This window comes from Bubalus bubalis, chromosome 9 (assembly GCF_019923935.1).
Source record: "Bubalus bubalis isolate 160015118507 breed Murrah chromosome 9, NDDB_SH_1, whole genome shotgun sequence".
Taxonomy (NCBI): domain Eukaryota; kingdom Metazoa; phylum Chordata; class Mammalia; order Artiodactyla; family Bovidae; genus Bubalus; species Bubalus bubalis.
The window spans coordinates 103,700,419-103,822,314 of NC_059165.1; the positions used below are offsets into that span (position 1 = coordinate 103,700,419).

The window sequence follows — 121,896 nt, forward strand, 5'->3', positions numbered from 1 at the left end:
ATGGCCCCTGGGATTCCCTGATGGCTCAGCAGCAAAGAATCTGCCTTCAATGTAGGAGACGCAGCCAATCTCTGGCTCAGGGAGATCCCCTGTGCCAGGAAGGAAGGAAGCATGAGAAGGAAATGGCAACCCACTCCAGTATTCTGCCTGGGAAACCGCATGGACTGGTGGGCTACAGTCCACGGGATCCCAAGAGTCAGAGATGACTTAGTGGCTAAATCAGTGGTGGTCCAGTGGTTAAGACTTTGTATTTTCAATGCAAGGGGCATGTGTTTAACCCCTGATTGGAGAGCTAAGATCCCTCATGCCACATAGCGCAGCCAAGAAATTTTTTAAAAAAAGAAGAAAACAAAATGTGGCTCATCCACAAAATGGAATATTACTCAGCTATGAAAAGGAAGAACAGACACATGCTCCAACATGGATGAAACTCAAAGACATCAGGCTGAGAGAGAAAAGCCAGAAAAGAAAGGTCACCTAATACATGATCCCAAGTATCAAAAATGTCCAGAACAGGTGAATCCATGGGCTCGGAAAAATCAGTGGTTGTCAGGGGCTGGGGAGGGGAAGTGGGGAGTGACTGCTAATGGAGACAGGTTTTTTGTGGGGAATGATAGAAATGTTCTGGAACTAGAAGCAGTGGCTGCACAGCATGGTGAGCATACTAAATGCCACTGAATTATACATTTTAAATGAGTAATTTTACTTTATGTGGATCTCACCTCGATAAAAACAATTTTGAAAAAAAACAATTGGGAATAGAGACTTCAATTGTGAAATGTTGCTGTTTTGAATGAAATTCTTTTCATGCATGGAAATGTAAAATAAAATTTCATCAAGGTATGCATGGATAACAAAACATGGTACATACACACAGGGGCAGACAGAGTGCACAATGCACACACACCTGCATGACGGAATATTATTCAGCCTTAAGAAGAAGGACATTCTGACACACACCATGACGTGGATGGACCTTGAGGACATCATGGTTCAACCCTACATCATGTTGAGTAGCGTAAGCCAATCACAGAAGGACAAATACTGCTCGATTCCATTTATATGAGGTCCCCAGAGGAGTCACCACCAGAAAGTAGAAGAGTGGGAGCCAGGGGCTGCGGGAGGGGCGTAGGAAATCAGTGCTCAACGGGGACAGAGTTTCAGTTGGGGGAGATGAAAAAATTGTGGCAACAGTTGAACAACAATGTGAAGATATTTAATGCCACTAAACTCTACATTTGAAATTGGCTAAGATGGTGAATTTTAAGTTCTGTGTATTTTACCACAATTTAATACATAAGCAAATAGGTAGGAAAATCAGAGTAATAACACAGAACTGACCTGTAGCCTCTTGGCCCCTTTTGCATCTCCTTTGCTAACAGTATTACATTAGCAACAGACACACAGAAAGGGTGAAAATTCAAACCTTCTTTTCTATTTTCATTAGGTAATTCTATATAGAATTCTAATTCATTATAGAACTGGCTAATGGCTACAGTCCATGGAGTTGTAAAGGGTCGGACACGACTGAGTGACTTAACATGCACGCACAGCAGGTTCCTAGGAGAAAGTTACAGATGACCGACAGCAGGAAAGGGTGTCCAGGACTCAGGGCTTGAACAGACTAATCCCAGCCTCTTGGGTAACAGGAGGAAGGTGATTTGGTGAGAGCAGGCTCTGCGATCATGTAACCTACTCCAAGTGGGAGGAATTTTCTAGATCCACCGTCACAGCTACCACAGACCCTCGGTGAAGGCAGGACCTAGGCGAGAGTAGCTCCCTGAATCTCACTGGCTGACTTCAGCCCTTCAGATGCCTTGAAAAATCTCCCATCTATCCAGGGTCCCTGCAGCCCCCAAGAAAGCACACAAGCCCAGGGGACCCCTCAGTCTGTTTTGCTGGGAGGTGACTCAGCCCATGACTGATGGAAAACGCCTGCTTGTTTGCTCAGCCACGCTTCCGAAGAATTTTAGTTCAGGGAATACACGTGGCAGTGACCTAGGGTTTGGGGTACAGTGTCAGCAAGACAATGTGTGCAAAAACAGGGTTCAAAGGGGCTGGTGTGGATGTGAGAGAAGCAGTCAGAGACAGAGAAAAAGAATTGCTGGAAAACAAAAAGAGACTCACAGACTTAGAGAACCTAAGGTTGGGGGGAAGGATTAGGGAAGGGACAGTTAGGGAGTTTGGAATTGACATGTACACACTGCTGTATTTAAAATGGGTAACCAACAAGGTCCTATAGCACAGGGAACTCTGCTCAATATTATGACAGCTTGGATGGGAAGGGAGGTTAAGGGAGTACGTGTATGGTTGAGTCCCTTCACTGTTCACCTGAAACACCTCAATACAAAATAAAAGTATTAAAAAAATTGCTGGAAATGTGACAAATGCCCTGAAGACACACTGTCCCCCAAATGCCACATGCAGGGACTTCTACCGAGCCAGGACACAGGTGGGGGAACAGAGATGATGCTGTCATGGGTGACATATTCTATGTCCCCGCTTCCACCCTTCCAGCTGCAAATCAGGTTCCTGTCACTTCCTCCATCAAAGGAACCACCTTCCTTGGCCCAGTCAATATTTGAGAGAGAGAGACAGCATCTGGGAAAAGCTTGCAGCTCGAGAAAGTGGGATGAGGAATGGAAAATGGGAGAACTCTCTGCCCCTGTTGTTGTTTGGCCACTGAATCATGTCCAACTCTTTGCGACCCCATGGACTGCAGCACACCAGGCCTCCCTGTCCCTCACTATACCCTGGAGCCTGCTCAAACTCACGCGAGTCAGGGACGCCTTCCAACCATCTTGTCCTCTGTGGTCCCCTTCTCCCTCTGCCTTCAATCCTGGCAGATCTATTTCTTTCCTGAGAGGGCCAGGCAGGGGAGGCAAAGTAAGGCAATAGCTCTCTAGAAAGTAAGGACAGAATTTCCAATCCAAGAGTCTCTCCTGTGACACAGGAGAGAGGGCGATGGCTCTGTGGCCTCAAACAAGTGTCCTAAGAGAACTGGTCCTCGGGAAGGCTGAGCATCCCTGGAATTCTTCCTGGGCTGGAAGTGATCTGCTCTGGGGGAATGTCTCAGTCAAGGGCTCATGCCAGGGCTCATGCATTCCAACTACCCAGGTTTAAGTGCAGAAGCTTTCTATACAAGAAGGCCAAGCCATTTCCAGGAAAGTCTCATCATCAGCTATAAAAATAACCATGGTTAAAAAAAAAAGTAACAACGGTTGAAGTGGTGGCAAGCTCATGATACAGTCCTATGGTGCCACAGATGGGCCATGGCATCTGGTCCCCCTTGAGTAGAAAGCCTCTGGATTAATGGTACCGTCTTGGTTTCGGATAAGACTGCCGTTTTCCTGAATGGTGGCTGACAATGAACTTGGTATGTACAGGGTGTTCAGTACACTTGAGCCCCCCTCTCTCCCAAGACCACAGACTCATACAGAAAGTTAATGGCAGGGCTGGGCTTCCTGTCTTCTTCAACCCTATTGAGTTCTTTTAGAACAAGACTCCTGTAATAAGAAATAATATAGTAGCTTATTTTTAATATGGATGGAGCTACCTCTCAGTCTGTTCCTGGGTAGTAGAACTAGGGTATATACACCCTACTCTCAAAATGCAAAGCAATCACTATCGAAGTAGCCACAGCTTTAATAATAACCATGTGAATCAGTAATAACAAAACCCGCTACTACTGGCTGGGGGGAGGGGGAAATTGGGAGTTGTTGTTGTTCCATGGGTACGTACAGAGTTTCAGTTTTGCAAGATGAAAACGTTCTAGAGAGCTATTGCACAACAAAGTCTGTGTACTTAACACTACTGAACCATACACTTGAAAGGGGTTGAGATGGTAAATTGCATGTTACATGTTTTTTTCTCAAACCACAATTTGTAATAAAAAATAAAACACACAACAACTACTACTGTTCTGACTACCTTGAGCATCTAGAAGGTTCTGGATTCTCACCACAGCCTGTGGATTCTACTGTGGATTCTCACAACAGCCCTGAGAGGTAGATGTTATTATCGCTACTTTACAGATGAGGAAAAATGACTGCAGAGGTCAAACTGGCTTCCCAGGCTCATCCCACTACCGAGAGGGGAGCTGGATTTACAACCAAGTCAGTGTGACTCTAAGGCTGTGTCCTCTCCAGCACACCCATGGCCTCTGCACAGCTTCATGTCTTCAGTGGTTTCCCTCAGAGAAGAGAAACTGTGGGACTCTCATTCCAGGATCTAGAACCGGAAAGGAATCAGAGTTCTGGTCTACCACACTGCTCTCTTTGACCCAGGATCCCTACTTCCTTTAAAGAGTATGTTTACTGTGGAACAATGGCTACATCTTGTCTTGGGTCTTTTTTTGGCTCTTGGATTGGAAATTCTGTCCTTTGTCTTTAGTACAAAGAAACAGTATTCATAGCAGACCACTATCTCAAAAGTCCTTATGTTTCTGGTCTTTGGGAAGGCCTCTCTCTCCCCTTGGTTGAAGTTAGTGTAGAAGAAAAACTGTTGGCAATTCAGTATTGTTCACTTATTAAACTAGTGTTTCTTATACTAGTTTTTTAAAGCTTATAAGATATACTTACATTATTAATATATTTATATCAATATATTATTGATAGTGGTATAATTATATTACTGATTTACATTATTTATATACCATATTACATTATGTGATATTACAGTATACCATATGAAACTCGTGTTACTTTGTAAATTTTTATTTGGCTGTGTCAGGTCTTAGTTGCAGCACACAGGCTCCAGAGGACCGGGCTCAGTAGTCATGGTGCTCAGTTGCCCTGCAGCATATGGGATCTTAATTCCCCGACTGGGGATAGAACTTGCATTCCCTGCATTGCAAGTTGGATTCTTTGAAAAGGAACGCATTTGAGTCAGTTCTAATGAGGTGAATGAACCTAGAGCCTACTACACAGAATAAAGTAAGTGAGAAAGAGAAAAACAAATATATCAGCACATATATACGGAATCTAGAAAGACGGTACTGATGAACCTATCTGTAGAGCAGCAATAGAAACACAGACATACAGGACAGACGTGCGGATACCGTAAGGAAAGGAGAGACTGGGATAAACTGTGAGCAGAACGTTGAAACCTCCACGTTACCGTGTGTAACAGAGATAGCCAGTGGGAATTTGCCATATGACGTAGGGAGCTCAAACCTAGGGAGGTCTAGGTGGTGATATGTGACTACCTAGAGGGGTGGGATAGGGTGGGAGGTGGGGGGGAGGTTCAAGACGGAGGGAACATCTATATACCTATGGCTGAATCATGTTGAGTTGATGTATGGCAGAAACTAACACAATTTTGTAAACCAATTATCCTCCAATTAAAATAAAAATAAGAAAAAAAAATGGATTCTTAACCCCTGGACCACCAGGAAAGTCCCTAGTGTTATTTAAATTAATATTTCTCCCTTAGCTATCAAATCATTATCAAGAGTGGGCAAAATATTTTTAAATTTTTTTTACATTCCCACCAGCAGTGTATGGAATTCCTGGTTGTTTTACATTCTCATCAATGTTTAATGATGTCAGCCTTTTTTATTTGACCACCTATATCGCATGTGGCTTTAGTTTGTATTTCCTAAATCACTATTATTGGTGAGCACTTAAGCTGGTTTGCCGTTTGCACATCTTCCTTTGTGAAAGGTCTTTTTTTAAGTCCTTGACCCTTTTTTATATGAGCTGTTTGTAGGAGTGGTTTATATATTCTGAATACAAATTTTTTTTGGTCAGATATGGGCATGGCAAATGTTTTATTTCAGTCAGTTACCTATTTATTTTTAATAACACCTTTGATGGGATATTTTTTAAAATGTCATGCATGGAAAATATTTTATTCAGAAAATTTTTTGAAATATATTTGACATTTAACACTGGGTCAACTTAAGGTATACAACATGTTGATTTTATACATTTCTATATATTTTTCATTAAACTTTTTGTTTTGTATTGGAGTGTAGTCAATTAACAATGTTGTGATAGTTTCAAGTGGACAGGAAATGACACATTTCTCTATTGCAATATGATTGCCATGGTAGCAAAATTAGCACCTCTATCATATTACATAACGATCATTTATTTTGAGTGGTGGGAATAATCAAGTTCCAGTCTCTTAGCAATTTTGATGATTATAATGCAATATGGTTGTCTACATGTGGACAAAATATTTTCAGCAAAGATGAGGCTGCCAGAATGACATCTACTCCATTTTCTCCTTATACATTACCCGAGATCCTAAAATATGTGCCTTTTTAGAGATCTGAACAATAATCTTAAGGACCCTGTAGCTAGAAAGTCTTCTTTAGTTGCATAGTCCAAACTCCTTGGCCAAATGAGGAAACTGAGGCTGGAGAGCCAAGGTCACAAAGCAGAGACCACACAGCATGGCCATCAGAAAGTAAATCAAAGTGAGATATTTAAAGACCCGCTAAAGACAAACACGACTGCAGCTGCGCAAGCCCACATCACGTAATTTCTCTGGAATACGCTCGTGATAAGATCACATTTCCACCCTCTATGTTTTTCCGACAACAGCTCATGATACAATTTGTACAGCTCTTGGTAACTTTTACTGGGGAAAATTTTGGGGAAAAAAAAAGGACCATGTTTCAAAGGCACCAGATCTGATAAGGAGGCAGAAATATTTACTCCATTATTTCAAGAGGCAGGTTCTTTTGTTGCTCAGATACTTCCTGTTTTAAAAATAGCTTTCCACCACTGTTCCAGGACTAGAATGTCCTTTTAAATGAACTTGGCTTTGAAGATGTGATTTCATGTCATTGGAGCAAGTGTGTAGATAATCAAGCATCCTCTGGCAAAATGCTGCTCAGACCAGGTAGCCCAGACCCTTGGGTTCCGGTCCAATTGAGCTGGGTCTCTGGACCGTGAAGGGGTTGGGAACCAGTTGCCATGGGTGGGAGCCTGCGGGGGGAGGGTGCATCAGCCCCTAAGCACTCCCAAGCACCAGTGTGGTAAATTTGATGATGCTGCAGAATCACAAGCTGCTGCCCATCTGACGGTAAAATGGAAGAAGATTTGACTGGTAAAAGGAAGGCGTTAGTCTTGATTTTCTTAGGTGTGACCATGCTTGCCGGTTACGAGAGAAGGTCCCACAGGTCTTAGCCGAGTGCACTTGACCATGGAAGGGTGGAGTGATGTCATCACTGAACTTTAAAGCATGTTTGTAGAGAGAGGGTGAGAAAGAAAGGGGTGGGTGAAGAGAAAGTGGCAAAATCCAGAGTGAGGCTAGGTGACGGGGTTTATTGTACTCTTCTCGCTATTATGCTTGGAATTTTTCACAACAAAGTTTTTCAAACTGGATACTCTTTGTTTTTCAGGAAAGGGTGTGAGTGTTCTCTGCCAAGGAAGAGGCTGAGCGAGAACCCATGGGAGTGTGAATGGATGGGTGGATTTGAAGCTGGCTATTTACACAGCAGCTTCCCAGGTGGTGAAGTGGTAAAGAATCTGCCTGCCGATGCAGGAGATGCAGGTTCAATCCCTGGGTGGGGAAGATCCCCTGGAGGAGGGCATGGCAACACGCCCTAATATTCTTGCTTGGAAAATTCCATGGACGGAGGAGCCTGGCGGGCTACAGTCCATGGGGTCACAAAGAGTTGGACACAACTAAGCATGCACACCCACATGCACATTTAGACCTCAGGGGGGTATGTGTGTGTGTACCTGGTGAAGAAGGAGACAGGATTTAAAACTGGTTAAGGGGGAGGTCCTTTAACACTCCACTTACACCAAAGGACAGATCATCCAGACAGAAAAATAAGGAAACAGCAGCTTGAAATGACACATTTCAGTTCAGTTCAGTTGCTCAGTTGTGTCCGACTCTTTGCGACCCCATGGACTGCAGCACGCCAGGCTTCCCTGTCCATCATCAACTTACAGTTTACTCAAACTCACATCCATCGAGTCAGTGATGCCATCCAGCCATCTCATCCTTTGTCTTCCCCTTCTCCCACCTTCAATCTTTCCCAGCATCAGGGTCTTTTCAAATGAGTCAGTTCTTCCCATCAGGTGGCCAAAGTACTGGAGTTTCAGCTTCAACATCAGTCCTTCCAAAGAAATCCCAGGGCTGATCTCCTTTGGAATGGACTGGTTGGATCTCCTTGCAGTCCAAGTCACTCTCAAGAGTCTTCTCCAACACCACAGTTCAAAAGCATCAATTCTTTGGCACTCAGCTTTCTTTATAGTTCAACTCTCACAGCCACACATGACTACTGGAAAAACCATAGCTTTGACTAGATGGACCTTTGTTGGCAAAGTGATGTCTCTGCTTTTTAATATGCTGTCTAGGTTGGTCATAGCTTTTCTTCCAGGGAGCAAGTGTCTTTTAATTTCATGGCTGTAGTCACCATCTGTGGTGATTTTGGAGCTCCCAGAAATAAAGGCTCTCACTATTTCCATTGTTTCCCCATCTATTTGCCATGAACTGATGGGACCAGATGCCATGATCTTAGTTTTCTGAATGTTGGGTTTTAAGCCAACTTTTTCTCTCTCCTCTTTCACTTTCATCAAGAGACTCTTTAGTTCTTCTTCACTTTCTGCCATAAGGGTGGTGTCATCTGACATTATTGATACTTCTCCCAGTAATCTTGATTCCAGCTTGAGCTTCATCCAGCCCAGCATTTCTCATGATGTACTCTGCATATAAGTTAAACAAGCAGGGTGACAATATACAGCCTTGACATACTCCTCTCCTGATTTGGAACCAGTCTGTTATTCCATGTCCAGTTCTAACTGTTGCTTCCTGACTTGCATACAGATTTCTCAGGAAATAGATGGGGAAACAGTGGAAACAGTGTCAGACTTTATTTTGGGGGGCTCCAAAATCACTGCAGATGGTGATTGCAGCCATGAAATTAAAAGATGCTTACTCCTTGGAAGGCAAGTTGTGACCAACCTAGATAGCATATTCAAAAGCAGAGACATTACTTTGCCAACAAAGGTCCATCTAGTCAAGGCTATGGTTTTTCCAGTGGTCATGTATGGATGTGAGAGTTGGACTGTGAAGAAAGCTGAGCGCCGAAGAATTGATGCTTTTGAACTGTGGTGTTGGAGAAGACTCTTGAGAGTGACTTGGACTGCAAGGAGATCCAACCAGTCCATTCCAAAGGAGATCAGCCCTGGGATTTCTTTGGAAGGAATGATGCTAAAGCTGAAACTCCAGTACTTTGGCCACCTCATGCGAAGAGTTGACTCATTGTTAAAGACTCTGATGCTGGGAGGGATTGGGGGCAGGAGGAGAAGGGGACGACAGAGGATGAGATGGCTGGATGGCATCGACTCGATGGACATCAGTTTGAGTGAACTCCGGGAGTTGGTGACGGACAGGGAGGCCCTGCGTGCTGCAATTCATGGGGTCACGAAGAGTTGGACTCGACTGAGCGACTGAACTGAGCTGAACTGAAGGTCAGGTGGCCTGGTATTCCCATCTCTTTAAGATTTTTCCACAGTTTGTTGTGATCCACACAGTCAAGGCTTTATATTCAATAAAGCAGAAGTAGATATTTTTCTGGTATTCTCTTGCTTTTTCGGTGATCCAACAGATGTTGGCAATTTGCTGTCTGGTTCCTCTGCCTTTTCTAAATCCAGCTTGAACATCTGGAAGTTCATGGTTCACATACTGTTGAAGCCTGACTTGAATTTTGAGCGTTACTTTGCTAGTGTGTGAAATGAGTGCAATTGTGCAGTAGTTTGAACATTCTTTGGTATTGCCTTTCTTTGGGATTGGAATGAAAACTGACCTTTTCCAGTCCCGTGGCCACTGCTGAGGCAAAAATAAGGAAACACCAGCCTGAAATGACACATTAGACCTGAAAGATTTACAGGAAGTTCCCTACCTATGAACAAGTCATTCTGAGAGCATGTTTGTAAGTTTCATTTGTTCAAAGTTAGCCTAGGTACCCAATTGACACAATCAGCTGTATCATACTGTACTGTAGTAGGTTTAGGATATTTTTCACGCAAATAGTACGTAAAAACAAACACACAAAAATAAACACCTTTAACCTTACAGTAGCAGAGCTGACACGCAGGGGCTGGCATCGAGTGCACAGGCAGGAGTCCCTGGCTGGAGCAGGGACAGGAGGTGAGATGGTGGAGCTGAGGGATCTTCAGCAACAGGAGTCGGAGGGCGAGCTACAGTCTCCCTCATGCCTGTGATTCCACTCACTCACATTGACGGCACAGATTCTGGCTTCCCTGGTGGCTCAGGCAGTAAAGAACCTGCCTGCAATGCGGGAGACACAGGAGAGAGAGTCTGATCCCTGGGTTGGGAAGATCCCTTGGAGAAGGCAATGGCAATCCACTCCAGTATTCTTGCCCGGGGAATTCTATGACAGAAGAGGCTGCGGGGCTCCAGTCCACGGGGTCAGAGAGTCAGAAACGGCTGAGTGACCAACACTTTCACTCTCACTGCTCTACACAGTGCTATAAAGCACACACAGGCACAACCACTTGCAGAGAAGGCATGCACGTGCCAGTGTACACCAGACACGTGAGCTAACTTACGTGACTGGACATGTGAACACACGTTTGCCTTGTTTCGAAAGTTCGCAACTCAAAGTTTCCTAAGTAAGGGACCTTGAGTTTTGAGGACTGGTCAGCTGTGAGCAAGGGCTTCCTCAGTGGCTCAGAGGTAAAGAATCCGCCTGCAGTGCAGGAGCCACGGGAGCCGTGGGTTCGATCCCTGGGTCAGGAAGATTCCCCTGGAGAAAGGAATGTCACCCCACTCCAGTATTCTTGCCTGGAGAGTCCAATGGACAGAGGAGCCTGGCGGGCTACAGTCCATGGGGTCACAGAGTCGGACACGACTGAAGTGACTTAGCACGAACACACATGGCTCTGAGCACCTCAGGGGGGGTGGCCCAGTCAGTTCCCTCCCCAAAGGGATACAGTGGGACAAGCAGCATGGGTTTTCAGATTTATTCTCATGGTTCCGCGGCAGGAAGAGAAAGCCTTATAAGGCTTGCCTCCAGCCATGTTCTAAAAACTGCTTCCTCTTCTAGAGAGGATTAGGGCCACGTCAGAGGTTAGGAAGCCCACGAACCTCACACCAGGTACCAAGTCCCAGACCCAGATCACCGGTGCCGACAGAGAGGCAAGGACCTTCCACGGACACAAAGCAACCTCTCCCCCTCCAGGACCTCAGGGAGATCTACCAAGAATTGCACTGTCCTGTCTGATCTCACTCTCCTAAATCTACTATTAAACACACATTTATGGCTTTCCTTCAATCTTACAGAGTACCGCTCTGATACAAGATGGTGTGACTGAACACCTGGGTCTGAAAAGCTGTCTTTCCAACGCAAACCTCTCAGACTTTCCTGGCAGTTCGGTGGTAAAGAATCCACCTGCCAATGCAGGGGACAGGGGTTCAATCCCTGGTCCGGGGAGATTCCATATGCTGTGAGCAACTAAGCCTGTGCTCCACACCTGCTCAGCCCATGTGCCACGACTACTGAAGCCTGTGCACCCCAGAGCCCCTTCTCCACAAGAGAAGCTGCCACAATGAGAAGCCCCTGCACCTCAATGAAGAGTAGACCGCACTCGCTGCAACGTGAGAAAGCCCTTGCAGAAAGACCCAGCACAGCCAAAAAATTAAAAACACCCATCGCCAGGTGATGAAGGTCAACATCAATGGTAACGAATCTGGTTGATGACATGGACTCAATGCAATGTGACAAGAAGGGCGTTTCACCCCAGAGGTCCTCCCCAAACTCGTCACCCCAGACTAACCATGAGAAAAACATGGACACATCTCAACAGGAGACCACATACAAGACAGCTGACCACTCCTCACAACCGTGGAGGTCGTCAAAATCAAGGCAAGTCTTGAGCAACTATCTCAGGCCAGAGGCACCTAAGGAGACACGACAACCAAATGTCATGGGAAATATTGGGATAGAAGAGGGGCATTTGGGGACAAAACTGACGAGATGTGAATCAGGGGTGTGTGCTCACTCAGTCGTGTCCAACTCTTTGCCACCCCATGGACTGTGGCCCACCAGGCTCCTCTGTCCATGCAATTCTCCAGGCAAGAACACTGGGGTGGGTGGCCATGTCCTCCTCCAGGGGATCTTCCCGACCCAGGGATTGAACCGCATCTCTTGCATCTCCTGGATTGGCAGGCCGGTTCTTTACACTAGTGCCACTTAGGAAGCCCCATGAATCAGGTGTAGACTATAATCGCGTCCCAACATTGGGTTCTTTGTTATAACAAACATACCAGCCTGAGGTAAGATGTTAAAAAGAAAGGAAGTCATGAGGGGCTTATGGGAACTCTTCCTCTTCTCTTTGTGATTTTTCTGCACATCTAAAACCGGTCTAAAAAATTAAGTTTCTTAAAGTGAAAAAATAAACAAAGAGATGCCTCTCTCAGAACGATTCCCTGGTTGGGCTAAAGCATCTCGGGTAGGAAGGGGGTTGTCAACAGCTGCCCAAGCTGAGGACAGAAGGGGACAAGACAAGGACTGGAACCCAGAGACCCAGAACACACTCTGAACAGGAACTTCTCAAGAAAGGACATTTATGGGAATTCCCTGGGGGTCCTGTGGTGAGGACTCCACGCTTTCACTGCTAGATTCAATCCCTTGTTGGGGAACTAAGATCCTGCAAGTTGTGAGGCTTGCGGGAAAAAAACAAGAGAGAGAGAGAGAGAGAAGGGCTTCTAGGTAGCAGAGGGCTGGGCCTGTGTGTGCCCTGCCATTTCCAGTAAAGGCTGCTTCTGACGTGGAACAGTCTGGGCCTAGTTAGTCCTGGAAGGGTGTCTCGCCCCCTTCCTGCCTGGTTTTAAGGTCAGGGCTTCTCTACTCCATTTCTCTGTGCTCCGGCTACTCAGAGTCACAAGTTTGGACCATCTTCACCTGACAGATGTTGGTCTGGGCCGTCTTGTCTCCCTGGGGATGGAAGAGGCCCAGCAGAAAGCAAATGTGTGACAGTCTCAGCTACACCAGAGGTCGTCCCAACAGTGATGTCCATGCTTCTGGAAGGTTCTAGGGGTTTCTGGGGACTGCGTGCTGGTGGAAGTCTCTCCCTGTGTGCCGATCCTGAGTATGGGTTCCTGCTGAGGAGGCCCGGCCCACTGGCCTTGCCCCTCGTGAAGACTGGACAGGGCTCCAGTGAACTGTATGGTGGGAATCTCATTTCAAACGGCAGCATGGTGACCGAGGGCCGCCTGCCCTGCTTACAGGGCAGTGAGGTCACCGCCCACCGTTCCAGAAGCACTCTGCAACCAGAGGTACAGGGTGACCTCTGAACACTTCCCAAGCTGGCTTTTTTCTGTGGCCTCTGCTCAAACACTTAGAATTTTTTTTTCTTTTCCCTTCAGCATGCAGGACCTTAGGTCCTCGACTAGGGATTGAACCCATGCTCCCTGCATAGGCAGCGTGGACTGCAAGGAACTCTCTCAAACACTTAGGATTTAACCAGAGATGTTTGACCTGGTTTTCTACGCCTGCCCGAGGCCAGTCTGCCTTTGTGACATCACACGTGGACCTTCATGCTAGGAAAACAACAGGTAAGTGAAAAAAAAAAAAAAAAAGGATTCTTGCGTTTTGTATTAAAATATTTTATATTAATCATTCAAACTTAATTTTTATACAATGAATGCATACATCACCGGGGTGTCTGTCTGAGAGGGGAGTCAGGGAGGCGTCAGGTGGGTGTGCCCAGGTGTGAGCAGTGGGTGAGGGTAAGGAGACAGGCGCTTCCTCTGCTCGCCCTGTGCTTTGCCTGCCGGTTCCAGGAGGGAGGCGGGCGTGTCACAGCGAACAGGTGGATCCTTGGCCTCTCCTCGGGCCTCGCTCTGCTAGGATGAACCATGTCTCCCCTTCCCGGGTGAGGCATCCAGCACCCGGGGCTCTCTGACCAGCAAGTCTTTGACGTAACAGTGGCTGTGACTTGGGGACCGCCAAGAGCGAGTGTGTGTATACGTAGGGATTTCCACGTCCTCTCCTGCCTCATGCCCGACCCGTGGCCGTCCTGCCTCCGGGCACTTGCGTGCGGGGCCGCGCCTAGGCAGCAGGCATGTCGGCCTTGCTGAGCGCGATGGCCAGCTCCAGGTCTTCCTGCTCCTGCCGCCGCAGCCGTGCCAGCCTCTCCTGCTCCGCCTTCTCGCTCTCCCGCTTGGCCCATGCCAGCTGCTGCTCCTCATTGCCAAACTGCAAAGGAAAAACGGAGGGTGGGTTACACAGTCCCCGAAAAGGTGCCTGCCTGCCAGCTGGCTGGGGCAGAGAGGATGTGGAGGTCTCCCGTGGGGGGATCGGTGGGGTGTGGGGAAACGCCAGGCTGGGATGCGTTGAGGGGAGGTGCCTGGTGTGCGGGGGTGAAAACCAGGAAAAGCCAGAAGCCCCCTCTTGGTTGGGGATGCAGAGGGGACGCATGTGCCCCAGTCCTGACCCCCAGCCTGGAAGGCAGTCACATGCACTGAGACACGGAGGGCTGAGTCTGACCTTAACCGCCACCTCCACCTCGGAGAGAAACCAGATGCCCCATCCCTGCTGGGAGCTGAAGCAGGCGGAGGCCAGGCATCAGATTAGGGACATTGAGAGACTTCTGGGGACCCTCCCCCCGGCCCGGAGGAGGCTTCACGGGGGGTGAGGGGGTGAGACGGAGAAGCTCTGCTGGCCCTCCTGTCGGGGGACGGCACAGGCATCTGGAAGGAGCTGGGGAGCGGAGTCAGCTGAATCCCAAGGAGATGGGACGCCGAACCCGTGAGCCTGGACCTCCATGACAGCCTGTGATGCCTGGGCGAGAGGTGCTGGGGCTGGAGACCTCATGCTCAAATAGATCTCCGAGTCTCCAACGTGTACACGGGCCTTGAGGCCAAACGAGACGGCAGGTCCAGAGATGCGGCAGCTCTGCCTCAGCCACGGTCCCAGGGGCTCTGGGAGATGCTAAGAGCCACTTTGTTCTTGAACGTTCACAGGAGCCCTCGGCAATCACGCTGTCTTTTGGTCCAGGAGTTTTTCATTCTTGGTGGTGGTGGTGGAGGGGGGGCGGGGGTCCTTTTCCAAAAGGTGCAACTTTTTTTAAAAAAAATTTAAAACAAGGGAAGAAACTGTTTTGATCCCAAGATGGTGGTTTAGTCGCTAAGTCATGTCTGACTCTTGCGACCCCATGGACAGTAGCCCGCCAGGCTCAGAAAGTCCATGGGATTCTCCAGGCAAGAATACTGGAGTGGGCTGCCATTTCCTTCTCCTGAGACAGGTGATTTCAAACCATTCGAGCGATGGACTTTCAGCTCTATGCACAGGAAAGCAAAGCCAGACGTCACACGCTCCTCCCCTGGTGGGAGTCCCCGGCCCCTGAGGCCCCCCGGTCACTGTGCCCGTCTCCAGGTGGGGTTCCTCCAGCACCGCTGACCGCCAGCAGAGCTGCAGCTCGCTCGGGCCCCTAGCCTGCCTGCGTCGGCATCTCTCCTCTGTGCGGAGAAGTCAGCTGAACCCCAGGGATCTGGGACAGCGAACCTATGTGCCCCAGAAAGGAGCTAAGATTTTCCCAAGGACACTCCTGGGACAAGCAAGTGGGGCAATCAGAAACTGGCAGTTTGTCCATGTTTCATGACCTGACCGCCAGTCTGGGGGTGACGGGGCCAGGCAGTGGGGGCTGGGCCGGGGAGGGCTGGCTTCGGGGAGACTGGTTTGGAGCCAGAGGAGGGGGAGGAGATGGGACAGCCCAGAAGGCCTCCCTCCACCTGTCTAGGGAGTTAGGCAGGGGCAGGCGAGGGTCAACAAGAAGAGGAGCCGCCCTCCGGGCACAAAGGTCAAGTTCTGATTTCTTAGAGAAATGGCCCAGAAAAACCCAGCTTGGACTTCTGAAAGCCAGTCCCCGCCCCTCGTATTTCCACCACTGGCCACAGATAACTGCCCTCCCCTCCCCCACCTCGTACTCTTTGGGGAATTTTCCAACACCTCTTCAGGAGAAAAACAAGGAAAGAACAACAAATGCTGATGGGAATGACTCCACGGTGCCGCTGACAGCGGTGGGAGGCGACAGGCAGCTGGGTGGACAGGGGACCTCGCCCTCGCCAGCCCAGAGGAGCAGGCAGGTGGGGGGGGCCGACGAGAAACAGGCCCACACCTCAGTGGGGCCTGCTCAGCCCGGGAACCTCCCACTCCAGGAGTCTGTGAGTTCAAAGCAAACATGCTGACGGGAACGTTCTAGATGCCTTTGGGGAGGACTCGTCGGAGGCGAGCTTAGGCTCCAGGGTGGAGACTCACAGCGGGCACGCGGTCGGAGGCAGGCTGAAGGCAGGGGCTTCTCTGTGGCTCCCTCCGTGTCTTGAATCAGCGGAGCACCCCCTCCCTGGCCCTGGCGGCGGGCCCACGCCCAGGCCACGCTCTGGTCCTCTGATCTGGATACGTCAGGTGCATCACGCGACGGCCCGGATCTGGAACACCAGCGTGTGCAGGGGCTGCTCGGCGAATGGCCGGCTCCAGTTTCTACTTCTCTCATGACGGCGAGGGACCGAGGCGACCCGGCAGGTCGTGAGCACTCTGCCCCCTTGAGACACCTCACGGGCCCGACAGACTCTGGGTGGTTTGATTTTGGCAGCCTCTCCATGGAAATCTGAGGTTCAGAGCCCTCTGCACGTGAAGTAACAGCATCCTTCCTCCACGGGGATGGACGTGTGCGCCCCGTCTGTTGTCACCACGCGTGGGGACACTTCTCGCCGATTCCCGTTAGCTCGCTTATCCTGCTGTTGAAAACGCATCCAACTCATCTGACGAGGCAAAGCGCAACTTATCCCATCCGGTATTTGCTCTTAATGCACACTTCCAAAAGAAAGCGCTGTTTGGCCCACCTAGAAATACGACTTCCTAATAAAACACATTTGCCTGAGACAAAAAAGGCTCATTTTAAAAGAAACGCCAGAGAGGTTTCCTGTGAGCTGCTACAAGCACAAGAAACCCATTGATGGAAACTCGGGGTCTGTAAATCAGAGGGTTCCAGAGTGGCAGCGCTGGGGCGCCCAGGGGGTGGGCAGCGGGACCGGGTACACGCGTGACGCTGGCTTCCCTGACGGCCAACGCGGACCACGCTGCTTCTGCATGGGTTGACAACGTGTCCTGACCACACGCTTAGAACATCTGATCTGAGAGTCACGCTGCCAGGCTGCTGAGCAGTCAGAGACCACTCTGCGTCTCCCCCGGGAAGCTGAAACACACACACTCGAGGAACCAACTCTGGCCTTCTTTCAGTTGGCACCTATCTCTCAGGTCCAGTGAACAAAGAAAACATCGGGCAATGGACCAAATCCCTGGACACCACGAACATGAAAGACACTCCGAGCCCCCAGAGGTGGAACAGTTCTGTATGACTGAGGGGACAACACAAATCAGCTAGATGTCCTGCCTTCCCCTACTTCCTGTCCCATCACAAGGGGCTGAACCCCCCAGCCAGCTGATTTTCCCCGGGAAGACTGGGGCGCCCGAAGTGGGAAAGGCGATTTTAAACGTAAGACAGCAGGGCTGCAGACTGAGTGCAAGTCCATCAGTCGTGTCCAACTCTTTGCAACCCCATGGACTGTAGCCCACCAGGCTCCTGTGTCCATGGGATTCTCCAGACAAGAATACTAGAGTGGGTTGCCATGCCCTCCTCCAGGGGATCTTCCCAACCCAGGGATGAAACCCAGGTCTCCTGTATTGCACCTGAGAACTGGCGGAACCCAATTCCTTGCCTGGAACTAAGGGTGACTCAACCCCATGGGTGTTTTAAAATAGGAAGTTAACAACTGTGCTTGAAATGACCAGAAATGATGAACTAAAAGATAACTTGAAATCTTGGGGGGTTAAAAAGAAAAAAAAAGTGTTCCAAAAACCAGCCATTGGGTGGCAGGAGGGGGACTGTAAGAAATAAAACTGTGCATTTCAGAGACAGAACAATCATTTCTTCAAACTGCTGTTCAAACCCACTTACCCTTCCCCCCTAAACACAGTACCCAAGTCACACATGAATAGCTCAATTTTTTTCCATCAGTGTTTCATTTTTTTTTTTTCTAACCAAAAAATAAAAGCGGTGCTATTCAAGAAACTGTAGATAAAGCGGGTTTTGTTTCTGGCTTTTATTTAACAATGTCACCGTTTGCATATATCCAGTGTGCACTAGCTGTCAACAAAACCGGGCCAACTGCAGTTGTAAAATATCTACAGGTTGCCAAGAGCCAGGAACGTGTCAGCATCTTGGGCGATGTCAATAAGCCACAGCCTAGCTGTGCATGAGCTGGATCTGACATGAATCAGGCATGCCCTGGGCACTGGAACGGCGGTGCTCACTTTAAGACAGACATTCTAGGAGCTGAAGCATCTATAAACAATACATCTCACACCTAACGAGGAAACAAGGTTCTTTGTCAAACCAAGTGAAGAAAGCATTTTCAAAAAAATATTAGGTGCGCAACGGACAGGGAAACCGTTTCTGGGAAGACAACATCTGAAGCTCTCTGAGAACAAGATCTTTGGGTCCTCATGAAGGTGCAGAAAGCACACTAACATGAAAGCCTTTAACAGCCTGGAATCTTTTTTTCAAACTGAGACACGGAGCCAGGCTTTCAAAATCCCCGGGTTAGCTTCTGAAAAGGCATTTCACTCTGCTGAACGGCTTTCTGAGTTTTGGTTTTGTTTTTTTTTTCTCCCTGCACAAGGAAGGGGCTTCAGAGCAGCTTTCTCGTTTGCATTTCGGTTTTCTCCAAAGCTGATAAAAAGTGTTTTTAAAACAAATCAAACTGCTTTCCCTTGGTGTGATCTGCCTGAATCCTTGCTGCCCTAAACTGGGACCATGAGAACTCTCGCACAGAGACTTTTTTAGGACAGCAGCACCCAGATTAACTTTAGCGATCTTGTTTTCGTACTTCAGAAGTGTTTGACGTGGTGGCTTCCCCACCCCCCACCCCCCGAAAAAAAAAAAAACTGAACGAACACAAAAGCCTCTGGGCGACAGAACTACTACAGAGAGTCTACCCTGAAACATAAAGAAACGGGCATTCTGGGCCATCCTGCTGGAAGGAAAATGCATCCTCATCACAGAGTATCCAAACCAGTGCTCTTTTTCTTTTATTGAGAAACCGTTTTTTTTCTTACAGCAAGAAACAGTACAGAATAAATAACACGGGTGATGGTGTGAGGTTCCGGGAGACTTGGGCCAGGAGGAGCTTTGCCATTTCAAAGAGACAAATAATAATAATAATAATAATGATAACCCCAAGGAAGCTGCAAGCGGAGCAGGGGGGAGGAGGGGATGGCACGGAAGGCAGAGAACTCAACTTACAGAGGTGAAGTCTGCAAAGCCCAAAGAGGAGGCTTTAGAAGGTTTAGCTGAAGAGGAGGGAGCAAATGGATCTTTTCCACTAAACGGGTCCCCAAACCCCTTTTTATTTTGGAACGGGTCACTGCTGTCGGCCCCAAGTGGCTGGAATGGATCAGGGGGTTCGGTAAAGTCTGCAGAACCAGGCTGGTTTACGGGTGTACTTTTACCTGGAAAATTTAGGAGAAAAAAAAAAAAAAAGAAGAAATACAAGTTACTGACCAGGGACAGAACAAGAGTCCTGACTGAGGAGCCGGGTGCTAGCTCCCTGGGAAACTCTATCCTTCACTTGGAAAGAGCTGGAATATGGCTCGTGGGACGGACTCCGGGAGGAATTGGCATGGGTCTCCGCTTTCCTCTTCCTTTATCCCGGAGGCTTAATGGTTTTGTGGGAGGTCTCAGAAAACCAATTCAGATGACCCTTCTCTCCCCACCCACCACAGCTAAAATTTACATCATCTTTAGAAAGCTCACATGCAGGCGTGTTTCAAAGTGATTCATTTAAGCAGGGCAACACACTCACGATCACACTGAGTTTTTACAAAGTCATGGTCGAGCAGAAAAAGATGACTGTAAGAGCCCAATTAAAAAAAAAAAAAGGGGGTGGAGGATTACTTGCAACTAAACAGAAAGGATGGGGAATTAGTTTCATGACGTGATGTAGAGTTAGCCATGTTAGTGGTGAAGGTCTGTATGTAGCTCACCAGACAAACCCACTCGGCCATCCTGGGTTTAAATTCATCCTGGGTTGAAATTCATTTCCGGCTCCTGCGTCTGTCCCTTTGACTCCAAGGGGCAGGCTTTGGGCTTTTGTGGGCTCTTGCCAAGAGGGTGGCTCTGGGAGACCCAGGTCCCAGCAAGGCAGACCTCCACGAGGACACGGGAGACAGGTGTTTAGAATTGGTGGGAAATGAGGCTGCGAGGCTACGCTTGGGGGGTGTGGCCCAAGGACAAGGGGCTTCTCCCAGCGAGTCCTGCCAACACGTCAGAACCATCCACGAGCAACCAGACCCCTCTCCAGGCCTGCTTGGCAAGGGGGACCCATGGGATGAGTCTTCAGGATCTGCTGGGTTTGGAGGCCAGGTTCCTGCCTGACGCCATTCATTTGCCCAACAGCTGCCTGGGGTAACTAAGGTACCCTGGGGTGAGACGGTCAATTCGGCAGCTCTGTGTCCAAGCCTAGGCTAGGGCATACTTAACATGATTCTGATCTGTTAACTGAGTTGCCCATGTTTTGCTCTTGCAATTTTAAAACTAATGTGCGAGAAGAAGCCAAAAGCCGAGGGCCATGTTCCATACAGAACCCTGGACATCGGCTGCATGTCCAGAAGCAGGCCCTGACCGAGTCACGCCTGACCTGTCTGCAGCGCCTGAGCCCAGGGCACCTGCCTTCCCACCCTGCTGGCCTCTGCCACGCCACCTGCCCACACGTCCATCTCCAGGCCCAGCTCCAAAACCACGCTCTCTGACACTGCTTCCTAAGGCCACATTTCTGAGGGTCCCCAGGGGTCCCTAAGGACTTCTGCCTCTGTCCCCTTGAGTTCTGAGACCCAGACCAGGCACAGGGCCTCACGCCCAGCTGGCCTGCTTCTGTCTGGGAAGTGGGCATGAAGGGTCAGGGGTCAGAGCCCGTGACTGATGCCCTACTGCGGGCGCAAGCTGGGCTCGGCACACGTGGGGCCTGTGACCACTTGACCTCAGGCCCCTCTGGATACACGAGTCTTTTTACTTGTCACTTGACATAGCAGCTGGGTGGCCCTAAGGTACAAAGGCCACCCCGACTCCATCAGTTTCACTCCGAACCTCGAGTCACCGGAGACGTGGTTCTACCCCCAGGAGAGCCCACAGAGAAGAGATGGGGGCGGAGCCCACTAGAAGCAGCGGTGAAAATCCCCACGCCCCCTCCCACCTGAGCTGGGACCTCTGGGTGGGCGGGTGATGCCAGCAGTGTGGCTGGGACACAGAGGCCCCGAGCCACCCCCGCACCCGAGAGCTGCTGCTGGTTTCTGTCTGTGTGTTTAAGGAAACGCTGAGAGTCTTGACTTCCCGAGGCTCGCACAGGGCTCTTGAGACACAGGCCACTCTGTACCCAGCTCTCCGTCACCACCCGAGGCTGGATCAGAGGACTGTGCCCTTGCCCGTGGCCTCATGGGGCCCCCGTGCTGACCTCTGGCCTTCCCAGGTTCTTACTGTCACAAACAGCACAGCCTCGCCCACGTGTGCCTATTTATAGAGACGTTCCCTGGTGGCTCAGATGGTAAAGAAACTGCCTACGAGGCAGGGGACCCGGGTTCGATCCCTGGATTGGGAAGATCCCCTGGAGAAGGAAATGGCAACCCACTCCAGTACTCTTGCCTGGAGAATCCCATGGACAGAGGAGCCTGGCGGGCTACAGTCCATGGGGCTGCAAAGAGTTGGACACGACTGAGCGACTCACACTTTCACACACTTTCTGGAGGTGGGGCTGTGGGTCAGGAGGCGTGCCCGCTGCAGCATGACCTTCCGAGTACCTGCTCCAGGCTCTGACAGGAGACACCCTGACCTAGAAGGGCGGGGACGGGGAAGGCTGCAGACTTGGGGAGGCTCTATGAGGTTCCCGGTGGCCACAAGTCAGGTCACAATCAACCATGAGGTTCAGTGGGCCAGGCGAACGTCTCTCTGCCAAAACCCCTGGGTGGGCCCCACCTGCTGGGGCGGGGACACTTCCCCGGAAGGATGGGCCAAGTCCACTGCGCAAGACAGTAGGAATTAGGGCCCCTCTTCCCCAGGGCAACTGGCTTCTTCAAGTGAAGTCCTGGGGGCTGTGCCCACACCCCACCTTCCATACAGGTCGAGACTTCTGGTCCCTCCTCTTCTATGTGGGACAGAGCCGCAGACTTCGGGCTGCTCCCCCTCCAGCACCAAACGCTCCTCCCTGACCTGTCCTCCTAGCTGCTGGCTTTGCTCTCCTTCCCAGACCTCAGCCCTGTGGACTTCAGACAACAGGGAGACCCGATCTGGGTGCCGGGCTGAAGAGCCACCTCCCCCAAGCCCATCTTCCACAGCAGCCTACTCCCTGGTCCAAGGGATGAGCTGACGGGTGAGCGCGGGCCCCCTGGGCTGGCACCGCAGGCAGAGAGCAGCCCCTCTTCGGAGGTGAGCAGGCAGCACAGGCGGGAGGGATCAGGTAAGCCCTGCCCTGCAGCTCGTCAACTCCAGGCTGTACAGCCGGGAGCCGTGAATGAACAGGAAGCCGGGCAGATCACGGGGGCACCCTGGGCAAGGAGGAGGGTGGGCATGAGCCCCGGGAGCCTGGGTCCCCACAGTGGCACCACCACCCGAGGCAAGTGGTCCTCGCCTCTCCTGGGTCCCTGGGAACCAGCCCTGTGACAGCCACTGGGCAGCTCACTCTCTCAGCTTTCAGTCCCGTGGACCCCCTGCACTCAGCGAGGTGGCCTTTTAACTCAGAGTTGTGCCGACCCTGCTGAGCTCTCCCCAGCTCTCTGGGAGCACCCACCCCAGCCTCGGCCATCCTTCCCCGGCCCAGTGCAGTGCCCTGCGCTCACTGCTGCAGGCCGGAGCGCCCCTCCCCGCGGGGGTGCCGCACATTCAGAGGCCGCCCTCCCCACTTCTGGCGCAGACACAGCTGCAGCCCCTGTCCTGCTCTGTCATTAGGTCACTCGTCGTGTATTTTCTCTCTTGCCCAAGAGAACACGAGCTCCAGAAGGCAGAGCGCTTGGCTGCCCACAGCTGTGTCCCCCCTCCCCAGACGGCTCTGCTGAACAGAGCTTTCTAACGTGCAAGCTCCACTGTGACGAACTAAGAAAGCCCACACAAAACCCTTCCCCACCTTGTCCCGATACCCCTCCAGGGGCCCGAGCCATACCTCGCTCCCCAGGGCCCCAGCCCAGGGCTTCTCTCCAGACAGTCCCTCTGCCTTAAGTGCCTGGGCCCACCATCTCCCCAGGCCTGTGTTCAGCCCTCCTGGCCCAGCCCTCGGAGACAGTGAGCCGTGGACCCCTGGAAGATGGGGAGGAACATGGCAACCACCCTCCTCAGCCTCAGCTTCCTTATCCATGAGATGGGGTTGTGATGGGATGAACTGGTCCCCCACCCCCAATTCATTATGCTCAGGTCCTCTCCCCCGGTACCTCAGGATGTGGCTGTCTTGGGACAAGGGATCTTTGCAGAGGTAATTAAGTTAGAATGAGGTCCTCTGAATGGGCCCTAATCCAGGAGAACTGGTGACCTCGGGAGAAAAGAGGAGAGCAGGACGCGCACATGCACAGAGGGGAGACCGCGGGAAGGCACGGGGGTGGACGCCGTCTACAAGCCAACCAGAGCAGCCTCAGGAGAAGCCAACCCGGACTCCACCTCAATCTCAGACTTCCAGCCTCCACAGCTGTGAGACGCTCCGTCTCGGCTGTCTCTGCTGCCCAGTCTGCAGTATGTGGTACGGCGGCCCTAGGATACTCGGGCGGGGTAAAGGAGTGTCCGCTCTCCACTGCCGCCAGAGCTGGGGTCAGCCTGTGAGGGGGCTGTCTGCTTTTGTAAATCACGTTTTATCAGTCTGCCAATGCCAGGCTGGCGTGGCTCCAATACCCAGAGGGCAGGACAGTTCGGCAGTCCCCCATGAGCTCCACAAGGAGACTGAGAACCCCGCCTGCAGAGCTGCTCAGATGCCCCCCGTGCAGGGTGGTGGGTGGGTATGTGCAGCCCCTGGGCAGGGGTGGCCTCCCCTGAGCTTCCGGGTTCCCTGCACTGGCCCCCACCTGTCGGGCTTCCTCAAACCCTCCATGCGGCCTCCCCCTGGCGCAGTGCAGCAGCGCCGCAGCCCAGGCATGCCGCCCGAGAGAAGAGCCCCCTGCAGCGTACACCCAGACGCAGACCCTGCCTTGCTTTCCAAACCCCAAGGGGTGGCGTCACCAAAGGCTGATTGTGAATAGACAGGATCCTGAGCGAACCCTGTGCCGGGAGCCCCTGGGACACCGGCAGCCTTCTCTAGGCCCCAAGGAACGAGGCCTCACCTGCCAACCAACCCGATGCATGTGCCTCTGCTGGGGCGCCCAGGGGTATGGCATCCTGAGGCATGGGCACACTGACCTCAGTGGGCACGGTCCCTGCAGCCTGGCCACCGTGGTTTCCCTCCCACAGGTACCTCCACCAGGCAGACCTCCCCGTGCCGTCCAGCACGGCAAACATCTGAGCACGCATAACGGGGTCGGCTGACCCCAGCCAGGCCCTGAGAGTGACCCCAACAGTGCAGATGTTCAAATACACCATCAACCACTTCTGTGCCTTGTTTTTTTTTTCAATTAAGAAGAGCTTCCTCTCTTGGTCTGGGGGATTTTTTTTTTTCAATCACTTTGGGGGCAGAGGTTGGGGGGTGGGGGGCAGTTAAGAATCCAGCCGGCAAGAACGTCAAGCTAAGGTTTCTAACAGGCACGGAGATGATCGATCGGGGAGATCTTGAAAGGAGGGACTCACACCCAAGAACGAACAGCCCGGGGCCTGGTTTTTGCTTGGCTGCCGAAACCGTTGTTATTTAGAAATCATGACTGTGTTAATATGAAACCAGGGCACATCAACTGCTCCTGTTTTGGAGTGGTGGTGGTGGGGGAAACGGTTTTTTCTCGGTTATCTTTTTTGTGCTCGGGCATAGAGGCTGAGTTATCGGACCTCACACGTGCAAAACTGGTGGCCTCCCGGCTTTGGCCTGACACGACGCTCACGAGCAGAGACGCCGTTTACAAAAGACGCCGTTGCCCTGGCTGCCCTTGGTCCACAACACTTCCCACTCTGCGCCCCCGTTTATTTTTAGCGGCTGTACTTTTCATACATTCTGGGGCTGGTTCCTGCTTTTATGTAACCACTTCTGCTAAGTCCTTAATTGTTTTTTTCTGAAGTGGTGCTCATATTAAACGTGACAGGGTAACCCAATCTGCCTCCATGCCCCTGGGCAGACCTGCCGCCCGTTTTACGCCTTTCTGTGGCTCCAGGCACTGAGAGTAAAGGAAAGAGGCTTGTCTGGGGCGTGTTTCAGAGAAGAGAGCACAAATCTTTTTTTTTTTTTGTCTTAAATTTTGGTATAAAACTAATAACCAGGATGACACCTGGCCTGTCATTCCTCGACATCTGCCCAGGGCAGGGAGGCCTGAGTGGACGGGAGGATGTGACTGCAGACAATCAGATAAAGACCCTTCCCCAGCCCGGGGCTGGAAGCTGCCGAGCCCCCTGGTGACTCCCTGGCACTCAGAGGAGGCTTCATTACCAGGGTGGGGAACCAAGGTTGAAGACAGGACAGAACAAGGCTGATTTGAAACCGCAGCAGTTTCAGCAACTACCCTAGCGGTGCACCGAAACCGCACTCAGGACGGCCTTGAGCAAAAACAACATGAACCTATGGCTTACCACGGCGTGTGCTGTAAAAACCCTGCTGGCCGGCCCCACCCTGGGAGCAGTGTCGTTAATTCTCCTGCTTCTGAACTTTCTGAGACCAAGAGGGCCCCCAGCACCCAGGATCGGGGACTGGCAGGCCGGGGGCGTTGGAGGGCGTGAAGCCCTGCGCCAACCTCTCCCTCCTGGCTTCTCCGGGAAGGTCTCCGCCCGGAGAGTCGGCAGGGAGGGGAGAAAACGGTGGAATACAATCTCCCCCACGACTCACAAACGTAAATACTGAAGGCAGGCAGGCTCTTCTGCTTGCAAATTTTTACCTCGAAAGAGAGTTTAACAGGTTTGGATGACTTGCGGGAGGGTCTCAATAAATCAGATGAGCAGAACATAATCAAAAACAGACGTGAGCCAGAGTGTGTGTTTCATCCCGACCAGATAGTGGCTGGGCTCTGTTTATAAGGTTCAGGGCTGCAGTTGGAAAGTGCAGCTCTGTAGATGAGAGATAAATACAAAAACAACCAAACACAAAAATAAAAAACAAAGGTCTGTGGTCAAGACAGCTGCCCCACCTGAGCTATTACTCTCCACAACACAGGACGTTCCCAAGCTGCCATTTGTGGCAACACGGGACACACACAACTGTCACTCGTCCCACACGGGACACACACAACTGTCACTCGTCCCACACAACACGGGACACCCACAACTGTCACTCGTCCCACACAGCACGGGACACCCACAACTGTCACTCATCCCACACAACACGGGACACACACAACTGTCACTCGTCCCACACAACACGGGACACCCACAACTGTCACTCATCCCACACAACACGGGACACACACAACTGTCACTCGTCCCACACAACACGGGACACCCACAACTGTCACTCGTCCCACACAACACGGGACACCCACAACTGTCACTCGTCCCACACAACACGGGACACCCACAACTGTCACTCGTCCCACACAACACGGGACACCCACAACTGTCACTCATCCCACACAACACGGGACACCCACAACTGTCACTCGTCCCACACAACACGGGACACACACAACTGTCACTCGTCCCACACAACACGGGACACACACAACTGTCACTCGTCCCACACAACACGGGACACCCACAACTGTCACTCGTCCCACACAGCACGGGACACCCACAACTGTCACTCGTCCCACACAACACGGGATACCCACAACTGTCACTCATCCCACACAACACTGGACACACACACAACTGTCACTCATCCCACACAGCACAGGACACACACAACTGTCACTCGTCCCACACAACAAGGGACACACACACAACTGTCACTCCTCCCACACGGGACACACACCACTGTCACTCGCCCCACACAACACAGGACACACCCACAACTGTCACTCATCCCACACAACACAGGACACCCACAACTGCCTCTCATCCTACACAACACGACACCCACACAACCGCCAGACTTCTGAAAGTCGTACTACGGGAGAGCTATGGCTGCGGAGGTGCCCTCCTTGTCACCTTGGCTGCTCCCTTCCTGCCCCCTGAACCCAGCAAAGAAGCTGAACTGGGGGAAGAGAGAAAGAGGCTGTCCAGAGCTTCACCTTTCACACCCATCATCACTCGGAAACTTTTTATTTGCTGAAAAAGGTTGCTTTTCACCAAGGCACAAGAGAAACACCCGGCCCCCTCTGGTGGGATGAGGTGACCTAACTTCTTGGGCCACGACCCACAGGGCCACGCAAGCGGCGTGCCAGCCAGGAGCCCTGCAGACTCCAGCCCACTCACTCTGGCTCAAGCACACGCGAGGAGAAGGCAAACCCCACAGATCAAAGCCGTGCCAAGCAGCACAGCCCCGGCAAGATAAAATCTGAGGTCCCCACCATCACAACGTTGAGATTTTCCACTAAAAATATTTACTGAATTTTAAGACAAATTTGCTGAATGCATTGAAGGGAGCAGGATGAGGTTTGGTTCTGAACTGTTGAGAAAAGCTGAACAAATATTTACTATCATCCACCAGGCACCCCCACGCCTGATGAGCTTGTCTCACCCTCTGCAAGGTGCCAGGGGTGGTCAGAGGTAGCGAGCCCAGGGGGTGTGGGGTCACTGCCCGGTCAGAGGGAGAAGGTGAGAAGGGGAAAGTGTCACCATACTTCTGGGGTCCTCAAAGGACAGATTCCTTTAGGACTGAAAAACACTTTTTAAGAGGTTTCCACAGAGGACTCCAAAGACATTCGTAAGAAACCTGGCGGGGGCTGCTTTGGTTCTGTGGCAAACACGGGGAGGGGGGTACGTGACTTATCAATGAGTTTACAAACCATAAATCAGCCTTCACAACAAATATAATACAGCCTGGCAGGTCTCACAATTTGTTTTTTTTTAAATTATATTTGTTTTTTGATTTGCGCCTGCAACACTCTGCTGAGTCAGCTGTGTGCTGGCCTTACACGTCCCCTTGAGGGGCCTTTTGGGGTGCCTGGGGGGGACAGGGAGATGCTAGCTACAGCCAGGTGGGGGGAGCCCTGGGGCCGCAGTGGCCCAGCCTTGGTTCCTCCCTACCGAGCGGCGCCCGTGCAGCCAGGACGCCACCTCGGCACGGGCAGAGAGGCGCCATGCCCACATTTAACAAAGTCCCCAGGGTGCCGTGCGGCAGGTCTGGAGAGGTGAGAAAGCACTCGTGTGTGCTGGAGTCAGGGGCGGGGGGCAGAGCCCACTGGGAGCCTTCTCAGCATGGGGGCAGCGAGAAGGGAGAGAGAGCCTGGAGTGGGGGGCCCGCCCGCCCCCACGCTCCTGAGGGCTGGTGCCCAGCACCCACTCACACACACACATGCTGCTTCTCAGCTGACAGTGGCGGCAGGAGCGGGGTTGACTCAGTGCTTTGAATGCGAGGAGTGAAGAGCTGGGGGGTCATATTCACCCCATCAGAAAAGCCAGCACCTCATGGGGAACGTCTCCCTGGGCACCCCCACCTTGCTGTAGGTGGAACCAAGGGGCTGGGGGAGGTACACAGGGCCTCTGCCGTGGGCGAGGGGGGTGCCAGGGCCAAGGTGGTAGCTGCTGTCTGTTCACACCTACACACAGACGCCAGACTGGGGAGTCCAGGCTCTTGCACCCCACCTCAAGACCTTGCTATAAGCCCCCCCAGACCCTGGCAGGCTGAGCCCCGACTCCTCTGCTCCAGGCCCCCCAAGTCTGGGCGCTTGCACCCCACTACACAACAGGTGACAAGAGTGTCATTCAACTCCCACTCGATCCACCACGCGATTCTGGGTGCAGGAGGGTGGGCGTGGGCTAAGGTAGGCAAACGCTTCTATTTTCAAACTCGGGCCGACTTTGCAAAACAGAAATTCACCCCAGAGAACAATTCGTCTCCAGGCGTTTCACACCTTAAGAAGCTGAGAGGAAAGTGACTTTTTCCCTGGCCAGCAGCCGGCTCACGAGCACTGTGGTCAGGGGCCCTGCCCAGTCCCGGCATGGGCGCTCCTGATAGGCGGCGGGGCAGGGCAGCCCACGGGAAAAGGAGGGCTCCACCAGGCTGGGTGCCTGAGGTTCCCTGCAGCTCCCCGACCCTGGAGCACCCCAACCCTGGCTGGCTGGCAACTGCCGCATTTTTCCACATTCGAGCTGGCGGTGAACTGCATTTGTCCTGTTCTAGAACTATCACATGTACCCACTGAATTATCTCTCTGAAATCATCGTGGGAACGGAATTCAAGTAGTTAAGTTCAAGGCCGAGGTGCTAACCGCTACGGCTCAACTGGAGAAGCCATTTTCAGAGTGGATCCTGCGCGATAAACAAGGGGTTGGGATCCACAGGGGCACTGCTTAACTGCCCTGGTTTCACGCCACCCTGCCTGGCCTCTCAGAGCCGGGCACACACCCCAGCTGGCGCCACAGAGGGGCCCGAGGCTTCCTCTGCAGCCGGCTCCTGGGTGGCAGCTCCCAGGACAGCCAAGCTGACCACCAGGCGGATAGGCCGGCCCCGAGGGTGGGCGGACACCAGAAAGGCGCCAGAAGAAAGATGCCGCGTTCTGTGACCCTGTTCTGTTACCGCGTGGGGTCAGTCACAGATGTGGGAGGGGACTCGGGTTCCAGGGGAGAAATGATGATTTATTCATCTTTTTCAGAATCACTTGAATCAAACAGGACCCTAGTTATTAAATAGCATCCCGTTGTCTGGTGTGGGTTGGAAGGATACTGAGCAGGGGGAGGGGGCAGAAAGACACCACCGGAGTGTGCGTGGCTTTATTCTGCAGGTGAAAAGGTCATTAGCTGTAATAATAATTAAACCGGGGAGAGGTTAAAGGTGACTGGCTGGTTAGCGGTGAAGGCACGCTAGCTGGTGTCACCCAGGCGCTGCAGGAACCGCAATGTGGGGCTGCGCTTACAGGAAGTGGCAAGGGTGGGGCCCGGGGCACAGGATCCCGCTATCTGTCGCCGCAGGCGCGAGGGCCCAATCACTGACACCCACACAGCCATTTCCTGCACTTGAAAAAAAAAATCTGTTTCTCCCTTTGCAAATCAACAACTTTTACCTAGAAACTCTTCGGCGGTGAGTTCTGACTGATCTCGATCTCCGGTCCGTTGCAGAGAGCACACCGCTGTTTACCTGGGGGAGGTGTACCAGCGCTAATTCTAACTGACAGGTTTCGGCGGCTGCCAGAGCGGTCTGTTTTGCATCTGCCTAGAAGAAACCAAGTCTCTACCCAAACAGACACCTGCTTGTTACTGCATACCTTGATAGACCTTTCTAGAAAACACCTCTGGGCTCAGAGAACTCAGTGCCAACTCCAGAGCGCCATGCACTGCCCCAGAGGGTGATTCTCAAAGGTTCTCGAGCAAAGCTTTCTGGCCTGGGTCAGAGCAGATGGCTGGCCCGAGGGCTGCTCCAGTCACGTGCCTCGGATGCCAGAACTCTTTCCCAGAGAACCCTGGTGAGGCTCCCGGCTGGCGGGATCCCCATCGTGACTACACAGGCTGACGCTGTGTGTTGATCTCATGTCAACTAATCTTTCATCAAACTTAAAGATGCAACCAAAACTCAGCTCCCACAGGCTGTGAACACTGCAGCCTCTGGGGCATAAGGCTGGCACCCCCAAAGCCAGGAGTTAACTCAGACCCAAACATCCACCTGGTCCCACACGAGCGACGACAGCTGAGCTTTGCCAGAGAGGACCCTGGAGCCCTCTTTGAAGTGCAACTACCCACGCTATTTTTATTCGGCTGCAAAGATTTCTGCTAAACTGCCAACTCATGGGGGAAAAGGATCCCTTGAGAACTCCCTGTACGCATATGACAGCCTCGGGCCCAGCCTGTCTTTCCCCGGGGAAGGAGGGCCCTGAGTCCTGGTCCCTGTACCCCAGGGCTGGGTTGGTGGGTACACACCACACTCGTCACGATGCTCATCAGCTGTGCAAGGCACTTACCAGAGAGGCCACACGCTAGGCCACAGGTGCGCCCGAGTTCAGGTGGGGAAACAGGATCGGCAAGGTTAAGACACTTGCCCAGAGCCCCTCCGGGAAACGGAAGCAGCCAGAACGTGCAACCAGTCTGATCAAGCATCCTCTTGGGATGCTAGCAGGACAGGGGACCCAGATGCCAGAGGGAGGCAGCATCAGACTCGCCCCTCCTGGCCTCACACGTCGGAGCTGACTCCAGACACAAAGACCTGGTAGGGTTCCAGAAGCTCTGGGTCCCCTCCAGGCGAGCCTCGAGTGGGCGTATGCTCAATCAGATCCATTTCCCATACAGAGTGGTGAAGGTGAGCCTGCTCCTTCCTCATGGTTTCTGGAGTGTGGGTATGAAGCTGTGTACGTAAGAAAAGCCACAGTCACCCGGCTGGCTGGACTGTTTGCTCACCTACCTCCATGAAGGAAGGGGTCACGGCTCCGCCGCCAAGGCCACCCGGCCTTGGGAGCAGGGGACTCGCCTCAGCCCTTCCCTGCTCACCCTCCCCGGACCAACACCCCCGACACGTCAGGTGGCCCTTGAGCATGACAACGCGGCACATTCACGCGCTGGCCACGTGACCCCTCCAAGCATGAAAGGGCTGGATCAGCAAGAAGTGCAGAAAAGCATGTTCCATGATGCCCTCACTCGCCAACTGCTGGACTCTGATTCCTCACAAAGACAACCACCACCACCCGTGGACATCCCCTTGGCTGCTTCCCATCTCAGGAGCCAAGAGAGAGAGAGCTGAGCCTGAACACTTCTGTAACAAACATTCCAAGCGGGATTTTCTGACTCTCATCTGCTGACCTGTCTTCCTAATAAGCAGACAACGGCCAGGTGGCTCCAATTGAAGAGGCCTTGCTCCCTGTGACGTAGACGGGGGAGAAGAGGGCCGTGCACACGGCCGGGCTCCAATCCCCCAATTGGGGAAGGAGCCTGGAGAGGACAAGTCCATGCCCGCCACCAACACCCACCCTGCTCAATGACACCTGCTGGGTCGGGCGGCCCTCGCAGGGCGTCGACGCAGCCGGCAGTCTCCGGTTGTTACAGGTTAGTGTGGAATCACAGCAGAAGCACCGCTGGAAGTGCTCTCACAGCACCCGCCACACAGCGTGTACCTACCACCCAGCAACGTGTACAGCGCGGGGGTTTCCTGTTCAGCCACTGCTTCTAGGTAAGAGAATCAGACGAAAGATGTTTAGGCCTCATGCGGGCACAGTGTGGCCGCTCACAGGTGCAAACTGCACACAGGCTGACTGCTGTCCAGAGCACCCAAAGCTCATGGCGTGATTCCCAATACAGCTTGGGGGCGTGGGGGAGTGGGAGGCCTGGGAGGGGGTGGGGGTCACCGGGTGTAGGGCTGGCCCCGCTGCCCACCCTTGCTGCGTGACCTCGGGCGCCCACATGAACCTCTCTCACTTCCCTCTCCAGTTCTGCTAAGACAGCATCATGGTGCCTGTCCGGTCTTGCGGGTCTTGCCAGAATCTGGTGGGCTTATAGTCATGACCTTGCACCCTGAGGGTCATGATGTGAAGAGGATACTTGGGGCACCTGGCACCTTGCCAGCTGTGGCTCAGCAAGGGTGCAGCAGGCCAAAGCCACGACAAGCAGAGGTGGCCTGAGACCCCCGGGTTACACGCCCAGACTTCCCCCGACATGGATAGGGCTCTGAAAAGCCTGAGCCCTGGAGCCAGCCCCCAGGAGCTGAGCTGCGGCTCCAGCGGGCTCTGCTTTCCAAGTCCATGGCACAGTGAGAGCAGAAGCCGCAGTGGGTGGGGAGACTCACTGAGGGAGACACAAGGGGAGGTGCCAGCCGAGGGCGACTTCAAAGGCACCCTCGCGATGGTTCAGGGAAGGGGAGGAGGCTGAGATGAATGTTTCCAAGAAACCCTGAGAACAAAGCTTGGTGCCTGCCGCAGCCAGCGAAGGGAGCAAGCAGCTCCTCCACGAGGCCCAACAGATGCCGAGCTGCCGGGCGTGTGTGTGCGTGTGTGCATGTACATTCACGTGTGCAGTGTGTGCACAGGCGCATGCAGGCACTGTGTGAGAGCATGTGCATGCACACGTACAGTGTGTGACCGAGTGCACAGGTTTGCTATGGCTCCCGTCTTTCTGATAGAGAAGGCCCAACGCCACTGCATCAGGAGACCAGCCAGTGTCCCCCGAGGGTCACAGCCTCTAAGGTGTAAGCGGCCTCTCGCAGATGCAGGGAATTCCTTCACAGTTCTTGCTTCCCCCTCAACTCCCCACCCCGTTTCAGGGTAAATGCCTTTGAAGCATGGTTTATAGAAAATCTGTCATAAATTCACCCCGCCCACGGGGGGTGCTTTCTCTCGTGTCCCATCCACAAGAAGGCCAAACTGGGCACTGCGGGCAGAGGGCCTGTCCTCCTGAGACAAGGCCCTGCCAGCAGGTGACAGGAGCGGGGAGGGTGCATTTTTAAACGGCTTCCCCTCTGTGCGGTTCTAGTGACGGGTGTAGGAAGGCTGGCCATCCTTGAACTCATGACCCCCTGTACCTAGTGACCTCAGGGTGTGGGCAGAGGCCCTGGGGGCTGACTGCGGGGGCAGGGCGCACTCAGGTGGGAAGGAGAGTGTCACCTTCCAACAGAAAGGACCAGGAGAGGAGGCCGTGAGCAGAAGGCACGACCGCAGGAAGGCACAGTTCTTCTATGAGCTACAGTCTAGGGATAGCACAGGAGATTCTGCTGGGGGACCAGAGCAGACCATGAAGGGGGAACAGACTAATGATTGGGAAACCACAGTGAATCCTTCTGCCACTGGGAGCAACAGCTTCCTGCTTTTAAGTCTCATAACCTGGCCTGTTGAACTATCGCCATCACTCAAGAGAGGTACCCCGTATGAGCTAACCATCCTCAGCACCCTCAGAGGGCTCAATCCTGTGAGAAGCCAGCAACATCCCATAACCAGGAGAAGGAAGGGCTGCAGGAAGCCCCCTGTTCAGAGCTATCTGCCTAGATGCTGGGGCAGGAGCAGAGGGCAAGGGAGCCCCAAGCCATGTGCCTCCTCTCATGTTAAACATGACCAAGGAAGAGCCCCACCCCTCCCCAAGTCCTGAACCAATGTGGAGGCGCAGGATGGATGAAGCGGCTTCAGCCACTGCTTCCGCCGCCCCCAGCCCTGGGCCCTTCCTGAGCCAACCTGGGAAAGAGCTCGGTAGGGGTGGGGAGGACGGAGGGGCCATGACTACATGCTGAGCCAGGGGCCACGCAGCAGCTCTGCCAACCGCCAGGAGGGTTCTTAGCCCCCGGCCTCTGAAGACCACTCTGGAGCCCCACACAGAGCCCAGAGCCCAGGGGCCCACAGGACGAGGCGAGGACAGGAGGGACCGGAGGCGCTTCCAGGCACATGGGGTGTGCAGAGCCATGTGATGGGCAGAGGGGAGCCCCTCTGGCTCCGAACACGGACCCTCTGGGCTGGTGAGCAGAGGGGCCCGCCGTCCCCCACCGCCCAGCGACGGTGGGCAGGCAGCTTCGAGAGAAGGAAGCGTACTGACCGCTCGGCGGTTTAGGCCGCGGAGGAGCAGGTTTCTTCGGAGGCACAGCGGGAGTGTCCTGTTTACTTTTAAAGGGGTCATCTGAGAATCCTGCCCCTCCAAAGGAGGAGGTGAAAGGCCCAGAAGTTGGGGGCTGCAAGAGAGGACACGAAAAGAGAGGCAGAAACAATCATTAACATGGAGGCAGGGACGCCCACTGAGCCCTCCACGCTGTGCGGCACTGCCCCCGCTCGGCCCGAGGGCTGCTCGCCAGCCCCCTGCTTTCCTCCACCCTCAACAGACGGCGTCCTCTCGCCCACGAGGGGCAGCTGGCAGACACAAGGAGCAAGCGGGAACACCCAGCGCCTTGATGGTCTGATGTCATGCGGCGCGGCGTGGGGGTGGGGAGCTGTTCCCTGCCACCCGCCTGGGGGTATCGGGGCTTCCTGCTCACACTTCAGAGACGTGCCCCACCCCTCTCCCTTCGGTCAGCATCAGGCACTCGGTCAGAGCGGCACCAGACCCTCTCTGTGCCGCTGAGCTGCCCCCCCAGGGACTCAAGCGGGAGCCCACCCCACCCACACTGGCACAGCCACCGCCGCCTCTCATGGGCTCTTGTCGCCTCTGGCCTGGACCCTCCACGGGCTTCCTCCAGCCCTAGTCTCACCCACGCCCCGCTCCCCCCAGACATCTACCATCTCACACCCAAATCGGAGCACGTCACACCAGCCACAGAGAGACGCCTGGAGGGATGGATGGGCAGGAAGGCAGGCGGGAAGGTAAACACGGCAGGCGGGCAGGGAGGCAGGAAGACGGGCAGGCAGGAGCGCGGCCAGGCCCTGAAGCTTAAAGGCAACTCCCTGTACTCCTCAAGGCACACTGGGCCTTCCTCATAGCCCCCCAACCCCCTCACTGCGCAATGCTTTGGCCTCACCCCTGCAGTGGACCCTCTCTTGGCAATTCTCTGATGCCTGGAGCCCCGGGTGCCCCATCCCTAGGCCTCCATACACACAGGGTCCCTGATTGGGGGCGCTCGGCCCTTCCCATCCACCGAGCCCGTGTTCCTTCTCAGAGACGGGCTGGAGCTCACTGCCGCCCCCAGACCCCTCCCTGCCACACCTTCCTGGACCGGCTCAGATGTCCTAGGGGGAGCTGCCGGGACACAGCTTATCACGCAGGGGTCGGGCAGCCAGGACCCTCCTGTCTTAACTGAGTGGCCTGAAAGGCAAGAGGCACCGATAGGGCGCCCACCTGCCCGCGGCGGGCAAGGACTCGTCTATATGGGCTCCCTCTCCTGAAACCCCAGCACAGCGCTCGGCACGACAAACCTCCTCTGACGGACAGATGAGTGCAGAGGACCAGTGGCGCCCCGAAGGGAGCTCGCTCACTCTATGGGTGGGGGATCGTGTTCACTCACGCAGAAAAGAACTAGGGAAAAGTAGAGAGGAGATTCAGAGCTGTTGGACACAAAGGGAAGTAGTGGACACTGGAGTGAAAGCGCTGATATGATCCTCAAAAGAGCAAAGGAGAGGAGATGCACGGGGGGCAGGGGAGACTACACACGGTGGGCATGCAGCGGGCGCGAGGAGGGGCGCTTGCAATGCTCTCCCCAGTGCGGGGGGAGGGGCCGGTCGAGGGACAGGAGAGCCCACTTTGGGGACTTCCCGAGGCACCTGGTTCCCACGTGTGGATGGAGCAGTGGGGAGAAGGGCGGGCATCAGTCACGGGGTTGTGGTCACGGGGACACGGATGCGGCCACCCCTGTCCCTCGTACCTAGTCCCAGATACTTGTTTCAGGTGGGAGAGAAGCGGCTGGTCCACAGAGATAAGGAGGGGGCCCGGAGACAGCGGCAGCACCCTCAGCCAGGACCGCTGGGCACCCCAGTTCCTCCCCCAGAACCTCAGAAGGCCCCAGGGTAGGAGACGTCCAGTCTGTGCTGGTCTCAGCACATCGTCCCACCAGCCTGGGGACAGCGTCCTCTGGCCACCCCTTCCATCTCACAGGCAGGGAAGCTAAGGAACTGGGAGGAGACATGGCCTGCTGACAGCGCAGCACCTCAGGGTGGGACCTGGAGGCCCCGCTCCCGGCTCCGTGCCTCTGTTTCCTCTTCTGTGAAATGACCATCATGACTGGCCCGCGCTCGCAGGGCTGCGCGAGAAGTCGAAAGGGAATGCATAAGCGGCTCCACCCGGCGCCCGAACCACATCAGCAGAGACAGCGCAAGCAGCATCATGCCAAGGATGTGGACGTGACTAGGATTCCCCTGGATGCCCGCAAGACTCTGCAAATGCCCGCTGGCCACCAACACTGTGTTTCTGCTGCTTCCTGTCATCCACAGAGCCCTTCCCAGACTGAGCGAGCCGGAGAGCCAAGGTGCAGCGTGCACCTGCAGCTCAGCTCTGAAGTGAGTGGGTTAGGGCCTGCTGTTCGGGAAAGAAGACGGAGCAGCCGCTGAGGAGATGAGAGCGCGCGGCTGCTTCTGCTTTTGCTGTTCCCAGGACACGCCCCGGGTTGACAGCTCTCTCCACGCTTGCCACAACCTGAGACGAGCAGGCGAGAACCAAAATCAATTTCTTGGCAAACAGGGGGCGTGACAAGCTCCCAAGGCCCCTGCATGGACCCGTTCTTGTCCCGGGAGCTGGGTATGCGCCAGCTCTGGGGAAGGGGTGCAGAGGGACACCTGGGAGCCTCTGGGTGCAGACCCCCTGCCCCCGCCCCCAGAGCTGCATGGCGCATGGTGAGGCCCTCATCCACCCGGCCTGTGCACCACACCTGAGGGCGAGCTGCACTGAGCCTCCTGGCTGGCTGGGCACACCGTGGGCCAAGCCGACCCTCCACACCCCCATCTGTCTAAACCCACTGCGTGGCTGATGGACCTGCTCCAGGGAGAAAGAGTTCGTCCACAGCAGGGAGTTTTATCACTTCTGACACCAAAAAGCCTGCGTCATTTCCGAATCCTGACTTTCATGACTTGAAGTTTCCCAAGAAGCCTCCTCTGGGACCTGACTGGTTCCTACTCAGGCTGCAGCTTCAGGGAAAGTTGCTATTTTTAGAAGGGTTTCAGTAAAGCCGGTAGGGGCTCTCTGGCTGGGCTATAGTGAAGTGTGCTCCAAAAACAGAAAAAAAAAAAAAAAAGGAAAACGCACAGACAAAAAAGCTACTATATAAGACACAGCTCTAAAAGGTTTACAGTTTAAAAAACTGACTTAAAACAAATGACTCTCAACTTAAAAAAAAAAAGCCCTAAATAGAAATGCATGCTTGAAAAACAACTGAAAATGAGCTGACAAAGGGCAGTCAAGTATTTCATAGCTGGCTTTTTTAAAAAAAATCCTAGGGTAGGAGGGGTGAAATAATTAAGTTGGAGTCTTGTTTTTATTCTCAGATGCTTTCTGAGATCTATTTCGGGGAAAGTGTTCTTAACGCAAGGTAATATTGCCTAGAAAAACCGCCTCAGGTACAAGGGGACCTCAACTAAGGGTGCAAGCCGGGAGAAACTCCCAGAGGAGTCCAGGGAATCGGACTGCTGGCTGGCACTCTCTCCTCCAGCACTGCCGGGCAGAGGGGACACACTCCAGCTTTGGGTGAAGTTAAGGAAGGGCACCAGCCTGCACGGCCTCCCCACCCCACTCAGGTGGAGAAGAGACAGCGATGTTCAAAACACACACACACACACACACCCCCAAGCAGTTAAAAAAAACACCTTCTTGCCACTTTACTTTCATTTCCTTCGGCATTTTATTTATACACACAATGTTGTTCTTGAAAAACAGAAAGGGAACCAAAAGGGAAAAACAGAGACCTATAAGGTTAGGGCGCTGAACTGAGCTGGGCAAGCGGCATGAGATCAGGAGCTGATGGGATCGTGGAAACAAAACAACGGAGAACTGGACAAACTTTCCACGTCCCCAGCCAGCCCTGTCCCGCCCAGTGCCACCAACAGGAAGGGGCACTGGCTCTGAAGTCACAAGTGCACGTGTGTGTGGCCTGATCCGGGACACGAGATCAAGGAGAGGGAAAGCGGAATAAAAGAGGGAAAACGCAACTGTAGGTTAGAACAGGCGCCAAGAGGGAAGGACCAGGCTCTGAACTGCCTGGCTCGGGGTCGCCTCTGCAGCTGGCAGACACAGGTGGGTGCTGCCTGGAGGCGGCGGCTCAGGCCCCGCCAGGTGGCCACTCCACACAGCCTCCAGTGCTCCCACACAGCCTCCAGTGCTCCCACACAGCCTCCAGTGCTCCCTGGTGCAGAGGGTTGGCTCACGCCTTGTCCTTGTCCCCTGGCCCCAGCTCGGGGGCACTGCTCACCCTCATTCCCCTGCCTCTGGGGGAGAGGGCCCACTCGTGCTGGGTTGAGAACACAGCATGAGCCCCTGACCTGGAGACTGCCGCCCCCACGTGGCAGAGGTTTCTTCATTTCAGGGGACAGTTTCCCGCCTGCTAAGCAGGGACATAAGCCAAGGACACACAGCTCCACTTGGGGAGTGCATGTAACAGCCACACAGTGACAGGTGAACACGAAGGCACATCTTGGGCTCTGGTCCCTTCTGGCTGATCCCAGACCACAAGCGTCCCAGTTCCCACAGGAGGGTGACTCCCTCCAGGCGCTGGAAGGAGACAAGACGGAAACCCTGGCACCCCCAGGCTCCCTCCCGTGGCAGCCAATGGGCAAACAGATGCTCTGCCTCCAGCCAGGACTTAGATTTGCTACCTCGACAGTTTACACTCACGCGCTTCTCTGAAAACCTGAACAAAACCTCAAACGTTTCTTGGAAGCCACATGCCACAATCACACGTCGCTAACCACAAGTACTCAGCACCCAGACAGCTGTGCACCCCTCAGACTGAGTGAAGCAGGAGGGATGCCCCTCTGAGGAGCTGGCATGCGGGGTGCAAGGTCGGGGGAGGTATGGGACTCCAGGCTGTGGGTGCCTGCTCCCACACGCTCCAGGGTTCGTTCTCCAGCCGCCCCCCCACCCTCCAGCTAAGGGGCAAGATCAGGGACAGGAACTGTATCTGCATGTGGTCACCAGTGCCCCAGTGGCCATGGAGCCCAGGCCACCTGGACGGGTGCAGGCGGCTGGAAAAAACCGGAGGAATAAGTGGAGAATACGGGGGCTTCAACAGGCTGTGCTGCACCCGGTTCTGTATCCTTGAGGGGACCCCACCCTCCCGATGAGGCCAAGACACATACACCGAACGCTTCGCTCAACTCCTGTTAACCCGGGCTCGCAGTCGAAACCAAGGGATGCTAAAGGTTAGGACGGAGAACAGGAGCTGCAAATCAACTCCCCACGGCCAACGTTTTCAACATCTCAGCAGTTTCTTCTGGAATGTACCTCAGAGTCATGGGCTTCTACTCTTATTGCTTGCTCTGTTTTGGACAGTCTCTACCGACGGACTTCTTGCTATGTAAAGATTTAACTCTCCAGCCACACCTCCTTCAAGCCCCTCTTGACAGAGTGATCACACCGCGTGTGGGGCTACATTTACAGTCAGTTCAGGTAATTAAGGCCGTGCAGACACCACCCAGGCAGAACAGGAGTGACTTAGGGGCCTTCCTGAACAGCTCACTTTTCACCCGCGTGTTTACTCACCGACTGAGCCCAGCCCTCGCTTTCCACATTCTCTCTCGGGTTCTGCCCACAGGCAGCTCCAGACACATCTCCTGCGTGTGGGCCCGTGGCCCCCAGTTCTGGCCTCGCGGGCTGCACGCCAGGCCTGGCCCCCTGTGCCCAACACCTTCTTGCTTTGTTTGGCCATTGGGAGACTTTATCACCTGAGGTCGTGAGACACCAGTGAGGGCAGGAGGGAGCCCCTCGCACCTATGCCTGGGCAGGGGGGGACTCAGGGCTCTGGCAGCGCCACTTCGAGGAAGGGAAATGGGTCCAGCCACAGCCATGGACACCTTCCAGACCCTGTCTGTGCACTCACGACGTCACGTGAGCATGCATTCTGCATTTCAGAGTTCGACAGGTGCCAAGGAAATACATACATGGCATGAAACTACCATGCCCGGCAGCCACGACAAGACCACGACCACGACCGCACCACACGGACGCCGGCAGAGGCACAGGGGCTCCAGCGAGAGCTTTACCTGGGACATCTGGCTGAAGTCGGCAAAGCCCTCAGCACTATTGAAGGACCCGCTTCCGAAGGGGTCCAAGGCTCCGAAGGGACCTGCAAGCAGCACCGGGAGAGGCAGAGTCACCGCGCGCTCAGGAGCACGCCTCCTGGGGCCAGCCCAAGCGTCGTCTCCCCGTTCTCCACAGCACCAGAGCAGAGCCAGGGTGGTCACATCTGTTTGCGGGGTGGTGACTCTGGTGAAGGTTCTCAACCAGGAGCGCCCCCCCGCCCCGCCCGGCCCACTCTGGCTTGTGGTTGGTGCGGCTCAGCCAGACAGTTTGCGGCCACGCAAGCTAGAGGCACTCAGCCCTGTGGCTGGGCTGCCAGCCAGCATCATTCACATTCACAGAAGGAGTGACAAGCCCCCCATGGAAGGACAGACAGGGCCTGGTGTCTGTCCTGCTGGACCAGGAAGGGGGAGTGAGAGGGAGGGGACTGCCGCCCACACGGCTCATGTGGGGAAGTCATCTGTGGGTAGAGATTTCTGCTGAGATTTTTCCTTTGGTGGGTGGTGTGATTTTCCTGGAGTAGCCCACAAGCCCACCTATGAAGTCAAGCTCTGTAACTAACAAGCCAAGATGCTAGGCAAGGTGGCAGTACCAAGTGGGGCCTGTTCCCACAGGCAAGGTGGGGCGGGGGGTGCAATCCGCAAACCCTTCCCTCCCTTAGCGGCACCTAAGGGTTTTATGCTGTGAAGGGAGGGTCCCTCAAGCCCAGCGCCCATAGGACAAGCCTCAACAGACCTTTGGATTTATTTAGGAAAAAAAGCCAAACATACAAACCAAACATTCATAAGGAAGACCGAGTAAAAAGTAACTAATACATTAGTGTTATTACCGAATTAATCCCTACAGCCAAGCTTCCTTCCCAGCAGATGCCAGCTCCCGCTCAGGAAGACAAGGGCCGTGGCGTGGGCCACTGCCTCAGGTGAGGATCTGGGTGCTACTTACTAACCACACAAACGCTGAGGAGCACCAGCTTTGGAAACAGGCGGGCCATTCTACCGCCCAGGGACGAGTGAGAAGTAAAAGCAGCCATTGGTCTCACCTGATCCTTTTGAGGAGACACTGGAGGATGAAAACGGATCGCTGGATTCAAAGGGGTCGAGCTGAATGAAAAGGAGAAAGGAGAGAGTGAAAAGCAGTTCCTGTGCCCATCACCCATTCATTCAACCACAAACTCTCTGGATATCTGCCCCAGCCATGGGGAGGACACAGTGATTTAAACCAAATCCTGGCAGAGTCCAACAGACCAACCTCTCCTGCATATAATACCAACAAATACCCTGGACTGGGGAAAAAAAAAAAAAGCAATCACCTGAAGACATAGGAAGTGAATCAAAGCAGCAAGACTTTGGAAGAGAACTGAAATTTGGCAGTAAACACACAGCACAAGGCTGAGCTTTCCAGGCTTTGTTTTATCTTGGCCCACTGCTTAGCTTGTGGGAGGCTCAGTTCCCTGACCAGGGACTGAACCCCGGCCGCGGCTGTGAAAATACTGAATCCTAATCACCAGACCACCAGGGAACTCCCAGGTTTTCCGTCTTGATAGCTACAGTCTGAGAATATTGAGAGGCTACGGACTCCAAAAGAAAACTCACTGTCTTTCTGCACTGAAGCTCAGAGGCGGGAATCCCAGGACAGCCACAGCCATGAAAAAGGGATGTGACCCAGCAAAAAACAAAAAGCCCAGTGGAGAATTAAGCTGTCTTCATACCTGCAAATGAGGCGGGCTATTTTTGTTAAGACTGTTGGAATTTACTGACCATAATTACAACATATAATCCAAAGAATGTTAAGTAACATCCTTATCATGTTAATCAACTGTTCTCTTACAAAGATCTATTGTGTTGACTAATTGACCAATAATTCAAGTAGAGTGTCCCAGAAAGAAACCCGCTTGCACTCCCTCTTTAGAGTCTGGCCGGCGGTGCTGAGTATTGCCAGCAGCCCCGACATGCCCCGACTTCGTGTCCTCGTTTAGAAGCCTCGTCTTCTGCACGTGGCTTCATCCCCACGTGGCTGCAAACAACCTGAGGCTGTGTTTTATTGGGGAGTTATTTGGCCAGGGCCTTCTGAACAGCAGTGTCCCAGTGAAGTGCTGGATATTATTTATTTAAGAATGAACTTTTCTTTTTTTTTTTTAACAATAATATCCTTTCAGAAATTTCTAACTACTTTGTAACTGCATGACTTAACATGGTGATAAAACAGTTATTAAAAGACTATTTTTTCCAAAGCTTAAAAAGGGGCGGGGGGGATGTGAGGTCTAGAAAGGAGAGGCAGAGAATGGGAGTCCCACATTCCATGATAAGCTCTGCCCAGGTCTCAGGCTGACCCCTACACTGTGTGTGGGTGGGCAGACTCAAAGCAGCCTATAGCTAAGGCCACAGGAATGAAGCCACAGGCCAGACAGGGAGAGACTACAGTGTGAGTCTCACCAGTTAGCTGCCTGCTGAAACAAAACCATCCACACTCTTTGGAAGAATGCAACAGAATCAAGTCTCCACAACAGAGTACTCACAATACACAGGATATATCTCTAAGTTATTCAAAATACAGAGAACAAGAAAAATGTGGTTCTCAAGGGAAAAAGATAATCAATGGAGACAATCTCAAGATGACCCAGATACTGGAATTCTCAGATCAGAATGACTTTACAGCAGCAGTGACTGGGCTTAATGAGATAAAGGAAAATATGCTTCAGATGAACGACAAGATAGGACATCTTAGTAGAGAAGTGGAAACTACACAGATGAAACATGGACATTCTAAAACTGTAAACTACAGTACCCAGAATAAAAGCGTCAGTAGATTACCTAGCTAGCAAAGGACAAAAATGGGACTGAAGCTGAGATAAATCAGTAGAAATTACATAATCTGATGGAAAAAAAGAGAAAAAAAAAAGAAAAACAGGGCCTCAGGGAACTTTGAGGATAATATTAACACCTGTGTAACTGGAATCCCACAAAGAGAGAGAATAAAAAAGAAAAATTTTTTCGAAGAAATACTGGCTGAAAACATACCAAATTTGGTGAAAGACCTAATTTATAGATGTAAGAACTTCAGCAAACCCCAAGCACCATAAATAAAAAGAAAACTATATCCAGACCCTACATAAACTACTGAAAAGCAAAGATAAAGAGAGGTTCTTTAAAACAACCAGAGAAAGGAACATGTTACATGCAGGGAACAACTATCTGAAAGGCTGGTAACTTTTCATTAAGAACAACAGAGACGAGAAAATAACAGGACAACATCCTACAAGAACCAAAAGGAAAAATGATACTAGATCGGCCACAAATACACTCAAGGACGGCAACAAAGCAGCCCTGCATACAAGGGCTAATGTGAGCTCTTCAGGCTGAAGGAGGCAAAACCAGATCTTGAGAAAGGGATGAAGAACTTGAGAAATGGTGACTATATGGTGAAAGCAACAACTACTTTCTTCCTCTTTAAAACTGATCAGTTTAGTTCAATTGCTCAGTCGTGTCCGACTCTTTGTGATCACGTGGACTGCAGCACGGCAGGCTTCCCTGTCCATCACCAACTCCTGGAGCTTGCTCAAACTCACGTCCATCGAGTCGGTGATGCCATCCAACCATCTCATCCTCTGTCTTCCCATTCTCCTCCTGCCTTCAATCTCTCCCGGCATCAGGGTCTTTTCCAATGAGTCAGTTCTTTGCATCAGGTGGCCAAAGTCTTGGAGTTTCAGTTTCAGGATCAGTCCTTCCAATGAATAATCAGGACTGATTTCCTTTAGAACTGACTGGTTTAAAACTGGTTTAAAACTGACTGTAAAACTGGTTTAAAACTGATACAGTGGATTAAAGCAAAAATTATAATACTGTCCTAAGACATTTAATATATTTAGACATGTTACATTCTTAGGACAACTATAACAGAGACACTGCTGTTTGGGGGTGGGTGGATAAATGGATCTACGTGATGGCAAGTTTTTTACATTTTACATTGTGTTGTCTGTTGATGTTGCTCAGTCACAAACTTGTGTCCAACTTGCTGCGACCCCACAGACTGTAGCATGCCAGGCTTCTCTGTCCTTCACTATCTCCCAGAGTTTGCTCAAATTCATGTCCATTGAGTCTGTGATGCTCTCTAACCATCTCATCCTATACCACCCCCTTCTCCTTTTGCCTTCAATCTTTCCCAGCATTAGGGTCTTTTCCAATGAGTCACCTCTTCGAAATCTGTGTCCAAAGTATTGGAGCTTCAGCTTCAGCAAATGACACAGTAATAATTCCAAGTAGCCTACAAAAAGTTAAGTGTGAAAATGGCAATCCCTAAACCAAACTCTAAAAAAAAAAAAAAAAAATAGTATAGTTAAAAGAGGCCAATAAGTACTATAAAATGGAATCCCAGAAAACATGCAAATAACCCAAAAGAAGACAGAGAGAAACAGACGAATAAAACACAGAGAATAAAATAAAGTAAATAATAAAATAGTAGACTTGAATCTAATTATACTGATCAGTTCAGTTCAGTCGCTCAGTCGTGCCCGACTCTTCGCAACCCCATGAATCGCAGCACGCCAGGCCTCCCTGTCCATCACCAACTCCCGGAGTCCACCCAAATTCACGTCCATTGAGTTGGTGATGCCATCCAGCCATCTTATCCTCTGTCGTCCCCTTCTCCTCCTGCCCCCAATCCCTCCAGGCATCAGAGTCTTTTCTAATGAGTCAACTCTTTGCATGAGGTGGCTAAAGTACTGGAGTTTCAGCTTTAGCATCATTCCTTTCAAAGAACACCCAGGGCTGATCTCCTTTAGAATGGACTGGTTGGATCTCCTTGCAGTCCAGGGGACTCTCAAGAGTCTTCTCCAACACCACAGTTCAAAAGCATCAATTCTTCGGTGCTCAGCTTTCTTCACAGTCCAACTCTCACATCCATACATGACCACTGGAAAAACCATAGCCTTGACTAGACGGATCTTTGTTGGCAAAGTAATGTCTCTGCTTTTGAATATGCTATCTAGGTTGGTCATAACTTTCCTTCCAAGGAGTAAGCATCTTTTAATTTCATGGCTGCAATCACCATCTGCAGTGATTTTGGAGCCCCAAAAAATAAAGTCTGACACTGTTTCCATTGTTTCCCCATCGATTTCCCATGAAGTGATGGGACCAGATGCCATGATCTTCGTTTTGTGAATGTTGAGCTTTAAGCCAATTTTTTCACTCTCCTCTTTCACTTTCATCAAGAGGCTTTTTAGTTCCTCTTTACTTTCTGCCATAAGGGTGGTATCATCTGCATATCTGAGGTTATTGATATTTCTCCCGGCAATCTTGATTCCAGCTTGTGGTTCTTCCAGCCCAGCGTTTCTCATGATGTACTCTGCATGTAAGTTAAATAAGCAGGGTGACAATATACAGCCTTGATGTACTTCTTTTCCTATTTGGAACCAGTCGGTTGTTCCATGTCCAGTTCTAACTGTTGCTTCCTGACCTGCATACAGATTTCTCAGAAGGCAGGTCAGGTGGTCTGGTATTCCCATCTCTTTCAGAATTTTCCACAGTTCATTGTGATCCACACAGTCAAAGGCTTTGGCATAGTCAATAAAGCGGAAGTAGGTGTTTTTCTGGAACTCTCTTCCTTTTTCCATGATCCAGCGGATGTTTAATGCAATTATACTGATAACTGCTTTAAATGTGAATGGAATAGATACTCCATTTAGAAGGCAGAGATTTCCAGACTGTATAGAAAAGCAAGGCCCAACTGTTGATACATGCTCAACACAAAAGACATCAACTTCAACTCCCAGATAGGTTAAAGTAAGTGGATAAGAAAAGATAAAGCATGCAAACAGTAAGCATAAGAAAAATGAGGTGGCTATTTTAAAATGTGATAAAAACAGATTAAGACAAAGATTATCACCAGAGGAAAAATGGAACCCTTTTAAAGAAAAAAGGTCACTGCATCAGGATGATACAACAATCATCAATATGTAGGCAACTGACAGCTTCAAAATATATGTAGCTAAACTTGACAGAATTAAGGGGGATATGGACAATGCTACAATCATAGGAGAAGAGCTTAACACCTCAGCAACTGGTAGAGCTAACAAACACCTTAAAAATAGATGACCAGTCCTCTATAGAACATAAGGGAAAAGAATAGGAAAAAGAATATACATATATGTATAACTGAATCACTGTGGTGCACACTAGAAACTAGCACAACATTGTAAATCAACTAAACTTTCAATTAAAAAAAGGAAAGGGGGGGAATTCCCTGGCTGCCCACTGGTTAGAACTCAGCACTTTCACTGATGTGGCCCAGGTTCAATCCCTGGTTGGGGCACTAAGATCCCCCAAGCTACACGGGCGTGACCCCCTTTAAAAAAATGGGGGAAAAAATAGACCTTCAGAACAACCACCTTGACTTAGCTGGGATTTACAGAACATTATACCCAACAATGGCAAATAGATACTCTTCTCAACTGTACCCTGTATGTTCTCCAACAAAGACCATAAAACGAGTCTCAATAAATCGAAAAGGACTGAAAACATACAAAATATGTTCTCTAACAACAATAAATCTAATTAGAAACCAATATTATAAAACACCCGGAGGGGGGCAGTACTGCAAAATGAAACAACACCCTTTAAGTAATCCACGGTTCAACAGAGCATTCACAGGGGAAATTGAAAAATATCTCAAACTGAATGACAATGAAGATGTAACATATCAAAATGTGTGGAATGTACTTAAAGCAGTGCCTGAAGAGAAATGCGTAGGTTTTTTATAAAAATAATTTTATTTATTTTTGGCTGTGCTGGGACTCCACTGCTTTGTGGGCTTTCCTCTAATTGTGGCAAATGGGGAGTATTCTCTACTTGCGGTGTGCAGGCTTCTCATTGTGGGGGCTTCTCTTGCTGTGGAGCCCAAGCTCCAGGCACTCAGACTCAGTAGTTATGGTTCCTGGGCTCTAGGGCACAGGTTCAATAGTTGCAGTGCACAGGCTCAGCTGCCTCACAGCATGTGGGATCTTTCCAGACCAGGGATCAAACCCGTGTCTCCTGCAGTGGCTAGGTGGATTCTTTACCACTGAGCCACCAGGGAAGCCCAGAAATACATAGCATTAAACAATTACATTAGAAAAAGAAGATCCAATATCAATGACCTAAGGTTGGATCTTAAGAAGTTAGAAACAGAAGGCCAAAGTAGGGAGAAGGAAATCATGAGCAGAAATCAGTGAGACAGAGAACAAACAGGAGAGGAAAGTAACACAGCCAATAGCTGGCTTGTGGAAAAGATTAACCAAATCGATCCACACAGAGGTGAGAACACAGACCACCAACATCAGGAATGAAAGGGGGCCCTCACAACGGGTTGCAGAGACAGAAACGCTCCAGGTTAATCCCTGCCTTCAAGGAGCTCTGGGGCTAGGGCAGCAGACCAGTAGGTCCATGGACAAGTGAAAAACCAAGGCGTGGGTAAAATGAGGACAGAGGTGCAGCCTAGAGCACGCAGGAAAGCTACACATGGCCCTCACTTAGACGCAAAATTCTCATTCCATCACAAAGTCACTTCTCTGCGTTTTAAGTCCTCGCGGACACCAATTTAAATCAGGCTGTTGGGCCTAATGTACAAAACACAGGGCTTACTACTTGCTGGGGGTGGGGAGCACACTCAGCGCGGCAGCCTGTGCGTCTGGATTCCTCCTGCCACGGCGGGGCCCCCCTGGGGCAGGCTGATGCCAGTGTCGCCATCTGCACTGGGCACTCAGGCAGCAGGGCAAACCTGTGGGTGCGTGCGGCGCTCTGTTTCGTCTTTGTTGGGGGATGCAGTGGCCCAGCAGAGAACCCAGCCAGTGGGCCTGAGCTGAAGTAAAGGGGCACCGAAAGGGATGGACGGCTGACAGCTGTTCAGGACACAGAACACCCTGACGTGGGCTCACCGGACTGCTGGACGTGATACCCGGCTTCACAGGGCAAGCCTCCGCAGGGACCAGCAGAGATGGTCACCGTGCCATCCAGGAAGGAGGCTGGGCCTTCTCGCCTGCTCCCAGGGAATGGCCCAGCCTCTGACGGCTCTCACTTGCCAGGCTTCGCAAGCTCAGTCTGAGAGAGGGAGGCCCTGATTTGGTCCCTGCGGGTGGGAAGGGCTACCTTCATACAGAGAGCCCGCAGACGGGCAGCGCCGGGACAGCGGCCCTCCTGAGGGCACTCACCTTACGGGACAGCGGCCCTCCTGAGGGCACTCACCTTTGACGGTAAGGAAGGGTTCTTCGTGAACGGGTCTGAGGTAAACGGGTCGCTCTTTGTCTGCTTCTTAAAGAAGTCATCAGGGGTGGAGCCACGGAATGGGTCGCTTTCTTTGAAAGGATCCCCACCGAATGGATCTGGAAGGTGTTTTGGAAAGAGAAGAAAAAAACTGTCCCATGAATAAATGCTATGCTTAGTGAGAAAACTCCCATTTAAAAAAAAAAAAAAAAACCACAACTGACTGACACCACTTACGTGAAATTCTAGAAAATGGAAAAACCATAGTGGCAGAAAGCCAGTCAGTGGCTGCCAGAGATCTGGTGGCACAGGGGTGGAGGAGCAGGAGGGGGCCTTTAGGGACAATGCAGAAGGTTGCTCTCTCATCTGGCCACACACACGTTGAAACGCATCCGACTCTACACTCAAGATGGGCGAGTTCTGTGGTGTGTTCATTACACCTCTCAATAAAATCAGTAGGAACAAACCATGTGGGTAAGTCCAGAAGGAAAGAAAGCAGACTGGCAGCTGCCAGGGGCTGAGTGGGGGGCACTGGCAGACGCGGTCTCCTTTCGGGGTGACGGAGACGTTCTGGAACTACATGGAGGTGGTGAGTGCACAGCACGGCGAACAGACCACAGGCCAGTGGCATGTGCACTTTAAGACGGTTAACCTGTACTATGCACATTTGTCAGACTTCTGTTACACGAATCCCACCTCAAGAGAAACAGATAAACAGCAGGGGAGGAGATAAACAGGCAGCACGATGCCAACACCACCACGCCGAGTGTGTTCATGTGGGGCGCAAGCCTGGCAACCAGGAGGGGAGCCCCCAACCACCCAGAGGGAACAAAACGCTGGCCTTTCTTTCTTTTCTCTATGATGTGTACCAATTTTTTTTTAAGTATTTAAAAAAAACCCTTCCGTTTATTTTTGGCTGTGCTAGGTCTCTGCTGCTGCTCAGGCTTTTCTCTAGCTGCAGGGAGTGGGGGCTGCCCTCTGGCTGTGGTGCCAGAGGGGGCTTCTCTTGTTGCAGAGCACAGGCTGTGGGGCACGTGGGCTCAGAAGCTGTGGTGCACAGGGCTAGCTGCTCCCAGGCGTGTGGGGTCCTCCCGAGGCAGGGACTGAACCTGTGTCTCCTGCATCGGCAGGTGGATTCTTTACCACTGAGCCACCGGGGAAGCCCAAGATGCTGGGCTTTTGTGCAAAGTGATGCTGTCCTTCCCTGCTCACTGCACCGCCACCCCAAGCACGTGCGGGCAGAAGTGCCACTGAGCATGGGCACCACACAGGACACCCTGATGGTGGCACAGCGGGCACAGCAGGCACAAGCGACCGGGCGTCTGCACAGTCGTCAGGCACCAGGGGCTGGTGTTCTGGCTCTCGTTCTCATTGTGCTGTGCGACCGGCAGGAAGGGGCACCAGACTGAGAAAGGGAGGCACAATGGAGCTTCCTTCAGAAGCTTGCCTGGCACAGGAGGCGGCAAGGTGTTTCTCCATTTCCCTCAAGCTGAACTAGGAATGGGAATACTCTTCTTTTTAAATTTTATTGGAGGAGGGCACAGCAACCCACTCCGGTATGCTTACCTGGGAAATTCTACGGACAGAGGAGGCTGGCGGGCTATAGTCCATGGGGTCATGACGAGTCAGACACGACTCAGCGACTCAACAACAACAACAAAATAATTGCTTTCCAATGTTGTGTTGGTTTCTGGTGTAGAGCAAAATAAATCAGATCTATCTACACATACATTGCCTCTGTTTTGGATTTCCTTCCCATTTAGGTCATCACAGAGCATGGAGCAGAGTTCCCTGTGCTATACAGTAGGTTCTCGTTAGTTATCTAGGAATGGGAATATTCTGAGGACCAGTTCACAAAACATTTCTTTTAACTAACAAAGGTTGTTTTGGTTTTTTTTTTTACCTGTTGAAGCCGTCTGTTGCTCGGCAAAGGGGTCACTCTGGAATGGGTCACCTGGATTAGAGAAGAGAGAACCATTCAGCTCTGTGGTGGAAATGACCTGGGCAGAGCAAAGTGGGAAAGCAAGGGTGGCCAGCGGCTGAGGGAGTTCATCATGGCAAGGATGATGAAGATGAAACAGAAAGAACTCGGGCTACTCAACGTGGGCCCAACGGTGGGGAAACGTAGGACCAGCCTGAATTCAGTCTCTCTATGCCCTGCTCACGGCTCACCCCTCCCCTCCCCATCACCCACCCCCTGGGGTTCCAAGAACCTGAGCCCCCAGAGCGGCCCCCTCCTCAGCCTCCTGGGACACCTGAGCCTCGGCAGCTGCCCGAGTCATCTCTCAGAACTCGGGTGCTTCCACTCCAAGTCTCTAACTGGAAAGGCACTCCCACTGCCCTCTCCCTGCCCTGGCATTTTTCTCAGGAAAATACAGATAGCCTTCTTGGAAATAGTTTTGCTCTGCAAAAAAAAAAAAGAAAACTTAGGAAATCTTGTTTCTAGAATTCTTAGTTATTCTTGACTCGTGTGTGGCTCTGGGTGAACTCGCTGTGGGAAGGCCTTAGAGACTGTGCATGTGGGGATCTGCTGTTTACTAGGGGCTCCATAATCACTGCTACGCCTACTTATCTTAGTCCTGCAAGGCGGATGCAATCTCAGGGCCAAGCCAGTTACCCGTGAACGTGGGTGTGTCACAGTGAGCTTGGAGCTCTTCCCTCCCCCACACAACACCATAGCTCTTCAATTACCCAGGTGAACTGAGAGATTCAAGAGGCCCGTTAGGCTCCAAGAATTTCTTTCCTCCCCCCACATGAGAGGGTGCCGCCAGTCACGAGACAACCCAGAGGGGCACAAAACAAACAGCCTTCCAGTGACAAAGTGGGCGCCAAATGAGGTACCTTTGAAGGGATCGGCTCCTTTAAATGGGTCTGATTTGAAGGGGTCTTCTGCTTGAAAGGGATCCGGATGCAATTCTTGGGCGTTGTTGCTAAATAACAAGGCTTTATTTTTGAAAGGATCGTCCTGTAATTTTGCGAAGAGACAGGACAGGAATTTCATTATTTCAGATTTAAAGCCAAGCACAGAATTCTATACCTAACTGGTGTATTTTCCCCTCTTAAGTGATGTGACCCAGATGAGAGTAGTTTTTATAAAAAAAAAAAAAAAAAACAACAAAGAAGAAGGATTTTAGTTAATAATAACGTCAACAACAGTCCATTCATTGTGATAAATGTACAAGACATTAATAACAGGGTAAGCTGGCTGTGGGTTATACAGGAACTCTCTGCACTATCTTTGCAACTTTTCCTTAAGTCTTCTAAAATGAAAGTCTATTTAAAAATCGTTGAGTGGAAGCAACCCAGGCATCCAGTGATGAATGAATGAATAAGCAAAGTGTGGCATGTCCATACAGTGGAGTATCACTCAGCCTTTAGAAGGAAGGAAATTCTGACACACGCAACACGGATGAACCCTGAAGACATCAGGCTAAGTGAAAGAAGCCAGTCAGCAGAAGACAAACACTGTGGGATTCTACTTCCACGAAGTCCGTAGAGCCATCAGATTCAGAGACACAGAAAGCAGAATAGTAGGTGGTCAGGAGGATGGGGAGCAGTACTTAATGGTATGAAGAAGTTCTAGAGCTTGGCTGTACAACATGAACACAGTTAACGTGACTGAACTGTATAATGAAAGATGGCTATGATGGTAAACTTTACGTTATGTCTTTTACCATAATCAAAAATATTTTTTAATGTATCACTGTGTCAGAAAAAAAGTCCTGTTTTTGGAAATGTCAGAAAGAAAATGTAACAAGTCCCTCCAACGACTGCAGCTCAAAGCCTCCTTGTTCAAAGCTGCACCTCCCTCAAGCACCTTTTCAGAGAGCGTGTGCCTATGTGGGCATTTTTAAAAATGCCTGTTTCCACACCAAGAGGCACGATGGCTATTTACATCCAGAGAGGAAGTGCGTGCTTATGCAGTTAGAACTACTAGAGCATACACAGCACTTTGCATTTTTTCTTTAAAAAGTGCTTATTTGTAGAAACAAACAGCATATTTAAATCAGCGGTGGATGGGGGGGACTTGCTTTTGAAGAGCAAAGTTTTTATAGTGGAAAAATTACCTGAAAGGGGTTGGGGACGGACCTCACAATATAGCGGGAAAACAGTGCACTTGGTTTAGAAATACTGAGATATTCTGGTTCGGAAAGACACACCCTCAGTGAAAACACAAAGGTTTCACTATGACATTAAAAAGCACAACATCCTCCTTGAATCTGGCAAATGTGCCAGCATCCTTGGGGCTGGCGAATTCAGCCATTATTCCAACTGACCGAGACCAGGTGATGAGAGAGCCGGGGCTTCCGTGAAAACGCAGGGCAGTGACATCAGAGGTGCCCACGGGAGGGTCCTGACAAGGCTGGGTGACTCCAGGGAGCGGGATGTGTCTGAGAGGTACCAGGGCAACAGAAGCCCCAGGCTCCCGAGGAACGGACCAACACCCCTGCCCTCTGACGGACGTGGAACGGTTTTCCTTACCTGAGAAAGATTACCTGGGGCCTCCAACCACAGGGCTTTCCAAGGTGGACAAGCCAAGCCAGGTCTTGGGCAAGTGAGTGCCGATGTCCCCAAGCGTGGCGCCCACGTCTGCGATACACAGACTCAGTAAGGATGCTGTGGTGCCAACTACCATGAGATGCCCGTGCCAGCAAGCACCCAGTTGGGTCTGAAACAGACCAACATGCTGGAGGAGTCCTAATCTATGGAAGCCAGGCGGCCAGCAGGGAAAATCAACACCCTGCAGCCCTGGGGAAAGGAACATGTTTGTTCCTGAAGAAGAGACAGAGATGGTGAACGACCTGGATAAAGTAGTGAATTAAGAATGACAACTTGGAAAACTAAATAGAATGGAAGCTTCTATTTGGTTTTTAATTAGCAGTGACGTACCACTGCTAATTGGTACTTTTTTTTTTAATGTTTTCAATTGCCAGTCGGAAGACTTGACAAGTAACTGGACGATGGCAGAGAAGACACTGATTCCTGGGTGCTCCGGCTGCAGTCCCCCTAACTGAAAGGCAGGTCTGCTATCTCTCTCAGGAGCAACTGCTTGGCCTGAGGTAGTAGCTGCTCCCTCCCCTTCAAAGGAGAAGCCTAAGACGACCCCGGCAGGATTCACGTGGTTAGGGTAACCATTTACCATTTACGGATTCCATTTCAGGTTCAGAGCAGAAAGCTAGATTTGCCCTGGCACAAAGACGCCATCAACTCCACCATCTGCTGACCACCTACTGAGGAACACGGAGCCATCCGCCCACCTGGGAGATGCAAGTGTGGTGGCCAAGCTCGCGGCAGAGAGCAAGCACCGTGAACAGGAGCTCCCTGACCAGTCTTAAGTTCTGCACGTCTCAGGAAACAGACGTGACAACTCCGAAAGGGCATCGAGGTGGCATTCTGCGACGCTCCTCGCCCTTAGACAGGGGCTGGGCGGTGGTGTGCCGGTGTAATCAACACCCTCAAGAGGAAATAAAAGCTCTGCCTGATAGCCACTGCCAATTCCCATGGTGCCACTACCCCACTGTGGCTGATGTCCAGTTACCAAAGGTGGAGCTAAGGTTTACAAAATTGCTATTCAATCATCGGCTCTGGAGAGCCAGCAAAAGTGGCTCCAGTAGGCCAGGGGCTGAATGTGGCAGGCCAGCCTGGCCTCCGCGATGAGTCTGTGGTGAAGCTGAATTCTGCTCCTCTCTAGCAGACAGGCTGGCTGAGCACCGACTCCAAGGATGAGAAGCCAGTACCCTTATCAGCAGATGAGACACAGGAATAAACACGGCTTTCAGATCCCTGCCATCTTGGACAAAGTCAAGTCACGTGAGCCTAACAGAAACCCAGTGACTTCAGTAAAACTGTCCAGACTTAGAACGCTCTAGACACACCTCTTTGGTTACACTGGTTCTCAGGAAACTAAGCCCCTTACTTTCATTCCCTTCGAAGAGAACTAAGAGACCTCCCTCTCCTTGGGAACAGTCTTGAAATGTCCAGGAGTGAACAAAAGCCCTCTTCACAGTGTTTATTAAGAAATGGAAACAAACCAAAAAGTGAGTGCTTTAAAGATTGTATTTGTGCAACAAGATATAGTTTTTCTTCCAAACAGTGGTTGTGGGTTTCTATGTAACACATGTGACGTCAACGTTTCAAGATGATTGACCATCATGTAAACATCTGTAATAAGATGAATAAAAATAAAGGCAAAAAAATCGGGGGGGGTGCCGGCGAGGGTGGGGAGAATCCCTATTTTCCAAATGACACTTCCCTGCCAACTTTTTATCCAAGGAAACCCATCTTATCAAAGCCTGCGCGACAGAGTTTAAGAGTGAGCTGTCCCATGAACTAAGGCGGAACACAAGCCAAGAGCTGTGAGGGCGCCTGGACAGACGGCACAAGAAAGAACAAGGCCATGAAGCTGGAGCGCGCTGAGGCAGACTGACGGCCAAGCAGGAAATTCCGCCTCAGGCGGTGCATCGAAGAGGACCGTTCACAGTCTATTCAGACGATGAAGCTGCCTACACAGGCCCTGGAGCGGATACGGAAATCCCTCGTTTGCCACTTCCAAGTGGAGAGGAATGTGTGAATGGCAGAGGGAGGAAGTGAGGGCCAGAGATGGGAGACAGAGGAGAACACCAAGAGCATCTTCTCAGCACTCTGGAGAATTAGGCATAAGCTTTCCCGTAAATCCTAGGGACAGAGCACTTGGCCACTGAGAAAAGAGACACATCGAGAAAGGCCCAGAGTCTCACATGAAGAGAGACAAAGAGGCTGAACTGTTACGAGGAGGGGAAGGACTCCACAAAGCGAACAAGGCAAAAGCAGGAGCCTGGAAGAGAGAGACGGCAGTGCAGGGCATGCGGCCAAAGGCTTTGGGGCAGCGCACAAGGAATCTAGAGACCAGCTGTGTCCCCCCGGCTCCCGCAGCAGCACAGAGACACCCTCATCAGCCCGAGTGAGCCGGAAACCGCACACGCCAGGACTCGGGGCCACGGCAGTGAGCTCTGGCCACAACGGGGGACTAAGTAACACTGTCTGGAAGCCAGCAGCCCCCCACCAGGACCCCAGCGTCCTGCGGTGTGAACCCAAGTGCTGACATTTCAAATGTGACCAACATTTCAGGAGATGGGCCAAATCGTGGGTGATACAGCAACACCCTGGGAGGGCTGATTGCCATTCCTATTGCTCTTTATCTCCACCTGTGATTCTTCAAGGTGCTCCTTGTAGAAACATGGACACACACACACACACTTTTCCATCCTCCCAATGAGGAGAATGTGGGGTTTCACAATCTGTGAGAATTGATCCCATTTTGGGGAAGCCCTCCCAATGGGAGGCACTAGCCCACAGAGATGGAGGTCTTCACAAACTGGTTTCACAAAGGATCCAGGCCTATCCTCGGCTTTGTCCCGGAGGATGCCGGGCGGCAGGGCTGGTGGGGAAGAGGCAGAGCAGCTGCAAAAAATGAGCAACACCCTGCACTTGGATAGGATTAAGGTTGGCGAGGGCTGGATCCAGCAGGAGGGGCCTTCACTGGGCCCAACATGGGACCCAATCCCAGGACTGGAAAACACTTATTCAACCTTTACCATGGCTCCAAAACCTCCCCTCTCTGTCAGGGAGACGCCTGCGCTCAGGTCTGCTAGGCTGCTCAGGCTGACGCCGGGGGCCCCATCCAGCGTCTCATCGTGCTGCTCCAGGCCGCGCTGGGCTTCCCGGTGGCTTTCGTGCAGCTGGGAGAGCCTGCTTCTGGCCTGGACAAGGAAGACATGGTTGGCGTGGAGGAGGGTTCAGGCGGAATGCATCAGGCAACGCATTTATCTCTCAGGGCATCCCGCCCCAGATGATTCAAGCAGATAAGTGAATTACCTGTCTACAGAGCCAAGTTTACAAGACTTGAGGCTGCTCATAAACTGAGAGGGAGAGAGATAGAGAGATAGAGAGAGAGAGAGAGAGACAGAGAGACAGAGAGAGAGAGAGAGAGAGACTCCCTTCTGGCTGCCCTCAGGCGGCCTCTTTGTATCCCCGGTCCCTGAGAGAGGCAAGTGTTCAAATACACGTTTGCTGATTCGGAATGAACTGAAATGGGACAAAACCCAGATTCACTATCTATTCAGAGTGGTGTTCAGCAGCGATTTCACTTTACAGGACTTTTATTGCCCCATTTGCTCCTCCTTGTTCCTGGAGAAGGCATGCGAGGCCAGGGAAAGGACAGTGATCTGTGGAGGCAGACAGACCCGGCTTTATCTTAACAGTCTCCTGCACACTGGTGACCTCACCTCTGTTTGCTCTTCTCAAAAATGGAACTGATGAGTAACAGCCCTCTCGCACTGTCTGGCAGGGTGGCCTTAGTAAGTAGTAGCCATCATGTTTAATATCATTATTATTATCACTAACATACATTTATGTCTTTTGCTGCTATTTTATAAAGGCTGGAGGACTGATGCTGAAGCTCCACTGCTTTGGCCACCTGATGCTAATAAGAACCGACTCACTGGAAAAGGCCCTTCGGCTTGGAAAGATCGAAGCCAGGAGGAGAAGAGGGCAACAGAGGATGAAATGGTTGGATGGCATCATCAACTCAACGGACATGAGTTTGAGCAAACTCCAGGAGATGGTAAAGGAAAGAAGAACCTGGAGTGCTGCAGTCCATGGGGTCACAAAGAGTCGGACACTGAGCGACTGAACAACAATAACAAAAAGGCTGAGTGGGAAACGACTCTACCGATGTTAATTAACAATAAAGCACACTGTCAGTGTCAGGTGCTCAGTCGTGTCCGACTCTGTGACCCCCATGGACTGTATGTAGCTCACCAGGCTCCACTGTCCATGGAGTTTTTCAGGCAAGAATACTGGAGTTACGGTAGCCATTGCCTTCTCCAGGGGATCTTCCCACCCAGTGATCAAACTCAGGTGTCCCATATGGCAGGCAGATTCTTTACCATCTGAGCCACCAGGGAAGCCCCAAAAAGCACAATATATGTTATCAAATCCCTGAGGTTTGAGTTTGTAATCAACTTTTGCCTGTAAACTGGCAAAAAGAGCCAAGAGATCGATTCAGTCAAAAAAGGAAGCACAGATGTGCATTCTGATATTGCCAAGGTCAAACATAACCTTCAGTGTGTAGGTGGGACATCTGAGGGCCAGCAAGGAGGCCTCTGGCTGTTCCATGCAGGGCAGCGGCTGCAGGCCTTGGGGCCTTCTCCCCAGAGAGGGCCAGGGAGGGCGGAGCCCCTGAGGGGGCGGGGCCTCCTCGCTGTGCCGCCTTTGAGCTGCATGGGGACAGACAGCATCCTGGACTCTGTCCTCTGGCGTGTGCAAGGACCCAGGCTGCTGAGACAGGTCCTGAACCAAGACTCTCTTCAAACCAGTTAATGTCCTGCGCTCAGCCAGCCCGCACCCGCTCCAGCAGGGAAGCAGAAGGCTGGTGAGGCAGAGCAGACCCCACAAAGCCAAAGTCAACATGACGGGGGAACATATGCTGGGGGTTCTCAGCACTTCACCTTCAGGCTGAACAAAGCCTCCCGAGGAGAGAACCTAATGTGGATGAGGTGGGCAGGAGCCACGGAGACACCTACTGCAGCGCAGTCACCTCCGGAACTGCTGTGCTTGTGGCCCCCCCTGCTTGGCAGGAGGCCCCAGAAGCCACATCCCACTCCCACCCCAGCCCCAGCCAGGGGTGGCAGGCCCTGCCCCACCCTGCCCCCTTGCAGATACCTGGTTGATTTCATCTTGAGTGGATTTTAGGGACTTGATGATAGTTTCCAGTTGAACTTTCCCAGCCTGGATGCTCTGTTCCAGCTGCGTCTCCTCCTGCTGCAGTCGGTTCAGCTCAGACTTGGCCCGGTTCAGGTCGTCTTCCTGGGACTTGAGGTCAGATTCCTGAGACTGGATCTGCGTCTTCAACGAGGAAATCTGAAATGAGATGAAATGCGACTTCGAGGAAGAATTCTGGTTCGTGTTTCTTGAGATGAGCTGACCCAGGGAGGGAGATACCAGCCCGAAAAGTGGACGCCTGGCTTCCTTACAGGGACCCCTCTCCACACGTGGGAGAGGCATCAGCAATCTGTCTGTCCCTTGAGGCTGAACATCCCCTCATCTCAGAGATCTGCTGAGGTCACAGCCTCCCTGCTTTGTGACAAGCAGCAAAGACACCCGGGGGAGGTGAGATGGGCATGCTGTGTCCACAGGCCAGGGTGGTGTGTCCACACATAGGTTCACACTTATATGTCTGACAAGGCGGGTAAGACGGAGATCAGGCCACAAATGCTTGGACACTTTCTCAAATGATCCGTTCAACAACTCTACTAAACCAGTAGAGTTTAGTAGAGTCATGGTGAGCTCAGGGAAGTTCCTAAAAAGCATTCTCCTCCTGCTGGGCCGGGGGCATGGGGAGATGACGACTCACCATCTGGGTCTCGTCCTGGCACTTCTGCCTGACGTCACTCAGCATGTCTCGGAGCTTGGCCTTCTGCTGGTCCATTTCATCCAGGCGGTCTTGGGCATCCTGTTTTTGAGCTTCCAGCTCTTGCAAACTACTTGTTTCCCGGTCTAAATCATTTTGTAATTCCTAGGGAAGGGTCACATGAATTTACCCGAGACTCATTAAAATGGGGACACGTCCAAGCTAACTGTCACAGCCGAGGCCGGAGCCCCCAAGACGGCCTCCAGGGACTTCCCTGGGGGTCCAGTGGCTGGGACGCCAAGCTTCCACTGCAGGGAGCCAGGGTTCAATCCCTGGTTGGGGAACAGAAGATCTTGCATGCTGTGCAGTATGGCCAAAAAATAATAAAAATTATTTCAAAAAATAGAAAGATGGCCTACAGAACGACACATACCACAGCGACCAATGCACACATCCCGGCGCGGCGGCCCCAGTTCAATCTCTCACTAAGGCCCTCAGGAAGTATTTACTGACGTCCTAAGAGAGGCCAGGCACCAGCAGAGGGGCTGGGTTCCTGGCAAGAGGAGCACTTCAGTGACTGGTGGTCATGAGGGGGGAGGGAAGAGGCGTCAGTCAGACATACGTGAGCAGAAATGAATGGACAGCTTGGGTGCTGTCGGTCAGGGTCTCAGGGGCGTGGGGAGACCAGACCAATGCTGCATGAGGGGGGAAGAGCCCAGGGAAGCACGTGGACCCAAAGGACGAGCAGGTGGCAGCCAGGAAAAAACCCAGGAAGGTGAAGAGAAGATGGGGGCCACAGAGGACCTGTAAGAGCAGAGGATGCCGTGCTCCACCTGGATCAAAGGAGAGCAGGCTGAGAGCACCCGAGGCCACGTGCCACGCCACAGACGCCACTGGCTTCTGCAGCCAGAAGCCCCCGCGGTTGGCCGAACGCGGGAGCAGGACATGATGGTTCCCAACCGCTAAAGCTCCTCCAGGCGGGAGAAGCTTGGCTCCAAGACAGCCACTGCAGGTGTCCTCGGACTTCACTGTTAAGACTTCCAGGGGAAGGATCCTAGAGGTGGAAGGGCGAGTTTGAAAATGTGCACTGTCTATGATGGCAAAATCTGAAAGCGATGTAAATTTCCAAGCGGAGCTGGCTGGACTTTCAGCACAACGCACCCTGAGGGGCACTGCACCCCGCGGCCGAGCTATAGAGCGAAAAGAACAAGGCACGCGGCAGAGCATGCACGTGCGAGGCACACCAGCACTTGTGCACACAGGAAGGCAAGAACAGGCACAGATATCTCTCCTTAAACACACACAAGACCTTTGTGCGAGGCCTCTGGGGGAAAGGGGGTGGGGGTGGGGGGTAGGAGGCGTCTCTGTCTTATTTTCAACCAGGTGAATGTCACATCTACCTGCAAGGCAGAGAACTAAAGGAGACAGAGTGGGAGGGGAGAGTGCGGCCTGAGGCTGACACGAGGAAGCAGTGGAGCTTGAGTGGGGACTCAAGCTGTGGCCAAGGGCAAGGCGGCAGCAGCCTGGGCACGGGGGTGGCTGTAGGACTCGAAGGGGGCGGTGGACTCGAGGTGACCCCTGGGGGGTCGGGGAGACAGGAGTGGAGAGACCGATCCCCAGGACCGGCTGGGGCTGCCAGAGGCTGACGTCATTTCAGAGCACAACCCAAAGGGGATGCAGGGTCTCCCTTTCCCTGCTTTTCTAGTATTTACAGAATACGTATTCATGCATTTGGCTGTGTTGGGTCTTAGGTGTCTCACGCGGGATCTCAGGCTGTGCGCGGACTCTCTAGTTGTGGCACCTGGCCTTAGTTGCCCCTCGGCCTGTGGGATCTCAGTTCCCCGACCAGGGATCGAACCCGCGCCCCCTGCACTGGAAGTCAGATTGTTTACCACTGGTCCACCAGGGAAGTCCCTCCCTCTCCCTGCTTTGAGGACAAAAAGTCATGGCTCGCTCCTCTTTGTCTGCCAAAGCACATCTCTGAGTTATTTGTGGGACTGGGTTTTCTGCTTCCCAGTCTCCTTGTCCCTGACCTCTAATTTGAAGAACAGACCTTGAGTGTGACAAGTCTGGAAGGGATAAAACCAAATGTTTTTGAGAGAAGGCTATTGGCAGAGTGGAAACGTGGGTCCGCCACATCCAAGGGAAGGACAAGTGATGGTGGAGGCAGGGAGACAGGGGAAGAAGGAGGGTCAGACCCAGCAGCTTCGTCACGCGGGACATCAAGGAATCTGGGCCTCTTTCTGTAACACAGAGGCGGTCGTGGAGGAGCCCAGGGGAAGACGGACTGCCAGGTGCTGGTTAGGAAGGATGCCGGGGTCAGAGTGGAGGAGGTATCTGAGCAAAGAGAAGACAGAAAAAAAAACCCAGACAACCTACAGACCCAGGTCAATCCCAACTGGAATGCCAGTCGTCTTCTGACATGCAGACTCCAAGACTCAAAATGAAATGCAAGGGATCCAGAACAGACAAAACAGCCTTGAAAAATCCGAAGTTGAGGATGCATATTTTCTGATTTCAAAACTTACTACAGAGCAACAGCAATCAAGACAGTGTGATTCTGGCATAAGGAGAGACAGGAATCAGTGGGACAGAACTGAGAGGTCAAAAACAAATCCACACGTCTATGACCAATTGATTTTTGAAAAGGGCCAAAACAACTGAGTGAGGGGAAAGAAAGAACAGCCTCTTCAAGAAAAGGACCTAACTGGCCCTCCTCGTGCAAAACAATGAGGCTGGACCCCTACCTCACACCATACGTAAACATTCACTCAAAATGGATCAAAAGCATAAATTTAACAGCTAAAACTACAAAACTCTTAGAAGAGAATGTGGGGTAAATCTTTGTGAGCTTGGATTTGAGAATGGGTTCCTGGATATGACACCAAAAGTAAGGGTACCGACTTCCCTGGGGGTCCTGTGGTTAAGACTCCTCACTTCCAACATAGAGGGTATGGGTTCATCCCCGGTTGGGGAACTAAGATCCTACAGGTCGAGTGGCACAGCCAAAAAACTAAAAAAATTTTTAAAAAGAGCAAAAAATGGAATAAATAAGCCAGACTTCATCAAAATTTAAAACTTCTGTGCTTCAAAGGACCAACGTCAAGAAAGCAAAAAGACAACCCAAGGATGGGGACATGATATTTGCAAATCACTTAACTGATAAGAGAATTTATCTGGAAAATATAAAGAACTCTTACAACTCAGCTACAAAAAGGCAAATAACCCAATAAGAAATGGGCAAAGGATATGAGTTGGCTTTCTCCAAGAAGATATACAAATGGCCAATGAGCACATGGTAAGATGCTCACCATCATTAGGGAAGCGTCATGGGGAATGAGATACCACTCCACACCCACTAGGAAGGCTATTAAAAAAAACAGGACTAACATCAAGTGTTGGCGAGGATGTGGCAAAACTGGAATCCTTATGCATTATTATTGGTGAGAATGAGAAATGGTGCAGCCGCTTTGGAAAACAGTCTGGAATTGCCTCAAAGGGTTACACACAGAGTTACCAAGTGACCCAGCAATTTCACTCTTAGATATACATACCCAAGAGACGTGAAATCACAGGTCCACACAAAAACCTGCACGTTAATATTCACAGTGGCATCATTTGCAATAGCTAAAAAACAGAAAAACCCAAACAGCGATGAACTGGTGAACAGATGAATCAAGTGTGGCAACCACACAATGAAGCATATATTCAGCTATTAAAAAAAAATGAAGGGGCTTCCCTGGTGGCTCAGTGGTAAAGAATGTGCCTGTAAATGCAGGGGACGTGGGTTCCGTCTTTGGTCTGGGAAGGTCCCGCATGCAGCCGGGAAACGAAGCCCGTGCACACAGCTACTGAAGCCCGCGCGCCTAGAGCCCGTGCTCCGCACCCCTAGAGAGCGGTCCCGCTCACCGCAGCTGAAGAAGGCCCACACGCAGCAACGGACCCCCAGCACAGTCAACAACAAATAAATAAAACAGAGAATAAAAAATAAATAAAAACCAAATAAAAGATAAATAAATCTTTAAAAAAAAAAGAACAAGAAATGAAGCACTGATACATGCAACATGAATGAACCTTGAAACTACACTGAGTGAAGACAGGCCAGACACAAAAGGCCACAGTATATGATTCCACTGACAGGAAATGTCCAGACAGGCAAATCCAGAGGCGGAAGGTACACTGGTGGATGCCAAGGGCCGGGAAGGACTGGGGACCGCTAACGGGTATGGAGGTGCTTTTTGGAGGGATGAGAATGTTTGTAATTGACTGTGGGCACAGCTGTGCAACTTCGTGCATATTCTAAAACCCACCGAATTATACACTTTCAATGGATGAATTGTAAGCTATGTGAGTGACATCTCAATAAAGCTGTTGTTAGAAACACAAAACAGAACAGTAAACCAGGCAAAGATGCCACAGGATCTCACTAGGACGATAGTCATGGAAATGGAGAGACCCCCTCAGGCAGGAGGGGGAAGGGGGGCCTTTGGGGGCGGAAGCTGAAGCTCCCACCGCTTAAAACCCAACATAAACTGGCCTGAGGACCAAGGCCTCCTAGTCAATGCTAGGCCCTCTGGAGCCCATGCTGGCAGGCGTGACAGATGATCTCCTGGCCAAACCCATCTGGGAAAAGGCAACAGGAACCGGAGTCAAACCTGGTTCTCACAAAAGAGCTTTAATACATACAGTGCTCTGAGGGGACCCTGGTGGTCCAGTGGTTAAGACTCTGCCTTCCAATGCAGGGGGCAAAGGTTCAATCCCCGGCCGGGGAAGTAAGATCCCCCATGCTGCACATGTCATGGCCTGAATAAATAAATAAATAGTGTTTTGTTGCTGCCTAAGGAGCTGCCATCTCGTTAGAGTAGAGCCCCATCCTGGTCTGAGTACAAATGAGGCTCCCATGCAACAGGGGCTGGCCTGGCTGGCACTGGCCCCGCTCCAGCTCCGAGGGGCTGTGGGGTGCACAGGGACACCACATCTCAAAGGCTACCGGAGTGTGCTGTCAGAGCCCAGCAGCAAGGTTCTGGGGGGCCTCATCCAGCCTGCTGTGCAGACCAAAGGGACAGCACCTCCAGACACCAGACTGACCTGACGGCTTTCTCAGAATCGCCCAGGACCTGGGGACTGGTTTCCCTGGAGTTCAAGGACGTCACAGCACCCAGATCCCCGGGGACAGAAGCCCGTATGGAATGACAAAGACACGAGAGGGAGGACCGGCCAGGCATTCGCGTGGCTGGCTGGGCCAGGGCCGAGGGGAGATGGGGGATGAGACCAGCATCCCTGCACCAAACAGGATGGAGGCTGAGTGATACGGGAGGGCAGTTCCGGGACATGGGTAGAAATCAGAGGGCTGAGATGACAGCAATACAGCAGAACAAGCAAACACCCAGAAAAATAGTCCCTTCACCCGTGGCCTCATACATGATGCAGCAAAAAAGCAAAACAAAAAATATGACGACAGAGGCAGGCTATTCCCTGCCTTTTGATCCAAAACATGCCAGGGGACCATCTAAGGCCCAACCCCCGATGCCAACGTGTAGAGTGAGAAGCCAGGAAAGAAGCGTCTGGACACTGCAACGTGTGAACCAATGAGAACCCACCCTACCCCGCCTGCAGATGGAAGCTGTGACAAAGGACACCTCCTGCCTGGTGAGCGGGCACTGCGCGCCGCCGGTCCGCTCGGTGTCTCATGACATCCCCCAGCCCTCGTGGGACAGGGGAGGGGGAGGGCGACAGAGTGCTGCCCAGACCCCTGAGCCTCACTGAGTCCGGTGCTGCCGCCCCTGGCCCGGCTCAGGCCGCTGCCCTAGGAGGCGGCCCAGAAGAACCACCCACTGCAGGGTGGTGGGAGGGCGCCTGCACATCACATCAGACGCTGCTCCCGACACTGGTCCCTGCTGCCGGCGGGAAGCTGCAGGCAGGAAGACTGAGGCCGGGAGGCTGAGCCAGCGCCTGCAGTCCCCCAGGTGAGCCACGGTGGGGCCACAGTGCTGACTGCTCCACCTCACTCCTCTCCCCCCAGCTCTGAGCTCAGAGCACTCAAAGGCCCCACAGAGACCAACAGGCCCAGCAGTAGGCATTCTCAGGGGGGTGGGGGGTGGAGACAGACAACTCGCGTTTCCCCCTGGTGGCAGAGCCATTCTCTATTTGTTGAGACCTGAGGCATCTTGGGAACCAAGGTGTCTTCGAGGGTGTAGCTCCTAGGCACTGACCACTGTGTTTCCAGCATAGCCTCACTCTGCCCAGATGAGTGAGCGCCTGTCAGATCCCGGGCACCAGCCCACTGCCTGGAGGAGCGGAACACTCATTACCAATGTTGCATAAGGTCTAGAGATGTTACATAACTAGCCCAAAAGCATACAGCTGCCAAGAAGAGCCAGGTTTGAGCCCTGGCACTCAGACCCCAAACAGCTGACTCAGTGGAAACGACCCTGATGCTTGGAAAGACTGAAGGCAAAAGAAGAAGGCGGCAGAGGATGAGATGATTGGATGGCATCACTGATTCAATGGACATAAACTTGGGCAGACTCCAGAAGACGGTGAGGGACAGGGAGGCTGAGCGTGCTGCAGTCCATGGGGTTGCAAAAAGTCGGACACAACTGAACGACTGAAAAACAACTCAGACCCCCAGTGTCCATCGTCACCACCCTCCACAAGGAGACTCTTCAGGCAGGGCTGTCCCGAGAACAGGTTAGAGAGCATTGCCTGAACCTCAGAACTTCAGGCTAAGTGGGAGAAAGCAGACATCAAGGATGGGATGTAGTATGATTCCCTTTCTGCGAAATGTCCACAAGAGGCAAATCCATAGAGACAGAAAAGAGCTTATCAGGGACTAGAGGAGGAGATGGGGAGTCACTGTTAATGGTGATGGGATCTCCTTTCGGGGTGATGGAAATGTTATGGAGCTAGACAGAGGTGATGGTTAAGCAATATAAAGAATATGCTAAAAATGACTGAATTATATACTTCAGAAGAATTGATGCTACGTTACGTGAATATCTTTTTTCTAAAAAAATCCACTATCTACGGTTATAGGAAACTCAAAATAAATCACTTGTAAATCCCCAAAAGCTTGAGTTTCCAATGAGCGCCACACTGCCCCCTCTGCCCTGCCCCCCTACCCCCGCTGGGAGTCCCTGAACCACATCTGATACAAGGTCCATCCTACCAAAACCAGCCACGTGCTTACCTGTACTTCATTGGTTTTCTGTCTGATTGCCTCTTCCTTTTCTCGAATGTCTTGTTCCAGTGAGTATTTCTCTCTGTGTGTTTGAACAGTCCATGAAAGCACAAAGAGAAGGCATGAGGCACGAGCTGACCGTGTCCCCCACACTTCTCCCCAACGACCTTCTGCCTTTAGTCACCCCCTCCCCTCCAAGTGTGGGTGGAGCCTGTGGATGCCACAAGGCCTGGCCCCTAACATGGTCACGTGAGCCTCTGAAAGTAGAGGGTGCTGGAGTGACGCTCAGGGTGAGAAGGGCTGGACGTGCCTCTGCTGACTTTGAAGATGGAGGGATCACAGGAGAGGGGCACAGGGCCGCCCCTCAGAGCAGAATGAGCCCCACCGACATACAGCAGGAAAGGAGGCCCCAGCCTCCCAGCTCTGAGGAACTTGGACAGCACCCTGAACTCGGCCCTGTGAAGCCCTGAGCAGGGGCCCAGCTGAGCCCTCCTGGATTCCCAGGCTGCAGAGCTGCGCACGAATGAATCTGTGCTGTTTTAAGCCATTCCATACACAGCAAGAGAAAATGAATATGCTCTCTAAATCCTTGGTGCGCCTGCCCATGAATGGTGAGTGCCTGCTTCTCAGGAGACCAGGCGCCGAGGACACGTGGAAAGGGGCCTGGCTTTCAGGGAGCTCACAGGGGACAGGTGAACACACGAATGCACACAATCTAAGTGCCGTAGAGGGAAACCCAACAGAGTAAGGAAGGGGGTGGAGTGTCCCACAGTGGACAACCAGGAAGGACCGAGGACATGGCCTGCGAGGGGACAATGTGACGGCAAAACATTCCTGTCAACGGGCACAGGGAGGCAGAGCTCAGCGGGGGAGCCACAGTAGAGTGCAGAGTGATGCAATGTGGGCCAGGGACTCCAGAGGGCTGGCCACAAGGAGTGGGTGAGGGTCTCTGAGCCTGGCTACTGCTCACAGGAGGCTGTGGTGGGCCGCTGTGCACTCCGGGTGCCTGCTGGGGCCTTGTCTGCCACCTCAGCTGCAGACAGCTCCCCACCCCCGGCAGCAACCAGCCTGGCTCTTCTCCTGAGAGACAAAGGCTTGTGTGCCCCTGCCCCAGGTCCATACAGTGAAACCCTAACCCCCTGTGATGGTGTTAGGAGGTGGGCCCATTGGGAGGTGATTGGGTCATGAGGACAGGGCTCCCAGGAAGGGGATTAGTGCCCTTATAAGAGACCCCAGAGACCTTCCGCGCCCCTCCAGCATGTGACAACACCCTAAGAAGACGCTGTCTGTGGACCAGGAGACACACCACACTGGACACTGGATCTGTCTACACCTCTATCTGGACCCCCAGTCTCCATGATGAGGAGACTATGTATCTGCTGTTTAAGCCCCTTCAGTCTGGGGCGGCTTGTTACAGCAGCCTGAATGCACCAAGTACCTGAAGGGGCTGCCTCTGTGTCGGAAACCTGACGTGGCCAACACACCCTGCCTCCCCTGCCAGGAACCCAGCACTCGCTCAACAAGGCCTCCTCTGGGTCACCGGGTCAGACATGAAACAACCGTGAGAGCTTGCATATTCGTTCCCACAAGTCTAAGGACCACCTAACAATACAACGTCCCGTTCAGATCCATTAGACTGGGTCCCGTCTCCAGGGGAGAGGCGCCAGTTTGCCACGCCCCCAGGCAACAGGCCTGAAGGTCACTCTCGAGGTCACCCAGGCCAGCTTCCTGCACACGCCTGCTCTATACACGCTCGCCTCTCACCTTCACTGGGAAATGCTCCAAGGCTGCCCAAGGCTGCGCAGCTGTGCAGAGGCAGTCCTGGCCTGACACAGACACCAAGACCCCAACCCTCACGTTAGAGGGTCCCCTCCCTCCTCTATCTGCACGCCTGATTAACAGCCTCACCCTGGCTCTAAGAAACTAGCCCTCCATCCTCACAGACCCTCTCTGCCTTGCCAGGCTGCCTGCACTGATCTCTGGTTTGGAAATCCGGCCCCGAGGGAGCCGGGGACAGAACAGGAGCCATGTTCTGGGCTGAGCATGAAGCAGAGAATCTGGCTTCAGGAGGTAGCCAAAGCTGAGCTTAGTGGCCAGCCAGGTACCCACCCAACTGGTCTCCCACGATATCTGATCTGCCTCTGCCTCTCAGAGTTCTGCTCCAGTCAAGTGCAAACCACGCCCGAGGGGCACCCAGCTGTGAGCAGGGCCTTACTTGCTCTAGCAAAGTGACACCGTTTCCACTTTCGGCCCAGAAACACTCCCTTTCTGGTGGATGGCGGGTGCCCTTGGTCCTTAACTGGCTACGCCCCACCCCCCAGCCCCAGAATAAGCTGCTAAGAGGATGCTGCTGTACAGAAGACCACAGACGCTGAGAGTACAGACACAGTCGCCAAAGCCCTTGTTTACAGGTGGGCGCTGGGAGCGAAGGTGGAAACCTGGACACGAGGCCTCTCTCTCAGAGCTCAGCGGCTCCTCCTAGGCCACAGTCTGGCCACCTGAGACTAGCGGCTTTACTTGTCTGGATACTACGCCTTCCTGCGGAGGGCATGGGGTGCCCTCAGTGCTGGAGACCCCACAACCCACACTGGCTCCACTGAGGGGCTCAGGCCTTGAGCTCATTAAGTCATTTCAGGAACCTGGGAGAATCTGTGTCCCTTTGCTCCTGCTGAACAAACTTGTGATGGCCAAGTTGAGAGTTCGTCCACAAGCCTCTGCTGCTTCCAGTACCAACCTGGGAAAACAGACTGAAATCGGAGGGCAAGGGGGCATTTTAGCATACCTCTGTAACTGGGTGATCTCCTGACTGATGTCGTCAAGTTCCTTCACCCCGGTAAACTCCCCCGATCCAAGAGTGCTTGAACTATCCTGGAACCAAATTCAAACACAGAATTAAAACCGGAAAGTTGACCTCATAAGACAGCAGGGGCAATAGGTCTTGGAATGAGGTGTAAAATCATTCATCTCCAGCCCCCAACCTGGAAACCATCTGGGCAGTCCAGACACACCCCGCGGGGCCCCTGGCGAAGGCTGGGCAGACCGCTAGCACCTGCCTGCTCGGTGGGCTGCCGGCGCCACCTGGTGGCGGGCTGAGGGGAGCGCCGCGAACACTAGAGGACTGAATGGGAATGAACGGACCTGCAGCTACTCACCGGGATGGGAGTGCCTCTCTCTGAGGGCGGCACCATGTCCGGCGAGAGCACTTGAGGGGGGTCGATGCCTTTACTGACCTTCTGCTGAATGAAATACATAGCTAACGCGAACTGGTCTTTGCTTAACTTCCCCGTTTGCCTCGTATCGGCCAGGGCCCTGGGAGAAACACAGCAACGCTGATTACACATCCCAAGCACCAGCATCGGTTCTGAGTATGAGGAACCCACACTTCTGAAACATGGACCATGACAGTAACTGAAAACAACAGACCACAGATGCGCTTCCTTTCCTACTGAAAAGCAGCACCCCCGCCCCACACACAGCAGCCCCCAACCCAAGCGTCAGGCAGGAGGGGGAAACGGGCTGTCCCTCCTCAGGGAGCACGTGTCTCCCAGTCAGTCACTGGGGGAGGCCCAGCTCCTGGTGACAACTCGGGTGGCCTCTCCCGGCTGGAGAACTGCCTCGGGCCCAAACAGCAGCCAACAGGGCTGGGAGAGATCCCACTAAGTGTCTCTATTAAAGGCTGGTTGTAAGACATCTTTGTTCTTGCTCCCATTCAAGGGCAGGATAGGAAAGCTTGAACTGCAACTATTTCTCCCAGTTCTCTGGGTGAGGGCCAGTCCTGCAGCACGCCCAGCCCACAGCGGCTCTCAATCTGCAGTCTCGTCTCTCCGGCCCGCCCCGTTTCCTGGTCACTGAAGGCACAGGGGCTCTGGCCCACATGTTGGGGCTGCTCTGTCCGTGTGCACTCAGGCAGCGTCGCTCTGCTTGTTCTCACAGGCTCCCTGGGCACTTGCAGGGGACAGGCCCACATCCTTATGCAGTCCCTGCACCCTTCCTGGCATGTTATCTCCGCTTTGGTTGCGTCCCCCTCCCGCGTCCCCAGCTGCCTGCAGACAACCCCAGACTGTCCTTTGAGCGTGCCGGTGGTGAGTCTAGAGCTCGCTCTTCCTGACCTCGGCCTTCACTCTCTGTATGCCATCCCCTCCACGGGCCTTCCTTTAATCCGAGTATATCTGTGATTTCATTATGTCATTTATGGGTCGGCCCTTACAGGTCGAGATCCATGTTATAAATTACCTTCCTTTATGTGATGATTGGGCCATAATTTGAATCCTGTTCACAGGCACTTCAGCACCCAAGGGCGCAGGCCGCCTGAGTCGTCACCAGGAGCTGGGTCTCCCCCAGTGACTGACTGGGAGGCACATGCTCCCTGAGAAGGGACAGCCCGTTTTCTCAGCGGGCCTTGCCTCACAATGCGGCCATCTCTCACTTATTGCAAAGGACAGTTATTTCCCCAGTTACTCCCAGTCAATGTCACAGCTCTGCTGGGAGGGCTTCATCCCTCCAGCTGCATGGAAATTCTCTTACAGCTCCCAGGTAAAGCCCTGTAAGGGAGGACTTGCCCCTCTGAGAAGAAAGCTAGGAAGTGACTGCCACCGCTGGCCATCCCAGGGCCGTGAAGACTGTCCTGCCGGCCCGGGAGGAAACGGGCAGCGGAGATGGCTCCCTGACCGGTCCTGAGGTGCAGACTGGAGCCTCCCTCTCCCCAACCCCATATCACTGGCCTTCATGGGACAGGGCCTCTCAGGGATGTGGCCACAGCCCTGAGGCCCAGGGTGGCCCTGCTGGAGCCTCTGGCGTCCTCACTGCACACTGCACCCCCAAGGGGTCCGGACCGAGCGCCTGCAGCACCGGTGGCTGTGCTGAAAGCTGCAGGCCCACTAGCAAGAACTGGCCCCGGCCACTCGGATCGCCCCTGAGCTCCCCAGAGGAACACAACAGGAAGCCTTCCCACGGGAGGAGACTACGTGGACACGCGTGCAATACAGGGAACGGGCCGTACACTCGGCCCTGACAGCCGCCCGCTCCGGCCTTGCCCACACACAGCCCAAATCTCACTGGGAGGGTCAGTGAGGCCCCCAGTGCTAAGGAGCAGAGGTCCGTCTGTCCGCCCTTACCATATGTGTGCTAGAAGGTTCTGGGTGAGGCCCGAGTGCATGAAGATCTCCTTCACCTCCTGGCCGCTCACATAGCCGTCCAAGTCCAGGTCGGTCTTCAGGAAAATCTCGTCAAATCGCATCTTGTCTGCCACCGGCACCACCCAGCTTACTGTTGGCTGAAAGGGGTTTTCAGACATTAATTCTCAAGCTTTGGGGCTTCCCTGGTGGCTCGGTGGTAAAGAATCCACCTGCCAACGCCGGATACGTGGGTTCAATCCCTGGTTCGGGAAGACCCCAGGTGAAGTGGAGCAGCTAAGCCTGTGCGCCACAACTACCGAGCCTGTGCTCGAGGGCCCAGGAATCGCAGCTACTGAAGCCCGCGCGCCCTAGAGCCTGTGCTCCGCGACCAGAGAGAAGTCTGCGGACTACAACCCTGCTCTCCACAACGAGACAAAAGCAACGAAGACCTAGCACAGCCAAAAATAAGTAAATAAACTATTTTTTAAAATCTTCAGGCTTTTTATCACCTATAGATATTACACTATTAAAGTCTTCTCGTGCTCATTTCAGCAGGAGACCCTCCATGAGGCGAACGGGCAGACAGGATCTCCGGTCTGTAGATGGGAGAAAGCTGAGTGCTGACTCGGTCAGTCTCACCCAATGGCCCGTCTGTGCCTCTCGCAACCCTATCACAGCGCCCTGAACCTTTGTCCCAAGAGAAAGGTGAAGACCCAGCAGGTCTATCTGCCAACAGCCCGCCCACCCCGCTGCCTGGGAAACAGGGAAAGCCGGTACCCCTGCCAGGGGGAAGCTTCAAGTGCACCAGAGAGGACCCTCCTGACCACTCCTTCTGGAAGGCCTGTCTCCCGAGAACCCGCCCGGTGGCCAGGCTGCCTCCCCAGCCCCCCGTCTTCCACCCGCAGGTGCTCTCTGCTGCCACAGGGCCAGCCTCACAGCCCACAGCTGCAGACCCCCACTCCATCCTCCTTTGAGCCTGAGCCCACTCCCTGAGACACAGCAGAGCCCCCTGGGAGGCGTCAGCACACACAAGGCACTGCCACGCAGTGAGTGGGGCTGACGTGCAAACTGCGCCCATGGGACGGGTGGGCACCCAGAGTCCACAGTGCTGGTGCGGGAGCCCACGCCTCAGAGGGGCACGACCACCACCCAGGAGGAACCCACCACTCAGGGGGCCCTGCTGCGGCGGACGCAGCTGAGAGCCCAGCAAAGTGTTGCAACTTCAGTGGTCGGTCACCCAGCACACGTGTGATCTATCCTCACACCACCTGCTCAAGTCCTACACAAGAAGGGCAGATGCCAGGGGCCACCAGGGCCAGGGCAGGGCTTCCCTGGTGCCTCAGTGGTGAAGAGTCCACCTACCAATGCAGGAGACGTGGGGTCAGGGCCCCCGTAACTGGCCCTCTGGGGGCCCAGGTAGGGCTTCGCTCGCCTAGGGATGAGGAAAGTAGCAGGGATCGAGGACTGGGGGAGGCATGGAGTTTGTGGGTCCACAGAGATGCCTGCTCTCATATCTGTGATTTCACAAGCTGCCCCTATTCCTGGGGAAGGGGACACACACCCCCACCTCTGACCCCCAACCGTGGCCAGCAGTACACCGTCTAGTCGGCGGGGTCAGCAGCATGCTCCTGGGATCTGGGGAGAGCCGCCAGACCACCAGGGGGTGGGCTGCCCCCATCAGCAACCTCAGCCCCGTTTGCTCCCTTGTCAGTGAAACACACCACATGTGACCTAACCCATGGTACTTAAGAACTCTTGGCAAGAATTCTGCAGACTCAAGGTCTTGGGTCTGGGACTTGCCTGGTGGTACATTCAATAGGAATCCACCCACCAATGCAGGGGACGCAGGTTCGATCCCTGATCCGGGAAGATCCCACATGCTGTGGAGCAACTAGAGCTGAGGCACCTAGAGACCACACTCCCCAACAGGAGAAGCTGCCACACTAAGAAGCCTAAGCAACGCAATGAAGAGCAGCAACCCGCTTACTGCAACTAGAGGAAGCCCGTGTGCACCAACAAAGACTCAGCACAACCAAAAAAAATAAATAATTTTTTTAAAGGTGTTGGGTCTTGGAAAACAGTAGCTCATGCAAGTCTAAGTCACTGGGCCCAGCCCCACCTCTGAGTCCAGTTCACCATCTCCTGACTCACTCTGCCCCAGCCTTCTTCCTGTTTCAAGGACACGGGGAACGTCCCCACTTCAGAGCCTGGCCAGGCGCTAGTCCTCAGGTAGCTTCTTACTGTTCAAATGTCAGCTCAGATGTCACCGCAGCAGGGGCCTTCCAGCTGGCACCACCTGCAGGAGGGCAACCCTTCCTTACCTGGACACTTTCAGGCCAGGCCAAGTTCTGCTTTCTCAGGACTGCTGGAGCTTCCTCAGTTTACTGATATAAACTAAGCTTATCATCTGAAGCTTAGTTTATCATCTGTCTCCCCAGAGGGCAGCCCCAGAAAGTACTGGGCACAGCTGGTGGGCTAGGAAAGGTGCCTGGATGGGGCCAGCTGCGACCTCCCTCTCCAACGGGCTCCTAGGACTAAGCCTCCTCCTCCCTATCTGATATCTTTTTTTTCCCCCAACTCCAAGATATGTAAGCTCCTTGAGCCTCACAAGTTGAAAACCGAGCTTTAAAGATATGTCACGATCACTGGAACTCCCCTGGTGGTCCACTGGATAGGAATCCACCTGCCAATGCAGGGAACACAGGTTCCATCCCTGGTCCAGGATGATCCCACATGCCCTGGAGCAACTAAGCCCGTGCACCGCAACTACTGAAGCCCATGTGCCCCAGCGCCTGTGCTCCGCAAGAGGGGCCGGCACGGCGAGAAGCCTGCTCACCTCAACAGAGCAGCCCCACCTGTCACAACCAGAGCAAGTTCATGTGCGGCAATGACGACCCAGTGCAGCCAAAACTAAATAATACCGGGGTTTTTTCAAATGTCACTATCAAGAGACCTCGCTGTTTTCTTGTGCGTTTCTCATCTCCATCGTACTGCAAATACACATGTGGTGCTGGCTGGCCTCCTTGTCACAGTTCATCACCTCTGAAACCACAAGTGAGGCAGAGACGTATCTCCTGTTCTTGCACGTTTCAGACAATGTCAAAGGTGCCTTTTCATAAAGAGCTCCTCATGATGCTGCCAGAGGGAGAAGCATCCTTTTTGACAAATAAGGAGCTGTCCTGTGGAGAGGTGGAGCCCCCTCCTGTTTTCCTAACATGAGACGGATGCCTCCCTCCATCATCTGATTACTCAACATGTGTTTACTGAGCATCAAAGCACCAGAGTTTCTTCTCGACGCTGACATTATAATCAGGAACTAACTCTGCTCTCACAAAGCTAACAGCAGAGGGCTGGGGGTGAGGGGGGGACCTGAACAGACGATACATAATTAACTGCAGAACAGGCCACGTGTGCTAGAAGAAGGCAGGTAGAGGGTCAGCAGTGGTCACACCAGGCTTTCCAGACAAGTGACCTGTGAGCAGAGGCCTTGCGATGCCAGGTACCTCAGGGTGCAATCTGGGGGCACGCCCTCCCAGCCAAGGGTCTGCCCGAGGAAGGAGGGCCGGGGGGTGAGCAGAGTGCCCCAAGGTGGGAACGCGCTCAGTGTGTTTGGGGAAAGGTGGTGTTTATGTATAAGGGAAGGAGAAAGTTAATTCTGAAGCCCTGTTGCTATGGTCTGAATGTCTGCGACCCCCTCAATTCATACACCACACGTCCTCAGCCCCCGTGTGATGGTGTTAGAAGTGGCGGGGGGCCCTCCGGGAGGTGACCAGCTCATGAGAACAGGGTCCTCATGAACAGGATTAGTGTGCCCTTGTAAGAGGGCCCTCAGAGAGCTTCCGCACCCCTTCCGCTGTGCAAGGACATAGTGAGAGGACAGACATCTGTGGACCCGGAAGCGGCCCCCCAGACACCGAGTCCGCGCGCGCCGGGATCTTGCACCTCTGCTTCCGAAAGTGAGAAGCAAATGTGCTGCTTAGACGCCACCCGGTCTATGGCACTGTCACAGCAGCCAGGCGGCCTAAGACACGCGCTACAAAGATGCGACTCGATCCCAGCCTTACCCTTCTTGGGTCACAATGACTCGCTCCTGAGCAACCTCTTACTGGGACTCTACGCAGCAGTGCCAACAGCCGCTCTGAGGCGTGCCAGCACGCAGAGGGCACTCACCTGTGCCTGCTTGATGCTGTGCTTGGGAGACAAGCTTCCGGTGCTGTTGAGGCTGCTGACGCTGCCGTGGGAAGGCGTGGAGCGCAGGCTGTCTTTCGGTGGGGGGCTGGCAGGCAGGACGGGCACGGCCCCCGCAAACATTGTCTTCTTCCTCTTGGAGGGCGGGATGAGGGACGGGGGCAGGACGGAGGGCACAGGCTCCTTCTCGAGGGCTCGGTACACCAAGTGCATGGCCTGCGCAGACAAAAGAAGGCATCTGGGGGCGAGGCCCAGCGCCAGGGCAGGCGGAGGGCAGCTCTTCAGTGGCTCAGGCATGCCATGAAGACAGCTCTTTCTGAGGCTGCTTCCAAACAGAACGAGTGAAAATAAACCTTTTCTGATGAGCTATGCCACCAATGCATGATTTTCCAAGACGTTCATTCAATCACACAACACTGAAATGAGTACCAAAAGAGGGACTTTGCTGGTAGTCCAGTGGTTGAAAACTCCACGATCCCATTGCTGGGGGCCTGGGTTCGGTGGGACCTAAGGCCCGTGGTCTTAGGCCTATGGGACCTAAGAGCTGCCAACTACGCAGAGATCTAGCATTGCTGCTAAAGGAGAAGAGGGAAGGAGCGTCAGGGATCTGGTCAGAGAACTAAATCCTGCACGCCACAACGAAGACCTGGGGCAGTCAAATATATCTGAAAAAAAAGAAATACAAAAATAAAGCATGAGGGATCTGGGGATTAGCGCTTAATGGGGACAGGGCTTTAGCTTTGCCAGGTCAAAAAGCTCTGACGACGGACGGCGGTGATGGCTGCACAGCCACAGGAGTGTATTAAGCCCCCAAACCTAAAAGCGGCTACGACGATCAATTCTGTTACGTGTATTCTACCATACATTAAAAAATAATAACGGACAGCCAGTGAAAAGAACAGGATGACAGAGAAACACGGAAAATGCTCAGAGAAGCTGATGTGTGTTGGGGGGAAGAAACACAACTGAGCAGTGTGGGGTGCGAGGGAGTATGAATGGAATCACATGAGAAATTTATAATTTTCTTGGAAAATGTTTAATCTAGAAGTTTAAAATTTCAAAGGCTTTATACCACTGTATAGTAAGATAGTAACAAGCTTTAATTCACTTGTATATTGTAAAATTTCATCTTAAATACATTGAAAATTCCTGGAACAGAAGATGAATATTGTTGTATTTCATTGTTTTTCTATTACTTAGGAATTACCAGATTATTCAGCATTTTTTTTTTTTTGCTTGAAGTTAATCATGTGTGTGCTTTTTAGTCACTCAATTTGTCCAACTCTTTGCAACCCCATGGACTGTAGCCCGCCAGGCTCCTCTGTCCATGGGGCTTCTCCAGGCAAGAATACTGGAGTGGGTTGCCATGCCCTCCTCCAGGGGACCTTCTCAACCCAGGGATCAAACTCGGGTCTCCCTTACTGCAGGCGGATTCTTTACCGTCTGAGCTACCAGGGAAGCCCTGAACTTAATTACTATTTATTAAAGCATTGTCCTTAACTATAAGGGGCTACTTTATTCTATTTTCGTTTGACATTTAATAGAATGAGATGAGTGAATAAATGTCATAAAGCGGAGAGAAAGATCAAAGATGCGAATGAGGAGAAGGGAAGGGAGAAAGAAAAAGGGGACGGGATGACCTGGGCCCAGGGTGGGGAGATGGGGGCCAGGCAAAGTCAGCCCAGCAGGCAGCTGGGAGAAGTGTATGGGGAGCTGCAGGGGTGTGCAGGAAGGCCAGCTGCATAGGAAGGTGGCCCGTGGGACCTAAGAGCCCCCAACTACGCAGAGATCTAGCACTGCTGCTAAAGGAGAAGAGGCCAGGAGTGTCAGGGATCTGGCATGGACAGAAGCCAACATGGAACCGTCAGGACACCTGGTGGTCATGTCTGCACATACACCTGCTTCCCAGCTCTGTCTGCTGAAAGGGCCAAAGGAAGCAGTGGCATCCTCCAGAGCCCAGACCATGTCTCTAATACCCTTCTCCACTATAAGGAACTGGGGGTCCCAGAGCAATGGCTGATAATGGAGCTGAGAGAATGGGTACACAGCAAGAGCCGGGAATGTCACATCATGACAAAAGTAAGCAAATGCTCAAAGAATGATACCATGTGACCAAATGACAAAGGAGTTGGGCTGCAAGAGCTCCCACTGGGCAAAATAAATCATTCGAGTAAAGGATTCTAAACCATGGAACACAGAATAGGAGACACGTCCCTAAGTCCACTGTGACGTGAACAAATACCTTACAGTACAGGGCGAGCTAGAAAATGTACAAGGAATGACAAAACCAGAAAATCCTCATAAGACAACTACCAGAACCCTGACTGATTCAGGGGAGACTCCTGGGAGGATGCGACAACTAGCAGGTGAGAGGTGCAAGGGTGCAGCGTGTTCCGCCTCCACGCGTTGTCTCTCATGAAGACTGAGCACAAAGGGAAACAGTAACTGCAGAGAGAGCCCCGAAGCCTCCACCTGACCTCGATCACGGTTGACACCAAGGTCGAAGACGTGTAATAAGACATCACACGTCCTATGGATGTCCTGTGCCCTGAGGAGAACAAGTATCACCTCAGGGGGACCTGCCCCACAGAAGTATAATCCCCGGATCGTCACGAGGAAACAGCAGACAACCCCTCACCAAGGGACGCTCTACAAACTGCTGGCCTTAAAAATGCCCACACAACCACGAGACAGGAAGACAGATGCAGGAGCTGACCTAGATTACAAGAAACAGGAGTACAGACACAGGAGGCTGGAGTCTCCTTCACTATAAAGGACATTTTGGGAAACAACTGGCAAAATGTGAATAATATCCTTAAATTAGACAAGAGATTAATAAAATAATACACATAATATATATATGTGTATATATACAAAACATATATGACATAACCTATAATAACAGATAATACAACAGTACACAATGTTAGTGCCAATTTCCTGATCTTGAATTAGATGGTGGTAACTTAAGAGAATCCTCTGGCTTGGGGATATACACACTGAAGTATTTCAGGATGAAAAGGCCCATGTCTGAAACTCTAAAATGGTTCAAAGGAAAAATTAATGTGTGTGTATATATGCCTGTATACCCTCATATGCCAATGAGAGGAGACAGGGGGGCAAGGAGTGGAAGAGAGGGAAGGAGAAAGAAAGTCATTGTAGTAAAATGGCAACACTGGGAATCTGAGTGAAGATTCAAGAGAAGTCTGTCAAATTAAACCCAAATTATGTCAAAATAAACATTCTTAAAAAAATTAAGCAAGAGGAATTTCTTGGCGGCCCAGCAGTTAAAGACTGGTTTTCCAATGCAGAGGGTACAGGTTCCATCCCTGGTGGGGAAACAAAGATCCCACATGCCATAAGGCATGGCCAAATAAATAAACAAGAAAAAAAAAAAAATCCAGGGTGGGAGGGAGGGAATATATGTACACATATAGCTGCTTCACTTCATTGTACAGCAGAGACTAACATAATATTGCAAAGCAACTATACTCCAATAAAAAAAGAAAGAAAAAAGTCCAGAAATCCCCACACGAGTGGCACGTTTCCATCCTCAGGAGGGTGGGGAAGAGTCTCAGCAGGGACCTACCACTGCAAACTCATCTCTGTCCAAGTGCCCGTCCTTGTCGATGTCGCTGAGGTCCCAGACCTGCAAGGGAAGAGCAGCAAGGCTTAGTGGGGGACGGTACCTGGGCTTCCCGCAGGCAGGAAGGGCCTGCGTGGTGGCAGGCACACCCACCAGAACTCACATTCTGACTGCACACCCAGGTTAAGACAAGGAAATCAAAGTGCATTTACAAACCAGTCTTTAGGTTCTCTGAAAAGCCATGATCCGATGAAGTGTTGTCAATTCCAAGATCCTTTCCACCATATTGACGATCATTTTCACTAACAGATGACCATGATTATAATCACGTCTAATCTGGTTTTTAGTCTTTGGTTTTAGTACAGTTCTGGCTCTGAACACAAGCCCGACCCCTGCACGTGCACACACACATGCACACACGCACACACCCTCCCACCCACCCCATCCCCAACACGGCTGGGGAGGGACATGGGCATGCACTTGAGTAGGACTATGGGATCGCGCCTCCTCTCCCCTATCAGTGGATGGTGAGAAAGAGGCCACAAACTATCCCAGGTCAACCTAGCACCCAGAAAGACAAGGCAGGCACAGATCAAATGCCGTGTGCTAGGCTTTCCAAAGTACAATCAAGGCATGAGCTTCGTGACCCAGGTCAGCCATCCAGGACCAGTAGGGGGGCCGGCCTGACTCGGACACCAGTGCCCAGAGCCAGGCAAAGGGCCAGGGTCCATCCACGATGCTATGGATGCTGGTACCCGCACCCAGTGAACCACGAGCTGCTTCAGCCCAGGGCTGCTTGTGGGCCCTCCTCTTCACCTAGTGCTGCTGCGTCCTTGGCCTGGGCCACTCCATCACTCCACAGAGGCCAGAGCCTCAGCTGGCCTCCCTGCCTCTACTCCTGTCCCCAGGGTAACCTCAGGACCTGCCCTAGAACACACTCTCACCCCACTTCACCCCACTGACAGCATTCAGACCCTGCCGCTCCGCCTGGCACAGGGAGCCTTGTGCCCTTAGCTGGGCTCCACACCCCAGCCCATCCTCCTGGGACTCCACCTGGACCTCTAGGGCCCTCAAACCATTCACAGTCCCCTCAAGCACACGGATGCCCTTTTAAGTGTCTGGCACTGGGCTGAGTGCTTTACGTCCATGGTCTCAGCTAGGGAAGTAGCAGCTCAGGAAGAGCAGCATTCCCCAAAATACAGCACACACAGGCGTTCCTGGCTCCACGGTCCTACCCCACCCTGGCAACACTGATGTTTGGGGCCAGATCACCTCTGTGGAGGCCACCCTGTGCACGGTATGCTACTGGGCAGCATCCCTGGCCTCTGCCCACCTGCTATCAATAGCACCCAACCCAGGTGGGACAACCAAGAGTGTCTCCAGACACCGCTCAACATCCCCGGTGGGTGGAACTGCCTGGTGAGAACGCCAGCCCTCCTCGGCATGCTGGGCGGCCTCTGCATGTGCCATCGCGCAACCAGCCTTCTCAACCCATCATAAGCCCCTGTTCCCTCCCTCTGGAGGCTACGACCCAGGGGCATCTCCTCTAGGCAGCCTTCCCTGCCTGCCCTGAACCCCCCGCTCAGACAGGTCAGGTACCTCCCCTTCTACTACTGTCCCCACCAAGCAGAACTGTGATTATCAAGGAGGCAATGGTGGAGCGGGGGGGCACCAGGGAAAAGTGAGAGCTCTGGGACCACCAGGACCTCATTCCCTTCTCCATGAAACCCTGAGCAACCAACTGCTCATTCTCAAGGCCCCCATTTCCTCATACAGAAAATGGAGAACTTCCCTGGCGGTCCTGTGGTTAAGACTGTGCTCCCAGTGAAGGGGGCACTGGTTCAAGACACGGTCAGGGCACATCCACATGCTGTATCTCAAAACAGAAAAGAAAGAAAACAAAAGTGACAGCATCCATAACACCATCCATAATAAAGTAGTTGCAAGTTACTCAGTGACTTCATTCCTGCAAAGCCCTAGAACAGAGTCTGGCACATACTAAGCCCTCAATACATAAATACTGGGATCTTAACTATTACTTACTTATTTGACCTTCAGGACTGTATCTATTAATAATTCTATCCCCCTCTTCCCAGTGCTCAGCACAAGGCTGGCGCAGAGCAGACTCCAAAAAAAGGTTCCAGATGACTAAATGGATACCCAACGTGTGGGTGCAGGGGTGCACAGATGAATGAGCGTGCAGAGATGCGTGGACGGACGCCTGAGTGCACCGCCGCGCGCATGCACAGATGGATGGGTGCGTGGCCGTGGGGGCACGCGTGCATGGATGGGCGGGTGCGTGGCCGTGGGGGCGTGGGTAACACGGGTAAACGGGTGCATGTGTGGGTTGGTGTTTGGAAGGAGGGAGAGAATGAGAGAAGAGCAGAGAAGTGAGCCCTGTGGAGAAAACCTGGTGCCAGGGTAGAAGGTCTGCAGAGCCCACCCTCCAAGCGGCAGCTCCCCTTCTGATAAGGCACACCCACTTCTGTCGGTCTCCCTGCCTGTGCACGACTTGGCTTTACGACACTGTCGCAGCCCGCTGTCGGGTACTCTGAAGAACTGCCAAATAAAGGCACACCCTGTGCAGGAACAGATCACCCCGTCCTGCCCGATAAAGACCACTGGTGATCGCTGTGGGTTCCCCCAACAGGTCTCCGTCTACACCACACCATGACCAAGAAGACAAAGGGATCTGTGAGATCCCTTTTCTTAGTGGCCTCATTTCCAAACAAAGTCCTACCTGGGTGCTACAAAAAGGGGTCAGAATCTGCAAATGTGCGAGTCAGACAGGGACATTACTAGGTGACTCCACGCGTGCAGGAATCTGCCCCTTGCCCACGGTTCTCCCAAATGGCACGAGCCTGACCCACAGCTGTGGCCTAGGGCAGCGGGGGCCTTGCTCTGTCCTCCTGCTCTAGGTCTGCCTCTGTCACCTCAGCAGCTCCATCCAGAGGACGACATCCATCCCTCTTGACCCAGAGCAGCATGGAGACAGCCACTGCAGAGCTGGGCTCTGTGCACAGGGCAGACGTGAGCGGCCATAACCAAATCTCAGAAAGAAAACAGTCAGGTTTAGAGAGCTGGATCTAAAAAATTTGTAGGGACTTCCCTGGTGATCCACTGGCTAAGATTCAGTGCTTCCACTGCAGGGGCATAGGCTTGATCCCTGGTTGGGGGATAAAGATACCGCATGCCGTGCAGTGCAGCCAAAAAATAACATTTTAAATACTTGTGTTTAATAGGAACAAAACTGACGCTTTAAAATAAAGGGGGGGAGGTGGAGAATGCATAAAATTTTATCTAAACTTGCAGCAGAATTGAAAGTACCTTTACCTTAGGTTCACAGAGAGGAAAAAAAAATGAAAAATAGAAAGGAAATACAAACATATATAACCACACTCCTCTCCTAGAGGTCTGGCTTCAAGTCCAGCTTGGCCTGTCCTCAGTCCTGGGCAGCGAGAGCACCTTTGAGTTGCCGCCCCATGCATGCTGGGAAGCCTCTGTGAGCTGCGCCCTGTGAGGCCCCGAGCCAGCCCAAATGCAGTGACTACTCCATCCACAGCAGCTCCTGGGAAAACTGATGGTGCACGGCTGTGCCGTAAGGCCTTGAAGTGTCGGGGGAGGTGGCAGGGTGGCATACCAACCAGATTCAGCAGTAGTGCCCTGTATGAAAGAACCACTTACCCTGCCCAGGACATCAAGAGGCAGCTTGGAGTTCATGAGGACTGGCTTGACTTTGTCTCCAGACAGCAAACCACTGACAGGTAAGAGGCTTTCAAAAATTCCATCAAATTTTGCCTTTTCTTCTACCTAGTTGGAAAGAAACAGCCTGAGTGAGGGGAAAAGTATGAGTGTCCAAAATGAGCCCTGACCTTGAAGCTGACTGAAAGTGGGCAAGGATCCAGCATTGGGCTCACCTAAGAGCACAGGACAGTCTTCCTGCACTTCCAAAGTAAAGTCTAGGCAGAAGGACACAGTCCTCGAGCAACTACGGATATGGTGGCAAAGGTCAACAGGGGAGAGAGGAGCCTGGCAGACTATATGGTTCATGGAGTCACAAGAGTCGGACATCACTTAGTGACTAAACAACAACAAAAACAGCCCAAGGTAATCCAGAGATTCAATCCCCATCAAAATACCAATGGCATTTTTCATAGAATGAGAACAAGTAATTTTAAAATTTGTATGGAAATGCAAAAGACTTCAAATAGCCAAAATAGTCTTGAGAAAAAAGGCAGAGCTGGAAATATCAAGCTCCCTAACCTCAGACTATACTGCATAGCTACAGCAATCAAAACAGTATCCTACTGGTTCAAAAACAGACACAAAGATCAAAGGAACACAACGGAAAGCCTGGAAATAAAGCCATACACTTATGCTCAATTAATCTAAGACAAATGAGGCAAAAACATACACTGCAGAAACGACAGTCCGTTCAGTAAGTGGTGCCAGGGAAACCGGGCAGCTACATGTGAAAGAACGAAACCAGAACGTTGTCTTACACCACATACAAAAATATGCTCAAAGTGAATTAAAGACCTAAGTGTAAGACCAGAAAACCCCTAGAAGAAAACATAGGCACAACACTCTTTGATATAAATTGTGGCGATACTTCTTTAGATCTGTCTCCTAAAGCAAACAAAAGCAAAAACAAAAAGAAAGAAATGGAACCTAATTAAAAGCTTCTGCACAGCACAGAAAACCATCAACAAAACGAGAAGGCAGAGAGACAAGACGGCAGAGGAGCAGGTGGAAGTGGAGTACATCTCTCTCCACAGATGCATCAGGAGTACATCTTCAGATGCAGAAGATCTTGCAGAGAACAGCTGAGTACAGGCAGGAGTCCCTGACCACCGGAAAGGAACACACAGACTCAAGACCCAGCACCTCCCAACTGCCGGGAGCGCCCAGAGCAGGATACCGCACCCAAATAAGGAGCCAGGTGAGAACACAAACCCAGTCATCAGCAGACAGGCTTCCCCCAGATACCCCAAAACACACCACCTCACACAGCCCTGTCACCTCCTCCCACCAGAACACAAGCACAAGCCCCTCCTGACATGAAGCCTACAGAGGCCACTGGACCAACCTCACTCGCCGAGCGCAGAGACCAAAACTGAGAGGAACTGTGACCCTCTAACCACAGGAGAGGAGACCTCAAACACAGTAAGCTAGACAAAATGAAAAGATGAGAAGCACTGTGCAAATGAAGGGATGAGGTAAAACTCACAAGACCAAGGAAGAGGAAATAGGTAAACTACCTGAAAAAGAATTCAGAGTAATGTTAGCAAAGATGGTCCAAAATCTCAAAAACAGAATGGGGAAAACACAAGAATCATTCAACACACTTAACAAGGACCCAGAGTCGGACACGACTGAAGCGACTTAGCAGCAGCAGCAGCAAAAGAAATAAAGAAAAAATAAACAGTGACGAACAACACAATTACTGAAATGAAAAATACTCCAGAAGGAATCAATAGCAGAATAACTGAGGCAGAAGAATGGATAAGTGAGGTGGAATGGTGGAAATTCCACCTCATAACGGTGGAAATGACTACTAAAGAGCAGAATAAAGAAAAAAACAATGAAAAAAAACTGAGGACGGTCTCAGAGACCTCTGAAACAATATCAAATGCACCAATATTCAAATTATAGAGGTCCTAGAAGAAGAAGAGAAGAAGAAAGTGTAAGAGAAAAATTTTGGAAAGATTATAGTTGAAAACTTCCCCAACATAGGAAAGGAATAGGAAAGTCCATCAAATCCAAGAAACACAGAGTCCCATACAGGATAAACCCAAGGAGAAACACACTGAGACTTTTATTAATCAAACTAACAGAAGTTAGACACAAAAGAAAAGTATGAAAAGCAGCAGGTAATATACTTGCTGCTTTGGGAAACCCCATATGCTTAACAGCTGATCTTTAAGGAGAAACTCTGCAGGCCAGAAGGGAGTGGCAGGATACACTTTAAGTAATGAAAGGGAAAAATCTACAACCGAGATTACTCTACCCAGCAAGGATCTCATTCAAAATTGACAGACAGAGCAAAAGCTTTAATAGCAAGCAGAAGCAAAGGAATTCAGGAGCACCAAATTAGCTTTACAACAAATGCTAAAGGGACTTCTATAAGCAGGAAACACAAGAGAAGGAAAAGACCTACAAAAACAAACCCAAAACAATAAAATGCGAATAGGAACACATATATCAATAATTACTTAAAATGTAAACTGATTAAACACTCCAACCAAAGACACCAACTGGCTGAATGGATACAAAAACAAGACCCATGTATATGCTGTCTACAAGAGACCCACTTCAGACCTAGAGACACGTATAGACTGAAAATGAGAGGATGGGAAAAGATTTTCCATGCAAATGGAAATCAAAAGAAAGCCAGAGCAGTAATTCTCATTACCAGACAAAACAGACCCTAAAATAAACAATATTACAAGAGATAAGGACACTACATAATGATTATGGGATCGATCCAAAAAGAAGACCCAACAATTGTAAACATTGATGCAACCAGCATAGGAGTGTGCTCAGTCGCTTCAGTCACGTCCAGCTCTTTGTGACCCTATGGACTGTAGCCCACCAGGATTCTCAGTCCATGGAATTCTCTAGGCAAGAATACTGGAGTGGCTTGCCATTTTCTTCTCCAGGGGATCCTTCCGACCCAGGGATCAAACCTACGTCTCCTGCACTGCAGGCGGATTCTCTACCACTGAGCCACCAGGGAAGCCAAATACATAAGGCAAACACTAACAGACATAAAAAGGGAAATCAACAGTAACACCATAACAGTGGGTGACTTTTACACCCCCACTTACACCAATGGACAGATTATCCACAGAGAAAATTAATAAGAAAACACAAGCTTTAAATAGACCTAATTGATATCTTCAGGACATTTACCCAAACGGAGAAGAATACCCTTTCTTCTCAAATGCCACATGGAACATTCTCCAAGATAGATCACATCTCAGGTCACAAGTCAAGCCTTGGTAAATTTAAGAAAACTGAAGTTGTATTAAGCATCTTTTCTGACTACAACACTATGAGACTACATATCAATTAGGGATATCTAGGGGGGAAAAATGTAAAAAAACACAAATATGTGGAGATTAAATATGCTTCTAAATAACCAACAGGTTACTGAAGATGTCAAGGAGGAAATTTTAAAAATACCTAAAAAAAAAAAGTGACAATGAAAACATGATGACTCAAAACCTATGGGATGCTGCAAAAGCAGCTCTACAGGAAGTTTAGCGCAATGCAATTCTACCTCCAGGAGCAGGAAAACATCAAATGCACAACGCTACCTTATACCTAAAGCAACTGGGAAAAGAACAAAAAAACCCAAAGCTCGTAGAAGGAAATAAATCATAAAGATGAGAGCAGAAATAAATGAAAAAGAAATGGAGGAAACAATAGCAAAGATTAACAAAACTAAAAGCTGTTTCTTTGAGAAGATAAACAAAATTGACAAATCATTATCCAGAATCACCAAGAAAAAAAGGGAGAAGACTAAAATCAATAAAATCAGAGATGAAAGGTAGCCTATGAATGGAAGAAGAGATGTGGAAATGGTTTACCTCGTAAGGGGTTAATATCTAAAAATATACAGAGAACTCATTCAACTCAGTATCAAAAACCAAACAACCGGATTAACCAACAGGCAGAGGATCTGAACAGACATGTTTCCAAAGAAGTATTACAGATGGCCAGCAGACACATGAAAAGATGCTCAATGTCATCACCAGGGAAATGCAAATCAAAGCCACAACGAGGTATCACCTCACACCGGTCAGAATGGCTACCGACAAAAAGACAACAAACAACAAACGTCAGTGCGAGTGTAGAAACAACCTTGTGCCCTGTTGGCAGGATCATAAAACGGTCCAGCCACGACCGGAAACAGCATGGAAGCGCCTCAACAAATTAGAAGAGTCATACAATCCAGCAATTCCACTTCTGGGTATTTTTCCAAAGAAAATAAAAACCCTAATTGGAAAAGACGTGATCCCTATGTCCACTAAAGTATTATTTACAAGAGCCAAGATACGGAAGCAACCCAAGTGTCAATCAATAGAAGACTGAAAAGAAAGTGTGGTGGGGGACATTTTTTACCCCTATTCTTTACCACTGGGCCTGGGGGCTCAGTGGTAAAGACTCTGCTTGTCAATGCAGGAGACACGGGTTTGATCCCTGATCCAGGAAGATCCCACATGCTGCAGAGCAACCAAGCCCACGTGCCACAACTGCCGTGCCTGTACTCTCGAGCGCAGGAGCCACAACTACCGAGTCCACAGGCGGCCACGACTAAGGCCCGCGTGCCCCAGAGCTCGCACTCCGCGCGAGAAAAGCCACCACCGGGAGAGGCCCGCACACCGCAGCCAGACAGTGAGCCTCCACTCACTGCAACGAGAGAAAAGCCTCAGACAGCCAAAACTAAAGAAAATGTATTTTTTAAAAGATGTGGTGTGTGTACACAATGAATTATTACTCATTAAAAAAAAAGAAATCTTGCCAGTCATGACAACATGGATGGATCTAGAGGGTTTCATGCTAGATGAAAGAAGACAGAAAAAAAGAAAAACCAGATGACCTCACTTACATGTGGAATCTAAGAAACAAAACAGAATGAAAACACTCTTCGATACAAAGAAGAAACAGGTGGTTCCCAGAGGGGAGGGGGTAGAAGGCTGGGCAAACAGCTGAAAGGAATTAAAGGGTACACACTGGAAGGTACAAAACAAATAAGCCCGGGGATGCAATGCACAGCACAAGGAATACGGTAACACTGTAGGGACTTTAGGTGCAGACAGATGCTTACTAGGCTTACCATGGTGATCATCAACACATGCAAATGTCAAATCGCTATGAAAAGTAGCATAACTCTGAAACTGAAACTAACAGAATGCTGTACATCAACTATATTTCAATTTTAAAAAACAGTTACGATAGTGAACCGGGACTTCCCAGGTAACTCAGTGAAAGGATCCACCCGCCAGTGCCGGAGGCACAGGAGGCTCGGGCTCCATCCCTGGGTCGGGACGATCCCCTGGAGGAGGAAATGGCAGCCCACTCCAGTATTCCTGACAGGATAGTCCCGTGGACAGAGGAGCCTGGCAGGCTACAGTCCATGGGGTCGCAGAGAGTCGGACACAACTGAGCACGCATGCATGCAAGACAGTGAATGTGCGACATATATTTTACCGCAATTCAAAAGAAAGAAACTGAAATCAGAACACAGGCAGACACTGAGCGCGCGCCTTGCTGTCAGCACTGAGAAGCCCACCTCCCTCCATCTGCCTGGAGTGTGGAATTCTCCATGGATCTGTCAGACTTGCCGACTCTGGCTTCAGGAAGCCTAGGGACTTTCACAACAGAAAAGATGGCTAACAATGGTCACTGATCCCTGAAGGGACCCGAAGCTCTCTGCCCATCACAGCACCATTCCTTCCCCAACTCCCCTCTTCAAGGCCTCACAGGCTCCTCAGCCACCAGCTCTTCTCTTGAGGACTCAACACAGCCCCTGCTGGAAAGGGGCTGAAATGGTCTGAGGAGTAATAAGAGCCCTTTAGAACCATCTTTCACAATGAAGCAGATGCTTTTCAAAGTAGATGCCATGCAACTGGACTACACAGAAAGAAATCCTTCCGAACTATGATCTCAGTTGGCAAAGTGCCTGATTTATCACAAAGGCAACTCCTTGCCCCGGGTCAGCTGAGGCCTCCCCGCCCTGTCCCTGCACAGACCTCTCCCCGGGGTTCCCTCCTTGAACCCTTCCAAGGGTCCAACCCTATAAAAAAGGACAAAACCACCTGGGCTGGGAGGTGTCTATTTTTTTTTTTAATTTACTTTTAATTGGAGGATAATCGCTTTACAATGTGGCATTGGTTTCTGCTGTACAACATGAATCAGCCGTAAGTATACATATACCCCCTCCCTCTTAAGCTTCCCCCACCCCAGCCCCTCCCAACCCTCTGGGCCATCACAGAGCACCGAGCTTCCTGTGTCATATGCAGTTTGCCACTGGCTGGCTGTCTCACACACGGCAGTGCACACAGTCAAGGCCACTCTCCCAGCTAATCCCACCCTCTCTTTCCTTCGCTCTGTCCACAAGCCTGTTCTGCACGTCTGAGTCTCTACCCCTGCCCTGCAAATAGGTTCATCAGTACCATTTTTCTAGATTCCATACATATGCATTAATACATGACATCTGTTTTCCTCTTTCTGACTTACTTCACTCTGTATAACAGGTTCTGGGTTCATCCGCCTCACTTCAACTGAAGAGAGGTGTCTATTCGATAGCAGGACTGCTATTAATGCTGGTATTTAAGCCAAATAAAACTGAGGCAATGTAACAACAGTGAGCTGGGAGGAATCTCACTGGGAGACCATCTGAGTCATACACAAATTGCCTTCAGGAGTAATTCTGCACTTATTAAGAGACACATCACTCATTTCTTTTCTTTCTAGAAGCAGTAAGACAGCTCTGTGGCCTTAACGTCCTGTCTTTAAAAGAACACTATAAGTGGTGAGAGAAGTTTTTCAAAAAGAAACGACAGCAACAGAGAGAAAAGAACTGTATCATAGCATAAACTGGCTGGAAATAAGGGAGAAAGCTATGAAGACATTTTGGAAGTCTTCAAGCTTCAGAGTTCGCACAATTTCTCCTTCTATCCTGATTAACCTACCCGGGCAGCAAAATCACAGATCATGAGCTAGAAACACAAGGTATCCACTGTGAAATTTTCAGAATGCAACATCTGCCTGCCTTAGTAGGCAACAACACCCAATTACAGGAAAAGGTGATGGTTTTTTGCAAAAGACTCTAATTTGGAAAAGTATTTCATCCAAATTCTGTGGCACAGTCACTCTGAAACAAAGTGGATACAATCATCCTATGAAACATGCTGAACGTCATAAGTGACTAAAACAAATGCAAGTGAAAGACAGCTGCAGGGGCCTGGCCGGGCACTTACCCTCACAGCCCAGTGGGCCTCTGCAGAAGGCGCCGTGACCATGAGAGGGCTGCTGCTGTCGTGCTGAGGAGAAAGAGAAAGACTCCACTGTAGCTGGCACCGAATTCTACTACAGGAGCATGTGTTCACTGTAAGGATATCCATTTCACAGTGCTTTCAAAAGGGAGAAAGATCTCAGAAAGTTAAACACAGAATTACCACATCACTCAGCAATTCTCCTCCTAGGTACAGACCCCAAAGAACTGAAAACAGGTGTGCAAACAATTCCTTGTACGTGAATTATTATGTCCACCAACAGACAAATGGATCAACAAAATGAGGCAAACCACAGAATGCAATCTTACTCGGTCATGAAAAGGCATGAAGTATTGACACGTGCTACAAAGTGGATGAACCTTGAAAACATCATGCTGACTGAAAGAAACAAGATGCGTGAGTCTATAAAATGCACAGAGATAGAAAGCAGACTAGTGGCTGCCAAGGGCTGGGGGCAGGGTGGGGGGGGCGGGCAGAATCGAGCATGATTACTTCATGGGTACACGGTTTTCTTTGGGGGACTATGACAATGTTCTAGAACAGACAGAGGTGATGGCTGCACAATGCTGTGAATGCACTAAACAGCAGCCAATGGTTCACTTTTAAAATCAATTTTAGATTATGTGAATCTCCCCGCAATTAAAAAAAAATTAAAAAGAGAGAGAAAAAACATGGAGAGAGAGAGAGACGAACAGATCAATTAGAGAAGCATGGAGGTTTCTGACACTTACAAATTTAGGCGGTGGCATGTTCAAATTCAGATTGCTCAAGGTGACTTCGTGGCCGCTCTGTGCACAGGCCACTAGTCTCAGTGCAACATAGAAACCCTGCAAATCCAAGAGAGGGGGACGCGTGAACCCCACCCAGCTGGCCACGGTGGTGGAGGAGCTGTCTGCAGTCAGGGGGTTTGGGGGACAAGGGGTTTCATTTCACTTCAGCAGGGGAGCCCACACATGCTCAAGTGTCTTATAGACTCCAGCAGAACCGGCCTCACCCTGGGAGCACTTTTTAAATGAATGTGCTAAAACAGACTTAGCCCATTGCTTTCTGAACGCTATAAAATTTCAAACAGGTATATTTTCAGAAACAATGAGCCCTCAACATTTAGGAAATGCTGGCGTGTCCAGTTTTAAGTCTAAAGGGTGGTTCAAATATGCACTGACTTTTTAGAAATGGTTTGGAATAGACGCAGCTGTTTGGGACTTGACACTCATGATTCGGTGGATCCCCCTGGCCTCGCTGAACAGAGTATCCTCCACTCACCCCCCGCTCCTCAGTGGCCAGATGTGGACTTCATCTCCCACACAGGGACAAAGGACCTGAACTAGGGGCCTTGCCTCCTCCTCACCCTCCTCCGAAGCGAAGACTGGCCATGCCACAGGCTTAGGGGACTTGTGCAGGATCACCTAGTTTTTCTAAATTGATCAACAGGCCTAAGAACATGGATTCTCTTTAAAGCTATAAACACAATTATTGTTTTAAAATCTTCTTCATAGAAATGTGAGCACTAGAGCAGCCTTTCTCAGGCTGATGTCTACAGAATGTCCGTGCAGCATGTAGAGAAACGGGGACATCGGTAAAGTTAGAAGATCTGCATTCAGCAAAGATAACAGGGTTCTTGGGGCTTCCTTGGTGGTCCAGTGGTTAAGACTCCACACTCCCAACGCAGGGGGCAGGGGTCTGGTCACTGGTCAGGGAACTAAGATCCCACATGCCATGTGCTGCAGCCAAAAAATTTTTAAAAAGAGAAATAAAACAGGGTTCATTCCCACAAAGGTCCTCTGAACCCTTCACACACAAGCGCGCTATGAATCTCAAGCAAGGCAGGAGCAGCGGATGGCGCTTACTCCACAGGTCGATCACGGACAGTGATCCACACCCCTTGGAATAGAGTTTGGGGAAAGACTGAACTAAATTAAAACATGGCCAGTTAAAAATCATAAGTACTAGCTTCCCAGGTGGCACAGTGGTGAAGAATCCAACTGCCAATACACAAAAAGTCTAAAGTACTGTAACATTCCACTTACGGAATACTCTCAAAATGACGGGATTACATCATAGAAGGAACCAGTGGTTGCCAGGGTTCAGGGTGTGACGCCCAGAGGGCAGCATGAGGAGGATTCTTCGGGGGCAGTGAGAATGTTCTAATCCTGACAGTGGCGGTGGTTACTTGAATCTATGCGAGTGATACCATTACACAGAATTCTATACACCAGAGACCAAAACCACACCCAAGTGCCTGTGAACGTGGTCAGCTCTGGGTTAGGCCTCCGGTCTGGCGTCATGCGGACCTGAGCACCGTGCTTCGGGAGAGCAGGGGAAGGACACACGAGAACAATCTCAACCATTTTCTGCAACTTCCCTGAAAGAACATTTGGAAAACATCTGAATCACTTGTAACCACACAAAATATTAAGAAGATTACGCTAACCAGGAAACACGGCTCCAAGAGTTCAAGAGGCCTTTATTTTGAAATGAACCCTTGCCGCTGTAACAGCCTGACGGCCCCACTTAGGCCTGGTGACACTCGTCAGTGGCGACAACAAGGGAGCAAGTGCAGAGGCGACCCGGCCTGGGGGCTCTGGCCCAGCCCCTCCACTGCCCCTGTGTGTACGTGTATGTACCTGTTTGTCCAAGTACCCTTTACCTTCTGGGTCGGCCAAGTCCCATATCTGTGGAAACACAAAAGGGCTCATGAGTGTGACCGCCGATCATTTCCTCAGCAAACAGGAGCCATCGTCGCCACTCACCTATACATGTGAGCCTTATGTATAGGTCCCAGCAGCCAGACTCAGACGAGGTGAACGGCCTGGACCCCTCCCTCTCCCCAGCGAGGCACACAGCAGGCAGCAGCACAGTCCAGAGAACTCCCAAGGGTACCAGGCTCCAAGGCCAACATAAGTCCATAGCTAAGACCCCAAGAGGGCTCAGGCCCCTTGTCTGCTGCTACCCAAGCAAAGGGGGGCAGCAACCATTAAAGCATTTGCATCCACCCGTTACAGCCCCTAGAGGTTCGCAGTGGCCAGCCTGCTTCCCGAGAGGAGTACAGACCCCACGAAGAGGGGTCTGCACAGGCCAGTGTTCACCTGCCAGGGGAGCCCTGAGGGTGGTCGCAGAAGAGAAATCGCTATGGTTCATCACCTACCTTCCCAAGGATAATGTCTGAGAGCCCAGACTTCTTTAGAAAAAGTGCAGCTTCACTCGCCCCAACTCGCCCTGTGTATGCTGGGTCTACCTGGAATTGGGGAGCAACACTTGAGATAAGGCTTTGGCAGCCGAGCAGCAGGTAAAGCAACACCCATGACACTGGCTGCTAGCTGACAGCTGGGAAACAGAAAGGGAGGGAAGGCCTCTCTGGGTTGCAATTCACAGCTGGGGGTTTCCAAGTTACTCCCTCTCCAAGCTCAATCCAGAAAGACACTAGTGAAAACTTACCTGCTTGTAGTAAGACTCATATAATGGATTTCCAGCGGGAATCTGTAAACAAAACCACAGACATTGGTCAAATGTGGACACAAAGCCTCTCTTTAAAAAAGTGTCATCCCTAAATCTGTTATCACCAAAATACCTAAATATTAAAATCAAAATGTAGGCACTTTAAATGTCCTCTCTACACAGATTCCCTGGAGGAGGAAATGGCAACCCACTCCAGTGTTCTTACCTGGGAAATCTCATGGACAGAGGAGCCTCTCAGGCTCTAGTCCATGGGGTTGCAAGGAGTCAGACACGACTGAGCAACTTAACAACAAAAAACACAGACTGCAGTTTATTCTCAGACAGACATCTCACACTTCCTCAGTTTAGAAAAAGGAAATGTTAATGCTCTCAAATAAGTCCTGACTCCAACACAAACCAGGCGGTTGTTCAGGAAGGAGTTGGTTTCGATTCACTCACTGACCGATGGGATTTCGGTGCATCCGGGAGCTCACGGGGAACAGACACCATTATCCTTTGAGACTGTTCTCTGGCTCCAGAGCCGGAATAGGAGTCTCCGCAAGTCACCATGAATCACCAGTCACACCAGCTTCAGACTGGTTTCCCTGCTCCAAGGCTTATCCCCACCCATCTGGCCTTCCTCCAGCCACCCACCCGAAGGACTGGGCAAAAAGGCACTGACCAGCCCCAGGCACCAGGAAAGACGTGGCCAGTGACAGCTCCCACTAGGACAAGCAGGAAGTTCAAAGTCCTCAGCCTGGCACGGAAGACACTCCACATTCCGGCCATCAGATTTCCTAAGATGCTGTTGTTCAGAGAAGATAACCACCTGATCTACAGTCAAGAGGCTAATTGAGACATGCCTGGATTCAGCTTGGTGGAGGCCAAACCTCACACATCCACCAGTGTCTGTGGTCTCTTTCCAACCTCAGCGAGTCACCCCCCCAGTGACGAGAAGATCTGCGGGAGTGTGCCAGCAGGGGCAGGAATTCAGCACCTCTAAGGAGACTCTTAAAAGTCCCTTGGACTGAAAGGAGATCCAACCAGTCCATTCTGAAGGAGATCAGCCCTGGGATTTCTTTGGAAGGAATGATGCTAAAGCTGAAACTCCAGTACTTTGGCCACCTCATGCGAAGAGTTGACTCATTGGAAAAGACTCTGATGCTGGGAAGGATTGGGGGCAGGAGGAGAAGGGGACAGAGGATGAGATGGCTGGATGGCATCACTGACTTGATGGACCTGAGTCTGAGTGAACTCCAGAAGTTGGTGATGGACAGGGAGGCCTGGCGTGCTGTGATTCATGGGGTCACAAAGAGTCGGACACGACTGAGCGACTGAACTGAACTGAACTGAAGGTGCTGGCTGCAGTCACCATCTGCAGTGATCTTGGAGCCCAAAAAATTGAAGTCTGACACTCTTTCCACTGTTTCCCCATCTATTTCCCATGAAGTGATGGGACCAGATGCCACGATCTTCTTTTAATGAATGTTGAGCTTTAAGCCAACTTTTTCACTCTCCTCTTTCACTTTCATTAAGAGGCTTTTTAGTGATTTTTCACTTTCTGCCATAAGGGTGGTGTCATCTGCATATCTGAGGTTATTGATATTTCTCCCGGCAATCTTGATTCCAGCTTGTGCTTCCTCCAGCCCAGGGTTTCTCATGATGTACTCTGCATATAAGGTAAATAAGCAGGGTGACAGTATACAGCCTTGATGTACTCCTTTTCCTATTTGGAACCAGTCTGTTGTTCCATGTCCAGTTCCAACTGTTGCTTCCTGACCTGCATACAGGTTTCTCAAGGAGATCCAACCAGTCCATTCTAAAGGAGATCAGCCCTGGGTGTTCTTTGAAAGGAATGATGCTAAAGTTGAAACTCCAGTACTTTGGCCACCTCATACAAAGAGTTGACTCATTGGAAAAGACTCTGATGCTGGGAGGGACTGGGGGCATGAGGAAAAGGGGACGACAGAGGATGAGATGGCTGGATGGCATCATCAACTCAATAGATGTGAGTCTGAGTGAACTCTGGGAGTTGGTGATGGACAGGGAGGCCTGGCGTGCTGTGATTCATGGGGTCACAAATAGTCGGATACGACTGAGTGACTGAACTGAACTGAACTGAAGGTGCTGGCTGTAAAGGCTCTTACACGTGTTGGTCTTTTATTTCGTGAAAGGAAAAAAGCGGGACACTGCAAAGGTGCTGTTGACTTAGGGAGCTGAGAAAAGCGAAGAAGACAACATTATGCTTAATCGTATGAAGAACAGGTGTATAAACAGCTAAAGAGAAGAACGCCAGGAAAAATGAGTCCCGGATGACAGTGCTCATTTTAAAAGTCTTCAAACACTGTTGTGCAATTTTTCATAATGAATAAAATGGGGGAGGGGGGTTTGTTTCAGCTACAATCACTGACTTGAACCAGCCCAAGGCTCGCATACTACTGTGTGGTAAAAAGTCACTTCAGTTTAAAAATAATGCCCAGGTTACGGTCAGCTTCTCCGGGGGACAGCAACACCTGCAAACACAGGAAGAAGTGAAAGTACAAGAAGAGCAGCAGCAGAGGATGGAAATAGAAGAAAAGGAGCACAGAGGCCTGAACGGAGGCGGAGGAGAGTCAGAACGAAAGAAAGGAGGGGAGTCCTGGGAAGGCAGACGGAGAGGGGCAGCGCAATGTGGACAAGCCAGAAACGGGACTTCCCCAGTGCTCCAGTGGCCAAGACCCCACTTTCCCGATGTAGAAGCCCACAGTTCAGTCCCTGGTCAGGGCACCATTCCCACATGTAACTAGACTTCCCTCAAGCTGCACCTAAGACCCACTGCAGCCAAAATGAATACATAAATATTTTTAAAATATACTGCTATGTGATAAAGGTATCTTATAAAAAAAAAAAAAAAAAGGCAAGAAAGGAGGGTAAAGACCGATGCTTGAGAAAGAAAAGACGACACCACGGGAAGAAACGAAGAGCTAAGGGGGCTTCCCGGACAGCCCAGCGGTTAGGACTTGGTGCTCTCATTGCCGTGGGCCCAGGGTCAAGCTCTGGTCAGGGAATTCAGATTCAGCAAGCAGTGTGGCACAGCCGGAAAAAAAGCTAAGTGTACAGCAGCTACAGCAACTCCCGGGCTGGCAGCTTCCTCCCGCCCTGGGCCCCTGCAGATACCATTCTGGGGGAGGCTGCCCCCCTTAGCTTCTAATGACTTAGACAGTAGTGACCACCATCACACCCTGTTTGATTGCCAGAATTTAAAATTCCATATGAAATATAGAATTCAACAGCAAAAAAACCCAACAACCCACTATGACTTGAAGTCTTCATATGCCTATGAAGAAATAGGCAGAGGATCTGAACAGACACTTTTCCAAAGAAAATATTACAGATGACCAATAGGCATGTGAAAAGACACGCAACATCACTAATCATAAGGGAAAGGCAAATCAAAAACTACAGTATCCCACCTCACACTGGGTAGAAAGGCTAGCATCAAAAAGATTAAAAAGTAACAAGTATTGGTGAGGGTGTGGAGAAAAGGGAACCCTTGAACACTGTTGGTGGGGTCTAAGTGGCTACGGCTGCTATCAAAGACAATACGGAGAGTTCTCAGAAAATTAAAAACAGAACTACCATGCGATCCAGCAATTTCACTGCTGGGTGCTTATCCAAAGGAAATGAAAACACTAACTCAAAGGAGAACAAACAAACAAACACCTCCATGGCCACAGCGGCATTGTTTACAACAGCCAAGACCTGGGAGCAAACTAAAAATTTACTCGCTGATGGATGAATGGATAAAGAAGGCGTGGTGTGTACACACACATTCAGAGGAACACTACTCAGTCCTTAAAGAAGGAGGTCTTGCCATTTGTGACAACGTGAATGAACCCTGAGGGCATTATGCTAAGTGAAATAAGTTAAACAGGGAAAGACAATTTCACTTGTATGTGGATCTGAAAAACAAAAAGCCAAACCCACAGATACAGAGAACAGAAGGGTGGTTGCCAGAGGTGGGAAGGGGGCGGGGTGGTGGGCAAAATGGGTAAAGGTAGTCGAAAGGTACAAACTTCTCAGGATAAAATAAGTTAGTTAATAATATTGTATTGTATACTGAAAGTTACTAAGAGGACATCTTAAAAGTTCTCATCACAAGAAAAGAAACTTTATAACTATGTGTGGTGATGGTGTTAAGTATTGTGATCATTTCACAACATGAATAACAAATAAATAAATAACAAATCATCACATTGTACAGGTGAGACTAACATAATGTTATATAGGTCAACTGCAATCTCAATTTAAACTAATTAACTAATTAAAGGTCTACATGCTCTCCAAACACATCACCCTGGAGGAACAAGGCAAGTGAGGAAGCAGAGTCAGGCCGGCTGTTTGTGACCTCTCTGTAAAGGTGGTGGTGCTGGGTCCCAATAGTACATCATGTGCTCGTGGCTCATGGGAGCAGAATGCAAGACCACAGGGAGCCCACCCCTCAACCTGGACAAAGGTCCCCTTGCTGCCAGCAATCGGAGAGGCACGGCTCTGAAATGAATTTCCAGTGGTATTTTTTTTAAGATCTCATGGTAGGCAGCAGAGAGGTTTCTAAGCTACTGTGATTCCAATGAAAAACAGAGTTATGGTATTTGGAGCACCGAGGGTCAATAACTGTCTCAAACTTCCCAAATGCTTCCGAATCAGATCCACAATCAGGAGAAACAAGACCCCAAATAGTCCAGAAAAGGCCCTGAAGCCCCAGGCCCCAAAGCCTGGACTGTCAGTGCTAAGGACTCCTCTCATAGGCTATCTGTACTCAGAGGTCGATCCCAAATGACCTACAACTAATGGAAAACCACAGAGTATGCCTCACTCATTCCTCACTAAACACAGGGATCAGTCTGGGTAACCTGGGACAATGACGGCAGTTAAGAGGCTCTGATTTAATTACACACACATCAGCCACTACATAAGCAGAAGGGGGCGGGAAAGGGGAAACATCGGCAGATCTAACTGGCACTTCCTCTTACCACACAACTTCCCCCCAGGAACAGTGGAGTCATGCCTGCCAGCTGCCCGATACATGACTGCAACAGAACTGACGACAAACGCTGGAAGCCTCGAGCCCCTGGACGCCAGGCAGACACCGGGGAAACCAACAGCTCGCTGCGGGCGGCCACGCTGCAGGACAGAGCCCCTGAGTGCTGGGAGTGGGCGCCAGAGCCGCCCACCTCTGCCCAACCCCGAGTGAGGCCAGAGCAAAGGTAGAAAGGGAACAGGCCAGGGGACAAGGCCTTCAGTGTTCAGAGGCTGCGGACAGCTCAGAGATGGCTTCAGGAACAGAAGTCAGACAGAGTCTGTGCAGCACGGCATTCTCCTCCACCAGCCCAGGATGCTAAGAGGCCATCTTTGACTCTGAATTATTCACTGACATTCAGTATAACTTTCACTTTGGGGACTTTCCTGTTGGTCCAGTGGCGAAGACTCTGTGCACCCAATGCAGGGGTCCCGGGTTCAAACCCTGGTCAGGGAACTAGATCCCACATACCACAACTAAGACTTGGCACACCCAAATAAACCAACCTGTGAATCTGATCTTTCAGCTGGTCTCCTAAAATACTAAGAAAAGTTCCCAGGGCCTCTTCACTCTATCCTCCAGCCCAGAAGTGAAAGTCACTCAGTCGTGTCTGACTCTTTGCAACCATGGACTATACAGTCTACGGAATTCTCCAGGCCAGAATACTGGAGTGGGTAGACTTTCCCTTCTCCAGGGGATCTTCGATCTCCTGGGATCAAACCCAGGTCTCCCGCATTGCAGGTGGATTCTTTACCAGCTGAGCCACAGGGGAAGCCCAAGAGGCACTGCACAAATGGGGAGACAGGCAGGGGAACACAGCAGGGAACAAGTTCACATCCTTCTGCTGGGAGGCCTTTAAAACTCCACAGTTCATGCAAGTGTGTGTAATTTTAACACCTGGGGAAAAGCAGCTTCAGATGAGGAACACGGCAGTACTGCTTTGGAGGGGAAGCCCTGAGGACTGGGCTTCCTAATCCTCTCAGGACTGAGTCCATCAGCTCCGATTCCTGCTTTCATACAGGGCAGGAGCTCTTCTGCAAAACAAAATCATGATCGCTCGCCTTGCTTGCTTCAAAACATTTGTTACGTAAACCCATTTTCATTTTTAAACTTTTAGAAAAAAGTATTTATAATCCTTGATCTGATAAATAGTCCATCACACTTACTGAATGCTCACTGCTTTCTATCCAGTATCTCATTTAATTGTTTCCAACAATGCTACAGGGCAGATACTACTGTTTGCCCCCATATACGGGTGAAGGGACCGAAGTTACCTTGCCCGGGTCCCACAGCCCAGGAGTGATGGAGCCAGAGGAGACCCAGGCCCTGGGACAGAAACCCACTCTGCAAAAGCAGCCAGGGCGTGGCAGAGCTGGACACAGGCCTGCACAGCCTCCTGTGCACGCTCGCCCGAGAAGACGCAAACACGTGACTGTGTCATGGTAGGCTGCAGTTGACGGACGTGGTCAAAGTGCAACACTTGACTTCAGCACAAGAACTGACTTGAAAACCAGGGCAGCCTGCCATTTCCTCAGGAACACTGAGACTCCGTAATGGCCGTATTTTTCAAAGCTATTGCCAAGTTCTGTAGGAAGTTAGGCGCATACCACCAGAAGACATCCCTGTGTGAGTTCCTACTTGGAAAACCAGATGCGGAGACCAAAACAGGGCTAGAGAAGTGCTCACTTGATAATCCCTGCATTTCGCCTTCCTCTTAAGTTCCCCCAGCGGTGTGCACAACCATCACCCCGGCGGTGCGCACAACCATCCCCCTGGCAGTGCCCACAACCATCACCCCAGTGGTGCGCACAACCATCCCCCTGGCAGTGCCCACAACCATCACCCCGGCGGTGTGCACAACCATCCCCCTGGCTGTGTGTACAGCTAGGCAGACCAGCCCACACTCTGCAGGCAAGGAAACCAGGATATAACTCAGTAGCTCTCACAGAGCTTCAGCAAACACTGGGGCATCCTGAACCTCCCTGAAACTGACAGCTCCTTCCAACTGCTGGATCCGAGGCCTCTAAGCCAGAGCTAAGGTGAACACTGCAGGAAGAACTGAGACAGGAGAAAGAGCCTTCATAAATCTTGAGGAAAGAGATATCCCAATTTTAAAAAACTAGCCAAGGATAAGAAAAAGGCAATTCTGAAAGAAGGGATGCAGCAAAGTTAGGGGAGATGTTCAGTTTAGATACTGCAAAACGGAAGGAAATGCCAGTATTTGCTATCAGGCTGGCAAAGGTGCAAACACGACCCGGGCCCTGCCAGTGGGAAAATTCAGTGGGTGGAGGGGTTTTCTGAGGCCAGAGCAACATGTGGTACACGTGCATGCCCCCACACGCAGGTCTAACGTGATTCCAAATCTTCGTTGATACAGATGTGATTACTCTAAAATTTATACAGAAAGGCAAAGGAACTAAGATAGCTAGAACAATGTTGCAAAGGACTAGAGTGGGAGGACTCTCCACCGGATTCCAAGGCTTGCTACAAAGTTCCAGTAATCCAGACAGCCTGGCGCTGATGGTGCTAAAGACACACCAAACCGTGGAACACATCCGCGAGCCCAGCAGAGACCCACGCAGATACGCCCAACTGACTTCTGACAAAGGTGCCAAAGCCAGGCAGGAGGAAAGAGGCCCGGGTCCACAAATGGTGCTGGAGCAACTGGCCATCCTCCAGAGGAAGAAAATGAGCCTGGAGACATGAAGTCTCACACTTCCTACAAAAAGAATTCCAAAGGGATCACGAGCTTAAATGTAAAGCCAGAAAACTCAGAAAACAACAAAGGAGAAAATATTCAGGACTGGGGGCTGGGGAGAGAGTTCAGACTTGCCACCAAAAGGCTGATTCAAAAAGAAAAAAAAAAAAAAGGAAATCGATAAACTGGACCTCAGTTTATCGATTTAAATTTAAATGTTTGATCTATGAAAGACTCTGATAAGTGGATGCAAAGACAAGCCACAGACTAGAAGGAAATACTGCTGACCCTTGAACACTGACTGTGGAGGTTAGGGTTAGTTTCAGATACACAGAAAAGTGGTTCAGTTATAAACCTCTGCACAGTTGAAAATCCAAGTGTAACTTACAGTCAGCCCTCTATACACAGCTCCTCTGTTTCACATCTGTGGGGTCAACCAAACTCGGATCAAGTAGTACTTGACTGTAGTACACATTTACTTAAAAAAAAAAAAAAAACTTTTAAAAAATAAAGAAAAAGAGGCCACTCCTTCAGGGTTGGCCTGCTCAAGAAAGTAAAAAGAAAAGAAAAAATTCACATATAAGTGGACCTGCACAGTTCAAACCTGTGTTGTTCAAGGGTAACTATTTGCAAATCACATATCCAACAAAGGACTGGTACCTGGAATACATAAAGTAAAAGTGAAAGTGTAAGTCGCTCAGTCGTGTCCGACTTTGCGACCCCGTGGACTGTAGCCTGCCACGTTCCTCTGTCCGTGGAATTCTGCAGGCAAGAATACTGGAGGGGGTAGCCATGCCCTTCTCCAGGGGATCTTCCCGACCGAGGGATCAAACATGGGTGCCGCACATTGCAGGCAGATTCTTTACCATCTGGGTCACCACAGAAGCCAGGAAGGAATACATAAAGAACTCTCAAAACACAACACAAAAAGGAACCAATTCAATGAGAACATGAGCAAAGACATGAAGGGACATTTCACTAACAGGATGTACAGATGGCAAATACGGACATGAAAAGATGGTCAGTACACCTTCAGCGGCAAAGTGCAAATTAAAAACCGCAGTGACAGGGAGCCATATTCAATATACTGTAATAACCTAGACTGGAAAAGAATCTAAGAAGTTAGATTTATAACTGAACCACTTTTCTGTGTATCTGAAACTAACCCAATATTGCAAATCAACCATACTTCAAGTAAAAAAAAAAAAAATTCTCTTGAAAAACCACAGTATGAGGCCACCACACAGCTATCAAAACGGCTAAAACAGCAAATAGTGACGCTGGTGAGCATGCAGAGAAACTAGGTCACTTCTACACTGCTGGTGGGAATGTAAAAAGGTGAATGACTCTGGAAAACAGCCTGGCATGCAGTTTCTTAAAAAAACCTAGACGTGCAGCTGTCACAGACCAGCAACGACCCTAGGCATTCAGAGACACGAAGATTTAAATTCACAGAATATCCTGGACTCAAAGCTGAGTGCAGCTTTACTACTAACAGTCTCGCAAAACTGAAAACACGCCACACCTCCTTCAGTGGGTTTTTGCTCTAATGGACCATGGTCCCACAGCACCGTGGAATACTACCTGGCAATGAAAAGGAATCCACTCAGGACAGACACAACAACCCAGCAGGATCTCCAGAGCACCACTGCGGTGGTGGCTGTTCAGTTGCTCAGTCCTGTTCGACTCTTTGCGACCCCATGGACTGCAGCCCACCAGGCTCCTTTGTCCATTCCCAGGCAAGAACACTGGAGTGGGGTGCCATCTCCTTCTCCAGGGGATCTTCCTGACCCAGGGATCAAACCCACGTCTCCCGCATTGGCAGGTGGATTCTCTACCACTGAGCCCCCAGGGAAGCCCCCGGAGCGCTATACTGATGAAAAAGGCCAGTCTCTAAAGGCTCCATACTGTATGAGTCCACTGCACATAATCAAGTGCTAAAATTACAGAAAGGAACAGATTGGTGCTTGCCGAGGGTAAAGGAAGGGACGGGGTAGGAGGGAAGAGGGTGTGGCTGTAAAAGGGCAACCAGAGAGATCCCTGTGGGGATGGAGCTGTTCTGCATCCAACTGTGGAGCACATGACTTTCTGGTCGGGACGCTGTCCTGTGCTCGCGTGCTCAGTCACTCAGTCGTGTCCAACTCTGTGCAGCCCCACAGACTGTAGCCCGCCAGGCTCCTCTGTCCGTGGGGATTCTCCAGGAAGGAACGCTGGAGTGGACTGTCACCAAACTTAAAAAATTTTAAAAAGAGACTCAGGAGATTTCACAACCAAATGCAAGATGATATTTTTAGATAATTAGGGAAATCTGAATTACGGACTGGGTATCAGATAATACTAAGCAATTCTTATTAATTGTTTTATGTTGTGGTAGGGCATGGCAGGGATGTAAAAGAAAACAGTCTCAACTACTAGAGGTGCATACTGAAATATGATTTTTTTTAATATTTTTTTTTGCTGCTCTGAGGCCTTCAAAGCCACGTGCAAACTTCTTAGTTGCAGTATGTGCGATTTAGTTCCCTGACATGAGACCAAATCCAGGTGCCCTGAATTGGGAATGCAGAGTCTTAGCCATTGGACCATCAGGGAAGTCTCGAAATATGATTTCTAAGGTGAAAACAAACTTGGGTAAAGATATTTGCAAAATGTTGGCCTCTGTTGTGAACTGGTGGTGAGTACACGGGAGTTCATTAAATTCTTCCCTTGGCTTTTAGTGTGTTTAAAATTTTCATATAACTAAAGACCAACATTTGATGTGTTTCTGCTCTGGCAAGGATTTTCATGGTACAAGCTGCTTCAGGTTCAAGTGTGATAAATGAAGAACAGCTTCACCACTGGCAGGATCGTGCTTTTGCCAAATAATAAAATCCAGAATTTCTTTAACACACAACCCCAGGGATTCAGTGATGATCAGATATGCAGGAAGGCAGAAGGGCAAGAAGGTTGGATCCATGTGCCCTTCTGTGGGCAGGGACTGCAGCTGACAGCGAAGGCCTGAAAGCAGTCAGTAACTGGTTAAGCCGATAAATGAATCACTGTGTCTCCCTGGGACAGAATACCATCCAACAGTAAAAACGGCCCAGGCAGAACATCTATGAAGCCTGCTTAAGTGAAAAGGGCCCAGAGCAGAAGGCCGGTGATGACCCAGCTGGCGAGCACACAGCAGCCATGCGCACAGGATCTGAACCTGGCGGGACTGACACACACGTGTGCAATGATCCTTCCCCGTGAACGGGGGGCCTCCCCTGGCTTTCTGAGTTCTCCAGTTAACACACACTGCTTTTAGGACAGAAAAGGGAAAAGGAGACTTGGAAGGTGAGGGATCTGAAGGAAGACACATGATTCTCCCTGGAGACCCAAATGACGCCACGATGAAGGACCATCAAAGGGCACGCCTGCCACGTGGCACAGAAGGTAGGGCCTCCCTGCGACCCATGCAGACCTCAGGGGAGTTACGTTTATAGTCCCCGCCTGCAAGGAGACTCCCCAGGTGGCAGAGAGGTAAAGACTCCGCCTCAATGCAGGAAATTCAGGTTCGATCCCTGGGTGAGGAAGATCCCCTGGAGAAGGAAATGACAACTCACTCCAGTATTCTTGCCTGGACAATTCCATGAACAAAAGAGCCTGGCGGGCTGCGGTCCATGGGGTTGCAAAACGTCGGACAAGAATGAGCAACTGAGCACATACACACAAGGAGAACCATGGAGCAGGAGCGTTCAGAACGATCAGACACACCGCAAAGCCTCAGGGTGAACAAGGCAGGCAGGGGGAGTTCAGGGCGAGAAGCCATCTGCAGGAACACAGAATCAAGGTGTGACAGCTTCCATGCTCCCGGGAGACCAGAGCTCTCTGCCCCATCTACCAGAAACGGAAGGGAGAGAGGAACGAAGTCACTGGAGGCCGCCTTCTGGCTCCAACACACTGATTCACGTGGGATGCAGGACCTACGCGGAGCCCCGACACTCCCCAGGAAAGCCTCTGCCCGAACCTCTCGGCAGGTCTTCCCATCACCAGGGGAAGCAGAGCCACACAGAGGTCAAGGGTGCCACCACATGCACGTAGACTCAAGGCCAACCCCACCACTGGGACGCCGTGCCACCCTGGGTGAGAGTAACAGGCAGGAAGGCCGGGGGTCTCCAAGCGGAGGAAATACGCTGCAAGTGTCAGACGTTTTTCTCTCTCTTAAGCGGCAGGAGGACACAAACTAGCGATATTTTTCCCTTCTCTATACAAATTTAAAAGGAGGTTTCTCTTAAAATACTATGTTGCCATAATGACACCTGGTTTCACCTGAAGTTAACTATTCTCAAACCTTGAGTAAACCAATGCATTTTTCTTATGGAAATGTTTGTCTTAACCTATGTTCATGTGCTATGCATTTACCCCAAACTCTGTCTTCAAGTCGGTCCTGCCTAATGGCTCAGAATCTACTTAACAAACCAGTATGTTACACTCAGATATTGTTGCCCTAATCTATGTAAACGATACTATTTAGGGGTGATATGCCCTTCTACAAGATTCAAGTTAATCATTTTATGGCCCGGGATGAACCTTTTGGTGCCAAGATTATCCCAAAATGCATCTTATGGGTGAGGGGCCTGGTGCCATTCTGAGTTTTAAGACTTCCTTTATCTCATTAACAGACTGCTAGTGACTATATAACATCCAGCTGAAGACTGGCAGGGGGTCCTCTTTCTGCCCACTTCTGATGCCTATGTCAGAAGCTTTCTCTCTCTCCTTTATACTTTAATAAAACTTTATCACACAAAAGTTCTGAGCGATCAAGCCTCATCTCTGGCCCCGGATTGAATTCTTCTCCTCCGGAGGCCAAGAATCCCGGCGTCTTTGTGTTGTTCAGCAACAACCTTTCATGGGACAACCTTTCATGGGGAGGCTGAGCAGCCTTTCTGCGCCTTGATTTCTTCATTTGGAAAAAGAGGACAAGGCCTCCTGCCGCTGGCCGCTGACATGCAGTGAGCTCTCGACAAACACTGGCCTGTCAAGTCTCATCCTCTCACACCTCACTCTCCTCCACCAGCTCCTTTATGCCCAGAAATGCGCCCCCCTTCATGACTGCATCTCAAACTACCAAGCTCCTCCTGTCCTTCACAGACAGTGGCACACCCTTGGATTTGCCAGTTTTCTGCTCTTGAACTTACGAATTCATTCATTCACTTATTGAACGCATACATGTTGGGCTTCCCTGGTGGCTCAGTGGTAAAGAATCCACCTGCCAATGCAAGGGGCACAGGTTCGTATCTTGAGCTCTGAGGCTCAAGAAAGGGGAGAGGCAGGAGAAGTGAGCCCAGGACTCCAGCGCAGGAGCCTCAGATGTGACAACAGGAGGCGTGTCCTGGGCCTGCAGAGTCAGGGGGGAGGTCGGGGACGGGCAAGGCTGGCCCTGCAGCGAGTCCCCCAGCAGGGACTCGGGGTCACTCAGTGCCGTTTCAGCGAGACAGGCACAGCAAGATGACAGGTCTGCCCACCCCTCATTGGGAGGTCAGAACATCATCCCATCTTCCTGAAGGCGAGCTGAGCAGATGCGCTTGTGAGGAGGAGAGCTGGGTATACACTCAGCTACTGGGAGCCGGTGACGGCAGGGAATGGAGGAAGCTAGGGAGACTCTGCCCGTCCTCCAGGACGCCCACGAACGCAGCCACCCGTGGTGCAGCAACTCACGGAACAGGGGCTGCCCACCCCAAACATGTCTCTCTGGAGGTCTCTACGGCATCGAGGTGGCAACCCCTTCTCCACTCCGCAGTACCCACGGACCGCCCGCCTAGTTCTGGGCGCTGGCCTCGGTGGGGGTGCAACAGTGAATAAGGGGTCCCCCCTCAGCCTCCTGGAGCTCCTGCTCTGGAGGAGACATTAGACATGACAATGAAACCAGCGGGGCACAAGTGCTGCGAGGAAAAGGCGGGATGGGGAGCGACGCAGGGGCCCACAGACACAGGCCGCAGGGAGAGGAGCCAGCGGCCACCACGGCCGAGTCTGCCAGAGGGGACACCAGACGCTGAGCACCCGCGCTGAAGCTCTGGGGAGGACGGGCCCCGACTGAGCCAGAAGGAGACGCCACTGGCAAGAATACACCCAGGGGGTGGGGTCCTAGGGGGACTGCCAGGCACAGGGGAAGGGGTACGGGGCTGAGTGCGGCCACACGGTGGAGCAGGTGGATCAGACAGGAAAGGGACCTTGCCCAGGCTGCCTGGAGGGAGCAGGGAGTAGCTTCCAGCCCCAAACTCCTGCTTAAGACCAACGTAGCCCTGGCCTCCCTGTATCCCTGTGTGTGTTAGTCGCTCAGTCGTGGCTGACTCTTTGTGACCCACAGACTGTAGCCCGCCAGGCTCCTCTGTCCATGGAATTCTCCAGGCAAGAATACTAGAGCGGGTTGCCATGCCCTTCTCCAGGGCATCTTCCACACCCAGGGATTGAACCCAGGTCTCCTGCACTGCAGGCAGATTCTTTAGCCTCTGGACTACCAGGGAAGCTCATAGCCCTCCTAGACACGGCTCCTCCAGGCGTCTCAGAGAACAGCCCCTCCCCCACCATGACCATTCTCTCTTCCCTTCCTCCATCTGAGGGACCAGGCCCTGCAGAGACTCACAGGAGTGACACCTTAGCAGTCAGTGCCGCCTACGCACAGCAGGGCACTGACTGCCCTCCATGAAGGTGCCTACTGCTCACAGTGCTCCCAACGCCCCCCAGGCGTGCCCTGCTGTTCTCAGTCGTGTCCGACTCCGTGTAACTCCACATACCACGGCCGGCCAGGTCCTCCGTCCACGGGATTCTCCAGGCAAGAGTACTGGAGCAGGCTGCCGTTTCCTTCTCCAGGGGATCTTCCCGACCCAGGGATCAAACCCGAGTCTCCTACGTCTCCTGCATTACAGGCGGATTCTTTACCATTGAGCCACAAGGGAAGCCCCAAGCGTGCCCTGCTGCTGCTGCTGTTGCTAAGTCGCTTCAGTCGTGTCTGACTCTGTGCGACCCCAGAGACAGCAGCCCACCAGGCTCCCCCGTCCCTGGGATTCTCCAGGCAAGAACGCTGGAGCGGGTTGCCATTTCCTTCTCCAATGCATGAAAGTGAAAAGTGAACGTGAAGTCGCTCAGTCGTGTCTGACTCTTAGTGACCCCATGGACTGCAGCCCACCAGACTCCTCCATCCATGGGATTTTCCAGGCAAGAGTACTGGAGTGGGGTGCCATTGCCTTCTCCAAAGCGTGCCCCGAGCCTTCCCCAAATCCCTTTCTACGTCAGCCACCCCAGGGTCCCAACACCCCTGCCATCTTCTGAGCCCTGGAGCAACAGGACACCAGGACCGGGCCAACAGCTTTCCCTGCCGCCTCCCTGCTCCCCTCTGCAGGTGGCACCGTCAGGCCTCCCAGCGCCCACTGCTCTGTAGAGCCCAGGGGCTCTCGAAGTTCCCAGCACCGAGCCAGGCTCCCCAATTTCACAGTGAGTGAAAAGACAGTCCCTGCCACCACAGAGCAGAGCTTCAGGTCTGGTCAGAGACCAAACCACATAGGCAGAAAGAGCAAAGGCACAGCCAGGGACAGTGCAGGAATGAAGCCTTGTCCTGAAGGAGGGAAGGGTCAGGCAGACAGAGCAGCGAGGGCGGCCTTCCAACCCGCGCCGGGCTCTGCACACACCTCGGCCTCTCAGCTGGCTCCCGCGCTCGCCCGCTCCCCTCTCCATCCCACTTGGCACAGGGTCACAACTCCGCTCAGAAAGACTCTCGGTGGTTGCTGAAGGAGTCTGGAGTTCCACTGGGTCGTGCCCGCTACGTGCTCCACAGCCACCTTCTGGCCCTGATGGCCCAACTTCCCCCCAAACTCACCCGTACACACACACAAACACACACACACACACACACACACACTCACTGGCTCATAGACACACACCGCCGTCAAACCCTGCCTGCCCTCCCTCCCGGCCTGGCGGATGCTCCACTCTGCATGCTGTGCACCGCTCACCCTGTCTGAGCGCAGACTACCCCTAGCGGGGCGTGTGGCTGTGTGTGTCTGCCTGCTGAAAGCCAATTACCTTCCAGCCCCCACACCAAATCTCCGGCTGTAAGAAGTAGTTGGAATTCCCCACTGAAATGAGTCCCTCTCTCCCATGCTTCCGTAGCCCCAAATTTATAAAAGAGATACTTCTTCAAGCCTAATTTAAGTTAAGACTACTGTACTGCCTGGGCCCCCTTTCCTACACTTCCCTTCTTGGGGGATGGAGTTTCACACTCGGAAAAGGTTGTTTGTGGGATGGGTGAGATTGAGATGGCACCTTGGAAGGGAGGGGGTAAGATGGGTGGAAGGTGGTCAGCCCTCAGGTAGACAAGGCAAAGTTAAGACAAGCTTGAAGCCTCTTGGGGCCTCAGTTTCCCTATCTGTAAGATGTCTGCTCCTATATCAAGTGAGAAAATGTAGATAAAGCACACTCGGCAAAGGGAAGCACTTATGAGATCTATTATTATAGTGGCCTTTATTATCGTCACTGAGACAGAAGAGCAGGTTTTATCTACAAAGAACTGCTGGGAGAAAAGTCAGACAAAGCTGTTAGGACGTGTGCTGCGACATCAAACCATGTCGCAGCTGGCCGTGCCAAACGATCAGCTGGCCGTGCCAAACGATCTTCTCAGCAAACAGTAAAATACTTCACCAAGTGCTGGCCACACGATGGTACATATCGCCCTCATTTTCTCTCTCAACTCGTTGGCTGAGCTGCTCTCAACGCCAGGACTGAACAGCCTTTCAGTTCTCTTAGTTTCCGTGGTTTGTTTTTATTTAACATATAATTTCACATACAGTAGGCTAAAGAAAGAAAGAAAGTTGCTCAGTCATGTCTGACTCTGTGACCCCGTGAACTGTAGCCCTCCAGGCTCCTCCGTCCACGGAATTCTCCAGGCAAGAACACTGGAGTGGGTTGCCATGCCCTTTTCCAGGGGATCTTCCCCAACCCAGGGAATGAACCCAGGTCTCCTGCATTGCAGGCACATTCTTTACCGTTTGAACCACCAGGGAAGCCCACAGTAGGCTAAGTACATACGAATAAAAACCCACTTACAGGATTGTGAATGAAAGAATATTTTCTAGTGGCAAGAAGGCGACAGAAAAAAAAATCAAAAAGTAGAAAGCCAACACTAAAACCTTGGTCTGGAAGAAGCTGCTGATTCCACGGCCTGATGTGTGAGCAACAGAGTGACCCACAGGCTTGCCCGACTCACTCAGCATCGTGGGTGTCGGCTCACCCCCTTGGGAACCCCCTCTTCTGCATAGGGAGTGTTCAAAATGGGGAGTATTCCTTGGTGGTCCAATGGCTAAGATTCCACACTCCCAGTGCAGGGGGCCTGGGTTTGATCCCTGGTCAGGGAACTAGATCCCATGTGCTGCAGCTACAGATCCCACAACTAAGACTCAGCACAGCCAAATAAATATTCTTCCATGTTCAAAATGGGCATAGGAGTGCGCTGAGGGCACTGAAGCCGTTCTAACCCTTATCAAAGAAAACATCCAAAGGGAGAAACATTTGCAATCACACACACCGGAGTCCATCAGGTTCTGGGCCCTCCAACATGGCCATCCCTCGGGTGTGGGGCGATTCAGAGGCTGATCCCAGCCCCAAAACTTCCGAGTCCTAATGCTTAAGCTGTCTCCAAAAGAGGGCCTCATTGTCAAGTTGTATTCTTGTTCAATCTCTCCTCTTTAAAAACAGCCTGAAAGAACACAGTTTTCTGTTTCCACTGGAAATGTAAAACTGAAAAGCCCACCCTCGGACTTCCCTGGTGGGCCAGTGGCTAAGACCACGCACCCAACGCAGAGGGCCAGGGTTCGATCCCTGAACTAGATCCCACCTGCCGCAACTGGGAGTTCACACGCCACAACTAAAGACGCTGCATGCCGTAACTAAGACCCGGCTCAGCCAAATAAATAAATGTTAAAAGTAATAAATCAATAAGCATAAGGATGATGGCAATGACAGCTCCCTGACAAGGAATCAGTGGTGAATGGGCACAAAGGGGGTGTCCAACAATACTCCCTTACTACCACGCAAGACCTGTGCCCCAAATCTCTCCCCAACACCGCTCTGGGGGACGCCAGGTGACCAGAGTCCAGGAACTGGGGCTCTGACTGGACGGAAGGGGTGGGAGAAGGGAGAGGCTGGTCCCTCTTCCTCCTCTCCTCACTTCCAGCCCAGTGGAGGCCATTCACTCCACCTCTGCAGGCTGCCACCTGACCGCCTCGAGACCTCTGATCATCTGGGAGCTCGGCCCCAGCTCAGCTGTCTGAAGGGCAGGCACTTGGCTTTATTCTTGGGCCTGAGCCAGCACACTTAAGTGCTCGGTAAACATCATGGGGGTGTCCCCAGGGGACGGGCTGCGCCTCTGTGTGGGGTCTGCCCTGGCCTGGAAGACTGCTGCAAAGGTGATGACAGTCTGGTCTCAGTGGAGGCAGCCGCCACCTGGCGCCACCCCCCTGGCCTCCAGAAAGGCCCATCTGGTCCTGCGCCTGCCCACACCACACCTGCTTTCCACCCCCACCCCCCCCCAGAGGACCCCGTCCGAGGAGCCAATCCACACACTCCTTTGATCCCCAGCCCTTCTGCCCTTCTGGCACCCTCCGGCCAGGGTGCTCTGTGTCACTGCAGGTCCCACTACAGCAAAAGTCTCCGAGCTAGCACCAACTCTGGCCCTTCCCTGGAGCAGCAATCAGACAATCTACGTGTATTGCTTCACTCCTCAAGAACTGCCAGAGAGCCTGTCTCTCATAAAGTAGACTTGCCCAGTCACCCTTTAGCTCAACAGATGATTACCAGCACCTAAGGCTGATGTTCAGTCACTAAGTCGTATCCGATTCATGCAACCCCGTGGACTGGAGCCCGCCAGGCGCCCCTGTCCATGGGATTCCCAGGCAAGAATACCATAGTGGGCTGCCATTTCCTTCTCCGGGTCATCTTCCTGACCCAGGGATCAAACCCATGTCTCCTGTATTGCAGGCAGATTCTTTACCACTGAGCCATCAGGGAAGCACACCCAAAGATAAAACCGGAACAGTCCCTGCCTTCATAGACACAGTCCACACGGTGGGGAGAAACACCATCAATCGAAGACTCCCACCAGCACAAAATTACAAACTGGTATGCAGAAAAGCGCAAGGTCTCCCCCAAGGCAGTAACAGAAAAGCTGGGCCAGTCTGTCAGGGTAGCGATGTGCTAGCTGAGATATGAAGAGCAGCCGGGATTAACCAGAGATGAAGAGGGAAAAGGACACTCCAGAGAGGCCCTAAAGAGCATGTGCAAAGGCCCTGAGGCAAGAGAGACTGTGCAAGCTACCGAAAGCACGGCCTAGAGCGACAAGTCTGGGAGGTGCAGGCTACAGGGGTGTCAAGTGCGGGGCAGGGCAGGGGCCCCATCCAGCCCACAGACAGCAGAGGCCAGGCACACCGTCGGCTTCTTTCAGCCAGTGTGCACAAAAGGAGAACCGAATCTGTGTCGGCCAGGCCAGAACCCAGCCAGTAAATCATTTCTACGATCAAACACTGCAGGAATCCCGCCCAGCAGGCAGAGCGGGTGGCAACCCAAGGAGACGGCTGTTTGCGGTCATCTGTACCCTCTACTTCCCCCGATTAGCAAGTGGCAGTAAGAACTGGGGCGGCCGTGGCGGGCGTGCGTGCAGGAGCAGCCGTGGGGCCCATGAGCCTGCACAAATCCCTTCCTCCCCCGCGTCTGCGTCAGCCCCTCTCTGGGCAAGCGAACACCGGTCAGGGACTTTTGTCTCCGGCTGATTTGTAGGCCAGGCACAGCCTCCTGTGTCCTGTTTTACCAAGCCACCTTCTTCCTTCCAACCCTAAGTCACCCTAGTTAAAAGCAGGACATGTACCCCAAAATCCCAGCCATGACGGCCCTTTGAGCTGGAGCTCCAGTTTCTCGGCTTCCCCTCATCCTGTCCTGCCTCTGTCAGAAAGGCCGTGCCAATCTCCCCTCCCAAGATCCCCACTGCCCTGTCCACGCAGCTGTCTCCAACACACCCAAGCAAGTCAGCCGCCCCTCCTCCAGCTTAGACCTGAGCCGCCCTGGCCCGAGCAGAGTCCGAGCTCCCTCTGGGCTGGGCGAGGCCCACTCATTCCTCTGTCAGCCTCTGGAAGCACTGAGGAGCCACGCCAGCAGGGAAACTTGCTGACCCCTCACAAAGATAATGAGGAGGTTTTTCCATCCCTCCTCCCCCTCCCCCTTCCACTGAGACAAGATTAAAACAATAAAATTAAAATGTAGGGCTTCCCTGGAGGCTCAGTGATAAAGCATCTCCTGCCAAGGCAGGAGACACAGGTTCGATCCTTGATCGGGGAAGATTCCACATGCTATGGAGCAAGTAAGCCCGGGAGCCACAACTACTGAATCCATGTACCGCAACTACTGAAGTCCACACCCTAAAGTCCATCCTGCACAGTAAGACCAGCCTCCACTTTCTACAACCAGAGAAAAGCCTGGCAGCAACGAAGACCCAGCACAGCCAAAAACAAATCAATAAAAACATAATCAAGTGATTTTCTCCGCTAGACTCTGCAGAGCCCAGTGCTGAAGCAGCATGAGCGCTGCTTAAATCAGATGAGACTCACATGACTGTAACGCCTGGCAGTGTCAAAATGAAGCAAACTCCCAGACGGGAAGCCAGAGCAGCACCGAGGCCAGGGAGGGGGTCAGAAGAGCACATCGGCGTGTGCTTGCTGGCTGCGACCTTGGGCAAGTGACATAAGGTCCCTGGGCCTCAGTTTACCACTTCATAAAGGCAAGGAGGAGACCGACCAGGGTGACTGGGAGAATGATCTGAGCCAACTAAATGCCTGTCCTGCCCAGTCCTTGGGTGCCTGCACAGACTCCAGGCCTTCCCAGACCTCCACATCTGACTGCCCTCCTCGGCTTTATACTTTTCAGAGCGCAGACGGCATCGCTCCACTGCACACGTCTGTACATTTCTGCATGTCTGTGGTTCCCAAGTGGCTCAGTGGTAAAGCATCCGCCTGCCAATGCAAGACATGCAGGTTGGATCCCTGGGTCGGGAAGGTGCCCCTGGAAACAGAGATGGTAACTTGCTCCAGTATTCTTGCCTGGGAAAATCCCATGGACTTCCCACGGTCCATGGGGTTGCAGAGAGTCAGACGCGCAGAGAGTCAGACGCAACTCAGCAACTAAAGGACGCCAACAGGCCCCTCCTTAGACCCTCGGCTCCCTGAGGCGGGGGGCCTTCAGGTTCACAGGTGTAACCTGCTGCCCAGAAAGCACCTGCCCAGAGAAGATGCCCAGTAAAAACACTTGAACGAACAGCACAATGAAGGCGCACACATCTGCCATTCTGAGGGATCCTAACGCTCCACTATCGTGAAGCCGATAAAACAAGTAGAGTATTATTCCCAATCTGCAGATGGGGAAACTGAGGTACAGGAAGTACTGCACAACTAAGGTCACTGGAAGAATACCTAGGGGCCCGAACATGGGAAACAGGCACCCTGATGGGGCGTCAGAGGATAACGGGGCCCTGCAAGCAGCGTCCCAGGAAGAACGTCAAGCAGCTTTCTGAGTGAGTGCCGGCTGCTCAGGTCGGTCAAGGTGGAGGGAACCCAAGACCACTCCTTGGAGTGGGGTTCACGAGCTGCCTCTCACCTGGCTGGTGACTGGGTCTGCTGGCACAGCCTGAGGCACCAGAGAGTGCACACCCTATCCAGTGCATGGCTGTTAGTTCGCTTCACTCACATCTGACTGTTTGCAACGCTATGGACCACAGCCCACCAGGCTCCCCCGTCTATGGGATTCTCCAGGCAAGAATACTGGAGTGGGCTGCCATGCCCTTCTCCAGGGGATCTTCCCGACCCAGGGATCGAACCCACGTCTCTTATGTCTCCTGCACTGGCAGGCAGGTTCTTTACCACTAGCACCACCTGGGAAGTGCACTCTATCCAGTTCAGTTCAGTCGCTCAGTTGTGTCTGACTCTTTGCGACCCCATGGACTGCAGCACGCCAGGCTTCCCTGTCCATCATCAACTCCTGGAGTTTACTCAAACTCATGTCCACTGAGTTGGTGATGCCATCCAACCATCTCATCCTCTGTCTCCCCTTCTCCTCCTGCCTTCAATCTTTCCCAGCATCAGGGTCTTTTCCAATGAGTCAGCTCTTCACATCAGGTGGCCACGGTATTGGTGTTTCAGCTTTAACATCAGTCCTTTCAATGAACATTCAGGACTGATTTCCTTTACGATGGACTGATTGGATCTCCTTGCAGTCCAAGGGACCCTCAAGAGTCTTCTCCAACAGCACAGTTCAAAAGCATCAAGTCTTCGGGACTCAACTTTCTTTATAGTCCATCTCTCACATCCACACATGACTAATGGAAAAACCCTCTATTTGCCACATCTGATCAAAGATGCTCACTCACTTCCGCCATCAGCTGATTGGGATTAAGAACTAGGCATGGGAAAAGTTGTTTTAAAGCTCAAAGTTGGGGCAGAAGAGACAAAACTTACATGTTCTTTGCGTGACTGGGAGCCACACAGTCAACAAAAACCAGGCTGATGCAGGTCACTAAGAGAGACAGCCGGGATCTCTGGATCTTACAGGATGGGCCAGATTTACTCTAATACCTCACTCTTACACCATCCACCCACAAGTTATACCGCATTAGCATCTGAGTGAGATAGAGAAACTAGCGATTACTTTGGAGGGAAAAACAAGGGAGGAAAGGACAAACAAGTGTCCCAAGCCCTGAGCCTTCATTCCAGACACACTTGCTGGATGATGCTGTGGGCGGGGTTCCCAGTGGGCCGCCTGGAAGAGCAGAAACTGCAGGGCTCTGCAGGCAGACAGAAGTGGGTTTAACTCCATCTCTGCGCTCACCAGCAGCGGGACTTCAGTGAGTTATTAATACTTCATCTCTCTGAGTCTCCGTTTCCTGTTTGTAAAATGGGAATAAAAGCTTCTCGGAACAGTGGCACACATTAAAAAGAAGTGAGGAGCGAGTAAGCTGTGTGCCACAACTACCAATCCTGTGCTCTGGAGCCTGCAAGCCGCGGCCACTGAGCCCACACGTCTACAGCCTGAGCTCCACAGCAAGAGAAGCCGCTGCAATGAGTAGCCTGTGGACCACAACTAGAGTGGCCCCCGCCAGCCACAACTAAAGAAAGTTGTGCGCAGCAACAAACGCCCAGCACAGCCCAAAATAAGTAAAATAAAAATAAATATTTTTTTTAAAGAAACTTATGACGAAGGGGAAAGGAAGGAAGAAGGAACTCCGTGAGCACTGGGCAGACTCATTACCACTGAGCCCAATGCTCTCCTTCTGTTACCACTGCCCCTTGGCTCTGGGAGCCACGTAAGGTACAGGAGGGAGAACTCCCAGTGGAGCTGAGGGGAGACCCCAGTAAAGAGGCCTCTGGGGCAGACAGTGTTCAACGGGAGGTCACAGCATGAGGTTCTGGCCATGGGGTCTGGGGTGGGAGAGGGCGGGTTAGAGTGCTCTCAACCAGAGGCGGGAACACACAGAAAGAAACGATGCAAGCAGGAGAGAAGAGAAGATGGTAAAGGCTGAGGGCGTGCTACAGTGACTGACAAGTGTCGCAGGGCTCAAGGAGGACCAGCCCCAAAGACAGGTCACCCAGGTTAAGGTCAGCAAGGCCGCCGGCAAACTACAGGAGCGCCTGGGACAGAGCGGGCAAGGAACACGGGTGCACTTCCAGGGGCGCTGCAAGAGGAGAGGCAAGGGGGCCTGGGAGAAAGAAAAATCAACAAGATGCTGATGGAGGGGGAAAAAATCACTGTTAGAAGGAGAACTATCCACTCTTCAGATTGACAAGATTTATATTTAGGGTCAGCAGAGAGTATACGGGGAGAAGACATCACAGATACAGCTGAGTAGGGAGCAGAGCGGGAATGAGGCTGATAAGAAAAACCCAGACAGGGCTGGAGGCAGAGGCAAACACCCCACCCTCCACAAACTCACTGGCTACTAGCTTCACTCACCTTCAACTGGCCATTCACATTCCAAGGGTGCCCTACACCTCAATCCAGCCAGCTCATGGCCTCCTGATCCAGAGGGGGCTCCCCCACTGCCCCCAAACAGAAACTACCCTGGAATTAGATCCATGCTTCCCCGGTAATAATCGTGAACTTCTGGGAGGCCCCCAGCTAGACTGGAAGTGCCTGGTAGGTCTGGGTCGACAGGAATCCGTGGTATAGCGCTTCACTTAACAAGTGTGAACGGTTGACAAGACTATCCAAGGAAGAAAGTCTGGCCATGTCATCATTCAACAAACATACCGAGAAAGGTACAGGAAAAGCACACCAGGCAGTGAATGCCCTGAACTTGTCAGAGACCAGGAGATCCACGCTGTGGAGCTCCCTACCCTCAAGGCCCAGATCCCTGGCCAGATGGAGAGAAGAAAGGCCATCTGTGAAGGGTGCTGGGTGGTGTAACTCCTTGGTCCTTGCTTCACGGGTTTACCTGCCACCCCCTGGGTGCTGAGCACAGAGGCCTGCGCCTGGTCGAATGGGGACACAGCAGAAAGACCCACAGACCTCAGTGGACCACGACTGGTGCCGATGGGTGGTGTCAGGGAGGCACACTACTGCGCGAGGGGGGCTTAGGACAGGTAAGCAGCGAAGGCCTCTCAGAAGAACAACATGTGAGCTGCCACCTGAAGGGAGCATCAAGGGAAGAAACAGGGACGGACGCTTCAGGAAGGAGGAACAGCCTGCAGGACACCGGGAGGAGAGACAGAGCTTAGGCTATGGGAGGAGGAGAAAAGCCGCAAGAAGGGCTGCGGTGTGGGTGCCAGAGTGAGGAAGAGGCAGGAGAGGCTGACAGGCACCTGACCACCAGGGATTCCTGCGCGTGGCGGGGAGGTGGTGGCGTTGGGGGTGGGGGAGGGGATTGGGACTTTAGTCTAAAGGATTCCAAGCAGGTGAATCACATGACCTGATTCAGGTTTTCACACCGGACCTCACAGCTGCCTTTCTCTAAAAACCACTGCCTTTCTGTAAAGCCAATCCTTCATCGGTAAAGAATCCCCTCTATTTGTTGTGTGGGTAAGCACAAGTTAGAAATTATTTAATAAACTCTAAAGCACTCAATTAACGTTAGCTACTGTCATCAAAGTGCAAATTAAGGCAAGTGTCATTTGGATCAGAAGCTTTAAAAATCAGAGGCGCTTCATCATTAAATGAGCCTACGCGTGTTTCACCCCCCCCCCCCCATACCCTAAAATGTAGCGACTGGCTAGTAATAATAATATGCAACATTTGCAGGGCACTTAATAGCTTACAGAGCACTTTTATATCTGTTAATTAATAACAGGGATCTCCAGTGCTTTGAATTTAGTGACAGTGTTACAAATTGGCTAGTTCTGGCAATATCTAGCAAGTAGGCACCACCTCTCTCCATGCATCAGCTGACCAGTCATGACAACCTGCCTAAGAGCTCTTCTGGGGTTGGGCATTCTCACTGCTGTCATCGCTACTTCCAAATGTCCCAATCTGCCAGAGAAGTCAATAATGGCCCTAATTACAGGATCACTGAGTGATACCGATGTGCCAAGCATTGCTATAAGCGTTTGACATGCTTAATCTTCACTTGATCGCAATACTTTTTTAACATTCCCATTTTCCAAAAAAGGTGACCGAGGCATGGAGAAGATAAGGGCGTCATCCAAGGACACTCTGAGGAGTAAGACCCAGAGCCAAGATCTGAACACGTGATAATGTGACCCTGTATCCTCACTGAATCCCAGCACTGTGCTAGATCATTCTGGCAAACTGCACATAATTCGGTGCTTGGTACGACACAGCAACTCAGCAAATAAGGGCAGCTGTTATCAGCAGGACATGGGTAGTTTCTAGGTCCCACGAGAGTGTCGCCTCCAGGAGAGCAGCGACCTTGTTAGTCTGGGTGACTGCTGCGCTCCCAGCGCCTGGCCCTATGCACATTTGAAGGATGGATCAATGAATGAACGTGCCTCCCAGAAGGCAGGGCTGCCTGTGCATGGCTCTTATTCCAGGTCTGTGTCGCGCCACTGACACTGCCCCTCGGTAAGAACATCAGGCTGATCTGAGGCACAACAAGGAGTCCGGAGACTTGAGACCCCCACCTCCCTTTCACAGCGCAGGGGTGGCGGAAGGGGCTCCCAAGGGAAGAGACGAGTCCGGGGTCGCAATGCTGGTGGGTCCCGGCTCCGGCGGGGCTCTGCCCTCCACCGGGGCGGAGATGCTGGCCGACCTGGCGCTGGGACCCGACAGGAGACAAAGACCCGTGGGGCCGCCGCACCCGCAAAAATGCTGGTGCCCCTCGCCCACCTCCCCGGGAAGCAACGAATGCTACCATGCATCACCCGGCCTCGAAGCTGAGGAGAATACCGGGCCTCGGACGGAGCGGACACGCGATGCGGCCCTGCCTGCGGGGTCGCTGTCCGCAGAGGGTCGCTAGGGTGCGGGAGGCCGCGGGCCGGACCGGCCTGTCACCTTCAGGACCGCCCGCCCACTCGCCCGCTCTCCGCCCGGGACCCTCAGCGCGAGCCGCCGTCACCCAGCTGGGCCTCCGCACGCCTAGGCCTCCCCGCAGCGCCCGCCTCGCGCCCCGCACGGCGACGCCGCACCCTCGCCCGTCTGGCCCGTACCTGCTGGGAAAGGGGGATGAGCGGGGCCGCCATCTTCCCGCGGACTCGGGCTCCGAGCGCCGGCGGGGAATGGGGCGGGGCCGCGCGCGCGCACTGGTGCGAGGGGCGGTGCGCGCGCAGCCGAGCCCAGGGGAGGGCGGGGCCGAAACGGGGTGGTGCACGTTCCGCGGAGCTGAAGGGGCGGGGCCGAGGGCGGGTCCGCGCGCGCCTAGCCCCAGCCGAAAGGGGCGGGGTCTGGGAGGTGCGCGGACCAGAGACCTTTGCGGAATTCCTCCTGCATTCCTTCACCACCTCTTCCAGGATTTCTCTGCTCTTATGCCAATGTCCCTTAGCCCTCCAGGTTCCTGCCGATTCTGGGCCCTCTGCAAGGGATGCCGTTGCCATTCCCGTGCGCCTGGCAAAAAGGATCCTCACGCTTCCCAACAAGGCGCCCTGTTCCTAGGATAGGGTGTGTGTGTCTATGTGTGTATACACACCACCCTTCCCAACAACTGTTCCTAGGATAGGGGTCTGTATGTGTGTGTGTACACCACCCTTCCCAACAAGGCGCCCTGTCCCAGGATAGGGGTGTGTGTGTGTGTGTGTGTGTGTGTGTGTGTGTGTGTGATATGGGTGTCAGCTAAACTGGGCTGCAGTATTTTCACCTCTCTGCACCGTAGCAGCACCCGCAAAGCCTGGGATTATTTCCCCACTGCCAGCTTCTTGATGTGTGGCCTTGGCAAGTAGCCTCTGCACCCCCCAGCCCCTCTTCTGAAAGGAGGAAATGGTAGTGTGTATTTGCTATCCTTCCACCTCTGCACTGGACCCTGCACAGAGCAGGCATTTGATGTTTGCTGGAGGACCATTACTGGAGAGGCATTTATTTCTTTAGACATGTGTTGCCTTCTTTTTGCTATGGACACCTGCTCATCTGTGGCTCGAATGGTAAAGAATCTGCCTTCAACACAGGATAACGGAGTTTGATCCCTGGGTCGGGAAGATCCCCTGGAGGAGGGTATGGCAACCCACTCCAGTATTCTTGCCTGGAGAATCCCATGGACAGAGGAGCCTGGTGGGCTACAGTCCATGCGGTCACAAAGAATCAAACACAACTGAGCGACTAACACTGTCTTTCCACTCATCCTTAGCCGATTTCCACTAAAAGGATGACAAAGGAAGGTTCCACTGGGTACTGACCACACTGACACAAGGCTTGTTCAGCACAGGTTCCCCTTACGTGGTCTCTCTTGTGACAGTGGCGCTTCTCAGGCAGTCAAGCTGGAAGGTCGAGCAATCCTGAGGTAGTGAGGGCACAGCGTCCGGTCCATCTCCTCCACTCTGAAGTCTCACAAGCTTCCTGCTCCTGGGTCTTCAGCAACTTGATGTACTTCATGCCACTCAAATGAGCACAACATGCTTTGTGACTCATTCAACAAACTATTCGCAGTCAAGTGTTCACTGAGCACAGGTGCTCTGTTGGTGAGCTGGGCAGACACACGCTGTCCACAAATAGGTCTCATCCTGGAGCTACCCAGGTCTGCTAAACAGACTGGGTCTCTGATTCTGATTTATA

General features: G+C 51.7%; 1 protein-coding gene across 9 annotated transcripts; it reads right to left on the minus strand.

Moving 5' to 3' along the window:
* Nucleotides 1-13,580: 13,580 nt before the first annotated feature.
* EPS15L1 (epidermal growth factor receptor pathway substrate 15 like 1) lies at nt 13,581-120,613 on the minus strand. 9 transcript variants are annotated; one of them, XM_025293759.3, is made up of 26 exons: nt 94,404-94,512; nt 93,941-93,982; nt 93,651-93,740; nt 93,130-93,177; nt 92,533-92,867; nt 91,237-91,332; nt 90,470-90,532; nt 83,163-83,288; nt 79,482-79,541; nt 75,875-76,108; nt 71,705-71,862; nt 69,743-69,899; nt 69,373-69,458; nt 66,600-66,672; nt 59,414-59,575; nt 58,723-58,920; nt 56,595-56,759; nt 51,862-51,985; nt 50,924-50,974; nt 49,003-49,139; nt 41,829-41,889; nt 40,753-40,835; nt 34,679-34,811; nt 32,285-32,332; nt 19,296-19,501; nt 13,581-14,188 (listed from the first exon to the last, which is right to left on the minus strand). In XM_025293759.3, the coding sequence occupies exons 6-26, from the start codon at nt 91,252-91,254 to the stop codon at nt 14,042-14,044; spliced, it is 2,490 nt and encodes an 829-aa protein (XP_025149544.1). In that variant the 5' UTR covers nt 91,255-91,332; nt 92,533-92,867; nt 93,130-93,177; nt 93,651-93,740; nt 93,941-93,982; nt 94,404-94,512; the 3' UTR covers nt 13,581-14,041. The 9 variants fall into 9 exon arrangements, with proteins under 9 accessions (XP_025149544.1, XP_025149538.1, XP_025149543.1 ...); XM_025293753.3 differs by lacking the exons at nt 92,533-92,867; nt 94,404-94,512 and adding an exon at nt 120,345-120,613; XM_025293758.3 differs by lacking the exon at nt 92,533-92,867 and having other exon boundaries at nt 94,404-94,511.
* Between the last annotated feature and the right edge of the window lie 1,283 nt (nt 120,614-121,896).

What these genes read in the sequence shown, in the direction of transcription:
- EPS15L1 (XM_025293753.3), bottom strand. Translation starts at nt 120,377, where the DNA reads ATGGCGGCCCCGCTCATCCCCCTTTCCCAGCAG. An exon ending in AAGGGTACTTGGACAAACAG is followed by an intron (nt 91,333 to 93,129) that starts GTACATACACGT and finishes TTGGATTTGCAG; the next exon opens with GGTTTCTATGTTGCACTGAG. An exon ending in GCAACAGACGGCTTCAACAG is followed by an intron (nt 49,140 to 50,923) that starts GTAAAAAAAAAA and finishes AACACCTTCCAG; the next exon opens with ATCCATTCGGTGGGGATCCT.